A 121896-nucleotide genomic window follows, 5' to 3' on the forward strand; every position below is an offset into this window, starting at 1 on the left:
GCTGGTACCACAGAATAAGGGGACGCGGGTGGCGCTGTGGGTTAAACCACAGAGCCTAGGGCTTGCCAATCAGAAGGTCAGTGGTTCGAATCCCCGTGACAGGGTGAGCTCCCGTTGCTCGGTCCCAGCTCCTGCCCACCTAGCAGTTCAAAAGCACGTCAAAGTGCAAGTAGATAAATAGGGACCGCTCCAGCGGGAAGGTAAACGGCGTTTCCGTGCGCTGCTCTGGTTCGCCAGAAGCAGTTTGTCATGCTGGCCTCATGATCCAGAAGCTGTACGCCGGCTCCCTCGGCCATTAACGCGAGATGGGTGCCGCAACCCCAGAGTCTGACACGACTGGACCTTTACCTTACCGCAGAATAAAAGCACTGCGCATACCCACCCACCCACTCATGAGAAACCACACAGACACAGACTTTGCTTTTCCAAAGGAGCTGGCTAAAACTTGGATCTAGGAGAATTACTCTAACCCACTGAAAGAAGAAGCTGGAAAGAACATCACTCGTTCAATAATAATAATAATAATAATAATAATAATAATAATAATAATAATGCCACTTTTCCAGGCATTGCCCATCCAAAATGGAATACAATGATAAAAACAAGGCTACGCACAGTCCCTCTATGCACCTCAATAATTCCATACAGTCATAGGAGCCAACACCTAGGAGTCGAGGTCCCTTCAAACCCCCCCATAAAATATTTCAGGGAGCTGGCCCCCCAAAGTTAATGAGCATTGCCATTCAAATGGTGGGTGGGTGGGTGGGTGGGTGTGGGTGTGCCGTGCCGTGCCATGTGGTCAATTATGTGGGGCAGGGCTTACCTCCCCCCCCCAATATTTTATTCAAGTTGGCACCCCTGCATAGTGGTCCCTAACCCGGTCAACCCACCCAACCTGTGGACCACCCACCCTGCCCTGGATTAGGTTCCAAAGTAGTTTGGGGCCTTGTGCTTAATTTATTTTTAATTTTTTTTACAGGCACCTGTAACTATGAATAACTAATGGTGGCTATGTTCTCCCTTTGCTATTGGAGACAGTGTACCTCTGAATACCAGCTGCTGGTGGTATTCAGCTCCTCATGGGCATCTGGTTGGCCACTAGGACATTGGATGGGCCACTTGCCTGATCCGCCAGGGTTCTTCTTATGTCATGTCAAGCATTTCGTAAGAAGCGAGAAATAAATTCACCGCTGAAGGAACGGCACCACCAAGTTCCTGGCCTTCAGCTTGCCCACTTCCTGCCCAAGATCCTTGCTTTCCCTGGGGCGTGAGCACCCAACAGATTGGTTCCAGAGCTATTGGAACATTTGTCCCAGTACGTTTCCGAGCACAACTAAAAGTGCTGGTGCTGACCTTTAAAGCCGTAAACGGCCTCAGGCCAGTATACCTGAAGGAGCGTCTCCACCCCCATTGTTCAGCCCGGACACTGAGGTCCAACTCTGAGGGCCTTCTGGTGGTTCCCTCACTGCGAGAAGTGAGGTTACAAGGAACCAGGCAGAGGGCCTTCTCGGTAGTGGCGCCCATCCTGTGGAATGCCCTCCCATCAGGTGTCAAGGAAATAAGCAACTTTCTGACTTTTAGAAGACATCTGAAGGCAGCCCTGTTTAGGGAAGTTTTTAATGTTTTATGTTTTATTGTGTTTTTAATATTCTGCTGGGAGCTGCTCAGAGTGGTAAATTATTTTTATTATTGTTATTATCCTAGATTCCATGGCTATTTTGTTCCAGTGCAGTTTGAAACCTGGGGAGAGGTATTCTTCCTTTCTGTCTCGCTCACACACACACACACACACACACCTTCCTACACCTAATTATTTGTAGGCCGCACAGGCCTCAACAGCAACCCCATCTGCAAAGGAGCCATGACATTCTCCCCGAGCTACCTGTCTTTCACACTTAATTTTCACACCAATGTCCCCTCTTGCTGAGAACACCAGTGCGCTGCAAGCACACCTGGAGCAAAATAAACACACCACGTCTGGCAAACAATGCAGGGAACATATCCATTAATAGCTACACCATCGCCATTTGCTTCATCTCCGACTTGCCTGGATGGCAGAACAGATTAAAGAAAAGGGAGAAGGAGAAGACGCCGTCCACCCCTTCATGGTTCAGTGTTTCCTAATTGCTTCTGCAATCTGCCATGACATGTCACCCCACTCCGTTGAGGTGCAGAATATTACAGAATTATTTTCGTTATTTTAGTGCAGCGCTTGACAGCTACATGCCTAAGCAAATGCTTTTGTTTTCTCGAGACAAAGAGAGCTGTCAGGGGCATGATAGTTGGTGCCATTGTTTCAGGGACACGGGCATGAATGTTTGCTCTCTCTCTCTATAGATCAGTTCCTGAAACCTAGGGAGCCATCAGGAGCAGCTTTTTCTTCTGTCTCCACTCTCAGAGGTAGCATGCCTCTGGGTACCAGTTGCTAGGAATTGCCGATGGAGAGAGCACTGTTGCACTCAGGTCCAGTTTAGCAACACACACCTACAGCAACGCCTAGTAAGGGGAGAGGCATGCATACCGACCCTATTCAAGCGGGACATTCTGGAATTACAGAAGCCATCCCAGCTTCTGATTGGATCCCATTATGTCCCACCTTTCAGTCCAATGCTCTGGTTAGAGTCAGCTGCCTCACACCAGAGTAGCTGACCAAAAAAAAAATGTGAGTCCCAATTTGGATCTTCCCCCCCCCTCCACCCCCCTGAATGTTGGAGGGTATGGGCATCCTGGTGAACGAAGGATCCACTATAGAGAATGGGCCTCTGCTGAATGCAAAGGTATGTGCTTGTCATGCAAAGTGTCTCAGGTTCCAGTTACATCCAATAATTCTCAGCTGAAAGGGCTGGAGTGGAAGAGACTTCTCTGGGCTCTGTATTAGAGAGCCCTTCTGCAGGGCTGACATTCATCTGGGTGTGGGGATTTTCTGTGCTGACGCCTCCCGTGTGCAGGACAAAGTTGGCCTCACACGGGGCGCCAGTTATGGGGATAGGCAGCCTGCGGACGGGACGGCCGGTAATTCCGGAGCCTGCTCACACCGCGCTGTGGACGAAAAGAACCGCTGGCTGCAATCTGAAGGTTTCGAGTTCTGTGAGTTCGTGAAGATTGCCTCGTAGGTGATTGCGAGCGTCTGTCTGGTCCAAAAACTCCGAAGAGGAAAAGAAGGCTAAAGGTGGCCAAAACTGGACGGCCAAATAAAAGACTTTAAAAGCAAAATGAAAATAAAACTACGGAGACTGCAGTCTGGAGGGAAACGGCTTTGGCTGCCCTGCGTGGATGGGTGGTTTTGCTTTCGCTTTGCCTAGGCTTGTCACGCAACGTTCTTCTCACTGGGCTTTTCCGCGCGTTCTCCACACCACAAACAGGGAGCGGCAGCTATTTATTGAGTGAACAACCAACGTCATAATCGATACATAAACCAATCACAACACTGTTGCTGCCCTAAAAAAGGCGGGAAGCAGATTAACTGACCATTTCCAAGTTCAAAATTTGGAGCCAATAAAACCCTGTGGAAGGATCCCAGCAGTGAATCGCCTGCCGGATCCTGTTATCACCTTTCCTTCCAGGTGGAAGGATACAGTAAAATTAAGCATAATTAAACACAATTAAACACAAATGACCACAGGTGCAAGTGCACCTGAAAAGTATATTCCCACATCTGGGTTTTCACACACACACACACACACAGAGAGAGAGAGAGAGAGAGAGAGAGAGAGAGAGAGAGAGAGAGAGAGAGAGCATCTTGAATGCATTATAAACATGCAACACCAGATGGTGCTGTAGAGCAGAAAAATTTTCTTTGCGATTTTTCATAGCACTTCTTTCTGACTTATTTATAGCATGTGGGTTTTTTTTCTTTGTGTATGCTCAGATGCTAGGGATACGATTCCAATCATACATGATGGTTAGTTGCACTTGCTGATGCGAGTGGTAGTTGGATTGGACCAGGTTGTACAAGCATGGAAGAGGAATTTGGTTTGGTTCTCATTACAGTCTGAGCATATCTAAGTCAGCCTTTCTGAATCAGTATGCAAACTGGGAGGAAGTGGGGGGGAGGTATCACGCACACACACACACACACACAATTTCAAATCTAATACCAATATAGATGTAGGCTGCATTAGAGTGTGACAAAGAGACAGAACTGCAGAACCAGCTTTTCCAGATGCGAAGACTGCAAGACAGCAAGACAGCAGGGGCCTGTGGTCAGTGGACATTGGGGACTAGGCTAGTCCTCTAAATGTTCCCCTGGTGCCTCCTTCACAAAATCCAGGAAGTTTCTGCCCAGCTTAGGGAGGGAGGCAAGATGCTCATGCGCACATCAGGACATCAAGATATCATAGGCGCGGCCACATTGCCCCCATCGCCCTCGCAACCTGGCGCCTCTGGCCCTAACTGTTCCTCTACAAAAAAAATTCACCACATGCCACTGCAAGCCAGCACCAGGTGGATGAATTTAACTGGCATTTCTGCCTTTAGCAATCGCTCCTTAAGTCTATAGGCCAGTGGGTAACTGATGCATTCTTTTCTTCCAGGAGTATATTTAAGCACAGCTGGTTCCTTCAACAGTCACCATGGACAGTTTAGCAGTGACTACGCAACCCTTTATTTCCCAGAGCAGGGTATCGTAACATTGTGAACCATGCTAGCCTGACCCACACGGCAAATAATTATTCACCTGTTGGTCAGAAAAGCTAAAGCAATTCTTTTTAAAAATTCAGAGAGAGATGCCCGGGAAGACTGGAAATTCACAGCTATCTAAGAGTTGTGAAGAAAATTTTCTACACATACACAAAGCACCCTCCAACAGTTGCTTCACGGAAGATCTGTGGGGAAAGCTCATCTAATGTCAAAAGACAACAGGATTACCAACCCTGCTTATTCTTCCACCTCTCAGTCCAAAAACACATTGCACAGAGCTTTTTCCAGGGAGTGGGCACATTTCGTTTTTAAAACTTATATGCCTCTTAATTTTCAAAATATACTTGGGTTGCTCCCAGACTGTTGCTGTTCTGTGGGTGCGATTCGGTCACATACCAGCAAATTCAGGTTGTGCAGTTAACGTGCATTTGGTGTCCTTGTGCACAGAACCAGCTTCCAAAAAAACCCAAACTCATTGTGGTAAGGAAACCAATGGGAAAATAGCCTTGAAAACGTGGGCTAGCAATTGCTAGATGCAATGTCACGCAACCTCCCCACTAGCAAATCAGAAGGAAATGCTCAATATTTTCCAAAAAACAACAACTTTGTGCAAACAAATCAGGATGAATGCTCACTAAAAAGACCATCTGGAAGCCTTCTTCTTCCTCTTCTTCTTCGGCGATCCGATCACTCGTAGCCAAGTAAGATTGTCTTCCATAAACACGGTTTTAACAGGTAGGTAGCCGTGTTGGTCTGCCGTAGTCGAAGCAAAATAAAAAGTAAAAAAAAAAAATCATTCCAGTAGCACCTTAGAGACCAACTAAGTTTGTTATTGGTATGAATTTTCGTGGTATTGGTATGAGCTTTTTGGTATCTGAAGAAGTGTGCATGCACACGAAAGCTCATACCAATAACAAACTTAGTTGGTCTCTAAGGTGCTACTGGAAGGATTTTTTTTAATTTTTTATTTTGTTACGGTTTTAAAAATGAGTCCATAAGTGACTGTGGATCCACACGTCCTTCCACAGTGGGGGCATAGGTTTCCGGGTAGGAGTTGATTACCGCGTGGATTTGCCAAGCATGCCTTCCTCTTAGCACATTTCTCCCTTGCGTCCTGAGTTCGAGTGTCTTCAAAACCCATGACACCTTTGGTAAAGGCTGTTCTCCAACTGGAGCGCTCACAGGCCAGTGTTTCCCAGTTGTCGGTGTTTATACTACATTTTTTAAGATTTGCCTTGAGAGAGTCTTTAAACCTCTTTTGTTGACCACCAGCATTACAATTTCCATTTTTATGTTCGGAATAGAGTAGTTGCTTTGGAAGACGACAATCAGGCATCCGCACAACAAGACCAGTCCAACAAAGTTGATGTTGAAGAATCATTGCTTCGACACTGGTGGTCATCTGGAAGTCACCTCAATGTGGTTAACAAGTCATAATGTCATGACAGCATTGAAACATATAAAAATCCTCAATTCCAGTTCCAATCATAATGTCAAAGTATCTTTTTTAAAAGAAGAAGAATTCCAAAAGACCCATCTGAATTCATGAATGACCAGCTGCCAGTTCAGGGTCCTGATCCAACTCCTCAATTTTCCTTGGCCCTCCAAAAACCCACAATATTAGCAGTGGCAGGGAAAGTAAATTTTTTTTAAGTAGATGGAGGGTTGGCAGATTCCAACACCCTGATAGGAATGCAAATAGCCTCCTCCCAATCATTTGTGCCTGCATATTCATGATGAGAGTGCCCAAAGTGGCCATGCCCAATTGTAGCCACACCCACTCTGCCCATGGACTCTGCCCATGCAACAATGGAAAGATAGAGGACTTTATTCACTTCTCCCTCTACTGCCCACTATATGCCTCAATAGGATCTAGGCTTCTCCCTCTAATCCCGCCGACTATCGCCAGGGACGATGACCGCATGAAATATCTACTGGTGGATGCCAACCCCTTGGTTTCACGTGGAGTAGCCATCTACATATTACAGGCCCTGAAGCTCAGGACCACCTTTCTGGCCAACTTCCCTTAGCCTTAGTCTTATGTATATTCCCAACATGGACACTGTCGTCACGCTCGCTAGTGCTTTTTATTTTATTTGTTTTATCCAGTACGATTTTACTTCCAATTGTTTTAACTGTATCTGTTGTATTCTTTGCATAATCGTGTCAGGCTACTGCCTGGTCTTTTACTATGTGCTATGGCCATAGGGCTAATGCAATAAATAAATTAAATTGAAAATAAATTAAATTGCCACACCCGCCAGTGGCCTGCTGCCCCTGGGGTGGGGTCAGAAAAGTTCAGCCACACCCACTCTGATTAATAGCCTTCTGCTTGCTTCTTCGTTTTCAACAGGTTAATTGTATTTTGCTTGCTTATTGCTTCCTACGAAACCTCTGAGTGATTTAACAATAAGAAAACATCAACAATGAAAACGTATACAAAATGATTTAATATATTGTTTTAAAAACAATCTCATAACCAAAACAGTAACAGCATCATATGTAAAAGACCAATTCACATTCAGTACAGACACAGCCTAATGAGTTGCTTCCTGCTCAATCACCCCACCTTCAGCAATCCTGAATTGACTTTAATTAGTCAGTTCTTGTCCTGGGGGAGGGGGCAGTCTCCGTTTGCAATTGCAATCTTAATAAATAAAATAGGGGAACAGAAACTGACTAATTAGGGGCAATTCAAGAATGCCGCGGCCAGGGCTATGAACAGAAACTAATTAGCTGTTTTAAAAAGAAAGGGGCAAGGATGATTATACCAATTAAAGGGATATTTTGCAGGAAGAAGCAGAAGCTAAAGGAGGCTTCCATCTGATTCCCTTTTTTAAGGGAAATTCCCCTATTCCAAATAGGATTCCTCGCAAGAAAAGGGAAAAGTTGACAGCTATGCTTTGGATGGGGAAAGTTGCACCACATTTAAGCTGCCTCAACCTCTGACCTTTAAAACACATTCAAAGCACATACCAACTCAGAGAATTCTGGGAACTGTAGTTTACCTATCACAGGCCTACCATTCCCAGCATCCTTAACAAAACTACAGTTCCCAGGATTCTTTGGGAGAAGGAGGCGGTGCCTTAAAGGTCTGGTGCATGGGTGGGCAAACTAAGGCCCGGGGGCCGGATCCAGCCCAATCGCCTTCTAAATTCGACCCACGGACAGTCCGGGAATCAGCATGTTTTTTACATTAGAATGTGTCCTTTTATTTAAAATGCATCTCCGGGTTATTTGTGGGGCATAGGAACTCGTTCATTCCCCCCCCCCCAAAAAAAAAAATATAGTATGGCCCCCCACACGGTCTGAGGGACAGTGGACCAGCCCCCTGCTGAAAAAGTTTGCTGACCCCTTGTCTGGTGTGTACCCAGCCTAAGTGTCAAATGTAACCACCCTTTTAATTCTACTCTCAGCCAATTGCACAAAAGCAGTGACTCATCAGCGCTTAAGGGTTTTTAGTATGCAAATAACTGCTGGCTGGTAGGTTTTCATCCCAAACATCTGGATGTGTTTGTGCCATGTTGGGAAAGGTTGCTCTAGCCCAGGGTTTGCCGAACTTGGGTCTCCAGCTGTTTTTGGACTACAACTCCCATCATCCAGGACCAGTAGTCAAGGATGATGGGAACTGTAGTCCAAAAACAGCTGGAGACCCAAGTTTGGGAAAGCTTGATCTAGCCACTATAGAATACTGGTTTCCAGAGCTTGCAAGTATATTTAATGAGCAGATTTATCAGCACTTTTAGGGGTTCACCTAACTTGATTTCTAGGGGCCCCACATGCCAGGTTTACAATGGCATATTTTATTTTTATTGTTGTTTCATCCATTGGGAGTTATAAAGAAGAAGAAGAAGAAGAAGAAGAAGAAGAAGAAGAAGAAGAAGAAGAAGAAGAAGAAGAAGAAGAAGAAGAAGAAGAAGAAGAAGAAATTGATTAATGCACCATTCCAATAAATACTAACTTAATCAGATACCATGGGATGTCTCAAAGGAAAATAAACCCAAAAGGCTTTCAATAGAGAAAACCGCAACCTTCCAGCTTTGGCTCCAGTTTCATTTCTAGTTCACTGGATTAATCAGATGATCATCTGCTAGAGATTATCGCACCCACCTTTCCAGAATCCTAATTTATTTCCCAATCAGCATATTACATGGAATGAGGAGGTAAACAGAAGAGGCAGGCTGTGCCATTTGAAATTGGCTTTTTAAATGCATGGTGAGAAAACAGAAGGCATCTGAAGCAAATGTGGAATGCTCAGAAGCCAGAACTGTAGCACCACCAGCAGCCCATCAATCATTTTGTACTTTCATGGGATCTGCCATTTTGTTTGCCCTGCCAACCACGATTTCAGAGTAATTTGCATGCATGCTCCGACATGCTTCATTCAATTAGCTACCAGACAAGGTTCAAATGCTGAAACTGATGTACAAAGCCCTATGCAGGTTGGGAGGACACCTAGAAGATTGGCTCATGACCTACATACCCAACCAATCACTGCATTCTGCAGGAAAGGGTATTCTGCAAACCTCATCCTATCAGGAGGTTCATTCCTGCATTGCAGGGGGTGGGACTAGATGACCCTCGGTGTCCCTTCCAGCTCTACGATTCTATGATAATATTGGAATCAGGCCCGACCCCTTTCCATTACATATCAGACAAGCACCTTCTCTGTTGTCCTCTCAGCACCTGCCAAAGACATCCTCACAAGCCTTCTAAGTATAGAGATCCCCTTGGTATCTGGATTGGATTTGAGCTGATCCTATACATGTGCTGTTAGCTTAAATCATGTTATTATACGTATGTAATTATTTTTTATATACAGGTGAAACTCGAAAAATTTGAATATCGTGGAAAGGTAATGAATTCTTTCAGTAATTCAACTTAAAAGGTGAAACTAATATATGAGATAGACTCATGACATGCAAAGCGAGATATGTCAAGCCTTTGTTTGTTGTAATTGTGATGATTGTGGCATACAGCTGATGAGAATCCCAAATTAACAATTTCAACTTTGGGGTTTTCATCAGCTGCACGCCATAATCATCACAATTATAACAAGCAAAGGCTTGACATATCTCGCTTTGCATGTCATGAGTCTATCTCATATATTAAACTCCAGTAGCTAATGAAAACAATTGGACTTTCCCACAATATTCTAATTTTTCGAGTTTCACCTGTAAATGAATGCCTGGTCTTGCTTGGGGTTTAGATTGTTGTTGTTGTTCAGTCGTTCAGTCGTGTCCGACTCTTCGTGACCCCATGGACCAGAGCACGCCAGGCACCCCTATCTTTCACTGCCTCCCGCAGTTTGGCCAAACTCATGCCAGTCGCTTCGAGAACACTGTCCAACCATCTCATCCTCTGTCGTCCCCTTCTCCTTGTGCCCTCAGTCTTTCCCAACATCAGGGTCTTTTCCAGGGAGTCTTCTCTTCTCATGAGGTGGCCAAGGCTGCACCCTGTGCAAAAGGGGCCTACTGCCCATATAGGTATTAAGTTCCTTCACAGAGTTCCTTCAAGCAAGGTGGAACCCTGATCTAGGACTCAAAAGGAGGAGGTCTGCACACAGAGACCCTGTATACATGCAGGTCCCCTTTTGCACAGACACGGAATATGCAGCTAGGGAGATAGAATCAAAGAATTGTAGAGGTGGAAGGGACCCTAGGGATCATCTAGTCCAACCCCCTGCAATGCAGCTACCTCATACGGGGATCAAACCTGCAACCATGGCATTAACAGCACCACGCTCCAACCAACTGAGCTGTCCAGACACGGCCAACAGGCACACTGATATCAGAATGCATGTGAATGGGAAGGATCCTGCTCTCCCTCAATGCTTCATTGAATAACTTGGAGTCACAGTGTCCCATCCCAGTATTCATTACTTGTCTTTGGCTGAATCTAGTAATCGGGTACATCTGGTTCTTTAATGGCCATTTTGCTGCTGTTCAAAAAGGCAGCCAGAGAGCTCCATCTAGTGCATGCATAGCCCCAATAGCCTCCCACAATAGCTTGCTTGGTAGAATATAGAATTCACTCTCCATTAGATGATGCTAGAGAATAAGGTGGGGTTGACTGCTTGCTTGCTTGCTTTTGCGATGGCAGTGCCTTTTACAGAGGCCAAAAAGGACATGTCGTTAAGGTTAAAGCCGTTGCAACTGTGAAAAACTGGTCAAGCAGAAGAAGATACGTTTATGAATATCTTTGCACAGGTGTTATCAGTATGCAGGTGGCACACAGCTCAGTCTGTCTTTTTCATCAGATGCAGGCGAGGCTGTGGACATCCTGATTCAGGGCCTGTAATGGCCTGGATGAGGGGAAGCAACTGAGACTCAACCCAGACAAGACAGAAGCAAAAGTGGCAGTAGGTCATCTGCCTTGCATGCAGAGGTTCCCAGATTGAACCCATGTCCTGGTGAGTTCCTGCAATGTGTTACACATGGGGCTGCCTTTAAAAGCAATGCAAACACTACAGTTGGTTCAGAAAAGAGCCCTAAGACCATCAAGTCCTACATGGAAGTGCTGACAACTGAATCTGGAACTTTCTGCATGTAAAGCAGATGCTCAGCCCCTCAGCTATGGACTTCCCCCAGAGATTTGTAGGGCAAAGCTAATCTTTGAGATTGTGGGTTTCTGAGCCATGCAAGGTTGTGTAAGTCAAATCCACACCTTGAATTGGGCTGATAAACAAAATGACAGGCAGTGTTAAGTATAATTGGTTTAATTGACACAGAAATGAAATATGTGTGTAGTGTTTGGTGTAGTGGTTAGGAGCGGCAGACTCGTAATCTGGGGAACCGGGTTCGTGTCTGCACTCCTCCACATGCAGCTGCTGGGTGACCTTGGGCTAGTCACACTTCTCTGAAGTCTCTCAGCCCCACTCACCTCACAGAGTGTTTGTTGTGGGGGAGGAAGGGAAAGGAGAATGTTAGCCGCTTTGAGACTCCTTCGGGTAGTGAAAAGCGGGATATCAAATCCAAACTCTTCTATATTAATGAAGGTTCAAAATGGAAAATGGCTAAATGTAGGGTTGCTATATGTCTGGAATTTTCTAGTCGGTATTCAACCCTGTTAAGCAGTGTCCAGTAGTATAGATTTTGCTGATGTTCAAAAGCTCTTTTTTTGAGATTTTGCAAAAAAAATAAAAAGCTCAATAACCTTCGTGTCCGAATTTTCACTTGCCGGATTTTCACTTGAAATATGGCAACCGTAGCTAAATGTGTAGTGCTAACATTGAGGGTTTTCCACAGTAATTATCTAGGTGGATTCTGAGCTCTTGCTGAGTTGATGATTAACTAATTGTTTTCTGCTAGCTAACATGTGAGCGTTATTACCTTAGATCAGGTGACAAAGGTATTGAGTTGCAAATCTGCCGTCTTGAAAGGGTGGCAGCTGTTAGTCTTTCTCTGAGCTGCATAGCTAAGGCAGGCTGGAATGGGGGAAAGACACACAGTTTGGATTATTTTATTTTTTAATTATTGTTTATTTCTAAGGAGCTGAGCCTGTGCTGGACAGCACAAGACACTGTATGGGTGTATATTGGATATTTTAATTCTGTTATGAAGAAAGTTCTGCAAGAATAAATGTGAGTAATGTTTTTATGGGTCTGGACAAGGATTTCTTCCGAAAGGAGTCAGTTCATATGCATCCAGCCACTTCAAACTGTACAATATTAATATCTGCAATAGTGCAGGCCTCCCAGCACTGGAGTTACATGTTCAGACTACCTGGTCCCAGTTCAAGGCAGACCGCCATGCAAAGCATTGCAGTATTCTGACCTAGAGGTTGCCAGATCACAGAGTACCAAAGCTAAACTTTCCCCATCCAGACACTCAGAACAAAGGCAATCTACATGCCCATTTGATTGATTGTTTGAATGGCTGATTGATGGATTCAGAAGATTTATTATATCCTGCCTTTCAGATTCAAGTAATGATTCTGATTTACCTTGCAGGGATAGTGTAGGGATTAAAACCAGACAGTGCGTGTGAAAGGCTTTGAAAGTGCTAACCAAATGTTAAGTGTTAAGTATTATAATGAAATGCTTCTGAGGCAGCTAGAAATGGGGATTCAAACCATCAAACCCAAGAGAAAAACAATAGATTTCAATAATAAAAAAGCGATAAAAGCAGCAAGAATAAAAGCAGGAACATCACAGGCAGGCACATTGATAAATACAATAATAAACAGAAGTAAATGCAGAAATAAACAGCAAGGCAGGAAAAAAAATAATCTAAACAGAAGCTGGAAGAAATGTGATCATTTTTACGACACTTAGAAGAGAATGTATCAAGTGAAAGTCAGTGGCATCGTAGGGGAATATCTTTATTAGGACCTACCAAAACGTCTGGAGTATCAAAGAAGATTGAAGGCGTACTTAGACTAGCCAGTGTGCTAAGTAGATTGCACTGAAAGCTGTGGATACAAAGAGCTCCTAGAATTGTAGAGCTGAAAGGGGACCTCCAAGGATCTTCTAGTCCACCTTCTGCTATGCAAGAATCACAGCTGAAGAATCCCTGACAGATGGCCATCCAACCTCTGCTTCAAAACCTCCAATGAAAGAGAGTCCAGAGCCTATCAAGGTCTGGTTGTCAGAGCTGGTGTAAAGGTAAGCTTCGTGCCTTCCAGGTGCTATTAGACTACAACCCCCATCATTCCTGATCCCACCAGCCATTTTGTTGAAGCAGGGGGCAGTGAGGGACACAGCCTATGGAGAGAAGATGGGGCTGGGGAGGGGGAGGGGTGGCCTGCAGGGAGTCCCAAGGGCCACATAGAGAGGCCACATTTGGCCCCCAAGGCCTGAGGCTTCCCACCCCTCCTTTCATAGATTAAATACTGTCATCTTACGACAGCACATTTGCTGACGTGTCAGGGAGACCAGGCTTGCTCAATCCTCACCTCCGTTATAAGAAGGTGATGTTTTCAACCCACTGGCTGGCTTGTTGACAGACTCTTCCTGTTTCAAGCATCACCCTGGAGTCTCTTTGCAATGCCGCGCTGCTGGAACGTTGTGTTTCGGCCATCCTTATCCTTGCTCGCCTTTCTGTTTAATGCAGGCTGTCAGGGAACTGTCCCCGGCTCAGCGCAGGGTGGTGGAAGGGCTCTCAGGATGCTACAGAGAGTCCCGGGCCCACCTGACCAGCAGCACCTCCTCTTCCAGCGGAGGAAGCAGCGATGTCTCTAGTGGGGAGGGGCATGCAGCTCAGGGGCTTGAGAGCAAAGGCTCTGGGGATGTTGGAGAGACCCTGCACCCCCCTCACTCAGCGGGCGAGGAGGGAGACACGCCATTTCCATCGCCCCAAGTGCGCAAAGGGGTGAAACGCAAGGAGGGGAGGTGCAGATTTCAAATACCAAAACACTTATGTTGGGGTCCCAGCCGGAAGGGGCCACTCCCGGATTCTGCTAGCGACTGATACGGTCATGTTTTTCAGCACTCTGCACTGTAAATAGTTTGCACAATAAAACTGTTAAAAGACAGTTCAGACTCAAGGAAAGAACAGAAGGAAAAGAAGTAAAATTGAACATGAAGGAAATAATAGAAGAAGGAGAACCTGACTGGTGGAATGTTGGGGGGGAGACTGGTGGGGGATGGGAAAGGTAAAGGGAAAGGTAAAGGGAAGGGTGATGATGGACAGGAGAGGGGTGGGGTAAAGTATGAATTATTGGGGAATGAAAGGCTGACCACGGTACTCCGACACCAGAGGGAAAACGGACTGTGAGAATGGAAGAAATATCTAGGTACTTGTTAAAATGTGATTTATATATATATATATATTTGAAATTGGAATCAGAAGAAATATAGGCCACCGCATAACAAAGTTAAGTGAAGAGAGGATAAAAGAGGTTGAGATGTGTAATTTGATGTTTTATTTGATAAAAATAAGATTTGAGATTTGAGATATGTTGATAAGAATAAGATTTAAGGTTTAAGATATATTGATTATAATTGTAAGATTAAGATTAGATGTAAAAAAGACAGTTCAGACTCATGCCTGCTCACTTGTGAGCAACCCAACGCAGACCTGACACAAGCCGTACAGAGAGGTCCATTTTGAAAATCCTGCTATTTAATCTGGCTTTCCAGATGGAATTAGCGGAAGCTAAGGGTTTGGCACTAAGTTTCGTGACACTGAGCAGGCTCAATGGATGCATTTGCTCCTATTGCGGGGGGACGGCGGGGGGAATCGATAACAAGTCCTGGCCAAAAGCACTTACTTCAACTCAGGAATTTTCAGTGCAAACCTCAGCAGACTCATTATCGCCATGATCAGATTCTAAAAGCCCAGATCCTGCTTCCCCACACACCCCACCCCTTTAATTGTTTCCTAGCCGTTAAAGGCTCCGTGTCACCATCTGATCGCATCTTATCTGTGCACCTCAGTGAATGCGAACTTTTTCCTCCAGGAGAGAGGGATGTTACACCCTTTCATGGGACGGCAAAGAACTGGCTTTGGATATGTTTATAGTTAAGACTCCGTTTCACCATGAAACACCTCAGCTGGTCACACTTTGTAGCATACTTCTCTGTGATTGAAATGCCCAAAATGCAGAAAAAACATCCTGGATATATATAATATTAAAGAGGGAAACAAGACAGAGCACAAAGTACGGTAAACCAGCCAGGATCGGCAGAAGCCATGCAGATATTTTAAAATCACCCGGGCATATTTTGGATTGTGATAATGTCCTGGTGAAATCCTAAATTGCCTCAGTTTATACTTCAGAACACTGAGGCCGCATCTGAATCCTAGAATCACAGAGTTGGAAGGGAACCTGAGGGTCATCTAGACCCAACCCCCTGCAATCCAGTAATTTCAGCTAAAGCACCCATGACAAATGGCCATCCAACCTCTGCTTAAAAACCTTCAAGGGATGAGAGTCCAACACCTTCTGACGGAGTCTGCTCCACTGTCAAATAACCTTTATTATACCCCTTTAACAGTCATGGCACACACACACCCCAAAGAATCCTGGGACCTCTAGTTTGTTAATGGTGCTGAGAGTTGTTAGGTGACCCCTATCACCTTCACAAAGCTACAATTCCCAGCATTCCCTGGGAAGAATTATCTATTCTTAAACCACTCTGGACACGGTAGCTCTGTGAGGGGCAGATCAAGTGCAGGTGCCCTTAAGACTCAGTTCTGGGACTGCCAATCTATTGCCCTCTTTTCAGTGATATCGCCTCTAGCCAGGGAAGAAGAAGAAGAGTTTGGATTTGATATCCCGCTTTATCACTACCCTAAGGAGTCTCAAAGCACCTAACATTCTCCTTCCCCTTCCTCCAACACAACAAACACACTGTGAGGTGAGTGGGGCTGAGAGACTTCAGAGAAGTGTGACTAGCCCAAGGTCACCCAGCAGCTGCATGTGGAGGAGAGGGGATGCGAACCCGGTTCACCAGATTATGAGTCTACTGCTCTTAACAACAACACCACACTGGCTCTCACTGGAAGGAGGTGGGGAAAGACATACACCTTTCCAGGACAATCACCAACCATTAGCTCCTAAGGCAACAAGTCACTTGTACAGTCGTACCTCGGGTTACGTACGCTCTGGGTTGCGTACTTTTCAGGTTACGAACTCTGCTAACCCAGAAGTGCAACCCGACGTGCGCACGATTTGCACATGCTCAGAGCGTTTTTCATGGTTTTTCCGGGTTTTTCCGGTCTGCGCATGCGGGTTATGTCCTTTTCAGGCTACGTACTGTAGCCCGGAACGGATTAAGTACGTAACCCGGGGTACCACTGTACTTGGCCCTCTCTTAAGTCATGCAAAGGCCCATCCTCCCAGCCAAAGGGAATCTGCTGAGCTAAACAGAGTTGGCAGCTAAGCTAAGTCTTTAAGCAATTTCTCTACAAGCAGAGTAATAGGGTTGTGGTGTGACCGAATGATCCTTAAGAGATCACTCGAACCACCTTCCAGAGCAAGAAACCTCACTGGCTTTCAACAGAAGCTTGACCCAACCCCACCAAGAGGGAAGGGAACTTTTGACATTTCAATCCGGCGGAAGTTTAGAATATTTCCTCACTCAGTGCCAAAGAATAGGAGCAATTTTTTCCCAGGAGCCAAAGGAAATTACTGGAGGTTTCTAAGGAGAATGCCAAGCTTTGGTCTATTACTTAGATTATTACCTTGGGTGAGGCATTTTCTCAGCCAGCAATTTCAAAGGTTTCTGGGCCGCTCTGGAAGGAAGATAAGTCTTCATAAAGCTGATTGACACGCCAAGTCATGTGCCTGAAAGCAAAGTGGCAGAATGGATTTCATAACAGAGATCAAAACATTGTACCCTAAAATCAGTGCTAACCTCTTCGAACCGGCTTTCCCCTTTGCTATAATAAAAAAAGAAGCCTTTAAAAGCCGGCATTTCAGGAGCTTTCAAGTCATAGAGAATTATATGTATCAGCGAAGGCGTCTTGTGTTGGTAAAGCGATGCCATGGGAAAAGCAACGTCCGTGGGTCAAAAGGCAATGACAGAGCAATCCTAAGTGAGCTAAGCCTGCATAGGTCACCCCTATTCCAAACTCCATTGAGGAGCAGAGCTGCTTCCAGCTGAGTCAGGCCAAGCAGCATGGTGTAGTGGTTAGAGACCTGGAATTGGAAGTGGGAGGCAAAGGTGGTGATCCCTACTTGGTCATGAGGCTCACTGGGTGATTTGGGGCCAGCCACTGCCTCTCAGCCAAACCTACCTCAGAGGCAAGTAGGTAGCCGTGTTGGTCTGCCATAGTCGAAACAAAATAAAAAATTAAAAAATTCGAACTTGCTGCAAGACAGATACAAAAAAGAAAATAACAGAACACCACTAGTAATCACATACAGCTCCCAAGTTAAAACAGTACAACGCATCATCAGAGATCTACAACCTCTCCTAGACAATGACAATTCTCTTTCTCAAGCTCTGGGAAGAAGACCTTTCATCGCCTACAGACAGCCACCCAATCTCAAACAGCTCCTCACCCACAATAATACAACAACAGGACTCAACATGGACACTGGTACCAGAGCCTGCAGTAAACCCAGATGCCAACTTTGCTGCCACATAAACCCGGACAACACCATTACTGGCCCCAACAACATCAAACATACCATCTCAGGACAATTTAATTGCTCATCTTCTAACATTGTGTATGCCATCAAATGCCAACAGTGCCCTTCTGCTCTCTATATTGGACAAACAGGCCAAACCCTACGCCAAAGGATAAATGGACATAAATCTGATATCAGGAATCACAAGACAGGGAAACCAGTAGGAGAACACTTCAGTCTCCCAGGACATTCTATACAAGATCTCAAAGTAGCTGTCTTACTACAAAGGAATTTCAGAAATAGACTGGAAAGAGAAGTTGCTGAATTGCAACTAATTACCAAACTTAAAACCATGGAGAGACCTGGTCTGAACAAAGACATTGGATTCTTATCTCATGACAAAGCTGTCTTTAGCCATCTCACCCCTTGCCTTTTCCTGTAAGACCAATTGCAGTCGTTAACAGTCAACAGGTATTGCACACCTATCAGCCAATCCCCCATTCCCACCACCCTTCTGAGTAATACCCCTCCCCACTCTCTCACTATATATAAGGGTCTGGTGACTTCCGTTTCAGTGTATCTGAAGAAGTGTACATGCACACGAAAGCTCATACCAAGAACAAACTTAGTTGGTCTCTAAGGTGCTACTGGAAGGAATTTTTTTATTAATTTATTTTGTTTTGACTATTTTTTATTTTGTTTTGAGGGAATAAGCCAGAGTGCACCGCCTTTAGCACCATAGAGAAAAGCTGGAGTGTAAGGGTAAAAATATCCAATGTTCATTCAAAACTTGCAATTGAATGTCTCTTTAACTTTAAATTGTTAATCTATATCAGGGTAGACGTCATGCTGCCCTGCAGATGTTGTGGGTCAGGGATGTTGGGTGTGTAAGAATGCGTATAGATGCCAGGAGAGGATATATTTATTCATTATTATCCTTCCTCCCTCACATTTGTGAGTTTAGCAGAGGGCCATCCCTTTGCAGCTTAAAAGGGAAGCTTAGGTAGGCTAGTTTTAGCCGTTTGGGTCAAGTAATCCAGAACGCTTTAAGGCAGACTGGATTCTCCTGGTATTTCCCCTTTAGAACAATAATCACATAAGCAGTCTTGTAAAAGGTAAAGATGACATTTACCCACTTGGTATTTCTGGTTGAAGGATAACAGACACAGCAGCTTTGTTCAGGCAGGCTTAAAATGGTAATTCAATTATACTAACACATGCTTTAGTCTACCTTAAGATGGAATCTGAGTGGTGGCTCAGATTTAGCATATATTCCACATTGCTGGAATAAGGTCAAAGACCAAAGAGGAAGCACCCAGCCAGGTGAGAAGAACGTCTGTATAGTTAAAGCTATGGTTTTCCCAGTAGTGATGTATGGAAGTGAGAGCTGGACCATAAAGAAGGCTGATCACCGAAGAATTGATGCCTTTGAATTATGGTGCAAGAAAATCAAACCTATCCATTCTGAAGGAAATCAACCCTGAGTGCTCACTGGAAGGACAGATCCTGAAGCTGAGGCTTCAGTACTTGGGCCACCTCATGAGAAGAGAAGACTCCCTGGAAAAGACCCTGATGTTGGGAAAGATGGAGGGCACAAGGAGAAGGGGACGACAGAGGATGAGATGGTTGGACAGTGTTCTCGAAGCGACTGGCATAAGTTTGACCAAACTGCAGGAGGCAGTGAAAGCAGGGGCGTCACTAGGGGGCGGTAGGGGCGGTACACCCCGGGTGACAGGGGAGGGTGGGGGTGACTAGTGCCGGGTGGGGGTGACAAGCGCCGGCCACTCCCGCCACTCCCACGCACCGCCGCTCCCTCCGTCACCCCGGGAGCAGCAGCGCATGGCCGAGCAAGCACCCCGTCCGTGCAGCGCTGCTGCTCCCGGGGTGACCGGCGGTGCGTGGGGAGTGGCAGGAGGGGCCGCCGCTTGTCACCACCATGCGCCGCCGCTCCCTCCATTACCCGGGAGCAGCAGCGCACGGCCCACCTCCAGCCAGTGGCGAAGAAAGCCGCTGAAAGAGGGGGCTTTCCCCCTTTCAGCGGCTTTTTTCGCTGCTCCGCTCCCTGAGCGGAGCCCGCGGGGAAAGGAGAGGGGTTGGCCAGCGAGGGGAATGACATCCCCCTCGCTGGCCCAACCCCTCTCCTTTCCTGGGGACGGCTCCGCACACGGAGCACAGCCCGCTGCACTTAGGGAGCGGAGCCCGCGAGGAAAGGAGAAGGGCAGGCCAGCGAGGGGGATGATACCCCCCTCGCTGGCCCAACCCCTCTCCTTTCCCGGGAACGGCTTCGCTCATGGAGCGCAGCGGGAGAGGGGCGGGCCAGCTGGCCCAAGCGGAGGCGTCGCTCCGTGCGCATGCGTCATGGGTGCCGCTTGGCTTGCCGCCCCCGGCAGCCCAGGGGCTAGCTACGCCCCTGATTGGAAGACAGGAGTTTCTGGCGTGCTCTGGTCCATGGGGTCACAAAGAGTCGGACACAGCTAAACAACAACTCCCCCCTGCCTGTCAGAGTTCTCTCTAGCAATCTTACAGGAAAATTCCGTGAGCTTCAGCTCCTATCATGTGCCAATCTAGCAAACATGCATTGTTGGTTTGACTGCATTGTAAATATACTGCAAGGAGTTATAGTTTAACAGCACCTGGGCAACAGCAGGTTCCCCATTCCTGGACAAGCCGGGTCCTTTCTGTGATCCACCAGATCTCTCTTTTTTATATACTCTTTCTGTTCTTACATTTTGCAAACCACCAAAAGAGTGCATGGAGGTAGCATTTCATAAGGCTGACGATTTATAATCTCCGAAACAGCCAAACCTCCATATTTAATATTTTGTGGCAGCACTTTTATGTTTTTACTCCAGCCCTCCCATTATTCATAAACATGACTGTCATTATTCAGCTTGAACATTTGCATAAAAAACCTACCTGCCTCAAGTGCTTACAGGTTAAAGTCTCAATGAATGAGGATAGTGAAATATGGGTGTTCAGAAATCCATTTGCATTATGCAAACTTAAACCAGATTTCTGTAAAATAATTTGGTAACAAAAGTTCCGTGGGGGGGGGGGAGAATAGCTCATGAAAATTTAATCTTTTTAAAAAAACAACAACACACACACAACAGGATGGAGACCAACTTTTTAAATATATTTAAAAAAACAATAAATATGCATAGCGCATGAAATTTTGATGACACGCTAACTTAATAGCTCGAGAGGCAAACTAGATAAAGGTATAAATACATTTTAAAAGACAGAATAATTTGATTGCCACAAATATAGCTCACGTTCATAAATATGTTTTGAGTTTCTCTAACAAATCCGACTGCAGGAGGAAGACAGAGCTGAAAATAGCAATAAAAAAAACAAAACCCGCACATTGAAGAGTAGCCATGGTTGACTAAATGCCAATTAAAATTCAGCGGTGGAATAAAATCCCATGTAACAAAATATGTGGGACATTAGCCTGTCGACACACACACATACAAATTGCCTTTCTGGATCAGACCAAGGTCTGCGTAATTTGGGGATGGGAAACCTGAGAGGATGGTGAACTGATGTTGTAGGACCCGAACTGCCATCAACTCTAACTTTTGGTCATGCTGGTTAAAGCTGATGGAACTCGAGTCCAACATCATCTGAACGGCCAAAGGTTCCCCCCCCCCAAAAAAAATATCCTAGAAACTATAGTTCATTGCGGATTCTGGGAACTAGAGGTCTGTGAGGGATGGAGTACAGTTCTCAAGTTTTTTTGGCTGGGTGCTGTAATTGTTTATGCAGCGTTAGTCAAGCTCTCATATTTTCAACCGCTGCCGGACTTGAAATTCAAAAGTAATAGTCTTTCCCCTAAGGTTTATCCCAGCATTTTGTACTGGGAGGTAGACTGCCTCTGAACATGCAGGTTTAATGGCCATATAATGTTCATTCAGCATCTTGTGAATCGCTCTAAGATATACAGATGGGGGGTTGGTATATAAATTTAACAAATAGTAATAATAATATTGCAAGGAGTTGATCTTCTAGGAACTCCTTGTTAACATAGGCGTTGGGTAGGAATGGAGGAGAAAATTAGTTTGGTTCAGATCTTAATGGGAACCTACCAAATCTGTACTTTCTGAAGCACTATGCAAACCAAAGAACAGCTATCCTTTGAAAATGACGCTTTTCTGAATTTTTTGATGCAGTTCTCAAGCAAACGAGTGTGTCCATGAATGTATATGTCAGGAGGAGTGGAAGGTATGGATTAAAATGAATATAAAATGTAAAATACATTGCATTGGGGAAATTGCTTGCAAAACATACACATATCACGCACAATTGCATACAAAGATATGTGCATTAGGAGAAATTTGTTCTAAAATGCGGGTGAATTTCCATGAAAATCCTTTTCTTAAAAAATAATGCAAACTGATGCAGAAATGAGGAGGATTGAACTGGGAAAATGAGAAACAGAGAAACTGAAATCGGTAGTTTTTTTCCATCCATATGGTCACTCTTCCATCTTAGATGCCTGCTAGAATACTTTTTTATTATTATTACAAGTCCACTCAGACATATAATTTAGTCTTGCATACATGTTTTATTTTTATTTTTTCCTGATTTTATCAGGGTATTACTTACAATTATTTTAAATGATTTTCTCTTCGCCACTTAGGAGATTTGTTTAGTTTTGTTAAGCCATTCATACATATTTCAAAAGCAGGGTGGAAGCAGTTATGGGTTTAAAATTCAGTCCTTCCCAGCTAGGCCTCGTCTCCACAGCAACCAGTGTGTGAGAAAGAAGAATCTAGGAAGCCCTCTGAACATACAGCAAACCTTCCTGAGCATACGCACCTCAAAGTTTGACCTTTTCCTTCTACATTCAAAGCGCAAAACCCAGCATCCCCCCCCCCCACAACCAAGGAGAAATGTCTAGCTATTGTGGTTGTTGTTGCATTTACTGTGTAATGCACAGGGTGTTGTTTTTGTCCATGGAGTTTTCTTGGCAGGGATACTGGAGTGGGTTGCCAGTTCCTCCTCCAGGAACCTAGACAGCATCTTAAAAAGCAAAGACATCACCTTGCCGACAAAGGTCCATATAGTTAAAGCTATGGTTTTCCCAGTAGTAATGTACGGAAGTGAGAGCAGGACCATCAAGAAGGCTGATCACCGAAGAATTGATGCTTTTGAACTATGGTGCTGGAGGAGACTCTTGAGAGTCCCATGGTCTGCAAGAAGATCAAACCTATCCATTCTTAAAGAAATCAGCCCTGAGTGCTCACTAGAAGGACAGATCCTGAAGTTGAGGCTCCAGTACTTTGGCCACCTCATGAGAAGAGAAGACTCCCTGGAAAAGACCCTGATGTTGGGAAAGATGGAGGGCACAAGGAGAAGGGGACAACAGAGGATGAGATGGTTGGACAGTGTTCTCGAAGCGACTGGCATGAGTTTGGCCAAACTGCGGGAGGCAGTGGAGGGTAGGGGTGCCTGGCGTGCTCTGGTCCATGGGGTCACGAAGAGTCGGACACGACTGAACAACAACTGAACAACAACAGCACAGGGTTTTTTTTATTGTATTGGCATTCATGGGCTCAAAACTGCATTGCAATTTTTTAATCAAGAATGGTATATTTAAATATATATTGTTGGCACCCGTCTGTCTCAAGTGACAATGGAGTGCACCTCCGGGGGGTGAAGTCAAACTGTTGCATTAGCTGCGCCAATGTGACTTTCCTGGGGCACAGACCTATGGAGGTCCTCGGCTGCCTGGACATCAAGACCCTACTCTTGGCCTTCACATGTTGCAATTGGAAGCCCACAGCCTCAAGGGTGCCAACTTGGGCCCCAGATTATGGGTGCCCAATGGCGCCCGCAATGTAACATTATGTTGGCGTGCCGCAGCAGCGCTTCCAAGACCTCCGATGCAACTTCCGTTTCTCTACTGGAAATCACGTCGGAGGCTTCGTAGGGCCTCGGACGTCACCTGGGAGGTCACATCCGGCCTCCTGATGCTACGTCCAGTAGAAATTGGAAGTCACGTCGGAGCCCAGCAGTGTGGGTGCTGAGCCCCCGCAAAAAAAAAATTGTGGGAGCCTAGGCACCCAGGGCCCCCTAGAATTGGTGCCTGTGCACAGCATAACAATGGCTAGCAGTGGTCACCACCCTTCACTTTCTTAAAGGAAAAATGGTTTAAGGTCAGACCAAGGCTGGGCAGGGAAGCAGAACTGAGCTGAGCAGAAAGATTATTGTAACTTGCTCTACGCGGGGCTGCCTCTGAAGCTGACCCGGAAACTCCAGAGGGTGCAGAATGCCGCGGCGAGGCTCCTTACCGGTCTTTGCCGCGGGACCACATTCATCCAGTGCTCTACCAGCTGCACTGGCTCCCGATGGAGTACAGGGTCAGGTTTAAGGTGCTGGTTTTGACCTTTAAAGCCCTATGCGGCTTAGGACCCTCGTACCTAAGGGACCGCCTCTCCTGGTATGTCCCGGGTAGGACCTTAAGGTCCTCAAATAATAATCTTTTGGAGGTCCCGAGCAACAAAGATGCTAGGTTGGCCTCAACTAGGGCCAGGGCTTTCTCAGTATTGGCCCCAACTTGGTGGAACAGTCCCCCCTTTTTTGGCCTCTGACTCTCAGTGACAGAAGGCCTCAGTCATTCCACCCTGTTTGTGTGGAGCTGCCTCATGCGTAATTCCCACAGGAGCATGCGCAGCGCACTCCTAGCTCTTCGCCGTGTGACAGAAATTTCAATCCTGAGGCGGTGGAGCCAAGGGCGGGCGAAGCAGATATCTAAACCACTGAGCCTCTTGGGCTTGCTTATCAGAAGGTCGGTGGTTCGAATCCCCGCGATGGGAGTGAGCTCCCGTTGCTCTGTCCCAGTTCCTGCCAACCTAGCAGTTCAAAAGCACGCCAGTGCAAGTAGATAAATAGGTACCACTGCGGTGGGAAGGTAAACAGCATTTCCATGCGCTCTCGCACACATCACGGTGTCCCGTTTTGCCAGAAGCAGTTTAGTCATGCTGTCCACATGACCTGGAAAGCTGTCTGTGAACAAACGTTGGCTCCCTCGGCCTGAAAGCGAGATGAGCGCCACAACCCGATAGTCACCTTTGACTGGATTTAACCATCCACGGGTCCTTTACCTACCTTTTACCTTTACCATCTGCAAAAAATATTTTGCCTATTGCTATGCCGTAGAAAAATCTCAAAGAGGTTTACACACACAAAACAACCATCCAATAAAAAACATAAAGGTAATTAAAATAAGATATCAATTAACTATTGTGGAAGGATGTTATTAAATAGTGGGTGGACATAGCAGACGACACAGTGATTCTCCAAGCAGCTCTGTTTGTTCTCAGGCTGGAACAGAACTGAACTGAAGGGCTCAGCAGCCTGCTTATATAGAACTCAGCTACAAGCAACAGTAACAACTTTCTGTAGTTACCCAATCCCTGAACGTCACTTTCAATCCCTCATTTGCATGTGCAGACCTGAGTGAGAACTGCAGCAGAATGAACTACATACACACACCCCTAGTGGCCTAGGGTGAGAACTTCAATACATAACAGGTGTCTTCTTAGTTCTTTTCATCAGACATTTAAAAGTAGCACAGAAGTTGCCCGCTGAATCCCTATTGGTAGATTATTCCACTGGACTGGACTGATGGCATAACAGGCTCCAATGGGCCTCACCAATTTGGGGAATAACCAACAGAGCTCTGAGATATAAGGACTCAGGCAATCCCTGAGGTACCCTGGACCCAAGTTGTTAGGGCTTTGTAAATCAGTACAAGAACCTTGAACCTGGGCAGCCAGTGCAGCTGTTTCAATGATGGTGTTTCAATGATTGTTCTCAACCAGAAGCTCCCGTCAATAATCTGGCCGCCATATTCTGCACCAACTTCTGCACCAGCTGGAGCTTCTGAACCAGACCCAAGGGCAGCCCCACATAGAGCGCACCACAGTAGTCCAGCCCCAAGGTTGCCAACACATGGACTACAGTGGTCAAGGAACAGCCATAGTAGGTGAACCAGATGAAAACATTAAAAGGCCTCTTAATAACATTTGGGCCTCCTATCAACAGAGATGTATTCAGTACCCCCAAACCCTCCAATTGCCCCATTTTTAGCAGGACATCCTGGATTTACTCTTAAGATTTAGTGTCAGGAGTATAACGTATTCCTGGACACCGCAGAGTTAAACGCAGACTTTTCTGGAAGCTTTTGGCTGTTGTGTAATTGACTGGACAGCACAACGCAGGAACTCAGCAACTCACTGGATACAGTATTTATTGATTGAAGCAACTAGTATCCATAAGTTACTATTTACAGACTTTACAAAATAAAAGAAACAAAACATAAAATCTTTTCCTCTCTGTCTCTCTCTCTATATATACTGACCACTTTCTTCACACCAACACCTGCATCACACACTAACCACAAAGCTCTCACACAGAGCTGAGTCTTTAGGAACTCACGGACCAATCACAGGTCGTTGCTAAGGGTCTGAGAGAGAGCAGATCTGGGCTTTCTGCCAACTAGTTAATTGCTTGGAGATAGACAGATGAATTTCTGCACGTAGGCAACTCTGAAATCTCTAACATTTACATCTAGACTTGTGTTTTGAGGCTGGAGCAGAGAGGAGCCCTGCCCTCACCTAGCGGGGTGGAAAGGCTCCAATTCTGGAGCTTCCAAGCTACGCACCTGCAAAGGTAACTTGCCTGTCTCCCGAGCATGAGAACCACCCACCCAAAGAGCTTCCGCCTTCCCAAGATGCAAGCACTCGTAGGCAAAGGGAAAACAGATTCCCACCGCATACCCCTTGCCATTTTTAAGTGTCTCCCCTGCCATCTGAGGTTTCGCCAGAGGCCACAATGAAAACAGCAGTTAAAATATTTCTCCAGTTACCGAGGGGGAAAGCCTGCGGTTATCTTCCACAGTCTCCTCTGAGCCATCCATTCCAGTGCATTTTAATTTCAGTTTATCTGTTTGGTCGTTTAACGCAATGGACCAGGCATCGTAAACACACTTCCCACCAGGAAACCGAAAGCCGCCGATACACTTCCTCTGCTAAAAAGGTTTTAGTTCAAGATCCTGAACAAATCAAATCAAACCAACACGGCAGGTTTTCACCTCCTTTCTCTAACATACAATAATCTTATTTGGAAAGCGGCTTAAGAGGGGGTAATGCAGGAAAGAGGTAATATTCAAATGTTGAATGCTGTGTGAGAGAGAAAATCAATTAAAGTGCATTTGAATTTCATTTTCCACCACACATACACACCCGTGTTTGCAGAAAGTTGCCCTTTTACAATTAGCCTTGATTGCGATCTAATTGTGAATGCAAATCATTTTTTACCTTTTTGTTTTGCATTTATTTGGAACTTTTTATACGAGGGCTAAGTGGGAAATAATTAGCATAGGTAAAAAGCAGGCTATATAACGGCGAGACTTGGGTAACACAGAGACACCTTTTGGAAATGAAATGAAAATTATTCCTTCACGTCTCCATCTGGAAACTGTGAGCCTAGATGCAAAGATATTAAATATTAGCTGGCAGGACGGGGGCGTTTGTGCAGTTTCAGATCCCAGCAGCTCATATCTGCATATATATGCCTAATCCTTTCCACCCCCCCTCCATTCACTTCAAATGAGAAATTAAATTGATTGGTCCAGAAAATAACGAGCTGCTTCTGGCCTAGTCAGTTTCACTGCTCAGTTGCTAGTGACTGGGAAGCAATTCTCCATTCACTTCAATGGTGTACTGAGGGTGGCACTCACCCTTCTGATAGGAAATGCTTTGCTGGGGGATAACAAAATATGGGGAGTTGAGGAGGGTCAGTAAAGGGGGAGTAAGAAATGTCCCAATTTTCATCTGAGGAATGTTGGAGGGTATGCCAGCCTGTGGGGTTGCCTTGCCTGTCAACTGCCTCTTCCTTGGTCTCAGTGTTGCCCCTTGCACAACTGAGCCCGGCTCCGGCAGGGTACAAATAAAAAATTATTATTATTATTATTATTATTATTATTATTATTATTATTATTATTATCAGGCAAGAAGAGGGGACAAATGTAGAATTCATTGGCTCTGCCTGTCGGTCAAACCGAAATAAAATGTTCCGGAAGGCCTGCGAACACCATCTTGGTAGTCAAGATTGTTATGAAAACTTCCCGCGGGGGCAAGTTGAGAGACTGACCCCCAAGGCGGACGAAGCTTCCGTGCCCTCTGGCTTCTTGAGTCCAGGGGCACAATTGTAATATGCAGTTGTTCCCAGCTTGAAAACAACATACACAAGCCATTTGGCTAAGATCTACTTTATTGTAGATAAAGAGCAGAGTATGCCTCTGCGTAGCAGCTCATAATTCAGAGCTGTGTCTTAAAGCATCTTGCACCTCCTGATGCAGAACTGAAAGAGAAAAGTACAATAGTAAAATACAATGACATCACATGTGTGGGAGCTGGTATGTCCAGTGTAATTCCCACAGAGAGGAAACATGACTCTTGAGTCTTGTGACCTTGCTGCAGCGTTCGCAGCTCGTCATGTCATAATATCACAACATCCTCCCCCGATATTAGACAATGTGAGAGCGGCGAAAGTTAAGGCATTATTAACAGAAGTAAACAAACAGTTATCATATACACAGTATGAATCTGATGTCTTTGTTCCACCCTTGGAACTCTCTGAGACTGGTTCTACCAGTTGAAGCCTTTGATAACCAACTCTCCAGGGGACCAGAGCATTTGCTCTGTGTGTGTTGGCAGAAACAGTGTTGAACTTTGCAACCTGTTGCTGTGGCCTTTTCACATCTGTGAAATGAGCCTGAGTGTCTCTGCCTTGAGTGCAAACTACAGCTACATTTGCAACAGCTGAGATTGCAAACTCTTTGGAGTAACGTTTGGGCGCCTGACCCTTTGTTACTCTCTCAGATCTACGCACAAGATGTAGATCTTCTTTGCTGAGTTTCTCCTGAACAGGACTTTTTGGAGAAACTTTACCAATTGTAAACAGTGGCTCTAAAGATCCTAGCACATCATCTTCTGTTGATGGCCTGGTACTATCATGAGCTCCTCTCTCAATGACAGTTTCACCTGTGTCGGAACTAGCCGTGGTTGAGCTTGCACTGCTACTGCTGGTGTCAGTGTCCTCATATGTATTGACATCAATGGGAAAACTTTGGAGAACCTGTGTCTCCAGCTTTACAGTAGGTTCTACCTCCTGAGTAAGAATTACTGTGTTTGAGGAAGGCAATAGTATTCTGTATTGACCTTTCTCATAGCCCATAAAGATGCCTTGGATGGTTGCACCTTCAAGTGATTCCACCCACATCTGAGAACCAAAAACCTTGAGATGCTTAACAGAAGGCTTTCTGTTAAACAGTATCTCATAAGGTGAGCATTCCATTCCTTTTGGAATACTCCTGACCCATGCATATGTGAAGGCAGATAGGCTTTCAGCCCAATTCTGGTCAGACAGCTTTGCACTTAGCAATTGCGCCTGCATACCCTCACGTAGTATTGTGTTAATTTTAACACACAAATCTTTGTTCCATGATGATTGGCTGACAGCAACTTTGTGCCGAATGCAATGTTGACTTAGAAAGTCCTTGAACTCCTGTGAATCAAACACTGGTAATTGATTAGTATACAAACATTCAATTTTTCCATCATGCATGAAATCTATCTTAGCACAAAATTCAGTGAACTTGGCCAAGACTTGCTGCGGACTTTTCATTGTGTAAATCCAAGAGAATTTAGAGAAATGATCAGACAGCAATAAATAACAGGTAGCTCCGCCTCTAGATTTTGGCAAAAGTCCTATTACATCAGCAGAAACCTGCTGGAAACATCTTGTGACCTTTTCTCTGCGTGGCTGTTTGGTAGTCTCCTTGGACTTAGCAGCACCTGCAAAATAAGAGTCAACAACATCATAACAACAGTCATTTGAATCAAAAGACAGTAAAAACAGTCCATCTTTGTTCTTCTGAGCTGTAAAGATAACTTCTCCATCCTTGGAAATTGTGCACAGTTCTTTGCGTAGCCTGAGCTCGCATCCCTTCTCGGTAAGCTGCGATGCACTTAGCAGATTGTAGGCAATTTCTGGAACATAGAGAACGTTGCTTATAGATAGCTGGAGACTCTGAAGATAAACAGTTCCAACTCCAGTCGATTTCAGGTGTGTTCCACTCACCTGCGACACGGTGGAGTCCAGCCTCTTAAAAGTCTTAAATAAACGCTTGTTTGCGGTCATGTGGTGACTGGCAGCTGAGTCAATAACAAAAGCCAGGTCAATGTCAATGTCATCCTGCTCCTGCACGCCTTGTGTAAGCATTGCAAATGTGCGCCCTTTGGAGACTTTGGCTTGCGTTTTGCCTGTAGATCCAGCTGCATTTTGGCTCTGGATAGATCCCTTCTTGGGTTTTCTGCAGGTCTGGAAACTGTGTCCTCTCATTCCACAGTTTGTGCAGCGTATGACTTTAAGAGCTTGCACATGCTCAGTTGGACCACTAGGTGGGGTTGAGGACGCTCTTGCTTCACTCCCCCTTCCATTAGCCTCATTTTGAGCAGCACAACGATCTTGCTCATTTAGCAAAGTTGAGAAGACTCTGGCAACGGTTAAGTTTTGAGCATCCTGGGCACCTAGCTGTGATGCAATAGCACTATAACCGGCATGGAGGCTATTCAAAACCATGAAACAAAACACATCTTCGTTCAATTGAACATTGCGTTGTGCGAGTTCACTTCTTAATTCTTTCATATGGTTAAGATGCGAACGCAAATTGTCTCCCTCCTTTAACCTTAGGTTGGTGAGACGTTGGAAATGCAGCATGGAACTTCCTGCCGCAATCCTTAAATGTTCATTTTGCAAAACAACCCAATAATCATTAGCGTGGACCAAATCTCTGACGTGTATTAACTGAGATTGGTCAAGATGCAAAACAATGGTCGCCTTCGCCTGATTATCCCTGTTCAGCCATCGAGGGCCAGGGAGCAGTGGAGGGGCATTAGTGACCACATCAAGCAAATTCTGCCTGGTAAGCACAGCTTCCATTTTAATACGCCATGTCTGATAATTTTCATCAGTGAGAAGTGGACAAAGGGAGCTGCTGCTCTGCTTGCTATCCTTTGCCATATTGGCGAAAAAGCAGGCTTTTCACTCTCTGTCTTCAGAAAGCAATTTAAGCAAACAAACCTAGCCTTCTGAGGTTTATTGCCTCGTAAATCAGTCCGGCTACTCACAGTCCAATTAACGCGTCTTCTTCTCACAGCGGGAAACGGCCGTCTTCAGCACGAAATACTCCCCCGGAGTGAAGAACGACGTTTAAGGCTGTTTTCTTTGCCGGCAGATAAACATCAGGCAGAAGACTTCAGAGGTCCGATGTTCGGAAACCAGCCAACTGCTACCAATGTTATGAAAACTTCCCGCGGGGGCAAGTTGAGAGACTGACCCCCAAGGCGGACGAAGCTTCCGTGCCCTCTGGCTTCTTGAGTCCAGGGGCACAATTGTAATATGCAGTTGTTCCCAGCTTGAAAACAACATACACAAGCCATTTGGCTAAGATCTACTTTATTGTAGATAAAGAGCAGAGTATGCCTCTGCGTAGCAGCTCATAATTCAGAGCTGTGTCTTAAAGCATCTTGCACCTCCTGATGCAGAACTGAAAGAGAAAAGTACAATAGTAAAATACAATGACATCACATGTGTGGGAGCTGGTATGTCCAGTGTAATTCCCACAGAGAGGAAACATGACTCTTGAGTCTTGTGACCTTGCTGCAGCGTTCGCAGCTCGTCATGTCATAATATCACAACAAAGATAACCCCCAAACTAATTGGTGTTTGTTGTGAGAATGAGCTCAATATATGTTTACGTTCCCTTGATTTGATATATGCTAACGGGCTTGCTTTGATGCTGTGCTTTGTGGGGGGTAGCCTGCGGATGGGACGGCCGGTAATGCTGGAGTCCTGCTCCCACCGCGCCGTGAAATGGGTCCGCTGGCCACAATCTGAAGGTTTTAGCTTGTGAGTTCGAATGTTGTTGCCTCGGAAGTTCTCTGCGAGCGTCTGTGAGTTCCAAAAGGTTCCGGAAAATAAGAAGAACTAAACTAAACGGTGGCCAAAAACTAGACGGCCAAATAAAAGGTTTCTCAAAATGAAAATGAAATAAATACAACGGAGACTGCAGTCTGGTGAAGAAGCCTACCGCTGGTTGGTTTCAGTTTCTCTTTCTATCTGTGCTTGTCACGCAACAATGATCTTACTCGGCTTGCCTCGCGCTTTCTCCACACCACAAACAGGGAGCGGCCGCTATTTATTAAAGGATCAACCAACGTCATAATAAGCATAACAACCAATTACAGTCCTGTTACCGTGCTAAGTTTAGGCGGGAAGAAGACTAACGACCGTTACCTTATTTAAACTAAAGCGCCTTTTTTAACTGCAGAAGGATCCAGGCAGTGAGCTGCCCGTCGGATCCTTTTTTACCTTTCCTTCCAAGGCGGAAGGATACAATAAAATAAATATAAATAAACACAAATAACCAGGTGCAAAAGCACCTATGAAACATATTCCCACAGTGCTTCTCTGTGGATCTTGGGGTGCTGGGCTCTAAGCCCAGAGAGAGGAAAAGCTTTGGACGGCTGCCACCTATGGCCTCACCTACCAGGTGTGTGATAGGAGGTTCTGGGGAAACTGATGTGTGCAGCTTTCAGCATAAAGGCAGTATGCAGTGCTATTTTTTCTAGAAAAAGAAGTTCCGGACCTCACCATGAACTTCATTCTCTTACAATGGCAACGGTGCCCACCTGAGGGGTGCCGGAACTGAGTTCCAGCGAATTTCTGCTGGGGAAAAAAGGCCTGGCTGTATGAACATTTGCTTGGGCATGGACAGGTCATGGCAAGTTCTCACTGCTGTGGGCTCCTGTGTCTGTAATGGCAGCGAGGCCCAGCAAACTGATTTACGGCAAGCTTAGTCCATCTGATAATAAATCACTAGAACAGATCGCTCTGCCCTTTTTGACATCCTTCTTTAGTTTAACTGCACCAGACCACAAGACCATTGGCCTGCGGTTCAGAACACTGTCATTGGCTATGGCAGGCCCTCCAGGTGTCCCTATTTTCCAGGGACGTCCCTGACTTAGAGAAGCCATCCCGGTTTCTGATTTGATCCCGGAATGTCCCACTTTCCCTTAGGATGTCCCTATTTACATTGGAGAAATATTGGCGGGTCTGCTATGGCTGCAGCTACTGTTCTTAGGCTCTCTCCCTTCCTCCCTACCAATGGGCACCAGCTGGGAGCAAGCTAGGTTTGGAGATTCAGGATACGCCATACAGCACACACAACTCTGCTTTACAACACCTCAGTGCTCCCATGCGCGTGTGCATACACACACACACCAGCATCCATCAATGAAGGAAATAGCTCGCTCTGCCTAATGATAGGGCCGGCCCTGATATCCTGGGCTTGAACCAGAGCTATCTAGTGCAATCCTCTGATTTAGGATAAATGTAAAGTACTACACTTGGGCAAAAAAAAATGAAAGGCACAAATACAGTACAGGATGGGTGACACCTGGCTTGAGAGCAGTACATGTGAAAAGGATCTAGGAGTCTTGGTAGACCATAAACTTGACATGAGTCAACAGTGTGATGCAGCAGCAGCTAAAAAAGCCAATGCAATTCTGGGCTGCATCAATAGGAGTATAGCATCTAGATCAAGGGAAGTAATAGTACCACTATATTCTGCTCTGGTCAGACCTCACCTGGAATACTGTGTCCAGTTCTGGGCACCACAGTTCAAGAAGGATACTGACAAGCTGGAATGTGTCCAGAGGAGGGCAACCAAAATGGTCAAAGGCCTGGAAATGATGCCTTATGAGGAATGGCTTAGGGAGCTGGGTATGTTTTGCATGGAGAAGAGAAGGTTAAGGGTGATATGATAACCATGTTCAAATATATAAAAGGATGTCATGTAGAGGAGGGAGGAAGGTTGTTTTCTGCTGCTCCAGAGAAGCGGACATGGAGCAATGGATTCAAGCTACAAGAAAGAAGATTCCACCTAAACATTAGGAAGAACTTCCTGACAGTAAGAGCTGTCCGACAGTGGAATTTGCTGCCAAGGAGTGTGGTGGAGTCTCCTTCTTTGGAGGTCACCTTGCCGACAAAGGTACGTATAGTTAAAGCTATGGTTTTCCCAGTAGTAATGTACGGAAGTGAGAGATGGACCATAAAGAAGGCTGATCGCCGTAGAATTGATGCTTTTGAATTATGGTGCTGGAGGAGACTCTTGAGAGTCCCATGGACTGCAAGAAGATCAAACCTATCCATTCTCAAAGAAATCAGCCCTGAGTACTCACTAGAAGGACAGATCCTGAAGTTGAGGCTCCAGTACTTTGGCCACCTCATGAGAAGAGAAGACTCCCTGGAAAAGACCCTGATGCTGGGAAAGATGGAGGGCACAAGGAGAAGGGGACGACAGAAGATGAGATGGTTGGACAGTGTTCTCGAAGCTACTAACATGAGTTTGGCCAAACTGCGAGAGGCAGTGAAGGATAGGCGTGCCTGGCGTGCTCTGGTCCATGGGGTCACGAAGAGTCGGACACGACTGAACGACTGAACAACAACAACAACAACAACAAGCGGAGGCTTGACAGCCATCTGTCAGGAATGCTTTGATGGTGTTTCCTGCTTGGCAGGGGGTTGGACTGGATGGCCCTTGTGGTCTCTTCCAACTCTATGATTCTATAATTTATCAGCCACAGTACTGCTGCCCATGGCTGAAGCACAATCTAGGTAGTAGCTCCACCTGCCCATCCTGACCTTGGCTGACCACCGTGATAAAGACGTCAAGAAGCACGATCAGCAGACAAGACATCTGAGGAAGCTGGGCCCCAGTGGGTAACGGAGGTGCCGTAATTCAGAAGCGTTGTTCTTGGCTGAAGCAGTTAAAGAAGAAAGATGAAAGGCAATTCCTGGAGGCTTCAACAGTTAGGCACCAGACTTATTACCGGATAAATGAGGTGGAAGGGGCATTGCCAGAAGCAAAACAACAGCAACTGCTGCCAAATTATAACATAGTAAATATGTTTGCAGTTGCTGAGTGGACCCCGCTGCTGACAGGTTCAAGAGGCCAGTCAACCCCTATTAATTTAGACCTTTGCAGGTTCGTTCCCCAAGGTTAGTGTATATACAGACGCTGTTAACTACGTGGGGCCAAAAATGCCTGTTAAATATATATACTGTATATTCTGGCGTATAAGACTACTTTTTAATCCAGGGAAATCTCCTCAAAAGTCGGGGGTCGTCTTATATGCCGGGTGGAGAATATGCGGTCGAGTATATCTCAAACTCTATATTTTAACTGGATAAGTTGGGGGTCGTCTTATACGCCGGAAAATACGGTATATATATGAGTGAAAATTTGCAGGAGGCTACGCAACAGAGGCTGGAATTCGGTGTCAAGTTCTGGGTACCACATTATGAGAAGGACATTGACAAACGAGAGAAGGTTTAGTCAATGTGGTGCCCTCCAGATCTTGTGGGACTTCAACACCCATCACCTGGCATCTTAGAGCCAGTGTGGTGTAGTGGTTAAGAGCGGTAGATTCGTAATCTGGGGAACCGGGTTCGCGTCCCCGCTCCTCCACATGCAGCTGCTGGGTGACCTTGGGCTAGTCACACTTCTTTGAAGTCTCTCAGCCCCACTCACCTCACAGAGTGTTTGTTATGGGGGAGGAAGGGAAAGGAGAATGTTAGCCGCTTTGAGACTCCTTCGAGTAGTGAAAAGTGGGATATCAAATCCAAACTTCTTCTTCTTCTAGAGCAAGGATGGAAGAAGGTATCATTTCTGCTCAACCCAGCATTCATCGCATGCAGAACTGTTTCCATCCCACTGCAATTTGTCTTCCACCAAAAACTACGTTATTCGTCTCACCGTCTGCTGTGCATAAATTAATTACGGTGTGCATTGCAAACAAACAAATGTGGCCCCCAGATGGTTGCTTAGAAGGGAATGCAGCTCTCAGGCTGAAATAGGTCCCCCACCCTTGCTTTGAGGGCAGAATAAGGGAAAGGGGGCCGACATACATTTGGCTTTCCCCAGGTCCAAACCAACCGAAGCCAACAGAACACTGGAAGGTTCACAGAAAAGACTGAAAGTAAGAAACGGACAAAGGTCATTGAAATCCTTCTTCAGTGAGACTCCTTGTCTTTGTCCTGCATCAGCTCACAGCAGCACTACCTGCTGTGCCTTCTAAGGAATCCTAAAGCTCTGATAGTGTTTGTTGGGGATGGGGAGGAAGGAGTAAACATCCAAGAGGGATATCGCATGGAAGAAATATTTCTCCTCCCCCCACCCCAACCAGATATTCAAAACCGAGGTATGATGAAGAGAAAAATCAGGGTGGGGGTCCCCAAAGGGGGAGGAAGAGGGAAGAGTTACATGCACATCAAAGCCTTCCAAGTTGCAACACATGTTTGCGCTTTGTGGTTGCGTTCGCCGCGATGTTATCAGAGTCTCTTGATGTTCCCATCATCTTATACACCCTTCCCTACATGAAGCATCTATCTGGGCTTCCTTGGTGGATAAGATACTGGGGAACTGAATACATTTCCACACATAAATGTTTTATTTCATATATAATGCACCCAACCTCAAAGCGGGGGAAATAAGTGGGGGGGTGGGGGTGGGGGTTAGGTACAGAATATTTCTAGCATTATCTTTGAAAAGAGGCTTAAGTCAGACTGCAGCCTGTTTGATCTCAGAGGATGCGTGTAGACACAGGGAACGTGTGGGGGAACGTGTAGCCCGCTTTATCACATGCAACCGCCATCTTTATCCAAAATGAATCCAAAAACTCATGATGGGGTGGGCCAAAGCATCATCATTATCATCATCATCATCATCATCATCAATTACCCATCCTTCATTGAGGGAAAGTTACAACAATTAAAACAGAATATGTAAAAAACAAAACAAAAAAAACTCAGAACTCTCATTTGAAACCAGTATCCAAATGAACTCATTCCTCCTAGAATGGCTATTGGTCTTACTCGTAATCTGGTGAACCGGGTTTGCGTCCCCGCTCCTCCACATACAGCTGCTGGGTGACCTTGGGCTGGTCACACTTCTCTGAAGTCTCTCAGCCGTTTTGAGACTCCTTCGGGTAGTGAAAAGCAGGATATCAAATCCAAACTCTTCTTCTTCTTACTAAACCAGTAAAAAAAAGGCGACTAATGATTATTATTACCATAATAATAGCTACTATAACAGCTACCTGGGAAAGTGAGACTCTTAATCTTAGGGTCGTGAAATTGGGCCGATACAATTGAAAAAATAATTTTTGAAATTCTACGAATCTAATTATTAGAACAGGGACTGTGAACCTGTGGCCTCCAGATGTTGTTGGACTCTAAAAGCCATCAAGCTGGGAGACGGCTTGAACACAAGAGGATGAAAACTCCAGTCAAATGCAATCGAATACTGGTAAGGGCTCATCATCGAGCCTACCTAGTGGCAATGAAGATTGCATCCTCATTGTGCCATCCAGCAGAGTTTTTTGTGGGTGGAGTGGGGCCTTTTGCAGTCTGGCCCAAAGGAGGTGACAGAACCAATGGTAGCTAGTTGTCACTTATTTGCAAAGCGTTCTGGGCAGGGGTCAGCAACCTTTTTCAGCCGTGGGCCGGTCCACCGTGCCTCAAATCATGTGGTGGGCCGTACTATATTTTGAAGGGGGGGAAATGAACAAATTCCTATGCCCCACAAATAACCCGTAGATGCATCTTAAATAAAAGCACACATTCTACTCATGTAAAAACACCAGGCAGGCCCCACAAATAACCCAGAGGTGCATTTTAAATAAAAGGACATATTCTACTCATGTAAAAACACGCTGATTCCCAGACGGTCCGCAGGCCAGATTGAGAAGGCGATTGAGCCGCATCCAGCCCACGGGCCTTAGGTTGCCTACCCCTGGTTTTGAGAATAAAATCACTTGCATCTGCCAAGACCTTCACTCCACAGTTACAGCAGTTGAATCTCAGAGGTGTCCAGACCACTGGTCCAGTCCTGTTATGTCGGATGAGTTTCCATTAATTAGGCTGGAGGACGTGAACAAGGAAGGTGCTTGGATAGGTTAGGACAACCATTTGTGCTCTGGACCCTTGCTTGCCCTTCTTGGCTGATAAAAACTAGCAGGGAGGAGACAGCTGGCTGGGCCAGGGAGGTGATTAATGGCTCCTTGTGAGAGTGGGTGGTCCCTCCCTGCTTGAAGAAGGCAGTGGTAAAACAGTTCCTCAGTAAACTCTCTCTGAATTCAGAAAATCTAAGAAACTACCAGCCAATTACCAATCTCCCCTTCTTGAGTGTGTGGTCACGGAACAGGTCCAGGTACTCTTGGCAGAAACTGATTTTCTAGATCCATTTCAATTTGGGTGGCACACAGAAACTGATTTGGCCACCCTATATGAAAACCTCTGGCAGAAGAGAGATGGCAAATGTGTCCTTGTTAACTCTTCTCAACCTCTCAGAAGCTTTTGATACCATCAGCCATGGTGGCACTGATTTGTGGTGGTTCTGGTCCTACTTTGATGGTCATTTCCAGAGGGCAATGCTTGGGGAATACTCTTCGGCCCCATGGAGTCTTCAGTGTGGAATCCCACACTGAACCTCAGAGTTCAATTTTATCACCTAGGGCCTAGGCCAGGGGTATCAAACTAAGGCTCATGGGCCACAAGCAGCCCACGGGGGCCATTTAACCGGCCCACAAGTCACCCCCGAACCAAGCCACCCGCTTGGCGAGTCTCCAAGTGCTGTGCTAAATCAGCGCAGCGCAGCACAGGGACTCGCTTCCGTGGCATCGGAAATCGCGTCTGCACATGTGCAGACGCCGGAAATCACATCTGTGCAGACGCAGACGCCGGAAGTCATGGGAGCGTGCGCTCATGCACGTGCGCAATCCAGCCCACGGAGGGATCTCCGCTGGAGTGAACCGACCCAGGCGAGGTAAACCTTGCCGACCTCATGCTCTAGGCTGTTTAACATTTACAGGAAACCGCTGAGTGGCTCAGCTGCACTCCTATCTAGAGAGTCTTAGTTCTGCTGTCTGTGCTCTGGTAACCTCTAGGTTAGATTAGTGCAATGTGTTTATATGTGGAGCTGCCTCTAAAGTTGGTTCAGAAATCTCAGCTGGTGCAGAATTTGATGGCTGGGGTAAGACAGTTGGACCATATTACACTGTTCCGGGCCCACCAATTGTACTGGCTGCCAATTATTTTTCCAGGCCCAATTGAAAGTGCTGGTTTTGACCTATAAAGCCTTAAATAGCTTAGGATCCAAATATCTAAAGTACCATCTCTTCCCATACAACCTGGACCCTGTGGTCATCATCAGAGGCCCTCCTTCATGTGCCTCCTCTGAAGGGTGGCAACACGAGAAAGGGCCTTTTCTGCAGTGGCTCCCCGTTTGTGGAATGCTCTCCCCAGGGAGGCTCGCCAGGTGCCTTTTTGTTACATATCTTTAGACACCAGGCAAAAACATTCCTCGTCTCCCAGACCTTTGACCAATTGAATAATCTATGGCCTTTTAGACTGTGTGTGTGTGCGTGCTCGTTTGTTACTATGTTGTATGTTTTTGTGTTTTTATATTGTAAACTTCGGCATGATCCTTTAATGAAGGATGGTATAGAATTTTTATAAATAATATTAATAAATCATTATCATCATCCCTGACCACTGACTACACTGGTGAGAGTTGGAGTCCTGCATCATCTGGGCAGACACAAATTCCCTACTCTGGTGTCGAGACTGATCTGCAGTCCCCATGGGGCCAGTAGTCCATTTCTGATTCTCCAGGCAGTAGGAATTGCAGTGCGGCTCAAGCGCTTCAGATTTTAGGGGGAACGGCCGCAGCAACAGATGCCAGATGTTCACCAGGATGCCATTTGCTCTGTCTTTTGACAGCAAGATGAATAAACACAGCTGCCTAATGTGTTCCTTGCACTTTCGCTGTGGTGCAGGAGTAAAGCTCCATCTGTGTCTCTTACGAGACCTCTGCTCTTTCGCTTCCATGCCAGAGGAAAACGTTAGATGCATCCCACAAGAGCAATCCGTGGAGGAGCGAGAAATTTAATATCCGCTCATTTGTTCGTAGAGCTAATGGGTGCGTGACAGTCCGTGGGGGGAGGGGATTCTTGTAAAGATTGCAAACAGTGGCCACTGGTGAGTTATAGACACACACAAACACACACACACACACACTGTCGCCTGCAGGACTTAGATTTCAGCAGGCTGAGGGGAAGCACTAGAAGGTGGTGCTTCTCAAAAGCCACCACTTGTCCACATATGGCCATGGGACCAAGCTTTCCTCTGCCTTTACAGGGTACAGCATGTCTCCAAATCTGAGGGCCCAGCTCAAGGGCTTCCCACAGGCATCTGGTTGGCCAATGTGAGAACAAGATGCTGGACTACTGTAGGTAGGCCTTTGTTCTGATCCAGCAGGACTCTTCCAATGTTTTTATGTTCTTACAAAGGCCAAGCTGGACCTTTCTTATGCAAATGGAGACATGGGGAAGCCTGAGCCCACCTGGGTTCATGAGGAGGGGACGGTAGCATTTTTCTTCTCCTTGCTGCAGCCCTGACAAACAAACAAACAAACAAAAACACTCTCCCAAGCTGCAATGAGCCTGTCATCAATGGAGGCTTTCCATGAAATTCAAACAGCAGCTTTGGAGAAGCTATTTTTATTGGGACCTTGGTGGGAAGAGAAAGGGTTAAACTTCCTCTCCATGCCCTGCTTGGTTGCAAGGCTACTCAGGTTTCTATTTACATAACAAAATGACGTCCACATTAATTGTATTCATGCAATCAACATCACATCTCAGTTGGTCCTGAATATTTGAAGCAATGTAGAGGTGCCAGAGCATGGAGGAATTATTCCTTCCTTCTTAATCTCTGCATAAGTCATCACCAACAGGTTGCCTAGGGAGAGACTAGCTCCTTTGTTCAAAGATCTAGGTTCAAAATATTCAGTGCACAAGTAACACAAAGTGAGCCTTTTATCCTCAGCCTGTCGTGCTGTTTCACCTTTGTTGTAGGAAAGAGGTAGCAGGGCACCTGAAGAAGTCCAAAGCAATGAGCGAGGATTTAAGAGATAGTTGTTGTTGTTTTTACACTGCCTCTCTTAGCTGGCAGATCAAAGCTTTCTGCCAATTGCTAGTCGTGACCAGAGAAGAGGCTTCTGTTGATTCACCAGCAGGACACCCTTCTACAAAGAAAAGGTCTGGCCGGGTTCTCATAACATTGAGCCTAGGTCTCAATGGCAACATGTTGCGTACCCCTTGAAGAGCCCTTGGAAATGTCATGTGGATGGGAACCCACCTGGCTGATAACTTCTTGCGAAACATTAAAGATCGACAGCAGCAGGTGTTTTGTTTCTGAGCACAATTAAATGTGTTGGTGTTGACCTACAAAGCCCAAAACAACAATAGGTGAACCAGTGGAAATTCAGATGGTGCTGGACTACAACTCCCAACATCCCTTACCATTGGTCATGCTGGCCAGGGACTGATGTGGGGTGGAGTCCCACAATTTCTGGAGGGTCTCTGCACCCTACCCTAGACAGTTCAAGGATGGGAACCCTAGAGGAAAGCTGTCTCGCATAAAAATCTACCTAACTTGTACTGCCTCCAAATGTTAAACAGTCGGTTATCAGAGGAAGGCCTTTTATGTGGCTGCAAAATTCCCTTCCCAGATAAATACATATGGCACTTGCCCTTTTTAACCCTGTGTGGCTGTTTGATGGTTTTGTGGGGGGGGCGGTTGGATGATATTTGTGTTGTTGGTTTTTTATCTTAGAAATGCATCTTGAGCACTTTTTGGGGGGAATTGTGGCATATAAATCTGATGAAGTTTATCCTAGCACAGATATCCGATTCCCTCTCTGTAAAGTGCAGTGTGGAAACTAGCCTGCTGGAGAATTCAGGAGCCCTTGTGCTGGACAGCTCCCAAATGGTTCAACACTCTGGTCCCAAGACTTCCCTGTGTCTCCATCTCCTGCCTAACAGCACCTGGTTGGGAAACTCCATTGACCTGCCTCATTGTTCCACACCTGAGAAAGCCAACATGTGCCCTCTAGATGTTGCTGTACTACAACTCCCATCACCATTGACCATTGGCTGGCTGTGGCTGATAGGAATTGGGAGTCCAGCGACATCATAAACCACTTAGAAATCATTTTGGCAAGTAGGCAGCAATAGTAGTAGTAGTAGTAGTAGTAGTAGTAGTAGTAGTAGTAGTAGTAATTAATATAGTGCATGTTGAGCATGCTATTTTATGGAAGTGAGTTGTAGCAACTTACAACTGCCAGGAGCAATACCTGAACACCTTCCACATGTGCTGTATGAGGAATATTTTGGGCGTCCCATGGCAGGACAGAGTCTCAAAGATGTGCTCTCCCGAGCCCACATTATATGGAGAGTCTTTAGATGAGATGGTAAAATTGGCACAAATAAAATGGGCTCAGGATGTTGGGCATAATATACAATTGGAGGAATGGGAAAGGTTATGGAAAACAAATTTAAAGTTTACAGATTGTATATTATTAAGAGAAAATTATTTGAAAATGATATATCACACTGGGGGGAAATGCAGAAATGTATAAAACAGGATCTAAAATATGTTGGAGATGCAAAGAGAAAGGTGGTACTTTTTCATGTATGGTGGGAATGCAAGAAGGTTAAAGAATATTGGGAAATGAGATACAATGAATTGAAAAAAATGTTGGGGAAAAAACTTTTGTTAAAAAAACAGAATCTTTCCTGCTCAGAATTTTAGATTATGATATAAGAGAGGGAAACTGGAGGTTGTTTATGTATGCGACAACAGCAGCAAGAACTTTATTAGCACAAGTATGGAAAACAGAGAAAACGCCAACAAAGGAAGAATGGCAAGCCAAGCTTATGGGCTCCACAGAACTGGCTAAGCTGACAGAGAGGATACATGAGAGAGACAGCATTGGTTTCAAAAAGGAGTGGGAACCATTTATAAACTATATAAAAAGACAGTATAAAGATTTGGACTCATTGGCAGGTTTTGACTAAACTTTCACAACTATGTAAGAGGTAAGACCAGCAGGGTATAGAAATTGTTTAATAAATCAATACGGAAATACGGGGGAAGCCAAAGAGGGGGGAGGGGAGAAATATGGATATATAAATTGTTTAATTAAGATTTGTAGAAAAATTGTTGTTATAATTTTAAAATTCAATAAAAAAAATTTTTTTAAAAATCATTTTGGCAAGTAGGTAATAATAATAATAATAATAATAATAATAATAATAATAATAATAATAATGCATGTTGAGCATGCTGCTTTATAGAAGTGAGTTGTAGCAACTTACAACTGCCAGGAGCAATACCTGAACCCCTTCCACATGTGCTGTATGAGAAAGATTTTGGGCATCCCATGGCAGGGCAGAGTCTCAAAGATGTGCTCTCCTGAGCCCACATTCCCAACAAATTCACACTCCTGTCTCAGTGGCATCTACGCTGGCTTAGTCATGTCCACAGAATGGAAGATGGAAGGATCCCCAAGGACGTGTTTTATGAGGAGCTTCAGGCACAAGGCTCATTGGCAGACCAACTCTGTGCTACAAAGACAGTCTGCAAAGGTGACGTGACAGCTGGCCGCCATAACCCTGCCATGTGAGAATCCCTTGCAGGTGCCCACAGTGCCTGGAGACAGACAGTCCAGTCATGTAGCCACAACAGAGTCCAGAGAGAGGAAATGACAGCTGGGAGAAGAGAAACGCCATGGTGCATCTGCAGCAGCAGCACAACCGGACACTTCCATTAGCCCCAGCTGCAACAAAACATGTCTCTCCTGTATCAGTCTCGACAGCCATAGCAGGCTCTGTAACTCTCGAACAAAGGCACACTCCTCCATTGTCTCCCAAGGCAGAGGGTGTGTGAGCAGGCAGGGATGAAGCCGCCGCTGCCTCCTTTTGCAAACTGTCTCTGAATAATGAAGAGCCTCCGTGCTGGATCAGGCCAGTGGCCCATCTAGTCCAGCATCCTGTTCTCACAGTGGCCAACCAGATGTTCATGGGAAGCCCACAACTGTGCCTGCCCAACTGCACAATGGTGCTGGAATGCTTGGGTAGGTCTTTGCAGCGGCGGAGGAAGCTGCTCGGGTGGCTGGGGCAGTGCACCCAAGGGTGGGGAGAGCTGCCTATAGGGCCGGGGCACACCACGGGGCCTCCGGAGTCTGCCTGCCTCCTCCCACTCAGCCGCCCTACAGCTTGGGGGGGGGAGGTAGCAGGCGGACCGTTTGGGAAGCGTGGAGCCTGCGCACGTCCAAGCCACCATCTCTCCCAGGAGAGACACATGCCTTGGGCACGCTGCAGGCCCCACGATGAGTGGTGACACCCAGGGCGGTCCGCCCCCCACCCCACCCCCCTTCCTCTGCCCCTGGGTCTTTGGGTGCAAATCAGGGGCTCTGTTTAGTTACCCTGCCTAAACTGAAATGTACACAGACTGCACACACAAACGCATCCTAAGCATTGCTACCCAGTGATGTGGTATCCAAAACAGCCTGCATTGATGTGCATCAGCAATATAGGCTTGTTTTGTTTGTTTGTTTGTTTGTTTGTTTGTTTGTTTGTTTGTTTGTTTGTTGTTTTGTGTGTGTGTGTGTGTGTACACACACAGGCTGGAAAAGAAACTGTCTGAACTTTTTTTGAGAGAGGAAGAAACAGAGGGAGAGGAGGGGGGTGTAACCTTTGCATATCAACTGAGAATTTCACAAAGCACAAAACCTGATTATGACTAAAGCCTATGAATTATTCATCCGGCTTCAAGTGAGAGAGATCAGATTTAATTACATTCCAAGGCGCAACTCCTATAGAATTAAAAATCAGGAAGAAAAAAAAACACTCATTGGTCTAACAGTGGTTTTTAAGCAAAGGCGTACAGGGAACTCTTAAACGTCCATACATATGCATCTCAGAAGAGAAAAGTCAGCGCTCGTTCACAAGCTAAACTAAGGGACGTAATTAAAAACATGTAAATGCTTCGTCAGTACAGCCCTCTGCTTAGAAGATGCTTTGATGTAAAATCTGATGAAAAGGTTGTCTCTTGAGCACAGAGTGAACCCTAATAAAAATACCTGTAGCAAAAGATGCCCCCCGGGGGGGACTTGATAAAATCTCATTTATTTTGCCTCCTACATTTTTTTAAATGCCTCAGAGTGACTACTCGAAAGCAAGGACTACTGAGTTCAATAGGGCTTACTCTGAGGTAAGGGGGGGAATTTTCCTATGCTGCAACATTTTGTTACAGGTTCCCCTTCGTACTTAGCTCAAAACAGTTGTCACTCCAGTGATGGAAATCAATGTTCTGCCCTAGCCAGCTTCCCCTCCATGTTTTCATTGCATCTGTGACTATGAAGGAAGTGGAGCATTTAAGGGATGTGCGGCTTTTGGTTTTAAATGGAAAAGCCTTAAAACCAGTTTAGCACTTGGAGTGGTGTCCAGCAACGCTTCCTCTGCGTTCTCCTGCTTCTCCAGTGCTTTTGCAGAGTTTTTTCAAACTTCTTACTTCTTACTTCTTCTTGCGCAACGGTGTGTGTACCTTTCGTGCCAGCAATTAAACTCCCACAACGTCTGGGTTGTTTCAAAGCAAGTACGCTTTATTACAAGCATATAAATTACAGCCACTTTCCCGGAGAGTGGGAGGCCATCATTGCTCCGGTCTCTCCGGTTCCTCCAAAAGTGAAAGGAAGACTGACCAGAAAATAAACGGTGCGTCACATAAATCACAAAGACATCGCATACAGCAGATAACCCCGGATGTTGTGACACATCCTCCCTGTGGGAGGAGCGAACTGTTGAGCTTCTTTAACTCTGAAAGCTCCAAACATCACAAGGGACATGGTCTGTTTTGCAGTATGTAAGATTATAAAACTTGCAAATCCGTATGTTTGGGTATCTAGGGTTAACTTGTTTCTCCTGTTGGTGGATCACATTGGACGGGTGGTAAACTCATTTGAAGATATGATAGGTTGTACCAGTCTGCCTGCAAGTGGGAATTTATTTTTATTTTTGTAATAATTTTTCTATTAATTTTCCATTTTTCCAATATTGTATCATAACAAATAATTCACTACTTCAAGAGTTTCCCCTCCCCCCTCGGACTTCCCTCAACCTCCTTCTCTGGTTTGTTTTAACACAGTATTATTTCCTGCATAATTTCATTCCATTTGTTTTTAACATTTGATCTTATAGTTTATCTCAATTCTACTAATTGTAAGCGATTACTCAAAACCTGCTAGGGAGTCCAATTATTTGCATTGTTTCTATAAATAAGCCGTAAAAGGTTCCCAATCTTCCTTGAAATGTTTTTTGTCCTTATTTTGAAGTTTTTCAGTTAATTTTGCCATTTCAGCATATTCCATAAGCTTTTCTTGCCATTCTTCTTTAGTTTGTATTTTATCGCTTTTCCATCTTTGCGCCAATAGCGTCCTTGCCGCAGTTGCAGCAATTGTTGTTGTTGTTCATTCGTTCAGTCGTGTCCGACTCTTCGTGACCCCATGGACCAGAGCACGCCAGGCACGCCTATCCTTCACCGCCTCTCGCAGTTTGGCCAAACTCATGTTAGTAGCTTCGAGAACACTGTCCAACCATCTCATGCTCTGTCGTCCCCTTCTCCTTGTGCCCTCCACCTTTCCCAACATCAGGGTCTTTTCTAGGGAGTCGGACACGACTGAACGACTGAACAACAACAACAATTGCTGCAACTGCGGCAAGGACGCTATTGGCGCAAAGATGGAAAAGCGATAAAAAACCTCCTTGAACCTTCTCAGTTGTGGTACATATGTGAATCACATAGCTCCAGTGTCTCGCTTTGTTTGGCAAACTAGATGTAGGTGGTAAAATAGCAAACAGGTAGCGTTACAGAGCCTGTTTAGAAAGGGGTAGGTAGATTGTGTTTAGCTCACATTTGGCCGTACTTTCAGACCCTCCAACTGTCCCTATTTTCCAGGGACAGTCCCAGATTTACAGAAGCCATCCCAGTTTCTGACTCGATCCCTTAGGATGTCCCTATTTTCATCAGAGAAATGTTGGAGGGTACGGAGTTATCTGACTCCAGAGCCATCTGAAGGCAGCTCTGTATAAGGTAGGTTTTTTTAATGTTTAATTATGTTTTTATATATGTTGGAAGCTGCCCAGAGTGGCTGGGGCAACCCAGTCAGGTGTGTGGGGTATAAATAGTACAGTTATCATTATGGAATGGGACGTCCCTATTTTCATCGGGAAAATGTTGGAGCATATGCAATAGATAACCCTGATGAGTTTATATGCAGTGCATGAGGAAGAACTCACATAGGACAGCATTACCCGGACCAGCTTAAGTTGAAGGATTTCGTTGAATCCCTTTTCAAAACCAACGTGTTATAATTACCTAAACTATGTGGACAATATAAGCATCGATCTGGAACTCGCTGAGCATTTTCCCCAAAGAAACAAGGAGAGGAAAGAGGTTGCCACAGTATGGAACAACAGCAATCTCCCCTAAATTAATTACTTGGATGGGGGGGGGGAGAGAGAGATTACGCCTACAGAAAATGACAGAGCGCTCAGTCATAAATCCCTATTTCTAACTGCTTAGCCTTATACCTTCCTGCTTAAAATTCCCAAAAGATGTATTTTTATTCCAATAATATATTTATTTTAAAGAATAATAAACAGTTTCCATTCAACCCGTATCTGATGAGTGCCTGTTTCCCCATATTTACGTCTTAAAATGTGCCAGGCTAATAATTGACATGGTTAGATGTAGACTTCTTTATTTTTTGAAAAAGGCAAATTATTATGTCTTTTTCTCCTTCTCCCCTGCCACCTTTCTGGGCAACTCAAATGCATGCTTCTGTTAATAATAATAATAATAACAACAACAACAACAACAACAATAATATATTTATTTATATCCCACCTTTTCCCCATGTGAGGACCCAAGGAAGTTTGCACAAATTAAAAGGGATTCCCAACCAAGCTCTGATATTCTTTCTTTACTCAAAGTGATCTTGGATCTTGATAGGGAAGCTTTTAATGTGTGATATTTTAATGTATTTGATTTTTATTTATTTATTTTGGAAGCCGCCCAGAGTGGCTGGGGAAATCCAGCCAGATGGGCGGGGTACAAATTATTATTATTATTATTATTATTATTATTATTATTATTATTTGCCAAAATCAATACATAAGCAATACTGTCTTTAATAATTACAAGCCCACCAAATATGCTAGGAGTCTGCTTTCAACGTCAGCAGCTCGCACCATGCATTCTTCTTATTGCAAACGGAGTGAAGAAAATGTAATATATACTGTTTTCTACACACACCCCTTTTTGCATAGGCACCCAGAGAGTAATTGAAACCATTCGTCCGCACACAGGACCATTGCTCATTAGACAGACTTAATTGAAAGTCTCTTTCCCATTCCAAAAATAATCAATAGGATAAACTCCATTATTGCTTTCCCTAAAAGTAGCATCTCTTAAGGCTGGTCCAAAACAGCTGAGCCAGAGGGGAGGGAAAAGATGTGTTCATTAATGATAGCATGTTAACTAGCTCCCTCTGGTGGCTGGTCATTGAATATCCTTCCCTTGAAGAGTTTTCTTTCGAGATTTATAAAGAGGATTAGTCCCTAATTTATTTGCATCGCATTGATCTGCGCAGCCCTAAATACATTCTTGAATGGCGTGTGCTGTTTGCTTCTTGGCTGGAGGGAGGGAGAGGTGACGCCCACTCCTTATTCCCACCCCACTAAGTAAAGCGAAGATTATTGCCACCCCTCCTTGCAGACCCAGCGCCAATAAATTTATTCACCAGTTGGACAGCTACACCTGGCTGTAAATTAAGAAACAGCGGCAAAAGGCATTACAATGCAAGGAGACATTCTAGCGGTGCCTATAGAGGGGTGGTGGGTTGGAGTGAGTCCTGAGGACCACCGGGGAAAGCTGGGCACCTGGACCCCAGGACTGAGATTCCCCAACCCTGAAATGTTCACTCCATTGGAAGTAAGTCCCACTGAAATCAACAGAGCTTGCTTCCTTTAAACACACATATATAATTTTTTTACAATTTAAAGTGCTCGTTTTTACATCCTTAAGATATCAGTGACTTCCCTTCTTCTCTTTCCATGGTTCATTTTACATATCATAAATCCCTGTATTTATTTATTTTTACAAAAACTATACCATTCCATATTCTATTATTACATCCATCGGGACTTATTTACACAGTTGAATTTATTTTAACGCTGCCAGGGTTTTCAGCTGTACACGGTTACTTCCCTAAACTTTTTCCAATCTTCTCCAAACGTTATGTTGTTCTCTTATTCTATATGTTAAGACTGCAAGCTGCGCATATTCTGTCAACTTAAGTTGCCACTCTTCTTTGGTTGGGACCTCGCTCGTTTTCCATTTTGGGGCTAACGAAACACAGGCCGCAGTAGCGGCATACATAAATAACCTTTTTTGACACCTGGGAATTTCAGTCTGAATTATCCCCAACAGAAAGGACTCTGGGTTTGCGGGGGGGGGGGGAGTACTTTTGAACATTTTTTTCAATTCATTATGGATCATTTCCCAGTACTCTTTTACACTTTTACAAGTCCACCATATATGAAGGAACATTCCCTCAACAGAGCTTACTTTTGAACAGGCATGCACAAGACCCTCCAAGTGTCCCAATTTTCCAGGGACCGTCCTGGATTTACAGAAGCCATTCCAGTTTCTGATTTGATCCTGGAATGTCTTGCTTTTCCTTAGGACGTCCCTATTTTCATTGGAGAAATGTTGAAGGGTGAAGAGTTATCTGATCCCGGAGCCTTTAGAAGACATCTGAAAAACAAAATTAAAAATTCTTTCCAGTAGCACCTTAGAGACCAACTAAGTTTGTTCTTGGTCTGAGCTTTCGTGTGCATGCACACTTCTTCAGATACATCTGAAGGCAGCCCTGTGTAGGGAAGGTTAAAAAAGGGGGGGGATGCAGGTGGCGCTGTGGTCTAAACCACTGAGCCTCATGGGCTTGCTGATCGGAAGGTCGGTGGTTCGAATCCCTGCGACGGTGTGAGCTCCCATTACTTTCTCCCAGCTCCTGACAACCTAGCAGTTTGAAAGCACGCCAGTGCAAGCAGATAAATAGGTACCACTGCGGTAGGAAGGTAAACGGTGTTTCCGTGCGCTCTGGCACTTGTCACAGTGTCCCGTGATTTAGTTATGCTGCCCGCTTGACCTGGAAAAGCTGTCTGCGTGCAAAAACGCCGGCTCCTTCGGCCAGAAAGCAGAGATGGGACCATAGTCAAATTCGACTGGACTTAACCATGCAGGGGACCATTACCTTTTTATATACATAGGGGAGTTTTTTTAATACTTAATGTTTTGTTATATTTTTATATATGTTGGAAGCAGCCCAGAGTGGCTGGAGCAACCCAGTCAGATGGTTCTTGTGACAATCAGATGGTGAGAGTAGGATGGTGGGATTAAAACCTTTTTTTATAGAAAAATATAAAAAAATAAATGTTAGTAGCAGTAAGCAAAGCATTTCTCTCACACATTAAATGCATTGCACATTTGATTCTGCCTCCAAAGCAGCCACACACACAGCCCCAAAAAGCGCGAGACAAACAATGAATGGCTCTTTGGAAAATGGCAGGAGTGTCTTGCAAGCAGTAACAGTTTTCAGGGCTAATTATCTCATTAATTTCCAGTCCTCTCCTCCAGCAACAAGTTCTCAGTGATGTTACCAAGTGTCAGCTCATTCCAACCTCTCTTCTTTGTAGAAGGAAAAGATGCCAGCATAAATTCCTTCCACTCGAGCAAAAGTATTAATATGGGGGTGCAGAGGAGACCTTTATTGACTCAACATAAACAGCTTGTGAAGTTTATTCCCTGGCCAAATGTCGAACATTCCTCAGCTGCGGGAACACTGGTTTTAACTGTCCTAAACTCTGGTTTCTGAAGTGGATTTATCGCTGGTCAATAACCAGCTCCATTTCCCCCATAAACTATAAAAACAAACATTTACCTGTGCCAGTAAATGATTTCTCAACATGCAAAAGACTTGCACTGTTGGGAAGAAGGCAACGTGGTAAGGAGCCATCTTTCGTTGCTCTCATGGGGGTATCACGAGGTGCTTAAAAAGGCTCAAGGCCTCCTGGCTGGGGTTGCTGGGAGTTGTAGTCCAGCTGCACCTGGAGTTGTCCATCCCTCCTGTATTTTAACCCCATAGTCCCAGGACTGGTGCAATATATTTTGCAGCCCATGGTGGAGCAGCAAGCACTCCTTCCCCCAAAGTCATGATGCACAAGACCCCAAGCTGCTCATCCACCAACCCTGTGAATGCAGTTAGGCAGAGGCTGAGCTGAGGAATGGTGGGCAAAGGTCACACACACCCGTTAGGTCCTGGGCCAAGTGGGGATTTGAACCTGATTCTGTTGGACTTTTGGTTTTAACTGGAAAAGTCTCAAAACCAGTTTAGCACTTGGAGTGGTGTCCAGCTACGCTTCCTTCTGCGTTCTCCTGCTTCTCCAGTGCTTTAGCAGAGTTTGTTCAAACTTCTTACTTCTTACTTCTTCTTGCGCAACGGTGTGTGTACCTTTTGTGCCAGCAATTAAACTCCCACAACGTCTGGGTTGTTTCAAAGCAAGTATGCTTTATTCCAAGCATATAAATCATAGCCACTTTCCCGGAGAATGGGAGGACATCATCGCTCCGGTCTCTCCGGTTCAGAACCAAAAGTAAGACTGACCAAGAAATAAATGGTGCATCACATAAATCACAAAGACATCGCATACAGCAGATACCCGGATGTTGTGACACATCCTCCCTGTGGGAGGAGCGAACTGTTGAGCTTCTTTAACTCTGAAAGTTCAAAACCTCACAGATTCTCTGTCGTCCTAATCTGACACTTTATTTAATCCATCCTTGCATTTAAGCACTAGCCCAGGAGAAATAGGCAACCAGTGTTGCATGCAGGTGCTTGCTAGGCTGAGCAATATTGGCCCAATGTCACACACACCACAATGAGGTTCCTGATTTAGGGGAGATTTGAACCTGATTCTCTGTAGCCCTGATCAGGCTCTTTAATACACCCTTGCATTTAAGCACTAGCCTGGCTAGCAATGTTGACAAGGAAATGCATGTGAGTGAATGGGCTGGCGGAGGAGGAATAGGGTACTGCATCCCTTTCTATGCCCAGCACCGAAACTAAGTTGGCTGCTAGAGAACAACCAGGAGAAATCCATCCCTCCTCTCCCAAACTCCAGTAGGCAGTGGTTTTTTTGGTAGGCTAGTGACTTCTGGGGAGTTATTTACAAGGTTGCTCTAACCACTGCACTATGCTGTTTTGGTGATGTCAAACGCAATCAGCATCATTCCTATCAAAAGCCAAAATAAGCTACATTTTATTTCACACACACACACACCCTTTGTAGGAGTCATAAATCAAGTCTATTCTAAAGAAGAAAGTCAGAATTTCCGCAGCACCGTAAATTAATACCGTGGCAACACAAGTACAGAAAAAGGGAAGAAATTATTCCCATCTAGGTTCCCATCTTCTCATCCTCTCGGTCTGAATGGCGTATGAAATATTGATGCTCACTCCTGTTAGCAGAAAACTGCTCTCATTGCATTTTTTCTTTTTCTTTCCCCAGAGTGGAATTGCAGTGTAAGAGGAGACATTCTGTAAATTCAGGAATTTGGGAGCCATTTGCCATGCAAACCCATCCTTCTGTGTTAAGGAACTGGAGTGCTGCAAGAAGAGGAGAAAGGGAAGGTCAAGAGAATCGCTCGAATCTCAAGTGGAGATGCCTCAAAAGAAATGGTTGGAGCCAGCGGAAGCGGCTGGGGAGGGAAAGGGGTCACAGAGATGCAGGCAGCCATTCACACCTCTTCCTTCCCATTTCCCTTCAGCTGCAGCAGCACCAGCGCTCTGCCAGCCTCCCTGGGAGGAGGCATGAAGAAGGGCAGAGCCCCCCGCCCTCAAAATGTGGCCAGCTGGGCAGTGGCTTCTTCCCAGGCCACTGCTTGAGAGCAACAGAAGTGACCGGTGGCTGCATCAAAGGGCATGCACAAAGGGTGTTGCCCTAAGGGAAATACTTGAGGGGCAGCTGCATGTAAGTGAGGCTTTCCAGTGAGGTTGGACAGGAGACCATCACCATGTAGAAAGAGAAACTGATTCAGGTTCGTTCATCTCCCTACCTCCACAGACCCCCCACGAGGCCAATGTAGCACCAGATGATTGATAGGTGGGATGGTGCTGCCCACTGGTCAAAGGTGGCCCTTGAGACTAAAAGGCTACCCCCATAGCCAGGCAACAAGGAGGGTGTGAAGGAGGTCTTGTGGGGTGTCTCGCCTAGAGAGAATATCGAAGGCCATCAGGGGTCTAGAACAGGCATAGGCAAACTCGGCCCGCCAGGTGTTTTGGGGCTACAAATCCCATCATCCCTGACCACTGGTCCTGTTAGCTAGAGATGATGGGAGTTGTAGTCCCAAAACATCTGGAGCGCCGAGTTTGCCTATGCCTGGTCTAGAGGGACGCATATTGCCCCTGCGCCTGAGATTCTTCCCCTCTACTCTGGTCTACCTCAAACCAGCAGTGGCTTTGCATTGTGCTGGTCAGGGTTTTGTCCGAGCCTTGATATCAGAGACAATTTATAACTGGAGATCCTGCACTGATAGCAGCTGTAGAATGGAGACCAAAGATGTAATGCCTTTTATATCAGCTGGAAGAAGGCAACAATAGGATACCTTGTTTTATTGTGTTTTAATTATACGTAGGGGTTTTATAATTGGTTTGACACCTGTAAACTGTTTTGAAGCCACTTTGGCAATTGGTGGTATCTACATGTATTATTGTCATTATTATCATCGTTAAAGCCAAGATTGTTTTGTGAGAACCACCTCTTTGGTTGAATCTGTGCTGCTACGCAGTGACTACAGGTAGATACTCGCAAATTCCTTATCAAGCCCGCCTGTGTGCCTGCAAACAGGGAGTGCCCAGATTCACTGGACCATATTCTTTTGGACTGCCCTTTGCGCAGCAGACTCCGCAAACAGATGCTGAGCAAGATGCTGGGCCTGCGACCCACGGCTCCGAGAGAAAGCCAAATGAAGTTCTTCCTAGCAGACAGGGACAATGACTTTACTACCTCAGTGGCTTCCTTTTTAATCTCCATCTTACCCGAAAAGGGTTCTTAAGGAATCATCCCTCTAGTCTAGGGAATAGACAGGGTGAAGCAGAACAATTGAGTGCCTTGTGACCATCGACAGCCTCACTCCTGTCCCTTTTAAATTTATCCCACGGATTTGAAATGTCTTAACTTGTAATGCCCATAAAGAAGGCTGATCACCGAAGAACTGATGCTTTTGAATTATGGTGCTGGAGGAGACTCTTGAGAGAGTCCCATGGGCTGCAAGAAGATCAAACCTATCCATTCTTAAGGAAATCAGACCTGAGTGCTCACTGGAAGGACAGATCCTGAAGCTGAGACTCCAATACTTTGGCCACCTCATGAGACGATTCCCTGGAAAAGACCCTGATGTTGTGAAAGATTGAGGGCCCAAGGAGAAGGGGATGACAGAGGACAAGATGGTTGGACAGTGTTCTCGAAGCTACCAACATAAGTTTGACCAAATTGTGGGAGGCAGTGGAAGACAGGAGTGCCTGGCATGCTCTGGTCCATGGGGTCACGAAGAGTCGGACACGACTAAACAACAACAACAACAAAATTTGTAATGCCAATAAAGGTTTGTATTGTATTGTATTGTATTGTATTGTATTGTATTGTATTGTATTGTATTGTATTGTATTGTATTGTATTGTATTGTATATTGTTGTAACACAGCCCAAGACCTTCTGGCAAAAAGCCAGGTAAGAAATCAGTAACAATCATTGACAATCAAAATAAATCAACAAACTTTACAGGGAATGGGTCTTCATTTGGAATGATCCGTGACAATATTTATGCCTTTGCAAGTGTTTTCATCCATTTGAATGTTGAACTCCTTTGAGAGAGAACGGCGCTTGAACGCCTCTGAGCAAGAGTTTAAAGAATCTCTGAAGAGAGGATATCCTATCACGGGCAGCAGTGGAGGGGTCTTTCATTGCAGTGAGCACCACAACACGGTTCTTAAGCCATAAAGCACTATGAGGAGCCTGCTTCAGTTCTCGTGTTTTCTCTCCTCTCCGTGTTTCCTGAACTGGAAAGAGGTGGTGGGGCATTCTTTTCGTGCACTTTGCCCAGCCTAAGCTGAGATTCCGAAATGGCATAGCTTCTCAACACGTCTGAGTAAAGTAAGGCGTCCTGCAGGCAAGTGGGTAATGGCAGCTGGCGGATAAACTGGTCTGACCGTAAGCGATCGCTCGTCAAAAGTGACCGGATCTCCAGGCGGCAAAGATGAGACAGGGAAGGGATGTGCTCTGTTGCAGAAAAATAAAATAGAATTATATGGGGCACAACAACTCAGAGGACTTCAAGCTCCCCTTCTGCAACTGTTCCATAAAACCATCATAGTTAACATCCACAGATCAGGCTGTCCCTCCATGACTTCATCTTGGCTCCTTTTAAAGCCATCTAATCGAGCAGCCATCACCACACCATGCAGCGGTGAATTCCATAAATGCATTATGCACTGTTTAGAGAGGGTTGTAAGCCTTTCTTCCTTCTGCCCTGAATCTACTTAGCAGTCAAGACATATCTAATCCACATTAACAGTTCCTGAGCCTACAGTCTTGCTTTGCAAATTCAATGCAAACTGGATGATCTTGGGGGTTTTGCTTGTTTGTTTTGTTTTTAAAATTTAAAATATAAGACTGAAACCAGCTCCCTTCTATTAAATAGCACCATCTGCCTTATTCTTTAAAAAAAATACTGCAGATCTTTTAAACAGACAAGAGAGAAAAATAATGAAAATATTGCAGGGCGGGGGAGGACCCAGCGAGTAAATGAACTGAAGGGAGACCAGGAAGAGATGGTAATTAAGCAAATATTCAGACTGAACCATCCTGATAAGTTTGCTGGCCTTGTACACAGGAGAGAAAAAGAAAGACATTTCCTGATCAGAGTCTAGCCTAACCTTTCTATTATTAAAAAATGGTATTTCACTCTCCCGAGTCTCTAGTTAGCAACTGACAATTCCATACTGTATCTGCGCTTTTCTTTCTCCCTGGCGGGTGGTCCTGAGCTTCACCACTGCCAGGAGTAATTGGATGACCTTTATCTCCAGCGCTGGATCAAGCAGAACGACAGGATCATTTATATATACCCACTGATTTTGGAAGGCTAATTGGAAGAGCTGCGTTGTACGGGTGCCTCTGCTCTGAAACCAGCTTGTACTGCATAGGAAGGAGTCTGTCCACCAGTCACCTAGCTCAAAATTATTTACTCCAGCTGGCAATGGCTCTCTGGGTTGCAGCCTTTCTTAGCCCTCAAACTTACAGCAACATCCTACATTGAAAGGCAGGGAGAATCAACAAGCTGCTTTCATCATGTTGCAGGACTACAACCCCCATCATCCTTCAGTCCACATCTAGAGGTCCACAGGTTCCCCATCCTTGAATTTTAACTCCCAGCTGGGAGCAACAAGGCTAAATGGTCTCTATCACACCCATAGACCTTGTGCCTACCAGAGTGCAGAATGGCAATAAAACTGCTGGTTTTCACCTCTCCAAACTATCCCGGCCCAGACGCCTGGATCAGGCTTATGATAAGAGTTGGAAGGGACCCCAAGGGTCAGAAACTGGACCAGCTTAGGATGCAACAGATTCTTGGCAAGTCTGGCTCTACCACCTCTCTCGGCCATGGGGGTGTGTGTGTGTTACACTAGCTACCATAGGTGGGATACAGCCGTTGCTGTCGCCCCCCTCCACTTTCAGTGGGAGGCCCCTGCCATCAGAGTAAAGCTTCCGCCATAGCCTGACCTCCACCCAGCACGGCAGGTTTCGCGGTCTGCCTGGCAACGAAGCCTTCTACAGCGAAGCACAGATTTTTGTGAAATACAATTACTCTGGATCAAGATCCGTACCACTTCTTTTACAGGCTCCGCGTTATTTTGCACAAGCGTTCGTAATGCGTGTCAGCCCCAAAAGCAGTTTTGTCATCTATGAAATAAAACAGATCGCGTAGAGCTGAACGAGTCACTTACCGAAGTGACTGCGAGTCACCCACGTGGAGGTTTCTTTGTGGTCGGAAAGGATCTGCTCCACGTCCCATGGAAGCCTCTTCCAGTTGGTGAACTCCAGAAGGAAGTTGAGAGTGTCACTGCTTACAGAGGAAACCCTACGATCGAGCAGAACTCGGTTATTAGGAGAGCTTTTGCCTGAAGATGCACATATGCATCAGGAAGAAGCTGCATCCCCAAAGTCTCATCTCCCAAATCACATTGTACATCACCCTGTCCGCTCAGTTCCTGAGCTTCCCCTGACCTGTGTTGATCAGGGAACATTTGGAGGGGGTGTTTACATTTTCATTTGACTGTGCGAACTCCCTGTGGGATGGGGGACCTTGAGCCACTCTACTTGTGTTCCAAGTGAACACAAGAAAAGTCACTGGAGACCTTTCCTCCATTGCTGGAGGCAATATGCTTCTGAAGACCAGGTACCAGAAACCGCAACAGTACTGTTGCACTCAAGTCCTGCTTGCAGGCTTCCCATGGACCTCTGGTTGGCCAGTTTGAGAACAGAGAGCTGGACTGGTTGGGCCCACAGCCTCATCCAGTAAGACTCTTCTGATGTTTTCCTGGTCAGCCCAAGAAGGTCAGAGCTTGTGTCCATGGGGATGGAAGTACCCATGAAGCTTAGAGCAGGGCTTTCTGATCATTGGCCATGCTGGCTTGGGGTGATGGGAGCTCAAATCCAACATTATCTGGGGAGCCACAAACTCCCCAAACCCCTGCCCTAGAACACACCCAGGCCAAAACACACACAAGCAGTTTGAACCAGGGCTTGCTAAACTTGTCAAAGGTGCAACGTACATATGGATTCTCCTGCCTGGTAGAAATCATCCTTCAACTAGAACATCATTTCATTTAGCTGAACAGCTTTGAGCTGCACTTGGGGCCTGTAAACTTAGGTTCTCAACGGCTTGATGAATTCAGCAATACTTTCTCTGCTCGCCCACCCTAGTATTAAATTACACTCAGCAAGCAGGCTGCCAGTTGGAAACCATAAGCTTGTCCAAGTGCCATAATTAAAGGATTTATATTTTGCTTGCCTTAAGGAAGCAGCCAGTTGCCTTCAAGGTACAGGGGTCTTTCCTAGAGATCGAAGCAGTTAAAAGAACCTTTTCATGCTGCCTGCATCCAGTGACCTTTAATATTTTGCTTCGGAATACATGGCTCTTTTTTTATTATTTTAACCCAGCTGCAAGTCTGGTGTGTTCAGCAACGAGATGATTCCTGCCCTTTTACGGCACAGAAAAGGCATTCTGTGCCCCTTTCCCATAGAAGCGGGTCTGCAGATGCCTTCCCTGCCCCCTTGCTGAAACCTTTAGAAACACGGCATACGGCTTGTTTTCTCCTTTCACTTGACGGAGAAAGACCTCCTGCCCTTGGTGATGAGTCAACACAGTTGGAATTCAACACAGAACACAATTCTGTGAAAGATCCACACGATGTTCTCCCTGTAAGGAGGTTCTGCCGTCACTTCTCTTCCAGTTTCACTGTCTGTCAACTATTATTCGCTTCTGTTCCAAGCCTGCTTCTTTTTCAGACTTGGGGCTGGAGCAGACATAACGCTCTTGAAACCATGGTTAAGGGATTGGGCTGCAAGAGCATGCGCTTCCTTTGCCCCTAATCTCTCCCCCACAGAAATCCCCATTGTGAGTCCTAATCAAGGCTAAAACCTGAACTTAACCCTAGTTAAATGCTAACCAGGATGTCCACTAGAGGCAGCTTTTCCTCAGTCGTAACCATGGTTAACTGATCAGGAATGCCTTCACTCATTCACTCCCCCTTTTCTTGCATGTGAACTCCTTCTCAATTTAACCACTGTGCAGTGTTACATCTGCCCGGACATTCATGCCAACCACGATTAGCTTGAAAAGAGGATCTGAAGCTGGTTCACAAACCATGGTTAGAATTGGCCTTGGTGCTGACATAACACCACACCATGGCTAAAACTGAGAGGAAATTATCATGGGAAAGGAGAGCATTTGGGAGAAAGAGGCTACAGTCAGAGGAGTCTGCTTCCAATTACTGTACCGTGCTTATTTGACTGAATCAGAGAATTCGCATTATCTGCAACAGGAACCACATTCTAAAATAGTGCATAAAGCCAAAAGTGCATATAGTCAAGACACATTGGATACAATGGCAGGTGGAACTGTCAAAGTTTTTTCCAGCCACTTTTTAATTTTTTCCCCCCAAGCACATAAAGCTGAATGCACACAAGTTAAATGTGCATACGTTGCGGGTCTACTACATATGCAAATGACTCTCATCTAAGACTTCATAGAACCTTTATGTTAAATAACACAACTCACAGGTGAGGGAAAAACCTTCATTGGCAAACTTTCATTTTTACATATCTGTTTTATTTGTAAAGGGAATCCTTGTAGGAGTTAATACTTTACTGTTCCTTCGGAGTTGCACTGTACTATTGCCCTTCCAGGCTGTGATGTTCTTTCTTTTTGTTACGATTGTACTTCTTCTTAACAAAATCAATTCTTAAAACTATTTTAAAAAGAAAAGAAAGAAATGCTTGTGCTGACAGAACAACCCAGAGCTATTAAGTGCAGTGCATCTGCAAAGTAAAAAATCACAAATAGACAAGGTGGATGTGTATCTATATGAATTCATGTACACACAAGTGAACACATGCATGCATGTATGTATGCTGCTCACACATGCACAGTGTATTTTATTTCTGATAATGCAGAGACCACTAAAAAACCTTGATTAAAAACAGAACAAGGTATAAAACAACACAGAGAAAATTCACAAATGTGAAAGACCTACAAAATCAGAATAAAAGGAAATGTTAACCCCTTCTCCCAAAGGTTTGCCTGAATAAATACATTTTTCACATGCACTGAAAATGATCGGTGAAGGCGCATGTCGTGTGTCTGTGTGTGTGTATCTGTATGTAACCTTGCTTACCATGATTCATTGAGGAGATGCACCGGATTGAACCCAGCCAACAGGAGGGACGGCAACCATTCTTTGTATCTGTCTCCTGCAAGAATTGCATTCTTCGTAAATTCTGCCTGGTGCTCTCTGTGTGGAAGCTTACAGCCTCGCTTCAAGAAATGCTGAAATAAGGAGAACCTTCCATCATGCAGACAGAGGCCTAAATCTGCTTCGGAAAGCGTGATCCCATACTTCAAAAGAATGAGGATTAAGCCAGACCTGCAACCAATGTTCAAAAACACACATTTGTCAATGCAGTTTTGTTTTTCAAAATGTCTGCACTTGTGCAACAAAAGGCCTACAGAGGGACAACTGCAAATCACGCCGGTGTGTTGTTTGTGGTGACGGTGGGGTGTTATTGTTGTTGGGGGAGTGGTTGCTGTTTGGTTTTCGTATCTTTATTTTAGGTGTTGCGATTCATATGGGAATTGTTCAGCTTGGTTGTGTATTTTTTGATGTTTTATCAATTGCATATGACTACTTTTATTGTGTTGCAGTTAGGTAATTTTTCCCCATGTTGAAAGCCGCCTTGAGCATGGTTTGAACTGTGGGAAAGCAGCATACAAATAAAATCATGCGTGCCTATGCTCCCCTGCAACCATACATTTCAGGAGAAGATCCGCAGTGGTGGGCAAGCTGTCTGAGAAGGCAGGTCCTCAATCTGAGGAAGCCCTGGGTTCTCCACAACACTTTGAAAACTGCTGACTTTCTTGATATATCACTGAAGTTCTAATAGTATTTATTGAATCTGTGACAAGCCATGTTAATCTCGCCGGACGTTAGCCATTTCCATTAGTACGTCCTTCTTTGTAAACTGGGATAATGCCTTTCTCACTGGCAACCCGGTTACCCTCCTGTTTCTTCTTCAGCGTCTAGTTATACTGCTAAATAAAATAAAAAAATCCTTCCAGCAGCACCTTAGAGACCAGCTAAGTCTGTTATTGCATGCACACAAAAGCTTGTACCAATAACAAACTTAGCTGGTCTCTAAGGTGCTACTGGAAGGATTTATTTAATTTTGTTTTGACTATGGCAGACCAACACGGCTACCTACCTGTTAACTAGTTATACTACTGGAAGTTTAAAGAACTTTTGAAACTAAGCAGAAAGGAAGAAAGTAAAAAGTATTAAAAGCATCCAGGTTTTGATAACACCTGGTTCATGTTGGTTCATGCATAGTGCAAAGCCAAACCATGGGTTGCTGCTAATATGCAAGCATGCAAGTTCCTAGAGAAGAGACCGCAGCCATTTTGCTCTTCCTCCAGTCCTGCTGCTGCTGTGAGCTAAATAATGGTTTGGCTTATAGCCTCGTCTGAATCTGGGCTTCTGGTTTGTCTGCTCCAGACAAACCACAAGCTATAAGCCCAAGGAAAAAACCTTGGCTACAAGCCTTGGTTATTGTCTGGAGCAGAACAAACCGCAAGCCCAGGTTTGGATGGCCTGCTTAGCCAAACCATGGCTTAGCTCACAGCAGTTCAGCAGACACAGGACCAGAGGAAGAACAAAGCGGCTGCCATCTCCTCTCCAGGAGTCCACACAGTTTGGGCTTAGTGTTGTATGTTCGATCCATCTATACATAAAAAGAATTTGTTGTTGGAAAACCGAGTCTCTTGCAACTTATGTACAGTGCTGGATTTACGTATAAGCTAAACAAGCTATAGCTTGGGGCCCCACTCTCTTGGGGGTCCCCCCAAAATTGGATGTTCATTTCCAAAATATAAGATAAAAAATTACTTTGATAAAATACATGTTTCGTTATGTGCAAATGGTTTTAGATACCTATTAGGTCCATAGGTTACCATATAGCATATATTCAACACAAAAAACAGCGACAATTTGTTGTTGACAAAGGACAGCTGGACATATAAAGGGCCCCATTACCTTCAGTAGCTTAGGGCCTCATCAAACCTAAATCCGGCCCTGCTTATGTAGGACAGTTCCCTGATGTTACCTGGACATTTTCCCCTGTTACTTCTACCAAGGTTGTTATTATTATAATTTGATAAAAAGAATATCTGCAGAGTGATGCCGTCCTGAATGTTCAAGGTGAGTTATGATAAAAGCAAAAATATCTCAAGAGAGACCATTAGAACAAAATTCAAAATAGGTAAAATATTAACATTAGCAAATGCTAACAGAAAAAAAAACCCAACTAGGGTTTTAAAAGAAATCCAGTTTATCTGATTTGGTTTTTTAGGGTTGATTAGAAGTCATTGCAATAAGACTGACAAAGGCAAGAATCATACAAATACACAATAAAATATGACAAAGGACTTTAAGACCAGCAACAGATATATGAGAAACGCTGGACTGATAAATGCATTTCTGTTTTAACACATTTCAGGATTTCTCCTTTCCTGTAAACTGGAAGAGGGGAAAATCAAACTGCGTCAACAAGCATTCCTCCTGCGCCCTCCGTGCGTAATATAGAAAGGAAACCCCAGCAGAATCCATGCTAATAACATTATCTTATTTTAAAGGAAAGTGAGAGATTGATATTAGGAGAGAATCAAGCAGCCATTTCAAGCAGAAGGAGATGGGTGGGGAGGGGAGAGAGAGAAAGAGAGAGAGTTCTATGCTAATTAAGAATATACTTGACTCAATTACAAAATCATGTCAAGTTCCCTAGAGAAAGAGATTGCTGATAAAGACCCTTTGAAAGCAAGGAAATTAGAATGAATGTGTGTTCGACAAGCCTCTGCTTCAAAGAGGGAAACTTCCCCAAGGAAATCCTTGCCAAGTTCTTTGGATACGACCCAGAACTGGTATACATCAGGCAGAAGCTTTCTGTTTTCTTAACAGTGCAATTCTATGTCCGCCTGTTCATCAGTAGGCCTCGTGGATTTAATTGGGCTTACTCCCAGGTTAGTGTTTACACAACTGCAGCCTGAGAGGAAACCCCTCTTTTTAAAAGAAAGCCCTAGAGCAGGAATAGCCAATGTAGCCCTTTCCAGATGTTGCAGGACCACAGATCCTATCAACCTTGACCATTCTCCATGCTGGCTGGGGCTGATCGAAGCTGAAGGTCATCAACATCTGGAAGGTACCACGTTGGTTAAACCTGCCGGGGGCACATGTGGAATTCCAGCACCAAAGTTCAAAAAGTCTATACATATGTTTACTCTCCAACCAGCCCCTGAAAGCCATCCCACTGTGGAATATTCTTGAGAGAAATCATAGGTGTGTGTTTCCCAAGAATGTTTGAATTGGGGCGGGGGGGGGGTATTGCTGATGTTTTCCCACTGCCCTAAATTATCATTAATGAAATCTATTGGTCGCTTTTTCTTGCCGAAGGCATGTCAATGCAACTTACAAGCAAGCGAGCAAGCAAACAAACAAAAAGCCACATAAATACAAGAAAAAATGTTTAAATAATACATTTAAATATACTAAAAAAATATCCCACCCATTCTAAAAGGGCACAGAGGCCAAAGGCATGGTTAAAGAGAAAAAATAATGCCCATCACTTAAGATATACGATGATGGTGCCAGGCAAGCTTCCCTGGGGAGAGCATTCCACAAACATCAAATTGATTTGAGAGATTGGTCTAGCATGTTTATTTGAGTCCTATTCTATAGGCAAAACTATTTGCCTATTAGTACTTATCAAAGGCTCCCCCCCCAAAAAAAAAATCTAAAGTAGCTAAACTAAAATATTTGATCAGGATAAAACAGGGGTGGGGAAATTCCAGGCCTTGGCCTCCCCTTTTGCGGCCTCCTCTCCATGCTGCAATGAGGCTTTTTTTTAACACCTCCATTGGTGCCAAGGGAGCCTTAAAGAAGCTTTTCAGAAGCCCCCATTGCTGACAATGTATTACTGTTTTACATTAATGTATTACAGATCTCCCCCCCCCCCCCGGCAAATCAGTGGAAAGTTTTCTAGAAATCATCGCCGAAGTAAAGCCCTAACATAAAACCTTTTTAAGAATTCCTAGCATTTTCCAGCTTTTCCAGGGGCCTACCTTTTCCCTTCAGGCACTTGTTCCATTTTGCACCCTGCTCTGCCGTTTGCTACCATACTGGGAATGGTCTCGCCAGAACATGTAAGCACCACCAACTTCTCAAAATAGCTCCATGATCCAAACCTCTGCTCTACCTTCTGCTTTCCACCATGGCCCCTGAATCTTGCTTTCTATCATTTGGCCAACCTATAAATGATGAGAAAGTTCTGTCCTTGGATATCCAGGAGTCTAATTTTCGCAAAGAGCAGCCATGGCTCTAAGAGAGGAGTTCTGTACCCTTCGCCCCCACCCCCATGCCATTTCCTCATTGGAAATTGCCCCTTACTGACAGAAGCTGCTATCACCTCTACAGAGAGGGGGAACAAAATAGAAAATTCTTTTCAGTAGCACCTTAGAGACCAACTGTGTTTGTTCTTGGTATGAGCTTTCGTGTGCATGCACACTTCTTCAGATACTTTCGTGTGCATGCACACTAGCTTTCGTGTGCATGCACACTTCTTCTTCAGAGAGGGGGAAGACAGCTTCATATATTACACAGCAGTATGGAAGACAGTAAGTTATTTTATGTCAGGTTCTGAGCAATCACTGCCACAGACTTTTTGTCCACCCTCTCCTGCCAGTTCCTGCTGGTACCTACCCCTTTTGGAAAGCCAAAGGCATGGGTGATCTGCAGCCAAAGACTGGACAAGCCTGGGCATCCGGGCTGTAACCTTCCTTAAGTAACAATTCCAAGCAATCTTCGTGACCGCCTAGGACTGCCGAGTAGACAGGGCTCACTTTGCCTTCAGCGCTGCCACAGAGCCGGTCAGTAACTGGTACGAGCAAGCGTAATATACTAAGGATATGAAAAAGTGCTTGTTATTGCTACAGGTTTCAGTGCAAGAGCCAACGCTTTCCTGGAGCTTTAAAAACCAGCAACCCAACTTTACCACCTTTCAGTGTTACATAAATGTTAAAACAGTGATTCCAGGGTTTAAAGCAAGTTGATCCTTAACGTTGGGGGGGGGGGCGACACATTTGTAAATTACTTTAAAATATAGCGTCAAAATTAAAATGCTGTTAAATCTTGGTTTATATAGATTTGAAGCGCAATCCAAACCTAAGACTTTGCATTCAGCAGCTTTACTGGCTGAGTCAAGGCACAGCCAGGGCTGTGCCGGCACATATCCCTAACGCCAGTTCAGCCAGAGATACACTGATGTAAGCCCCGCACCCCAGCTCAAGTGGGGCTCTGGCCTCTGAGCCAGTGGAACTTCCTACCCCTGGACCTTCTGATCGGCAAACCCAAGAGACTCAGTGGTTTAGACCACAGTGCCACCCGCGTCCCCACATTCGAATCCCTGCGACGAGGTGAGCTCCCGTTGCTCTGTTCCAGCTCCTGCCAACCTAGCAGCTCGAAAGCACGCCAGTGCAAGTAGATAAATAGGTACTGCTGCAGCGGGAAGGTAAACAGTGTTTCCGTGCGCTCTGGTTTCCAGCACGGTGTTCCATTGCGCCAAAAGCAGTTTAGTCATGCTGGTCACATGACCTGGAAGCTGTCTGCGGAAAAACGCCAGCTCCCCTGGCCTGAAAAGCGAGATGAGCGCCTCAGCCCCATAGCTGCCTTTGACTGGACCTAACCGCCCAGGGTTCCTTTACCTTTACTTTTCCTACCCCTGGAGTACAAGGTAAGTCTAGTGACAACTTCGTTTCCTTGAAAATTGTAGCAGCTTCTTCTAGAACCTACTTGCTGTGCCCCATTTCTGCTGCAGCGTGGATAGGTAGCTGCCACTCATCTTCATTGCAGTACAGGTTTGGATCTGCTCCCCTGGATAACAACAGCTCCGTGCATTCATCATTGCCCTCCTGTGCAGCGATAAATAACGGAGTGGCCCGATCCTTGGCTTTACAGTTGACGTTTGCTCCTGATAGGCAACAGAGAATCAAGTAATTAATGAATAAGAGAGGCGGTTAAAGCCCAACGCTCTGCATCTTGCAAACATTCCTGCCATTCAATAGGACCACTATAAATTACCTTTACTGTGTATGCTTGCTACGCATGCTCAGGGAAGAGTTTGGATTTGGATTTGATATCCCACTTTATCACTACCCGAAGGAGTCTCAAAGCGGCTAACATTCTCCTTTCCCTTCCTCCCCCACAACAAACACTCTGTGAGGTGAGTGGGGCTGAGAGACTTCAAAGAAGTGTGACTAGCCCAAGGTCACCCAGCAGCTGCATGTGGAGGAGTGGGGAATCGAACCCAGTTCACCAGATTACGAGTCTACCGCTCTTAACCACTACACCATGCTGGCTATGCTGGCTCTCGCCAGGCAGTTGTGAAGTACACAGTAGGGTCAAACTAACGACCCATCTGGTCCTGCCAAATGCCTCTGAATGCTCAAAAGCAGAACATGACATTAACAGATATCCCCTTTATATCTGATCATCAGAGACACGCTGCCTACAAACATGGAGGTTTCATTACAACTTCCCCGGACCTTCAGTCATCACCAGGGGCACTTCTCTGTGTGCCTCCTTTGAGACAGGTGCAGAAGGTGGCAATGCAATAGAATCATAGAATCATAGAGTTGGAAGAGACCACAAGGGCCATCCAGTCCAACCCCCTGCCAAGCAGGAAACACCATCAAAGCATTCCTGACAGATGGCTGTCAAGCCTCTGCTTAAAGACCTCCAAAGAAGGAGACTCCACCACACTCCTTGGTAGCAAATTCCACTGCCGAACAGCTCTCACTGTCAGGAAGTTCTTCCTAATGTTTAGGTGGAATCTTCTTTCTTGTAGTTTGAATCCATTGCTCCGTGTCCGCTTCTCTGGAGCAGCAGAAAACAACCTTTCACCCTCCTCTAGATGACATCCTTTGATATATTTGAACATGGCTATCATATCACCCCTTAACCTTCTCTTCTCCAGGCTAAACATACCCAGCTCCCTAAGCCGTTCCTCATAAGGCATTGTTTCCAGGCCTTTGACCATTTTGGTTGCCCTCTTCTGGACACGTTCCAGCTTGTCAGTATCCTTCTTGAACTGTGGTGCCCAGAACTGGACACAGTATTCCAGGTGAGGTCTGACCAGAGCGGAATATAGTGGTACTATTACTTCCCTTGATCTAGACGCTATACTCCTATTGATGCAGCCCAGAATTGCATTGGCTTTTTTAGCTGCTGCATCACACTGTTGACTCATGTCAAGTTTGTGGTCTACCAAGACTCCTAGATCCTTTTCACATGTACTGCTCTCAAGCCAGGTGTCACCCATCCTGGTGCTTTGTTTTTTCCCCAGTAGTGGAATGCTCTCCCAAGGGAAAAATGCCTGGCATCAACATGGTCAGCTTTCAGACACCAGCTTTAAGACTACCCTTCTTGCCTAAGTTTCTTAACGTTGGATTGTACCTTGAAATGACTCTGGCCTTTACTGTGGTAGACATCTTTTCGTGGGGAGGGGTTGGATCTGTTCTTTCTAGAGTATTATTGGTCAAATGGTGTGTGTTTTTAGGAATTTGGTCTTATATTTCTTGTTCTTTAGGACAGTAGTCAACATCGTGTTAAGCATGTCAGTACATCAGTCCCCAGATTTCTCCTTCTGCAATAGAACCCTCTTCTCTTCTCTTCTCTTCTCATCACATGCCCCCTAAACCTGTTCTAGAGGGAGGGTCCCTAAATCCTCCAGAGCAGATTTGGGGGTGGTGCAGACATGCACAGGTGAGGAGAGAAGAGATACCTGGTTGCGCTATAGCTAATCCTTGCAATAGTGCAACGTTTTAGTTAAATGCCATCATTATTTTTTAAAAGTAATAGATGTAAATCTATTCCTTTCTTTTTATAGTGCAACAAAATAACAACAACAACAACAATAAATCCCTCCATAATTTTTTAAAAAAATCTTTTAAAAGCTACCTAAGCTACAGGTCTCTGCTACAACCTGCAGCAGATGCTCTAACCCTGAGCTACAGCTCTTCTCCTTGAAACATTCACTTTGTTAATAAGCCATTTCTATTCAACAATGGCAAGACTGCTATTCACCCCCCCCCCAAGGAAATCTGCTGAGAGACAGAAGCAGAAAAGGGCTACCGTATGATATAAGAATCCTTAAACTTTCCAGCTTTCCATACTGTGCAGCAACAAATAAAGGGGTGATCCCAAAATCATCCACACATTCTTTTTTGGCTCCTTTGTTGAGGAGTAATTTCAGTATCTCTGGGTAGTTCTGAAAATGGGTAAAAGGAGTTCATCATTGTTAAAAACAGAGCAAGATATCGACATGCATTTGCATTGAGTATCGTGCTGTAGTTCATGGTTCCCAGTGCTTAGCAGTGTCTCCCTCCCTCGACTATTTTGTACGTTCTGAAAGTAGGGAATGGAGGAGAAATTCAGTTCAGTACATATTTAAAGCCGAATCTCTCAAAGTCACAGGATTCTGCAAGGCCCAGCCCAGAACGTCCGCTGCTCTAGCAGTTCAGAGAGCATTCTGTGCCGAAGAACTTGGGAGGCTGGCTTGGGCAGGGAACTGCAGGCAATAAAACTCTCCATCTTGTATTTTACCTTTTAAATACTGAAACCCCTCTGCCTGTTGTTTGAGGAGCCCCAGTGCATCGGGACAAAAGAATTATTTCAAGCAAATTAATGTTCAATAACAGATTTCTCACCCATGTTATGCCTGATCATTTCTTAAAACACGTGTAATACTTTAAATCTTTTAAAATGCTCACAGTGTTTAACACTCGGCACAATTCCTGCCGTATTCAGAACGATCATTTGCATTTAAACTGACTTTTCTGCGCCCAGCTGTCACAAATCACCAAAAGGAACAGCATGCAAAGACTACACAAAGCTGCCGTTTTAAGAGAGAGGGGGAGAAAGAGTAAAACTTTATTTATATGGAAATGAAATTATGGATTTATAGATTACCTGAAAAGCAGCTTGGTGCAGAGAATTCCATTCAGACCAACAGTGGGGACCATTAATATTTGCTCCTTGTTGAAGGAGAAGCTTTATCACGTCAACGTGTCCATTTTGAACAGCTATAAACATAGGGTTAAAAACCATTATTCTTATCAGCTGCACCACATACATTCATCTTAATCAACACCATCATCAGAATGCTGTTTTCCATCCGCTACTGAAGTCAGAATTAATTCTCTTAAGTAGTCATGCAGCACTGCACAACCCTCGACTTCCCTACATAATAAGGAAATGGGGGGGGGGGGGAATCATTGCCAAGAGATGTCTGCTTTGCAGGCAAAAGATTTGCAACTTCCTAAGCAGCCAGTGAACTGTACATTGGATTGGATTTGGATTTGATATCCCGCTTTATCACTACCCGAAGGAGTCTCAAAGCGGCTCACATTCTCCTTCCCCTTCCTCCCCCACAACAAACACTCTGTGAGGTGAGTGGGGCTGAGAGACTTCAGAGAAGTGTGACTAGCCCAAGGTCACCCAGCAGCTGCATGTGGAGGAGCGGAGACGCGAACCCGGTTCCCCAGATTACGAGTCTACTGCTCTTAACCACTACACCACACTGGCTCTCATTATCAGCTTTCATCGTATGCTGAAGACACACCTCTTTACCCTGGCCTTTTGACATTTGAAATATGTATATTTAAGACATACTCTGGCTGCGCATGTACTGTACATCTGAACATGAGGAACTGTGGTTTGTTGGAAGAAAACCAGGATCAAGCTGTGGTTTCAGACCCTGGCCTGCTCAGACAAACAACGGTTTTCCGAGTTCAGAGGTAAAAACAGATTACCGTGGTACCTTGGGTTACAAACACCTTGGGTTACATACCCTGCTAATCTGGAAGTAGTACCTCAGGTTAAGAACTTTGGCCCAGGATGAGAACAGAAATCGTGCGGTGGCAGCGGGAGGCCCCATTAGCTAAAGTGGTACCTCAGGTTAAGATCGGTTTCAGGTTAAGAACGGACCTCCAGAACGAACTAAGTCCTTAACCCGAAGTACCACTGTAATGGGAAATGGTGCTTAATTTTAAAGTGGAAGCAAAAGCTTTTGGTTCCTTCCTTGTGGCTATGCAGTGCTGGATTTATGTATAAACTAAAAAAGCTATAGCTTAGGGCCCCACTCTCTTGGGCCCCCCAAAAAAATGAAAAGGAAAAGAAACTGGATGTACATTTCCAAAATATAAGACAAAAAACAAATAAAATAAAACCTACATACAGCAACAGTGTTTTGTAGGCTCCTATGATGTAAGTAATGGCCCCCACCTGCTAGTCTGCTCCCTAAAATATCACTGGTTTGCTCATTTCTATATACAGGGTGCCTACATTCTGCATGGACTGGGTGCATGGCAACATGTGCAAATGGCTTTAGATACCTATTAGGTCCATAAATTACCATATATAGCATATAGTCAACAAACAAACAAACAAACAAAAACATCAACAATTTGTTGTTGACAAAGGACAGCTGGACATATAAAGGGCCCCATTACCTTCAGTAGCTTAGGGCCTCATCAAACCTAAATCCGGCCCTGTGGCTATGTAAGGAAGAAGGAAGGCAAATGGGCAAGCTCGGGCAGTAAGAAGAAACCATGGTTTCCTGTTACAGCCCAACTAGTCCATCTCCTCTGCTTCGGTGGCCCATGAGGGAGATGAAGGTGGAGGAACCCGAGAACTGACTAGAAACCCAAACAGGTGGTGTGGGGACCTCCGTTCCTTGGCCCAGATCCGATGCTTCCTCAGGCTCACTGACAGCCTTGGCTGGAGGGTCCTGTTCCCCTTGCTGGGTTTTTAACAACCACAAAGCTGAGGAAGGGGCACATCATCAGCTTATCTCTCTCAGCAGATTCTCCATCTCCATGAGAAGAAATGTGATCGCTTTTCCTTCGCTCCCAGGTGACTTTGGAAACCTCAGAGTCGTGCCCAATCATTTTCCGCGGCTTCATCGGCAGCTTAAGCCCATCTTTTACAGACGCCAGACACGATGACAATCTCTCCTGTAACTTTTTTTTTAAAAAAAATGGAATATGTAAAGCTGGCTCGGGGAGCGAGGATTTCTTTAACGTTTTACTTCAGTAGTCCTTTGCTCCCGAGAGAAATCAAAAAGTCGGTCTGAAAAGGCCACAGGTAAGTAATAAAAATAAAAAATCAATGTGTGTCTGGCAGCACTGTAAACTAAAACTTCAAGGTGGGGGGGGTGGAAAAGCTGTGACAAATAACATGAAAGAAATTGTGGGTTATGCCCTCCCAACTGCAGCATTAACTGTGCTATTAGGTTTTGTGAAATACTGTGTTAAATCGGAGCTCTAGGAATAGGACGGAAACTTATTGATAGAAGCAAGCCGCAAGGATGACGGGGGGAGGCAGGGGGAGAGATGTAATTCTGAGGGTGGTCAGTGATGGAGCAACTGGCTTTGTCTGCTGCTCTCCATTCAAATGGCTCTTTCTCAGTCATACCAGAAGAAACCAGGGACTGAACCTTCTGTATAATAATACTAATACTAACAATAATAATAGAATGAAAAGCATGTGCTTTGTCACTGAGTTACAGCCCTCCAGTCGCAAAGCTAGTTTGCTATTGGAAATAAACAGCAATCTTTCATTTCTTTCTTTCTTTCTTTAAAGAACAGATGGCCTTAAGACCAAAAAGTACTGGGAGAGGACAGAAGAGAGGAAGGGAACAAAATGTCTGTTCTAGTTATTCTTCCATGAAAATTAACTGAACAGGGGCGCCAACCCAGCACCCGTGGGTGCCATGTTGCCCATGAAAACTTCCAGTAGTGTCCCTTGGCAGGAACGGCAAACGTGGAGCTTTTTTAAAAAAAAAACAAAAAAAAAACAAGTCAGTCTCCAGTAAGCATAGTTCTAGTTACAGGTAGGTAGCCGCGTTGGTCTGCCGTAGTCGAAACAAAATAAAAATAAAAATTCCTTCCAGTAGCACCTTAGAGACCAACTAAGTTTGTTATTGGTATGAGCTTTCGTGTGCATACCAATAACAAACTTAGTTGGTCTCTAAGGTGCTACTGGAAGGGGGGTGGGAATTATTTTGTTTCTAGTAAGCATAACCTTGTCATGGGTGGTTGTATCTCTTAAGTTTGTGTTCTGCCAAATCTCCTCATGCAGCCATCTTGTGTTTTGGCATGTCTCTTCCACGGCAGCCATTTTGCGACTGGCGCCCCAGCACTCCCTCAAAATTCTGCCAGAGACTCACACAACTACCCCTCTGGAAATAAAACATGATACGGCACACAGATTGAAGGCACCGCATATTTTTATAACCCTGAATGGATTTTATAATCACTAATGCACAGAACGGTTAAAGACAGGTCCTTTAATGGAACAGTCTCTGTGGAGGTATTTATTTGAAACAAAGGAAGGGGGAAAAAAACTCAGAACAGGCCTCCTTTCTAAGCTTTTGCTTCTCTGATTCCTGAAATCTCACAGAACTGCCAAGCAGATTTCTTCTCCCTATTAAGCCAAGAATTTGCCTTGACTGTTCTCAACTTCCTCAGTGGACTTGACTCTTTCATTGATCTATTAACTCTGCCAGCTTACAACCCAAAATCCCCACACATCAGGAGGTTAGAGAGTCAGAAATTCTTTGAAAACAGAATAGCAGCTGGGACATGAAAACAAAACAAAAATCAAACAACAAAGCCAAGAATAGCAAAGAGACGTGAGACAGGATTTGCAGTGGCACTCAAAAAGTAGTTTCTCCTAGGTCAACTGAAAGCCTGTGGCTTTTGCCTTGATTTTTCATCAGGGCAGCAAATTTGAAAAAAAAAAGGGTTTCTCTTTCCAACAGACATCTGTTGATCCTTCTGAGAATATGCAGACGAACCGTTTCCCTAAATACATAGGTTAGTCTTTTCTTTTTCTTGGCCATACTTTATAGCAAAAAAAAAAAACCACCATCACGTTTTTTTTAAAAAAACTGAGCATTAATAACGATCGAGCTGAGGAGGGGGGTGTTTCTTTGTTTTCTGTAATCTTAAGACAGAAAATGAAAAAGTGCATTATGCCCCCACAGACCTACAGTGATGGTAGGCATGGGTGAACCTGTCAATTTTGGTTTCTTTCGGTTTTTGATTCAGTTAACTGTATTTCGACACCAGTTAGCGATGGAAAATAAAAAGTCCTTATGAGAATTCATCAAAGCTTTAGTGCAATTTTCACCTAATATATCTGTACACATTTTTCTATGCAACTTTCCCTCACGTGCACATTTTCGCAAACCAACAGATGACATTTGTGTATGTTATTTTCACTAATGTGTGTGTTTTCATGCACACTTTACCACAGTATATTCATTTCCGTACACCTTACTTGGCCAGAGACCTGAATTGCAAAATTCGGAGTTGTGCAAATGTATTAACTTCACCGCTGCCACCAAGCGTCTTCTATTGCCACCTCCACTAAACAGCCATTTAACCTTCCGGACTTCAACTGACCCAACCACTGAGCTATGACACCTCTCCAGAATAATAACATAGGTAGCACTTTCTTGATGAGCACTCAACGAAGGGACTTCCTGATTCAGGAACTAGGGACATGATACTTTGGAGCTGAGATCCAACAAGCTACTGTGAAGATAGGAAAAACTCTCACTACCTACACTTCTTTCGATGATCCAGAAGACTATGGGGAAGGTCTAAGGCTACTAGCCATAATGACTATGACCCAACTCTGCTGTCAAGTTTCTGGGAATCACAAGTGGATAGAGAGCTGTTGTGACCAGGTACTGCTTACAGGCTTACAGGCTCCTGAAGGAGCGTCTCCACCCCCATCATTCAGCCCGGACACTGAGATCCAGCGCCGAGGGCCTTCTGTCTGTTCCCTCACTGCGAGAAGCAAAACTACAGGGAACCAGGCAGAGGGCCTTCTCGGTAGTGGCGCCCGCCCTGTGGAACGCCCTCCCATCACAGGTCAGGGAAATAAACAACTACCTGACATTCAGAAAAAACCTGAAGGCAGCCCTTTTTAGGGAGGTTTTTAATGTTTGATATTGTTGTATTTGGTTTCTGTTGGAGGCCGCCCAGAGTGGCTGGGGAAATCCAGCCAGATGGGCGGGGTACAAATAATAAATATTATTATTATTATTATTATTATCTGGTTGGCCACTGTTAGAACAGCCAGTTGGACTACACAGATCACTGGCCTGATCCAACGGCCTCTTCTGTTTGTACCAGAGCCAGATGCAAAATGGTGGCTCAGGAATTAGTCGCCTACCACAACCCCTGTCTTATGCACTGGGAAGACCTGCTTACAAAACACTATCTGCATTACTACAGAGTCCTGATTCCAGTAGCCAAGCTCAGGCAGGAGAGAAAGCCTTTAAGTTGCTACTACAACTGGGAGCCAGTTACACTTATTGATCTACCACAGATTACCCAGAGATCCATCAGCAGATCCGAATCAATCATCAGTCTAGCCTTGCTGTATATCAGGTTGTAGAAGTTTTGGCTGGCTTGGGTAGCAGGCCAAAAATTTGTGGTAACCGCTGATCCTGACTCTCCCTCAACTTGGAAAATGAGTGGGTCTCATGCCCAAAGGGCTGTGCATGGCCAGAAACCTTCTTGCATCAGTATCTCTGAAGCCCGGCATGAGGTCAGAAATGAGTCTGCATATTTCTCCCTTTGCATTTCCCACAAATGTATGCGCTGAGCTAAGAAAGCGCAGCTGCATTTGTGGACCCTTGCCGCTCCTAGCACTAATGCCTAAAACATTTTCTTCCTATTTGGAATCATTTATTCAGCAACATGTAAAGAAGAAGAAAAGATTACTGAAGAAACAGACATGTGAAGATACTCCAGTTTACACAGCAGACCCAACGGAGAGCATTGTCAACAAACCACATAAGAAAGGGAATATTTTAGAGGAAAAAACTGTTCCTGGGATTACTCTAAAGAGCAGAAAATGTTAAACAGATGCGTTCCAGCCACATAGTAAAAAGGCTGTAGATGCCAGAACACCTTGTCTCAGCATGCTATGTTTCCATAAATATGGTTCAGAAAAATGTTACTGTCTGCAAACATAGCTGAATAAGACTATGGGGTGCGGCACTCATCTTGCTTTCAGGCCGAGGGAGTCGGCGTTTGTCCGCAGACAGCTTTCTGGGTCATGTGGCCAGCATGACTAAACCACTTCTGGCGCCATGGGAACCTGAGTGCATGGAAACGCTGTTTACCTTCCCGCCACAGTGGTACCTATTTATCTACTTGCACTGGTGTGCTTTCAAACTGCTAGGCTGGCAGGAGCTGGGACAGAGCACAGAATCCAGGACCGGGGAACCTTGAGGCCCTCCAAATGTTGGGCTCCAGCCCATCAGCCTCAGCCAGATTGACTATGGTCAAGGGTGCACCTGCTTCTGTGAAGCATTCCTAGCCACTGAACTCTCAGTCTTCCTAGCTGATGACTCCCCAGTTCTAGCCAACCACTCCTACCTGTCATTTGCATACCAAAATTGTTGCAGTCCATCCCCACCAGTGGTCATATCCCCCAGTTGCAAGATCCATGAATATAGATTGGGGAAAAGGTTGGAGTTTATAGTACCTCTCCCCACCTCCAGCCCCAGACGCAAACAACTCACCCCCTAGGAGAATATACCTCCATACAAGCTGTTTCAAAACACTGCAGCATTTTGCCATTCCTTGAGTAACACTGACATCTGCCGGTTCTCCACAAATACTGTCTAATTTTAGGTTAAGTAAATTATTAAAATTATTTTTGGGCCAGGGTATTTTCAGAATGGGGTGTGCTCACCTAAGAATAATGGTGTGCTTGCATCATTAGTAAGCTCATTGGGATCAGCTCCAGATTCCAGAAGAATAGCAACGCACTCCAAACTTCCTCGACCTGCAGAAAGATGCAATGGGCAAGTGCCCTCAAATGTCTTCGATCTTATGTAGCTATCAGAGGGTGCTGGAGACGATATAAAATAGCATTGCAAAATAGCATTAGAAAACAGGTGATCCTTCATTTTGGAGTGGAAGCAATAGGAGAAGATAAGCTTACACTGACTTTGATGGGCTGGATGAAGTAGTGAGGAGCTAAGACAACTGATGGCCTTCTCAGCTTCAAAAGGCAGGTAATCTACCCCTAAGCCATAGCCTTTCCCCAAAGATCTCCTCTGCATGGTGCTGTCATGGTTTTTTTTTATCTGCAGAGCAATTTTTGTTTTGTTTATTAAGTTGCTTTTCGTTACAATTATGATTTTGGATTGCAATTTATATCGCAAACTCCTAACTAGCTCTAGCTTTTAAAAGGGTTTTAACAAATTATTACTTTCCTTGGTTCTATTGTGCAAATTTAAGATTACTGCTAGTTGCGGTTTGTACTATTCAAGTATTTTATTGTACTTTATTCACCTTTGTGTGAATTTACACAGAAAAGCAGCTCACACATCAAACAAACAGCTAAATCCAATGCAATGTTGGGCATCTCCCTATGCTGAACCCGCCACAAAGCTATTATGGCAAGAGTTGTTTCATGAAGAAAAGCGGGCTGATCATGTGACTCTCATATAGGAGTTTGACTTGGAAAACCACAGCAGAGGTGAGATTTTAAACCAGGGACTTCATTGATTTACAGCAGTTTCCTATACAGCAATTCTAACCAAGTAAATCCTACTGAATCCAACAAGGTTTACTCCCAGGTTAAGTGAGATTAGGATTGAAGCATTAGCTATTACGCTACACCAGCTATCGACTGCTACTCGACATGAATACCGCAAGGCAAAAGGTCCACTGCCAATTTGCCTTTGCTTATTGCTAGTTGGGGAAGGATTGTAGAAGTTCCTGTGTTGCTAAAGCCGGGCAGGGCTGATAAAAAGCTCCTGTCTGATACCAAGGAAAGCTGCTGCCAATAACTCTAGATGCACCAACAATCCAGCCCTGTATAAGGCAGCTTCCCATGTTCCCTCCCTAAATCAAGACTGCATGGCCCACAATTTGTGTAGCATTTACTAGTAGGAGATGCAAGATACGTTGTAGATTCTGCCTTTCTGGACTCCAGTACTGGAGAACAGTGGACCCTAAGACACTGTTTTTGTATGAGACCCAGTTTTCCTTTACCTGCACGAATTAAGAGCTTCAGACATTCAGCTGCGTTGTGAAATGCTGCTTCATGGATTGCCATCCAGCCCCTGTTATCAGGGACATCAACACTATAACCCTGCTTGATAAGCTTCTTCAATTGCTTGGCATTGCCTTCTCTCGCTGCAAGCCCAACCGCAGAGCACCTGTCCGAGTAGGCTTCCGTGAAATCCATTTGAACAGAATCCTAGCAAAACAAAACAAGACACGAGAGAAAATGAAAACACACATGTTGACTGACAAAGTTAGCACAGATCATGATGCTGACAATACGTCATCTCAGCAAAGATTACACTTTTTGAAGTAACAGGTGGGTAGCCGTGCTGGTCTGCCATAGTCGAAACAAAATAGAAAATTCTTTCCAGTAGCACCTTAGAGACCAGCTGAGTTTGTTCTTGGTATGAGCTTTCGTGTGCATGAACGAAAGCTCATACCAAGAACAAACTCAGCTGGTCTCTAAGGTGCTACTGGAAAGAATTTTCTATTTTGTTTCGACTTTTTGAAGTAGAAATCTCAAACTTATCTCGTTTATAAACTAATCTGAGGAAAGTGTTTTGAAGCCTGTGTGATAAAGATAATGCTTTGGATCTCGTTGACATCTGAAGTCTTGCTTCAAAATGTCTGAGAACTAATCATCTTCCAAGACAACAATGCCCACTTATACCACAAAGAACTCATAACCCACCTACTCTCAGCAGCCAGAAACATCATAACCAGACACTGGAGAGACCTGTCAGGAGTAAGCATGGACCAATGGTACCAAGTAGTATGGGAAACAGCCCAACTAGAAAAACTAACCAGTAAGCTTAAACTGACATGGGGACAAACAGAAGAAGACGCCTTCACCCCAGTATGGCTCCCCTTCATCACACACACGGCCCAACAAGACTATGACAAAAATCTACTGACAGCATACAAATCAATATGGCTAACCTGACCAAAAACACTCACCCATCCCACTCACACGGGAAACCAAAGACCACCACAGCCAACCACAAATGAACAATCGCACCCTACGCCAACCCCGACCTCTCTCACCACCAAAGGAGCACAAGTGAACAACAGAGAACCTGCACAAACCACGCTGACACCAAACCCTACATATATTAAGTAAAATAGAAATATCATCACCTCACCCCACCCCACCCACCTTCCCCACCCCTTTTCTTCCTAATGTCTCAACAAACGAAACTGATTTGTAAAAATGTTACATGGAAAAAATACGAGAGAGACATTGCACTACCTTTGTAAATCAAGAAAACCATTAATAAAATAAAATAAAATAAAATGTATGTGAACTGGCATCGACAGACCAGGCCCCAAATGAAAAAGGTACCAGTAAGTGAAATTCTGCAATGATGCTTGAATGACACAAGTTTCAAATGTCTCACGAATTAACATTTTTGTAGGCTTAACAGAAGTTGGAATAGCGTGTAGGACAATGGTGGCACAGCTACTTCTCTATCTACACAGGAATAGGCTAAAATCTGCCATCTATGCTCTGGTAACCTCAAAGATAGATTACCACAATGCATTATAAATGGGGCTGCTTTTTGGACAGTTCAGAAACTGCAGCTGCTGCAGGATTCAGCAGCCAGGTTGCTCAGCAGGGCAAGGCAATCTGAGAACCTGAGACAATCTGACTACCTTTTAGTTTCAGGGCTCAATTCAAAGTGCTGGTTTGACCTATAAAACCTTACAAGGCTCAGGGAACCTTACATACCTCAAGTAACACCTCTCCCCTGAGGAACCCAGACCCTGAAATTGTCATCTGAAACCCTCCCAGAGGATGGCAACACAAGAAAGGGCCTTTTCAGTGGTGGAATCCCCACTTGTGGACTGCTCACCCAAAGGAGGTTATCTGGCATCATCTTTGTCTAGTTTTAGGTGTCAGGCAATACCTACCATTTTAAACCAAGTTTTTAGCCCTTATTTTGAAGGGTTTTAAAGTATTTGTGTTGTTCAACTCAGTGCACCTACTTACAGGTAAAACTACGAGTCTTGTGGACCTCAAAGACTAACGAATCTATTATGGCATGAACAACTGAAGTTTGCAAAATAGTATAGTCTCTTAAGGGTGCCACAAGTCTCATTTTATTGGTTTTGAAACTAACAGGGCTACTACTCTGGAAATTCTTACTTGTAGGTAGGCATGCACAATAATTGCACTGTCACCTCCACTGTGTGCCAAACAACACATTACGTTAAGCATGCACAAAATGCCACTTTTATCTTGCAATTAAAGCAGCCAATCCGCAACTGTTGTGAGTGACCATTAACAATAAAATTGTAAGAGTAACCTCTCCTCCCCTTCTGAACTTATTAACATGTGTGGAATTATTATTATTATTGCCCTGGCATGCATCACTTTACACTTGTTTACACTGAATTTTACATTTTCCTGTTGGTGGCAATCACAAGCGGAGGGATAGAACCATTGCAATATGGTCCTGACTGTGAACTTCCCACAGGCATCCCATTGGCCAACGGTGAGAACAAAGATGATGGACAAGATGGGTCTGTTGGCTTGATACAGCAGGGCTCCTCTTACAGGCAAAAGGAGGCAATGGCTGCTTCATCTCCGCTTGCTCACTCGCCCTCATACTGCGGGCAGTGCGATGGGGCGAGTGGGACTGGGGAATGCACTTGGTAGTCATAATGTGTTATGGGCCCTACTGCGAAACACAGTTCAGTACTCTCCCCCCATTTAGTTTGAGTCCATCCCAATATCCAGTCTTGTATCATCATTGTGAGCAGAAACTCAATGAAGTATGCAGTGCATAACTTCAGATATATATATATGAATGAAATTAACAGATGCGCCTTTGTATATACTGTAATATGAATTGACATGATGAAGTTATGTTAGAATACTGCAATTTAAATATTCTGTTTCTCTTGGTTTGGTTGGCCCCCTAGAGCCCGTGGGTCCTCCTGCACAACACGCAAGGTATAGCCGCGGCTGGGAATATTGGTAGCTGCCTTATACCGACACCAGTGGCCCATATAACTCAGCATTGCTCGCACTGACAGGCAGCGGCTCTTTTCCCAGCCCTATTCGGAGATGCATCCACCTGCACGGGACCTTCCGCGGTGCAAAGCGGGTGCTCTTCCACCGCGCTTGCAGAGGAGTGCATTTGGTGGCCGTGGAAAGGACGAGTGTGACCAGACAGAGGTGGCTTTGGGGGCCAGGAGATGGTGGGGGGGGGCGGCGGCAGCCCAAGCCCCTTCGCTGGCTTGCACGCTCCTCTATTCTACCGCCACGTCTTTCCAATCTGTGCCGCAGGACAAGGAGAAAGGAAGGAGAGCTTTGCAATTTACCGTATGGATCACCTCTCCTTAAAAGCAACCGCTGCTGACCAGCTGCGTTTCTGTTCAAATGAAGGAAAGGGGGGGGGAAGCAGCGGCCTTATGAAGCCCAGCCCTCCCGCATCGCGCCCCCCCCCTCCCGCGACACTTTTCTAGCACAGAAAAGGATGCTGGGAGCTGTAGTTCAGGCTGGCCAACCCACTAGAAGTCCGCGTTGCCTTTGACCCGCAGGCTCAGCCGCCTCTAGCGGCGACAGCCGAAGGAGAAGCACGTGGCTCGAGAGGGGAGCCGGCGCTGGAGCCACGGAGGCTGGGGCTCTCTTTGGGCTCGGTCGCTCGGCCGAGCAAGCTGCACTACAAGCCCCAGGGTGCCTTGCTGAGCGATCGCTCGCCGGGGAGAGCATGCAGAGCTCCGGCAGCCCCCAGCAGGGCCGCCCCCTGCCTCCCGATCCCCGGGAGAGCGAAGAAGAAGAAGAGAGCGGCGGCGCGAGAAGCATGTGGGTGTTTGGCTACGGCTCCCTCATCTGGAAGGTGGATTTCCCTTACGAGGATAAGATGGTCGGGTACATCACGGGCTACAGCAGGAGGTTCTGGCAAGGCAGCACGGATCACCGCGGAGTGCCGGGAAAGGTGAGCGGCGGCAAGAGGTTGGGAGAGGATGGGGAAGAGGCAGGTAGGATTCGGAGATACATCACGGTTCTCCTTCCGTGGGAAGGGCGCACCGGGGCTGGAGTTTGGCGGAGTTGCAGAGGACTGAAGGGGAATGGGAGCGGGTGGCAAGGCACTTTCCCGGCCGGCCGATATAAATTGTGCCGCCGACAACCCATTGCAGAGGTGCTGGGCAACTAGCCCCGCTGCCTTTTGCCCGGTCACCGCAGGTACACAAGCGCAAAGACGGCTGTCTCTCGCTCTGCAGGGGAAGCACAACAATAAGAGTGTCTCTCTGTCTTCCCCGCACACAGAGAAGTCCCCAGAAACTAGACGCGCTTATTACCGCTCGGGTTTACTCTTGTCACAGACAACCATGTGGGTTTTGTAACCGCTCACTTTCCTGCCTTCCTATGTGTACACATGCACGCAAACACACACACACACACACACACGCTTTTCTCTCTCCATGCCACGCAAAAGCCGGTTAGCAAATCAGTGCAGCCACGGATGCAAGATGCTCACATTTTCCTGATTATGCTGAAAGGGGTGAAATTGAGCCTTTCCGAAGTAGTACGAGAGGACAGTAGATGAACATTAGAGAGAACATTTGAGGATGTTGGCACAATTCCCAAGACGGTTCTTCCTTGTGTACCTTTGCTTAATTGCAGTACATTGGGTCACCTCTTACATAAGCTATATACACCACCCTCAGCTGGTTATGCTAGGCACCAAACAGGGTGGGTTACTATTAAACTTTCTTAAAAGACCAGGGTGGGTGTTGAGATAGACACACATAGACAGACACACACACTTTATAGTTAAGCAACTTTTGTGGACCTTTTAATGAGAAGAGTCTGGCACTGTTAAAGCCTGAGGTTCATCCCCTGTTTGGGGGAGCACAAAGGATGGGGGGTTCCCATCTTCAGTCATGTGTCACTGCATTATGTCAGCATCTACTGCACTTATTTTTTCTTGAATATTTGTCAAGAAAAAGTGGAGTTTAATCTGGGTAAACAAACAGAAGTCCTAGTTTGTTTGTTTTTTAAAGAACTTTATAGATTCATAGCCCAATCCTGTGCATGTTTTCTCAGAAGTCATGCTGAATCCAATGGGGTATTTCCTGAGATATTTCAGACAGAAGGGAGAGAGTTTATGTTTGGAAATATTTAGGTCAACTTCCTTTTTTTAGGCATAAATACGTAAGGTTGATGTATGTGTTTGGAAGAATTGCAGAGAGCACTGTAGTTAGGGGGGAAATGCTCTCCCTCATCAAAAACTCCCCACAACTGGAAACCTAGCACATTAGGGAAGGTTCTAGCCTAGTCTCACACCTAAAATACTCATTCTTTCTGTGCAGAGATGTTTTGATGTGGAAAAGCAAGCTGCCATGCATGCTCCACCACTGGCTTCCTAAAGTGGCATTCTAACAGAAAAATACGATGCAATTCTTCTGAACGTGTAACTCGGTACTTACACCAAGAATCTTGGAAACAATAGCTATGTTGAATCCCATGTGGAATTGCAAGCTACTCCCTGGCTAAACTCCCCCCCCAAAAAAAAAAAAAAATTATTACAAGTGACATAAGCAGGTATATGCGTTTCCCTTCTTAGGATGCTGGAGTTTGCTGAGGCCCAACAATTCTGTAGTTCTTTCCCCTAAAACTCCCCTTAAAGCACACCCTGTACTCTCATCTTCCCATTCTTCTGTCAAGGCTAATGTTGCTGTTGTCAAAAATTCAGATGGGGGTGGGTGGGTCTCAAACAATTTTATTTCTTTACATGGGGAGCTTGCTGTGATGAAGACAGAGATCTTCTGTCCTCTTTTATTTTGTATTACCTGTCCAAATAGCTAAACTTAGTTGCTAACATACCAGATGTCACTAATACAGTTATCAGTACAGCTTCTCCTACAGTATTATATTCCTTATTTTCCATTCAGTATGAATATAATCCTGCCTATAATGTTGAACCCGCTGCAAATCAATTTCATGAATGACTTCAACTTCTATTGAGTGTTAAGAGGAAAAGAATTTCTGTATACTCTATCCACACCATCCCTACCTTTATAAGCTACTATCATGTCTCTCTCTCCAACCCCACCTTTTTTTTTTCTTAATCCCCTCACTCTTTTTTAGAGATCCTTTGGGGACTTTTCAGAATTTGCTTGGGATTTCACCATCCAGGAAAAATTGGTAGTGTTCACAAACTTGTCTACTTTACTCTAGATCACGGTTCAGAGATCTCTCTAGCGAACATTGGCCCAATAACAGTCTCTTCTCTTTTTTTAATACTAAAGTGCATTTAGAAGCATAGTCATAATTATATTTGTAGCATTATCTTCAGCTTCATGTCACAATTGATAAAATTAAGGCTGTTAGCTACTAGAAAAATATCTAAGCAACTCACATCCATTCTAGCTAGTGTTTGTATGAGTTTCAGTATGCTATTAGCAGTATAAAGAACATAAATATTTCATCCACCCATCAGAAGTTTGTGCATCCCAAATTTCTGAGGAACTCTCAGAAACTGTTCCATTTCATGGAAAGTGCATTTTTAAATGAATGGAAATAATAGATTTTAAAGAACTTTGAAGTACTTTGAAACCCGGTGTGCTTCTCACTATACAAGGGCTATAGAGCTTATATAATTCTAAATAGCATTTGTTGAGCTAAGGAAACAATGGGATCCAGAAACATCCAGAAATCTAAGAGAATGGCATTGACAGGGCTGGGCTATGTTATTTACAGCTGCATATGCGGCAAATTATTCAGTCATCAGAAGTACTTAGCTGACTGTCAACATACATGAAGCAACACTTAGAAATAATTGGCATTATTTTGTGAATGAGAATAAGCCATATTGTTGTTTATTATAGCTTGTGCCTTTCAGAACCCCTTACTTTACATTTACCAAATTCACATCTCGAACCTGTAGTCCTTAAGATACACTTCTGGGAATCATTTTAAGGCGCATCATAATATTTTGTGAAAACATAGCCATAAATCTACAGAAAAATGCTAAATTGATATAATGTATGTTGCATTTTTTCTTTTGTTCTGCATGAACAAGAAGTTTGCAACAAAGATTAAGACTGACAGTCTGACTCAAACTGCAAGACAGACAACAGCTTGTTTTTAAAACAAAAAAAAGGTACAACATGCAATTCAATTAATTGTACAAAACATTATTAATGACTACTCTGGGTAAAACTGTTTCTTTAAACAGCTGAGCCAAGTGCTGATTAGTAATTGGTGTACAGAAAATATATATAAATGACTGTTCTTTAGAAGAGCAGGGAGACAGTAACTACATACAAATTCTAGTGTACCTCATTCTTATGTCCATTTTGTTGACAACAGCCTTAGGTCACATAGTGAGTTCATAATTGAGGTTACACATCAGCTCAATATAACTATTTAAGGCCGATTCTGAGGACTGATTCTGTCTCTCTTGTAGGATTTCAGCAGGTATTGCTCAATCAGTTCCAATCATATTTCCATCATAAAGGCTAAATTTTACTTTAAGAAAAAATACAGGAAGCTGGGTTCTGAGCCCTTTACATTTTGGAACTTTTATAGATTTAGTAATATCCAACAGCAAGTAATTGACTGTTCAAAAATGCATTGTGCCTATTAGTTCTTGAAGGTTAAAACAAAAATCTGTTGCACTCCAATACTGCTTCAAACAAGCATGATACAACCTAAAAATGGGAGAATAAAAAATTATCTATGGCAATGCCAAAACTTTCAGGAGAGAAAATGTTAGCACAAGACTTATTTTCTTTTTGGACTTGAGTCCTATTGTTTTGTTTCCATAAAAAAACCTTCTGAAATGGGTAATAAAATAACAATACTTTTTCATCATATCAAAAAGAAAAAAACAGCTTCTTGCTTCCCCCTCCCAATATAAACACAGAAAAATAATCAGAGTTACAGTAAACCAATCTCTCTAGCACATATGAATTCCACAAAATCTGTATTTAAGAGTGCAATGCACTTGCCTCCTAAAAGGTAATGCACTGAATAAAGCAGTAAAAATAATAATTCCACCGGGGGGGGGGTGTGCAGGTTGCAATTTATCTACCACATCAAATCAAAGGTCCATCTAGTTCAGTATTCTGTTTTCTCCAGTGAACAGTTCTATCTTAGCTTATTTCTTTCCTAATGGCAACAGAACTCCAGCAGCTGCACAATAATCAGAAGTCAGAAATTGTTGTGCTGAATATCTCACATATAGTTCAAAATATTCCTTAAGAACATGTGAAACATAGGTGAGCATTGCAGTTTAAAAAAATCTTAACTCCAATTTGTTAACCTGCCAGTTGGGTTTAACACTGCTTAGTGCCGCTGAAGCCAGCAAAATTAAATAGAAATAATTCCAAATAATTAACTTTTAACCCGTTTGTAGATTTGGCTCTAGGCACATTGGTATTTCTTCTACTCATGCCCATTTTTTCTTTCTAATAGGCACTTTCAGTTGCTGTGAAGAGGACTGAAAGAGTATTAAATGATAGGTCAAGGCTGTTGCCCCTCCTTCCATCATTGCTCACTCACAGAGAAGGGACGTGTGAACATGCAGGGGTACAGCAGGTCCAGGGGACTCCCTGGGTTAGCAGAAGACCCTAATTATGTGTCCAACCATGTTATCCCATGATGCTGCCCTTTCAAACACCGTACGGCTCAATTCCTTCAGATGCATCTATATCCTCTTGCTCACTACCATTATGTTCCAGCCAAGCTGCAATATGGGCTCTGAAGCAAACAGATGGCCATAGGTCAGCTTCAGCTAGCTGGCTGCTACCTACACCAACTGTTCCCTGCTTGCAACAAGTAAGGGCCAGGGCATGTATGCCAACATTTTAAGCCATGGTGGCTAGCCTGCCACTCTCCAGACACTGTTGGGTTACAACTCCCATCACCCCTGACAATGGGCCATGGTGGCTGGAGCTGATGGGAACTGGAGTCCAACAACATCTGGAGGACCACAGTTTAGTCACTTTTGGTTTAAGTAATATGCAGTTTGGCTCTAGGATTATCTTCTCTTTTCCTTTCTACTCAAATGCACCACAGGGAGAAGGTAGGCCTGCTCATTCTAATCCAGAATAAGGACACGCCCCAGTTTGGATATAGTTTCCCATATTGTATGTGTCACATTTTAGCTGTCCCTTCTTCCAGTGTTCTCAATGTGGTGTACATATTTCCCACCCCCTTATATCCTCATAACAAGTATGTGTGATAGGTTAAACATGAGAGTAAGTGAACTAGTCCAAGACCACTTCTGACTCAGGATTGAACCCAGTTCTCCCCAGCCCTAATCAGATTCTGTAACAACCAAACCATACTAGCTCTGTTCTCCCTGGTTATAATGGTAAAAAGTAAGTCCAATCCGTAGTTGGGAAGAGGAGGGAGCATGCAATCCTGCAGTCCATTCCAAGTTTTTACTTCCCAATTAACTTTTGAGTTGCACTGCATCTGCACTAGCTTCAAGACACAACATTTTGGTCAGTGTTATGTAAATCATTAGAGAAAGTGCTAGTAAGTGTTCAGCCTTTAACTGGGCCATGCAGTTGTCAGGCTTATAGTGTGTCTGCCCTAAGCACAGATTTGATACAGTACCACACAACATCAGAAATAAAGGTCACACTCTTCCAAATAGATTGTATTGGTCTGATAGTCTTGTGGTCCTCTTTTTAAATATATATATATTTCCATTTTTGCTACTGATTTAGTAATAAAACTTTTTACTGTGATATTTCTTTTAATTTTAGCCTGGAAGAGTTGTGACACTTATTGAAGATCCTGAGGTATAGTAGATTCTGTTTTTATATACCATTAAGTATATACATTTTTCTGGAAAACTCAGAAGCATATTTTGATAATACTGTAAAGCTGTATTTCTTTAATTTTGAAATACAGAAAAAGTAACCTGGGCTGCAATCCTATGCAATTACCTGGGAGCAAGCCCTACAGGACACAGTGGGACTTAGTTCTGAGTAAACATGCATAGAATTTTATAGTTAATAAAGCTTACAATTTTTATCCAAAGAAACTCAAGAACTATTTATTCAAACCCAACCCATTTCTTCAGAGATATGTTCCTTCCCAACAGTAGGCAAGACTGTTTAACCAGGGGTAGTCAACCTTTTGGAGCCCATGGGCATATTTGGAAAAATTATAATGGGCAGCATACACAGGCACACAACATTCTATGCCTGCCCCTGCCTTCTCCACCATCAATTCGGCTCAAAATAAAGTGTAATTTGCTTGGGAAATGCAGCTGGAGCTAACCCTCCCTCCCCAGCTACAATCTCCATAAAGATCATCCTGCCTTGAGTTGTAATTACGCTTCAAATAAGTTTTCCATTGGTTTTCTTTGAAGCTTAATTGCAATGCAGAGCAGGATGATGAGGGGGCCTGGGAAGGCCTTGGCGAGCTGTGTGGCAACCACGCAGTTTAACTCATTTCCCGGAGGAAGCTAGTACATCTGTCCCTGAAGAGGAGTCTCTCTTGATTCACACAGGTTGGCCTCTAATAAATCAATTCCTGTCCACTTTTGAAGACTCCTGTTTTCTGTACTTGAGCTTCCAAGTAGGCCACACAGGAGGGGACTTCCTCTCCTCTGAAGGCAGCATGGCAACATAGGCTACTAGCCTATTGGAGGCTAGCAAAAAAAAATGCAGGCTAGTGACTTTTGTGGCTGCAGTAAACCTAACAGTTTGACACTGCGCCAAAAAAAAATTATGACCTTCCCTTCTCTCAGTGATTTGTGTAGCCACAAGACATTATATCGCAGGTGATGTTCCCAGCCAGTGACCCTCTTTCATCATGTTTGGGACATTTTCTCAGCAAGCTGCTGTTAAGTATGTGATTGCCCTCGGAGGGTGGAAGGGCTGTTTAACATCTTCCATGCTTATTGATGAACTTCAAAAAATGCTTCCCTGCCCCAGTCCCAGCCAAGGCTATACAGAAAGGGAAAGAAGGCTTTAGCCTCATCCATCAGCCAAATGAACAAAAGCCACAAACAGCTGTTTAACACCAGCAAGGGGAAGGCAGCCCAGCCCACGCTAGACACCATTGCCCATATATAGCGTGACAGTCCTGGCTTGGAAGAAGTGATCTCTTCTACAAATAATAAAAATGTGGGAAACAAACAAGAATAAAAATGGCCAGTTCACCCTTTATTTTTCTTGTAATATGTAAACCTGTAGATTTCAGAGGGGGCTGGGGAGAAGAGATGACAAGATACACTCGCAATATTCAGAGACCACTTTTTACTCTTGCCTAACCTGCTGGTTATCCAAGGCAGGTTCCACACCCCCTCTAAAATGAAAGATACACTTTTGATCCATAATTCCAACACACACTTTAGTAAAAACAAAATAAAAAATAAATTCCTTCCAGTAGTACCTTATGAGACCAACTAAGTTTGTTCTTGGTATGAGCTTTCATGTGCATGCACACTTCTTCATATACACTGAAGTGTATCTGAAGAAGTGTGCATGCACACGAAAGCTCATACCAAGAACAAACTTAGTTGGTCTCTAAGGTGCTACTGGAAGGAATTTTTTAATTTTTTATTTTGTTTTGACTATGGCAGACCAACACAGCTACCTACCTGTAACATACTTTAGTAGTTAGGTATACTCTTCATTTTAAACTCTTTCCCCATTCTTAGCATAGCTATCAAATTTTATGCAAGAACTTTGATATTCATACCTCCTGCGAATTTGCATGGTGCTTTAAAGGTACTTTTTGATCATTGCCAATGGCAGAATGCTTTTATTTTTATTACATCTATTAAAATCTGCTTGGAATAAAATGTGAAGAAATGAACAGAAAGGTTGCTTCTGTATCACTTGCTGAATTGGGTGCAGTGTAGTAGCTATGACTGTAATTCTCTGCACCATTACAGAGAAATAAGCCCTGGTGAACACTGTACTACTTATTCCAAGAAAACATGCCTAAAATAGGACAAAAAACAAGGGCCATGTAGTTTCTATTTCAAATTAGTGGTGAACTTAAACCCCTCTTTTAGTCTATTTTCTGCCCATCTTTCCACCTGCAATATGAAGGTGAATAGTGAGCCATTTTACCAGACTATTATTGCAATTACTGAGATAATGGCTGCATTCACATGTCATACTAAGCCATGGTTTCGACAATGTGTATGAACCACAGCAAGCAGTGGGCTTGCATGCTTCCCTCCTGTGCAGCCAACAGCAAGAATTGGGAAGTTCTTGCTTCTGATTAACTACAACTCCCTGTGTCATTTAAACCAAGAAATGTGGCTGATGCTAACCATGTTAATTTAAACAAACCAGCTTCAGAAACCATACTTAGAAGTTTGTTTGTTTGTTTGAAATTAATCATAGCTTAGCGTTGTAAAATAACATGCCTTTATTATCTTAATCTAGTAGGTCTCACCACAACACTCATAGTTTGTATCAACCAGTTTGCCATACAACCATGGTTAAGGCAAAGTAAAAGCTTTACTCATCCTCCTGGCCACCAGGTAGGAACACACAAGCCTGGTGTTTGCTGCCACTTGTGCATGCCATGTTAAATCATGGTTTAAGCATTTCAAAGGTGTAAAATTCAAAATAGCAGTATTATTGTTCTTAAAAATTTCAGCATATTCGTCAATCATAATCATCCTTTTGTAATGTGGATGGTGTTGCATAACCAGCCATTGTTGTTCTTCCCTGGACTTTACCCACTTTCTCTGTAGGCAGTGACACCAGTCATTTTTAAATGTTAAGAGCACATTTGAGTGCAACACAGCTTAGAAACTGAAACATGGAACTTTCCATTTGATCGGAAAAAAACTGCTTGAATCTCAGAAAGTTTCCCTGTAATGCTAACACTGAATTGAGATCAATGTAATAGCTGCTATAGACTTCAACCATTTTTTGTAGTTGACAAGGCCAGCAAAATACAGCATAGTGTCTGCCATTGTGAATTTTCTGTACCTTTCTGGTATGTTTTTTCACACTGCTGTGCAGTTGGGACCCCATTATGCTAACAGACAGATTCCTCTATAAGCAAAGAATAGTTCAGCTTGTGTGTGTTTTCTCTCTCTACTGTATTTGTCCTGGTAAAACAAACTAATTCAGATCAATGCAAATAACAGCTTTTAAATCTATAGTCTGTAAACAATCTTCAATTATTAGTGTACCACTAAAAGTGCAGTAAAAATAAGAAGAAAACTACTAACTTTCTTATTTTATTTTAAATATCACTACACTACCACAACCATACCTGTTTCAACAGTACAGTACTTACAGGGTTACATGTTAGCTTAAGCAGGGTGAAAAAGCAAGACAAGTCTGGAAAAAACAAGAAAGGGGAATTTCCTAATATTTAACAGAGTTACTAACCACACACCAGATAAACCTAACATTGACTAAGTCACTTTTAAACACAGGTCTCTTTTAGGACAGGACCAGATAGTACAGTACATGGCAATAACTCAGCGTAGTGTAGTGTTGAATTATGGCTGCAGAGACCAGGTGCAAGTTGCCTCCCAGCCATGAAACTCACTGGGGGACCTTGAACCAGTTGCTGTCCCTCAGCCTAATCTACCTCACAGGGTTGTTAGGATAGAATGTTGAGGGAGAGCGCTATGCACACCACTTTGAACTCCTTGGAGGAAAGGTGTAATATAAACATAATAATAAATAAATATTTGCCAGGTAATACCTTCCTTCTGGTAGCTTTCCCCCCCAGCCAGACTTTGAGACCAGATATAAGCCTGTGTGGGAGGAAAAACAGGATGAAGAGAGGGGTGTAAGCTCTCCATTTTCCCCTTCAAATACCCGACATGTCATCACCAGGATTACCCAGGAAATATGGATTTTGGAACATGTAGTAACTTTTACACACAGATTTCCTGGACATTTCATGAAGGAGACATTGCATGTATGCACTATAGATATAAACTCACCTGAAAACCTTTCAAGCAGGGATGTGACCCTCCAGATTTTGTTGTTTCACTCTAACTCCCATCAGCCCCAAGAAGGATGCCAGGGACAATGGGAGTTGTAGTCGGACAACATGCAGAGGGCCAGATTCCCCATCCCTGATTTAAATTGCTTCCTTTTGCATCATTAAAGTGAAGTATGTTTTATCTTCCTGGTTGTGTTCTTCAACAGGGCTGTGTATGGGGTGTTGCATACAAACTGCCACCAGGACAAGAAGGCGAAGTAAAAGCATATCTTGATTTCCGAGAGAAAGGTGGCTACAGGACTACAACTGTCATTTTCTATCCAAAAGATCCCTCAGTGGAACCGTTTGATGTGCTGTTATATATCGGAACCTGCGAAAACCCTAACTACCTTGGACCAGCACCTCTAGAAGAAATTGCCAAACAGATTTTTAATGCAGTTGGTCCCAGTGGAAGAAACACAGAATACCTGTTTGAACTCTGCAACTCCCTTAGGGATCTCGTGCCAGAAGATGTAGATGAACATCTTTTTACTTTAGAGAAACTAGTAAAGAAACTCTTAGAACAGGAAGAAAGCAAAAATGTCAATTCCATATAATAATCACCTTGTTGTTTCAAACAGTCTCTTCATCATCAGGAGAACAGTTTCACTGATGACAGTAGTATGATTTCAAGATGCTCCATGTGGACTTTGAATATATTAATTTTCATGTTTCATTCAGGGCGCTACTGTCATTGATCAGTAGAAAATTATGTTTAAAGCTATGTCTTCAGGAGTTTAAGGGAGGAGGAGCTTTGAATTTTGGTAAAATTTTAAAGAATGCATTTCTCTCAGTTTCTCAGATAAGAAATAATTTATGCCCAATTTAAGTTTGAGGGAAATTTTTTTTGATTTCAAGTTATTTATATTTTTCTTCCTTTTTAAAAAAAATATAGTTTGGGACTAGATCCTGCACTCAGACAGACTATGGATGCAATCCTATACATATGTGCTCAGGAGCAAATCTCCTTACACTAGGCATGGCCAAACTTGGCCCTCCAAATGTTTTGGGACTACAACTCCCATCATTCCTAGCTAACAGGACCAGTGGTTAGGGATGGTGGGAATTGTAGTCCCAAGACATCTGGAGGCCAAGTTTGGCCATGCCTGCCTTAAACAAAGTGAGACCTGCTTTTGGGAGTAAACTTACATAGGATTGAGCTGTATGTGTTGCCTTAAACCTCAACTACACTTATTTAAGAGCAATCCCAGTGGGACCAGTCTATAGTGGTTTGTGGATTATAGCACTGACATGGAAATCCTATGTACACTTACTTGGGAATAAGTCCCATGCAAGTTCAACTGATTTCAAAGTAAACTTCATAGGATTGCACTGTAAGCAACAGTTATTCCTATGCAAAGACTAGGATATTTTAAAAACAACTTACTACAGGATATTTAACATTTTGTTAAACTCCATGAGTCAGCAGTTAGTTTATATATAAACTATCTGCCTCTTGATAAAATGAGCCAATATTTGCATGTGAAGGAAACTGCACTTTCCTTTTAGGATGTAGGAAGACCTATAGAAGCAGTGCCTTCTATATTGGTGCCTTATATTTTCATCACAATACCTTTTAAAAAAACAATTTAGGGATATGACTTGAATTTACAATAGCAAGAATGTTCAGAAACTCCCATACTTAATCACTAGGCATAGTATTTTCACAACTATCCTATGGCTAAGTGCACACACAATGGTGTGTAAGAATCCCACACACACCCCGGTCTATCTTGGGTCCTATCACTTGTCAGCTTAATCACAGATTTGTATTACATATTTATCAACACTAAATTATCATTAACACTAACTATACCTTCTAACCAGGATTTGCAATCCCCAATTAATATGGGAACCTTAGGTAACTAGTGGTGCAGATTTAATGCTGAACTATGGTAAAAAGCAAACTGGTTTTAGAAGTGCAGAAGCTCACAGCTCACTCCCAATCCATTATCCATAGGTAAGAGATCAGCAGTGTTACCGGTATGTCTGCACTAGACCAAAGACTTCAAAGGGAACACCGACTTTCAGCAGCACTTACTCTCAAGTCAGTGGCAAGGATTTAAAGATCTGTTCTTTGCAGCCTGTGGTGCTTTGTACTTACATTTCTTAACGAGCACCCCACCCATCCCTATGGTGCATGACAAAACACTTCTGAAACTGGGGGAAGTTTCAAAAGTATTTTTAACATGTCATGGGGGATTGGTTTCTGAACCAAAGTCAAAATTCCCACTGGGTAAGCACAGGTAGACTGTTGGGGTAGCCTAAAGTACCCCTTTGCATACAGACTATTGTTTGGGATTGAGATCCAACTTGCATAGCAGGTTAATCTCAGCCATCATTTAGGCACTTTTGAAACTTCTACTCCATTTGCCATCCTTTGTCTGCACAACTTCCACCCAAATGGATGGGCGCTGTGTTAACTTTTCTAAGGGATAAATGATGGCCTCATTATTGCAATAGATTCGCAAAAGGAGTTTCCGTCCCAACTGTGAATTTCCTTGCTTCTCATAGTTTAAGTTATTTTCTTTAAGCCTTCAACAGAAGCATATTTTTGTATTTTAATATATATATAGATATATAAAGGTTCTCTTCCAAGTGTCAAGTGCTATTCCATTTTCTCATAGCAAAATGTGGTTCTATATTTCTTTCCATTGTTCATACTGAAGCCTGTATGACTTTGCATCAGTAACAGAACAATTATTTATGTTTTGTGTCCATAAACCATCTCTCTTCCTTTTTATTAGTTGCTTGTAAAATGTTCCATTGCATTCCTTTGTGTGTGAGAGAGAAAGAATGTAACACCTGTTCAATAGACTGAGAAAAATAGTTGTGTTGGGGAGTTGTTCTTAATGAGAACTATCTTACTACAGACCATAAATGGCTTCTTCAAATTACATGAAAAAATTGCTTACAGATTATGTAAGGATGATGGTAGATAACTACTCCAGTCATTATAAAAGCATTTCCACAAGAAGGTATTAAAGGTTAGTCTTTACCCACTAAGGCTACAATCTCTTCCACTTAAATCATAAGATGAGGACTTTAGCCTAATATAGTGTCTTTGACCATGGTCCAGCAAACAATTAAACCAGCAGTATATATCCTAAGGAGCTTCTAAAGTAGCAAACACCATACTACTTTTTTTCCTTTTCTTTTTTCTAGCTGAAGTTTTAAAAGCAGTTTGTGGTATGGCGCAGGGGTCTCCTGCTCAAAAGGGGTGGGATCAAAAAATTCATTAGGTGCACCGATTATAGGTGTTTGGATCAGCTCCAAAGAGTGTTTTAATGAATCAGATACAGAAGAAACAACTCAGTGAGTTAAAGCTGCAATTCTATAAATGCATATCAAAGTGTCCAGAAGTATCCTTCATTAGAAGGATATTGCCAATTTATTATTTATTGGCATAACTTAGACCTAGTCACCTAGTTCACACGCATATTCATCCTCACAACATGAGCTACCATGCTTGTGTGAATGAGCCATCACAGACCTTGACGTCAGAGACAGAACTTTCATATTGTCTGATGCCATTTCAATTTGCAATACTTTTGAATTGATTTCACACATTCTACTGCAGTTAAGAATTGAATAGTAAGTGAGGCTCCCATAAAAAGTGATTATATAAATGCACCATTAGCAACATGAAAAATATCATAAGTGGTCAGTCCTAAAACACTCTTCCAGTCAGTCCCCCTGAAATCAAGGGGGGGTCTGCATCTGAATAAACATGATTTGGATCAGGTGCACTGTATTTTCATGTATCCAGAATCACAATATTTCCTGCATGGTATATTATTTTAATCACACACAGTATAGTTCAGAAGCAACCGAATTCCTATCCACCATCTTAGTTCACTAAAAAACTAACAAGACACACTATGGGATCAGCAATTTTTATTATATGTCTCAGAAGAGCAGCAGACCTAACATATCAAGCACAGTGTATTTTTTTTCTCTTCTGTTGAAGAATTGAGTTGTAAGAAAAGAGTCCCTACCTGCTTTGACACACACAAATGCTAAGTTAACATATGTCACCTTCAACAGTCACAGGCGAACTCCAGGGAATCTGAAATCAAGCACAGAAAAATTGCATGAGCGGAAATATTAGACGTTTGCTTGAATTACTGTGCACAGATGGTCAGAAGGGAAATCCATCCAATATAATACGCCCCTAATTATAGCTGAGCCAATTCACAGAGTACGATCACATGCATTTCAATCTCCCTTGGCTTCTTTTGGACTTTTGTGGCCGCATTTGTTCCATCCAGGATTCTGCATAAGGAGGAAAATAACTGAGTGCAGGAACAGGCTAATTTGCTGCTTGCCATACTTCACCCTGACAGGAAGGAGGAAAAAGCAGACATTTCTGCTCCTGTGCAAGCTACGCACCATCATGCTGACCTGCAGCAAGCCCCCCAAATCTGGCTTACTAGGGAAGTAGCCAAGTCCCACTTATGTGGGAACGCTATTCCCTTCTACAAAACATTGTGAAACAACCAGAAGGGAAGGAATTCAAGACACACATGATCCCTTGTAATCTCTTCTTTTCACAGCGAGGCGATTTGCATGTTCTCCCACGGGGAAATACGATTCATGCGATCTCAACACCACGCAAAATAAGATCCCCGACGTGAAATGCTCAAATTGGCTTAAGCCTCATTGGGCAAGGAGAAGATTGTGTACGTACTTTAATAAGGAATAGGAATAATTTATTATTGGCCAAGTACATTTTCCAACATACTTGGAATTTGTTTTGGCTACATTGCAATGTAAACATACAGACACTGTTCCTCTCACAATACAAAGAAGCAAAGAAGCCCCACCCATAATTTACCTCCCCTTCAGCTATACAACTATGAATTTAACAATTTAATGTCACAAGGGAAAAAACTATTCTTGTGCCTGGCCGATTTTGTATATGAAGTCCTGTAGCGACGTCCAGATGGAAGTAAATCAAGCAGATGATGACCGGGATGTAAAGGATCTGCTACAATTCTCTCTGCTCTCTTCCTAACTCGGGTAGCATAAATTGTCTCTTTTGAAGGCATAAGTTAATAAGTTAAGTGCAACGTACGTCGACCCAACCACCTTGCAAGAGGAGACGGCTGGAAACATTTATTTTAAAAAACAAATAAATAAAAATCCTCAAGGAAGCAGGAAGGAGGTGTTTACTCAAGACATCACTTCTCAAAGGCACAAAAGACTGGCCTTGAGCTGAAACATTTCGTGGAAAGGGGGAGATCCATGGAGCTGCGAAATCTCTGGATTCAGGGCCTGGCCTGGCTGGGTGAAGGCCCATGAAATGTGTTTTTGCATCCTGGGAAGACGGAGAGGCTCTTTGGGCGCCTGGTTTCCTACGCTCGGGGTTTTTCTCCTCCCTTCATAAAATGTCACCAGCCCAATCTTGGGGAAATACTTTACCAAGACGCATTCAGAAGGCGAATTCTGTAAACCCTGGGGAAAACTTAGTTCTGTCCCGCCAAGGCCTATGCAGACAACTAAGAATATACATCCTCCCCACAACGGTCAACTGACGTCTTGTTTTAATTTCCGGTTTTTGTTATATTTTGTCTTTTTTATGTATCCTTGTAAGACGGCTTGGTATTTGTATGTGACACACAGCACTACGTAAATATATGTTTGGAGATATAACACGGCTGCTTCGCTCCATCGCCTCACAAACTGAATATTTTCCCTCACGGGCTGAGAAGGCACTGCGCATGCTCCGGCGGGAATGTGGCCGCTCCACACAAAACAGCGCCGAACGACCGAACGCCGTCCGTCGCCGGAGGAAAAAAGGCGGGGAAACTAACCTTTCGCGATTTTTTCCGGAATGAGCCGAAGACGGGCGGAGGCGGGGGAAAGGTCGAATGCTTTGCTCGCCTCCGTTCCACTCCCCCGCCCGCTGCTCGGTGTTTTACCTCGCGCCGTCTCCCCAGGCAACGCGCTTGCCGAGCCTGTCCCGGATGTTGATACGGCTATTTTTTTTCTCCCCGTCTCTTTTCCTGGCGTAGTGACAATGCGGGCTTCCAATTGGAACGTTCGGATGAAGTACATGGAGAAACTAAATGTAAAGAGTGGCACAAACACATGGTAATGTGAGGTTCCTTTAAAAAAAAATATTTACAGCGCATGCGAGGAACCTACAAAGGAACTACAAATCCCACCAGTCCCAGCAAACATGACCGGCGACAAACGGGAGTAGGAACCAGCTGCTGCAACTGGTGGCCGCCTCTACATTTTTCCTACTGGATTAAAACCGACGCTGGGAAACTGCGGGCCGGCGCGCCATAGAGAGGCGCGGACAGAGCGGCCCGGCTGGCTGCCCGCGAGACGGCCGTTGGTCCGTTCGTTTAGTTTGAAACGGCCAGGAAGTGACGCAGACTTTCACCCAGCCAACCACCCCTCCTTCCGGAAGTAGACGTGGCCGGCTTCCCTGGGCGTCCAATGTTTGGTGGCTGTGGGGGCGCCTGTGGCCCGCGCCGGGCTCCGCCACATGATGGAGCGGCGAGGGCAGCGGCGGTGTCGGGGGCCGGCGGCGCTGCTGCTGCTGCTGCTGCTGGTAACCATGCTGGGGGCGAAGGCGGCGGCCGGGGCCGGAGGAAGGTCGCTCCCTCAGTTCAGCGACGACGTCCCTTTCCGAGTGAACTGGCCGGGCAATGAATTCACCCTGGTAGGTGGCCTGCTTGAGGGGAGGGGAGAAGGGCCAGGCGGCGATGAGGACGGGGGAGCGAAGATGCTGGATTCAGGGGTCCAGGCCGGAGGGAGCTGCCTCACAACACCGTAGAGTGAGAAGGGCTCCCCGGGGTCATCTAGTCCAACCCCCTGCAATGCAGGAATCTCAACTAAAGCACCCATGACCTCTGCTTTAAAACCTCCAAGAAAGGAGAGTCCACCACCTCCCGAGGCTGTCCGTTCCTTTGCCGAAGAGCTTCTACCCAGCCGGGGTAATTCAATTTCCACAGCACTTTTCTTGTATTTTAGCTGTGAAACAGCTATAGGGGATGACATTTCAACATTACTCAGATGTGAGGGTGCAGGGGTTGGTTTGTTTCTGTTTTAATTTTAAAATAGGCCAAAGAAAACTTCAGGCAACTTTATAAGTGTTTGCGCTCTAATGTAAAAAAATGGTACCATAACGTAAAAAAGTTTGCTGCCTCTTCTGCATGATGACCCTTAAGATATTTGAAGACGGCAGTCCTATCTCCTCCTTTTCCAGGCCCTCATAAAATTCTTGACAAAACCGAAGGGGAGTTTGCGGTCCTTCTCTCATCTGCTTTGCCTGCAGCTGCACAATCAAAAGAAGCAGCCGATAAATAATCTGGGGATAAGCACACAGTTTAAATAAAGAGCAGGAAGGGTGGGTGGAGGGACAAGGGACGCAGCCGTTCATCTTGAAATGCAGGGTCTTGTCTTTTCTTTTTACTCGTGACCCGGAGATCCAGCAATGGTGGGGCAAAAGACACGTCCTCAGAATGAATGCAGCCCTTCCACACACACACACACAAAATCAGTTTCTGGCTACCCTCAAGGTTGTCTTTCTTCCTTGGCAGTAGTATAACTTAAGGGAAAAGAGTACTTTTCGAAACTGTCATTGTGAGTAATGATTGCTGCAGGTTACCCAGAGATCAGTCATTAGGCTGTATTCTACCTTTTGCACACCCCTGTCTTCAAAGAAAGAAATGTGGTGGTGTTGATTTTGAAGGGACACCACTAATTAATGAGCAGACTTTGGTGTTCTCCAGGCACAGAAAGAATCAGGAGAACTCAGAAACTTGCTCCCTAATTAGTGATGTTTCAGTTGACCCTTACAAATAACTTTGCTGTGGCTTTTTGAATCTGTTGCAGGGGGTTGGACTGGATGGCCCTTGTGGTCTCTTCCAACTCTATGATTCTATGATTCTGTTTTTCCCCTGTTGGACCCATACAGACACAGATGATTTTTATGGCAGATGCTAAGTCTGTCAACAGCTGTTACATGTGATAACCAAGATGGAGCCTTCCAGAAGATGGTGAGGGACAGGCAGGATCAAGGGTGCTGTCATCTTTGTGTCCTGTTTGTGAGCTCCCTGGATACAAATGATTGGCCACTGTTTGGAACATGGTGCAGATTCCAACGAACCTTTGATGTGATCCTGGAGGATGCTGTTATGGAGAGACTGCTGTCATTGAGAGCAGACCGAGAATGCTTGTCCCTCAGCATCTGCTATACCAGACTGTTTTAGCCCTGAATGGGATGGTTCCATGTGGTTATTTGGGTTGGGAGGTGATAGACTGTGGTGTACTGGTGGAGCCACTGGCCAATCTCTAGTGAACACGCAGCTGTGTTTCTTGCAAGGATTGCTCAACTACATGTACCTCTCGGGGCATTTCTTTTGCTATTAAGCAAGAATGCATGCCTAAGACTGCTTAATGCAGATCAGATATGCTGTAATTGTCATTACAAGTTGAGTATATATTTACTCTTGTTTTTGTTCACTTAAAATACATGAGTAGACCACGGGGTTCCTATTAAGAAGTAAAAGTTGACTACCCAATATTTTGTTCTTGTAAATCACTTTGAGTTCACCTTTCTGAAAAAAAGTAATAATGTCTTCTCATCGCTTACCAATAAGTACTGGTGACATGCTCTGACAGTTTAAATTTTGACAATTTTTGAGTTACATTCAGCCCTTTCTGCAAAGGAATATTGGGGAAATTTTGAGGGGGGGGTTAAAAAGAGCCCTTGACTGTGGCAAGAATGAGCATTGCTTGAGTGCAGGGCAGAGGGAGAAGATAACACAATCAGTATTGTATTGATTGTGTATAAGCTATGAACAGCTGAAAGAGGGAAATGAACTTAATGTATTGGAAAATTAGCTGTTTTGTTGCTGTGCTAAGGGGAATTTACAAGATGGTGTACAGCAATTAAATCATTAATGTTTGTAAGGAGGAGATGATTAAAATTGCATGGAGCTTAACAGCATTCTACATAACCACTACTTGAAAAATCATAATGGCAGGCCATGTAACAAGAATGACTGGACCAACTGCCTGATTTGTTGTAAAGCAGCTTCCTTGTCCCTTATGCCCTGCAGTCATGACAGCCTACAAGATATGAAGACTGTTGAATTGAGTGAAGCAGGTTAAGTAAATTTACTACACAAATAACTCTGCTCTTGTCAACATTGCGGGTGGAGCTTCTAGGAGGACAGCTTTCTTCTGTGATATGAAAAAGCTGCGCCTTATGTCTTATAGTAATGAAGAGGGACAACTTTCTAGAAGTCCCTCAACATTACATTGCTCAAAAGACTGCTTGGTAAGCTGGTGGAAGTGACATTACACAGGTTCCAAGACTCTTGAACCATATCTCAGTGCTTTGTAAAGGTGACTTGAGCAGGTTAATTCTACAAGTACCCCAGAAAGTGCTACGGTTAAATTTTAAATGATGTGTATATTTATCTGTGTTTGTGCTAATAGGCATTTTAATATGTTTGCAGTGGCCTGTGGTCAGAAGCAATAAACACAGATTGTATTGAAATACTATTTTAGTAACTATTCAGCAGACCCATTTAAGACTATATTTTAATATTTGCTTACATTTGAGGCATTTCCACCTTTTTCTTTCTTTTTAAGCCCACTGCTGGGGTTTTGTATAAAGAAGATCATTACATCATTATGACAACTTCAGAAAAAGAAAAATATAAGTGTATTCTTCCGATGTTAGCCAGCGGAAATGAGGTAAGTTCTGTGTCTCGCTTTCTTTTAAAGCAGGAGTTTCTACAGCAACTAACAGAAAATTCCTATGCATATCTACTCAGAAGAAAGCCCCATTCGCCCAGATAAAAATGTGTGGGATTACAGCCTAAATTTATGTATAAAACATACCATCACCTTTCTATAAAATATTTAGGATGTGTTAAATACATTAAAAACATGTTAACCAAAAAACCTTCAGTGTGTTTGTTTGTCTTAAGAGAGAGCGAGAGAGAGTAATTAGCTGTGACATAACAGGCAAATGAATTTTGGCCTGCCTTTGAATGGAAGCTTCATATTTAGTGAATATTATTATTATTATTAATAATAATAATTATTATTATTCATAATTATTATTATTATTATTATTTATACCAGGCCCTCCCTGGCCAGGGCCGGGCTCAGTGCAGCTAACACCAAATATAAATTACAATAAACGTAATAGGGGGGGGGGACAGTTAATTAAAATATGGCTTAAAATACAGCCTCATTTTAGTAGTAGCCCATAAATCAAGACCATAAAGGGAGAAAACTTCAGATATTCACCCGAGCCAGCTATCCATGCTTGTCCTACATGGACCAGCAAAAAAGCCAAGGGAAAATTTATATACCAAATGCCATATAAGGGGTCATAGTGAGTCTAAGCCAAAGGCCAGGCGGAACAGCTCCGTCTTGCAGGCCCTGCGGAAAGATGTGAAATCCCTTTGGAACACCTCGAACAAGAGGATCTCTAACATACCCTTTTGGAGTCATGGTCAGAGCAAGGAGATATAGATGCATAGATACGTTGAATTTGAGTATAAGCTCAAGCCGATCCCTCCTTCAGGCGTTGTTAAATCTGTGAGAGCCCAGACCCTTGGACAGTCAGTCCAGATAGAACTGCTTTTCTTTTTAAGGAGGCTTCCAGTGGGTTAGTCTGAATTATTTTTCATTGATTTCCTTATTGTTCTTGTGCCTTGCCTTCCTCCTCCTTGAAGCTCAGAATAACTAAAAGCTAACTGTAAAACCATACAAATGCAAAGACTCATAATACAACAATTAAAATTGCAACCAGTTAATAGCCACTTTATAACAGTAGCAGCAAACACTCTCAGCAGCAGTGTGATAATTAACCATTAAATGACTGGCGAAATAAAACTGTTTTAAGGTGGTGCCTAAGTGCCACTACTGTAATCTTAGTCAGCAGGGAGTTCCCTAAAGGGAAACTGCCACAGAGGATGTCCTGCCTCACTTCACCAACCCTACAGGTCTCTCTCATCAGCAGCAGCACAAGCAGGTCCTCCCTTGCAGAACTTATCACGTAGCTTGCGAGCTCCTTCAAGTGCTTGGGTTCCAAGGTCATTTAGGACACTATACACCAGTGCAAATACCTTGAATTGATCTAGTGGCTTAGAAATCCCATGATTGGAGCAATATGCTCCATCCTCATTGCTCCAGGTGGCAGCCTGGCAGCAGCATTCTACAATACCAGCAACCTCTGGACCATATTTGAGGGCGATTCCATGCAAAGCATGTTGCAGTAGTCCAAAGAAGAGGTTATTTGAATGGATCACGCCAGGCTAGCCCGGCCAATGAGTGGCCAGAGGTGGGCGTAAGCAATCCTACGCCACAGATTACCTGGGTCTGCAACAATACTGTAGCTTCAGGTTGAGGACTACTTTTTATTACTTGTATATTTTAAATAGATTTTATATATGTATGTAGTTTTATTTCTTTCAATGTTTAATGGGTTTTTATTGATTTTTTTAAAAGTTTAGCACCTTGAGTCTAATAAGGGGGAAAGGCAGAGTATGTATGTATAGAATATTATTTATTTATTTATAATAATCCCAAGCTGCTATTACTCATAATTTGATAACCTGAATTATTGGGAGTACTAAATTGATGTTTATATGTTAGTTGCTGTCTTGCATTTGCCTAGCTGTGGGTGTGGGGAGGAATGACTTGTGGTTTTGTAAATTGCTTGGAGCAGATGTTCAGTTAGGCAGGATACAGGTGTAATTATGCATATATGTGCATTGGAATTCATATAAAGATACATGTTTATCTTGAATATACTTAATGGTATTATTTTATGTTGTAGTCTTAAGCACAAAAAGATAGTCTTAGATGTGTTACTGCTCTGCAAGCCACTATAAAACAGTGCCATTCCAGAAATATTGGCACATAAGCAATAAGTTAATGAATTTGAACATCTTTTTCTGTGTATACACACACACACACACACACAAAATTTTATATATGTGTGAGAGAGACAGCGTAGAGAGGACACATTCGCATCAACAATAAATCAGAGCAGAATCGAAAGAGCTACTTACTGTATTCTGGCGTATAAGATTACTTTTTAATCCAGGAAAATCTTTTCAAAAGTCGGGGGTTGTCTTATACGCCGGGTGGAGAATCTGCGGTCAAGTATATCTCAAACTCTATATTTCAACTGGAAAAGTTGGGGGTCATCTTATATGCCGGAAAATACGGTAGATTTATACAAGTGGCTTGTGGTAGTTTAGTAGAATTTTTTGCAATAGAAATTCCCCTTGGTTTCAAAAGCAGTTTTCTGTAGCCATGAGAAGCATAAATTCCTCTTGGATCCATATAACTACTTCTGTATTTCTGTGGATCTTGGCCTGTGTGGTTTCTTTTCCAGACCTTTTAAGAAAGCCAACAGGACATTTCAGCATATGGAGTTGACAACAAGTAATTACTGCCTAGAAACCATAAATATAAAAACTACTTGGGGATTATAGCCTTTGTGTTCTGGGTGGTATATGTCAATTTTTTTAGGAACTTGCAGAAATAAATGAAGGTACCTAGCTCTGTGTCCCTCCATGTAATAGTGACATCCAGCTGTTCTCGTTTTAGGAGGAAGAAAAGGACTACAAAGGGCCCAACCCTGCAGAATTGTTGGAGCCTCTCTTTAAACAAAGCAGCTGCTCTTACAGGGTATGTCCACTTTGAATTTGAGGCAAAATTCTCCAGATCCTGACATCACTCTATAAGCAGTAGAGTGGATAAGCCCGGTAGAAGTGCATGTTTTATTTCCAGTAAACCCACCAGCACCACATAGACACATTACTGTTTCTGTCTGGCCCCAGATTTTCCTGTAAGTCAGTGGGCATTATGGATACCCAACCACGGACACACTTGTGGCTTTAAAATGGGAATGATTGTTTTTGAATAATTCCAACTGATGCCTGTTAACTGAATGAATACAGAGTGAAAAATATGTCGTGTGGCGTGTTTGCCTATGCCCTTTGGAGCTGAAAGAGCACAGTTTCATTAGGCCACCTCATTTAATTCAGGGCACTGATAGAGTATGGCAATGTTAAGCAGCCGTGGGGTGCTGCATCTCACCAATCCGAGCTCAAGAACCAAGGGCTAACCTGGAGTGAATTCCATAGATGCCTGAGAAGCTTGCCTCTCAAATAGAGTCTCCGATTACATCTTGCAGCTACTTTTTCCTTTCTCTTTTCATTTGCTTGCTATGGAAACGCAACACATTTCAACATGCCCTGAGCCCTTGAAGGGAGGGCAAGCTGCAAATCTAAATATTCTTACCCATCCGTTTTGTTGACTTGTTCCCTATTCGCAAGAACAGCCTTGAGTACCGTTAGTAACCAAGGATTCTCTGTGGGACATTAATCCCACAGATTCCTGCATGGTCTGAAGTAGAGAGGCAACTGCTCATAATGCAACTTAATGGAGCCCAAAGTTTATATAGGAATGGCTGGAGTTGGTTTCAGCTCTCTGCATGGTCCACAGGTTGCAGTGGGAACGTTAAAGACGTTGCACTGAAGCTTGTTCCGTGGTTGTTGACTTTGACAACAACTGTTGGTTGACATTTCCCTTACATAAAGTCTTCCTTCGTTACATTAAAACAATGGTGACATCACCTTTTATATATATTAAGACCCCAAACGTGTGCAAAAAAACCAAATGCTTTTGCTGTGAAGCTATAATAAATAATCACATATCATGATTGTCATTTCACTTGGGCTGCTGCTTTGTTTTTTAAAAAATAGATTTGCCTGTACTCTGTGTGCCAGTTAATGCCAAATATATATATATATTTCTTTAGATTGAATCCTATTGGACTTACGAAGTTTGTCACGGCAAACACATTCGTCAGTATCATGAAGAGAAGGAAACTGGGCAGGTATGTCTCATTAAAACTTTGGTCCTCAAGGGTAAAATAATGCTTGAAATTGACTTTTTAATTGTTTTCTTATCTGTTGGCATGACAAAGATTGAAGCGTTGGAGGAGAAACAGTTGTTGTAAAACAAAAAAGTGAAGGTGTATGTCTTTTCTGTTTTTTGTGTAGAAAATAAATATTCAGGAATACTTTCTTGGGAACGTGCTACACAAGAGCCCGATACTTGATCCAGGTTTGTTATTTTGCCTTTAAATGTCAGTGGTCAGGATACCATCCATTCACTCAGCTCGCTAGGGAAAGCACTGTGTAAATTTTATCCCATTGCTCACCAACAATCAGCACCATCCAAACATTCAGTGCGAAGTTTGAGAAGAGCCTAAGCACACATAACACATACAACGCTCGGCCCTCACTTTTTGGGATTTAAGACTACACAGATTTGACCTATGTGTGCTTTCTACCCCCCTCCCACCATTATAGAGCACGGTCAAACATCTTGTCCAAGCCATTCATGTGAGTCAAGTTCAAAGGCAGCTTAGGTGCAGTTGGGTGCAGTTCCGCTTGCCGCTGGGTTTATAGGGATTGAGCAAGAAACTCTTCTGTTATAGCTGCACAGGTCATGGCACTTCAAACACTGGGCTGTTTTCCTACCATCTGAGACTGAAAATAACCCCAACATAGAGAAACCAGGCCCTCTTTTAAATCTTGCCTGGAAATGTCCCCCTTCCTCATTCATGCTGTTCAGTATTCACAGGCTGGCATGTAGCTTATATTTGTATGGCAGTGTCGGATCTCTCAATCAATACTGGATTCTTAAGTTGGATTTATATCCAGAGAGTGAAAGGTCTGTTGAGATACAGAATCTTTGTTTCAGCAGATTTACTTCCTGGCTCTATATTGGTTTCTATATAGCAAACTGTGACTAAAATGTGATGCTTGTCCCGCTTGCAATGTATTCCAGAGCAAGAAGAGAAGGAAAATGAGAAAGACGGCGCAAAAGAGGCAAGTAGGAAAAGCTTGCCTTTGCTCTCCTGCTCTATGATCAGTTTGATTCATATCTGTATCTAGATCAGCCTTTAGCAAGCTAATGCCATCCAGATGTTTGGGACTGAAGCTCCTCATCAGCCCCAGAAAAGGCTGGTCTAGATTGTTGAAGCTCCCTCTCTCTTTTTGAAGTTGATGTGTTCTTCCTTTTCTTGCAGATAATATTGTTTTATTCAAGTCTGTTTCTATTAAGGGAAAGCGACTGTTTTTGTTAGCCCTGATGCTATACACTGCATTGCTAGATTAGGTTGAGTTGTGTGTTTTTCTCCTCCAAGATAGTTTCTACCACAGCTGCAGAGCAGAAAATCCACTGAATGCAAAGTAGACATGCTAAAGAAGAAATCGCATTTAAGCAAACTTAGTAGTCACTCAAAGTAATACTTTCATTTTCTTTATTTTATTTTGCTAATATAGATTCCTATGAAAAATATAGAAGGGCAGATGACCCCATATTATCCCATTGTTATGGGAAATGGCACACCTTGTACCCTGAGGCAAAACCTGCCCAGATCAAGTTCAGTCATGTATGTCTGCCATCCTGAGGCCAAGCATGAAATCCTTTCAGTGGCTGAAATTACTACATGTGAATATGAAGTGGTCATTTTGACCCCTCTCTTATGCAGTCATCCTAAATACAGGTAAGGAATTCAGGCCAATGCTGCATCCAGGTCAGGCCTTCTAGTAGCTACCTGGAACCATATTTTCTGAAGAGTTCCCTCTCATTCACTCTCCTCACAGAACTTTCATCTGTTACCTAAGGGAGGTTCCAGGCTGAACTGCGCACAAATTTGTACATCATGCTAAATCATGCAGAGGCTGGAACAAACTTTGGACTCATACACTCCCCTCTCCTCCTCCTCCTGTGCAGCCAGGGCGAGTCCTTCAGCTGCAGTTTTATTCATTTACACTGAATCTCTGCTTGCATTTTGTGTACAAGCCAGGGATTGTGATTTATAGCCAACTCTGATTAGTGCAATCAGCCAGCTTCAGAAGCCTCTGTTGGAAGTTGGCTTGTTCTTAAAATGACCACTGTCTGTTATTACAAAACTTATACAAGGCACAATTCCTGATTTACACAAAATAAGAGAAAACAAAAGTAAATATGGCTGAGGGCAGAGGTTAACATATGGGTCCAAGACTCCCTTAGCTCATCCTATCTTGTAATATTGAACTAAACCATGTTCTAGTATTATACCTGAGACAGGCTGGCTACCAGAAGAGGCATTTCTGTATCAGATTATCTCTTCCCCCGTAAAAATGTTGGGTAACCTATCAGCATTGCAGTATATTCACCTGCTGTGCTTCTCTACCTCAGCTCCACATCCTTGGTGCAAGTACAGAAAAATAAACAGGGTGTTGGCATTATAACCCAAGAGGCCTACCTATAATGAGAGAAGAGAAAAAAACTCGATATGAGGTTCTGTTTACAGTGGCAACCCTATGTTTGGTGTAATGTGTAATTCTGTCCCTAGAAACTTGGTGTAGATATGAGCTTTCTAATATTAGTGTGAACCAGAAAGTAAAAATGATCTTTTTAGATTTATTTGTTTTATTTATTTATTTATTTGAAAAACTTGTGGTGGGACCTTGCAGGCAAAGAACCTTTTAGCATAATGGCATCACAGTGGTTAAATTTCTTTTTAAAAACATTTTTGATTTTTTTTTTTGTATATGCTATATTGGGGCCACGAAACCTTTCGTGTGGGGGCTGTGCGTGAACCGCCCCATTATAAAAGTTCGCTGTTGTTTGCACAGGTTCAGTGCGTCCCCCGTGAATGACATATTTTGCCAGTCGCTGACAGGAGCCCCACTTAAGCCTCATAGCTTGCAAAAACTGGAGCAGCTGGAACAGGAGCACCGACAGCAGCAAGAGATGATGAAGGTGCCTTTTAGAAGAGCCAAGGAGGTAGGAGCCCAGAGGCATATTGCTGATGACACAAGTGTGGAAAATCCCACTATTAATCTGCCCTTTCTTGATGGCGAGGTTTTACTTCTGCTGGGGAATTCTGCTACGCAAAATTCATCCTGGGGTTTCAGGGGCAGGAAAGGGGTGGCCTGCTTTCTCTCCGCCCCGCCCCCTGCCAAACAGGTTGCCCAGTTCTGCTCTGGCTATCTTAACCTCATTCAGGAACCAGTAGTGTCTTTCAGGCTGCAGATACTGCAACAGTTTAAGGCTGCTGTGCTTTTCTTATATACATTTGAGCTTGGTTTAGAAGTCTCACAAGCCGTATGTCTCACATGGTTGTGGCTTTTTGGCCACACTGTGTTACCTTTCCCCCGCCCCTTTACCTGTGTGATATATGTGAAGCGTGTGAATGTGCCAACTGAGGGTCAGTGAGCATGCAGTATTCGGCCTGCATTTGACCATGTGTGCACTAGTGCACATTAGTGCATGTCACAATACATCTGTGAATCTTTAAAATAGAATGTGACTCTCTTTCTTTGCGTTCTGTAGCAGACTAAGAGGGCTATCCTCTCTAAAATCCAATGCCCAGTACCATCTAAATCTGCACATATTTTAATTTCAGGAAGAAGTGAATTCAGCAAAGGAGGAGAAGTTTTCCTCCTTCCACAAGCCAGTTGCCGTTGGAACGCCACATCTGTTAACGGTTGGAACGACACACATTTCCAAACTGACCGACGATCAGCTCATAAAAGAGTTCCTTAGCGGGTCTTACTGCTTTCACGGGGTGAGGAATCAATTCTATACATTGCGCTCTACTTTGCATGTGTGTTTTGCCTTCTCCTTCCCATTATTTCTGTGATTCCACCCAGAACCACAGTCATGTTAAGTTTTGTATTTTGTCTTCCTACAAAGGAGCGCAGTAAAGCGAGTGAGTCTCAGCTTCGACCTTGGAAGTGTACCTGCTTCCCTCCCCCACCCCCACCCCAGCTCAAAACTCCTAGCAGTGCCATCATGTTATATCTAGACTTTCTAGGGTTAGAAACATACATTGACTTGTGTTCGCTGATGGGTGTCATCCTTGCTGGAAGCAGCTTGGATTACTTGAGTTTTATTACCTTCTCTTCTTCCTAGGGTGTTGGCTGGTGGAGGTACGAATTCTGCTATGGCAAGTACGTGCATCAGTATCACAAGGTACGTAGAAACAGCAGTCGGAAGGTTCTGCCACTAGGTGGCCACATACAGCTTTTTGAAATTAAATAAATAAATAAAATTTGCTGCTGCACAGGAAAGATCTTGAAAGCAGGGCTGCAGACTTAGTAAAATTCATTGGTGCCTTTGCTGCTGCTGTGTTTTATTAAGGCGCTGTGCAAGGGGTTTGGGGACCTTGCCGCCCACCAGGACATTTTGGGCAGGCCCACGCCCACCTGCCTTGCACCTGACACAGGGCAAGGAAAAGCAGGGCTGGGCTAAAATGGGTTGCCTGCCAAGCCTCACCGCACAGTTTTTCCCCAAGTGCCCAACCACCAGCTGGATGTGTTTCGCATTTGGGAAGCGCTGAGCACATGCATTGCAAGTAGGGCTGGGCAATATCTGGCTTTCAACATTGTGATATATCACCAACTAAACATCGCAATATACTGATATGTCACAATGTCTGAAACAAGGATGGAGTTATGTAGAAACATTGGCTGGATTTGTGGTTTTTCCCACATTGTGATTTTTGCGTGCACACGCACGCACACACATATCACGATTCGTAATATATTGCCAGGTCAAAATTATGAAACCGATATCACGATACGGACTTCAGACCGGTTTTGGACAATATATCACTCAGCCCTAATTGCAAGGTACTTTGCACAGTGCTTCCAACCAAGTGGTGGTCAGCGCTTAGAAAGCGTTGTGCCAAGGGATTTCGAAAGGTGGCTGTAACATGTAAAAAAGTATTTTTGCAGTATTTTTCAGGCTGCTTCAGTGGAGTTTTTCCTGAGAGAATGAATATTGCTTCTTGGAGGATTTATGAGTTTGAGTGAACCAAGTTCCCTTATTATAATACAGCCACTTGCCATTAAACAGATTCAGCACATATCAACGAAACAAATCTTACCCATTCGAGTCTCAGAAATCATGGCAAAGAAGAAAACAATTAAAATATCAGATCATGCAAGAAGAAAAGGGGTCTGTGTAGAATTTTTTTTCAGTAACAAGGAGAATTGTTGTCCTCTTTTAGGATAAAGATAATGCCAAGACGACCATAGTTGTGGGCACGTGGAACAAGGAAGAGCACCTTCAGTGGGCACAAAAGAATGTGGCCAGAGCATATCACCTCAAAGACGATGGTCTGCAAACAGTGAAGTATGCCTGAGTTGGTTTTCGGATAAAACCTCAGAGATGGGGCTTGCCATGTTTTTTGCAGCTGGTCCTTAAAACCAGTTATATAGCAAAATAGTTTTCCAAGTCACCAATGCTTACTGTGTCCAGCCTTAGTCTTGAAATTAAAATCTCTGCATCTTGAATCCATCCCATGCTTTTTAAAAGTGCAGAATTCCCCTCACTGTGCCAACCGGCCTAAAAAAGGTGTGAGCAGAGAACCCATCTACTTTATAAGAAGCTCTGCCATTATTTTACAGAGCACCCCACTCATTCCTCAGCTGGCAGAGGGCCTTCTCGGTAGTGGTGCCCGCCCTGTGGAATGCCCTCCCATCAGATGTCAAGGAAGTAAACAACTATCTGACTTTTAGAAGACACCTGAAGGCAGCCCTGTTTAGAGAAGTTTTTAATGTTTGATATTTTACCGCTTTTCAGATTATTATTAATATTCTTTTGGGAGCTGCCCAGAGTGGCTGGGGAAACCCAGCCAGATGCGAGGGGTATAAATAATAATTTTATTATTGTTTTATTATGCATGGGAGGATGTGATTTAATCCTACATTGGCTGTGGACCCTGTTCCCAGTAGGGAACAAGACTGTACAGCCAAGGCAGGATTTAATCCCTGCTCATCCTCTGATGAGTGAGGATTAAAGCAATGTGCAACAGCTGTTTTTGAAGCAGCTGGTGCTTCTCCTTTAAGCCAGCAAGTCAGTGGCAGCAGCAGGGTAGAGGAGGCCGTCTTCCCCACCACCCTGCTACCACTGCCTACATACTTAAAGGAAAAGTACAAGATGTTTCAAACAGCATCTGCCTCCCCACACACACACACACAAAAAGACTCTGCAGCAACAGGAAGGTGATCCTGCTTGGTCTGGATGCCATCACAAGCTCTCTAGGGAGTTCTTGCACACATCCAAACCCAGCACTAGGGTTTGCCCTCCCTCATCATCTGATGCAACACTATAGCAATCCTGCTTGGTCCAGGTGTGTGAGAGGGCTCTGCAGGAATGTAGCAGATAGCTAAGCTAAGAGGAAGGCTTTTTTCCCCTTTGAAAACTAACAGGAAGGCTTTTTTTCCCTTTGAAAGCAAGGCGGGTGGAACTGCCCTTTAGAGGTGTCTTGTTGCCTGCTATTTGGTTTGAAGTCCCAGCTCTGGAACTTCAAAGCACCCAGCCCTCTGCCATTTGTGACGTCAGCTGGTTGATTGGTGTGTGGCCCCACAAACACCCCTGTCAAATTTGGCCTGCAGAGCCAATCCCGAAAAGGATCTGGCCCATGGAACCAGAGATGCTCCAAACTCCTGCTCTTAGGAGACAGAGATTCTAAACCCTTTGTGATCATTTGGCTGGTCGTTTTTCCCATCCTGTAAGGGTAAAAGGGGGGGTTACTGATTTTGAGTTCCTTTGGTATTTCCACGCTCAGAAGAATAATGCCTTCGAGTGCTGGACATTGTGCAAGTGTCAAATTCCAGAAGGCAACACACAAAATTCAGCCCTTTTAGTGATTTTTGCTTGGGCATGTTTTAATACTTGCATAGGTACCAAGTAGTGAGTTGACTTGCTCTATAAACATTTTAACTGATTGTTGTGACTAAACTCTAATTTTGGGACTTTCCGGCAGAATGGTGTCTCACTACTATGGAAACGGAGATCTTTGTGACTTGACTGACAAACCTCGACAGGTGACAGTGAAATTGAAGTGAGTTTGCCCCCTTAAAAATTATCCTGTTCCAGGATGACTGGACTTATATACTTTGCCCTAATGGAAGGCTCTAAAAATGTATCCAGCTGTACTTCTGAGGAACTGCATGACTGTATCTTTACTAACTGGGCACAATCCTGAGATTTTCTTTAAGTATACCCAAAGGTTTGTCTGTGCTCTGCGAGGGATTTAATTATTTCCCTGCTTCAGATAACAACTCTGCGCTCGGAAACGCTTTTGCTGGAGAATGCCATGTCTGCTGCTCAGAGTGATAAAAATCTCAGCCATCTTCACTAGACAGTGACCCCTAACTCAGCAGTCTAATCTCTGCTGATGCAAGTGCCCATCCCTGCCTCGTGTTTCCTGGAGAAACAAACTTCTGTGTGTTTCTCTATGCCTGCTCTGCAGGCTTCATGGTATCCAAAACCCATAAACTTTTACGTATCCGCCTGTCATTGCTTAAACCCCAGGGGTCGGCAGACTAAGGCCCGCAGGCCAGATCAGGCCAAATTGCTTTCAGGATCCGGCCCGTGGACTGTCCATGGATCAGCATGGGGATTCTGTTCATTCGGGCTGCGCCATTTTTTTCCTGCGCCGTTCCATTCGCCCCCCCCACACACACACACACCCCGCAGCAGCAGCTCCTGGGTTGCATCAATAGGAGCATAGCATCTAGATCAAGGGAAGTAATAATACCACTGTATTCCACTCTGGTCAGACCTCACCTGGAATACTGTGTCCATTTCTGGGCACCACAGTTCAAGAAGGATACTGACAAGCTGGAACGTGTCCAGAGGAGGGCAACCAAAATGGTCAAAGGCCTGGAAACAATGCCTTATGAGGAACGCCTTAGGGAGCTGGGTATGTTTAGCCTGCGTATGTTTAGCCTGGAGAAGAGAAGGTTAAGGGGTGATACGATAGCCATGTTCAAATATATAAAAGGATGTCATATAGAGGAGGGAGAAAGGTTGTTTTCTGCTGCTCCTGAGAAGCGTACACGGGGCAATGGATTCAAACTACAAGAAATAAGATTCCACCTAAACATTAGGAAGAACTTCCTGACAGTAAGAGCTGTTCGACAGTGGAATTTGCTGCCAAGGAGTGTGGTGGAGTCTCCTTCTTTGGAGGTCTTTAAGCGGAGGCTTGACAGCCATCTGTCAGGAATGCTTTGATTGTGTTTCCTGCTTGGCAGGGGGTTGGACTGGATGGCCCTTGTGGTCTCTTCCAACTCTATGATTCTATGATTCCTCCCTCCCTCCTGGCTTCTCCCCACCCTGCCGGTATTTCACCCCAAGCTTCGTGCCAGGTCTTTAGGGTTTCTTCACAGGTACATCCTTGGCACTGGGTGTTAGTCTGTTAAGCAACAATTGTTCTCTAGGTGCCGGTCACCCACTAACATCTGTTTAATAGATTATTGTATTTTAACATTCTGTTGGAAGCCACCCAGAGTGGCTGGGGAAACCCAGCCAGATGGGCTGGGTATAAATAAATAATAAATTATTATAATTATTCTGTCTTAAGGTGCAAAGAATCGGATTCTCCTCATGCGGTCACTGTCTACATGCTGGAGCCTCACTCCTGTCAGTATGTCCTCGGGGTATGTATTTCTGACCTTGCTGCTAGCCCCGCAGACCTCTAGGAAGACACTTTTTCCTCTTATAGAAAACATGGAAGCTTTGAAACAGAGCTTTCAATTTCCCATCCGTTCCTTCAGGACCCGGTGGCCAGCCTTTCTAAAGTGCATATTGGAGCAGTGTACTGATCCTACCTATGAGACATACCCTCCGTTCTGGACTCGCTGTTTTCCAAGAGCTTTTATTTATAGGCCTAATTGGAAGATAATGGCTCGAGATTGATCTAAGAGAGCTCATCAAAACCATTTTCTGTGCCCTTCTTCAAGGGCGCCGTGCAAATGCCGGAGTGGTCTTTAAAGGCACTTTGCATTTCAAAATCAGCAGAGAGGCTAGCTGAGATGCTGCTGCTTTCAATTCGGTTTCTCTTCACCTCGTGCGATACTAAGCACAGTAGCCTTTGTGCTTGAGAAGGGGTTCAAGAGTCGAGGTTATTCTGATGATAGAAATAATGAGAAATCTGTTGGCAGGAGCAATGTTTTTGTCAGGAAAGTTCCAATTAGACCACACTCTGGGAGAGTTGAAAGGCAGGCTTAGGTTTTGAGTTGCAAATGTCCTCTCTTGTCTTTTCGGTTGGGCAAAAGTTACTTTCTGCGATGAGATGATTTTGGGCACAACCCAACCAAAAGTTAAAGACTTGGGAGGCCTTGCTGATTTAAATGGGAGAGGTAAAGGTAAAGGGACCTCTGACCATTAAGTCCAGTCACAGACGACTCTGGGATTGCGGCGTTCATCTCGCTTTACTGGCCGAGGGAGCCGGCATACAGCTTCTGGGTCATGTGTCCAGCATGACAAAGCTGCTTCTGGCGAAGCAGAGCAGCACACAGAAACGCCATTTACCTTCCCGCCGGAGCGGTACCTTTTTATCTACTTGCACTTTGACATGCTTTCGAACTGCTAGGTTGGCAGGAGCAGGGACCGAGCAACAGAAGCTCACCCCGTTGCGGGGATTCGAACCGCCGACCTTCTGATCGGCAAGCCCTAAGCTCTGTGGTTTAACCCACACCGCCACCCGCATCCCATGGGAAGAGAGGTGTGTGCAAATCTAGTGGGGTGTTTCAGGTGAAATAAGGTTCTTCATTATATTTATTTATATCCTGCCTATTCCCCTGACGGGACTCAATGGTTTTTGTTCAGCTCTCCCCACCCCCTGCCACTGGGAAAAGAAAAATCTGCTCCAAAACCTTAGTGGACTCTTTGGAACAGTGGCGAGGCACAAGGGTCTCCTGAGAGAAGAGGGAATGAGCCAAAATTACCTTCCCCCCCCCCTCCACTTTCTTTTTGTGGAAGCCGCCTCTGGATCTGCCAGTGGAGAGAGATGCACAACAAAATGCAACTTTTGGTTGGGCTGTACCTATTAATGTGTTTTGTTTTGTTTTGTTTTGTTTTGTTTTGTTTTGTTTTGTTTTGTTTTGTTTTGTTTTGTTTTGTTTTACAAAAGGCTTGGAAGTCTGGATTCCTTTGGACATCTAAAAAATCCGAACCCCTCCCAACTCTGATATAGGAAAGGGAAATAATTTTGTGCCGGATTGGCATTGTGAGATAAATATTCAGTAATAATGACGAGCATGCAGAGGGTTTTGGAGAAGTCTGCTTGGCTCATTGCTGCCCAAAGGCCTGCCACAGCAGAGAGCGTATACAGAGCACATTAGCAAACCTAATTCCAAACATTGCAAGGACCCTGGGCGGAGCCCGAGGGGAATGTCTTGCCTTTTGAGGTCCCGCTAAATTAGTGTGAAACCCACATCCTGTCAGAGCTGTGGACAGACTTCCATTTCATTTTCTGGTGCTGTACTTGCCTTTTCCCTACAGGAAAGGATGGCAGCTGTTTGTTCTTATGTGGGGGAAAGGTTAGGGTTGCCCTGTCCCCAGGTGATAACAGTCTTTCATCTTTATGGCTGGTATCTGCATAGCCTCATTCTAGCTTCTACAGATGTTTCTATGGAATATAATTTTATGTACAGGTAGGTAGCCGTGTTGGTCTGCCATAGTCAAAACAAAATAAAAAATAAAAAAAATCCTTCCAGTAGCACCTTAAAGACCAACTAAGTTTGTTCTTGGTATACAAACTTGGTTGGTCTCTAAGGTGCTACTGGAAGGAATTTTAAAAAAAATAATTTTATGGTCTGCCATAAAATTGAAATAAAATAACATACATGTCTCTGCTCCAAGGAACTTAAAAGTGCTCAGAACCATAAGCTGCGAGAGAATGTAGAACTTCCACTTTCTTTTTTAGGCATTTGTTCATTCCAAATTTTAAAAGCCAAGATACATCTTTACATTAAAACAGTCCCCATAAATAGTCTGCTTGCAATCATTATTCACTTGAAGGGTGCTGCTGGCTGTTAATAAAGCAAATGGCTGTCCATTATCCTGCACATCAGCATTCCAAAATGTAACCCTCCTCATTTTTTGATAAACTGAGTATCTGCCATTATTTCTTCTTCACCTTCTGTCAATATTGGGTCAGTTTTCCAACATATGCCACAAGTCAAGCGCTTTGTAATCCGTTCTATCATAGATGGTAGGTCTGATGTTGTTCTCTTCCTCCTGTTTGATGGTTATCACCATTGTTTTGTGTGTGTGTGTGTATTTCTCCCTTCAGGTGGAATCGCCAGTTATCTGTAAAATTTTGGATACAGCAGATGAAAACGGAATGCTTTCAGTGCCTAGCTAATAATAGCACGTGGGATTCATTAAAAGTTCGGGGCCTTGAAAGCCGACAAAGGAGCACACCACTGGGGTTCTCCACTTTGAACCAACGGCAAGGATAAGGACCAGCAAGACCTCACCGCAAAGAGCTACTATCATGAACCACTTTGTGAATATTATATGTATATAAGAGGCTATTGATAAACTTTTAAAAATTAAAAAAGAATACCTTATCTTGAAGAAAGTTTTCAGTTGCCCTGTAATGTGGAGCAGAGTCTGGTTCCCCCCCCCCTAAGGTGTTGCGGTGTGCTCAAGTGGAGAAATTGTTACTCTCAAGGAAAGAGTGGTTCCCCAATTCCCTGGAAGGGGGATGAGAATGAAGCTGAGAACATCTTCTACCCTCAGTCTTCTGGGAAACGCAAGTAAACTGGCTGTTTCTAACACGAGTAAGCCGTGGTTTCTGCTAGGACGACTACCAAATGCAATTCGTGACCTCTCCTGGCCGCTGCAGAAGAGTTACCCAGCGGCCTCTGTCAAATGCGGCCTCTGCCCCTCTCCGCCGGCCATCTGACAAGGTGGGGGAGCTGGTGGTGTAGGAAGGCAATGGGGGTGGTAGTGGTTGTTTTTTGTCCTGTTAAAACACGGACTCAACATCACACACATCAGAACACCTGTTGCAGCCTTTCTGCTTGTTTCAGGAAATGTCCAGCTTCAGAAAAAGGGCTCCTTCAGGGCTGGGACTCCTGGACTCTGCCGTTAAGGTGCACTGGTGTCTTTCAACTCAAAATGGGAAAGCACCCAGCTTAGGGGGGCGGGTAGGAGACCTCCAAGCAGAGCCGGGTTCCTTCCCAACTGGAGCAAATGAGCCACAGTGCCAGTCAACCTGCCATCGCCACCACTGTGGTTGGAAGTACATGTGTGAGCTTTGAAATGAAAGCAAGCTACCCTGGAGTTTATACCTTGGGCCCAAAGGCAGGGAGAGTGTTAAACTTGTTCCATTTAGCCATTGAGCAGTGCGCTTTGCCAGAGGATGCCTGCCTCAGATGACATGTGCCTGGTAACGCCTGTCCTCTTAAGGTCGGCTTCCTCCCCATCTTGAGCTATTAGGGAAGTACCTGTAATTCTGCTTGCTTCCCTTCAGTCTTGCCAAACCACCATGCGGGTGAGCCTGTGTGTTCTCCAAACATAGACCGATTGGGAGGTGGGCCTGTGTGCGCAGCTCTGGGTCCCTGCCATTGTTTTGTTTTGTTTTTAAATAGCAATATTGGGCTCTCCTGCCCTGTCCCTTTGTCTACTTTGCGATCCGGCACACCTGCATGCAGAGTATATGCCCTGTTCCAAAAAGAGGTGGGGAGATGAACGGTGTTGAGCATTCCTTGCATATGTATAGAGCCATCCTGCTTTTTTTAATACGGTGTGGACTGATCACCCGCACAGACCTTTGCTGGGAGGGTGCTGTGTAATGAGTGGACAGCTTGTAGCCCTCTGGGTGCTGTTGGAGTATTATACCTCTCCCAGGATCCCTTTTACCTCACGTTGGGCAAAAGATTCCTGAATTGCAGGGGTTTAGACCGGATGACCCTTCTGGTCCCTTCCAACTCTAGAGTTCTGTGATTCTACCCCATGCCTTGGTGTCCTAGCTCACCAAAGCCTGCCACCATCAAAGGAGATGGAGTCTCCTTCTTTGGAGGTCTTTAAGCGGAGGCTTGACAGCCATCTGTCGGGAATGCTTTGATGGTGTTTCCTGCTTGGCAGGGGGTTGGACTGGATGGCCCTTGCGGTCTCTTCCAACTCTAGGATTCTATGATTCTATCAATAAACATCTGCAGTGTTGTCTCTCAGCAAGAATTCTACCACTGCCTAAGCGGACCTTGAATCCCTTAACAAATAGGGACAGCTTAGTAGGTAGAGCATGAGACACTTAATCTCATGGGTCGGGGGTTCAAACCCCATGTTGGGTGAAAGATTCCTGCATGGTCTCAACTGCTTCTACGAAAGGTGCTGCTCTCTAGAGCAATTCCTTCATTGATTTGGCAGCTATCTGCTAGCATACCTCTGCACCCAGGAAACCCACCTCAAACAAAATGGCCTTTTTTAACAAAAAAAAACATCCCAAGTCTCCACACACTTACCCCAGGAGAGGTAGCTAAAAATTGGCATTGGCTTATGAGGTTGTCGTGGGCAGAACAGCTCACCTCACTGTGCAGGCAAGGAGCCCAATGTCTGCACCAAAGTCCTAGGTCTCGAGCCTTTTTAAGTAAAATGATAACATGCACAACACATAGCGAGTGTTCTACAGTTCGTCATGCAAACTTGGATTTCCCACTTTATAAGACTTTCCCTCACACCCACACCTATGATGTGTGAAAGGAACATCCACACGATTCAGCATCAATTTAATAGTGATGGTATTCTGGGACAAATTGAGCTTTGCTGCATGGGCTCAATGTGCTGTGAGATGTGCCAGTGTGGTGAGAGCCAGTGGGGTCTTGTAGTTAAGAGCGGTAGACTCGTAATCTGGGGAACCGGGTTTGCGTCTCCACTCCCCCACATGCAGCTGCTGGGTGACCTTGGGCTAGTCACACTTCTTTGAAGTCTCTCAGCCCCACTCACCTCACAGAGTGTCTGTTGTGGGGGAGGAAGGGAAAGGAGAATGTTAGCCGCTTTGAGACTCCTTCGGGTAGTGATAAAGCGGGATATCAAATCCAAACTCTTCTTCTTCTTCTTCTGCAGTTGTACTGCACCATTACCATACTTCTGTGGGGTGGCGGGACCACAAATTTCCAGGTGCCTGCAGATACGTTAAGTGCTTGAGGGAACCTGCTCTTCGTAGAAACCACTTCCTCAAAAGAGGATGTCTCCGTCACAAGCAGGCTAAAAGTGAAACACTGACTCATGACTTGAGGGATGATGCAAGTGATATCTCGTAACCTTTAACTGGGTTCTAGCAAAAAGGTTACTGTTGATAAGAACCCTTGAAGCCCCATGGAGATGGTGGAAGAGCTACCTAGGGTAACACTCAGAACTACTGCATCATAGCAGCAGCAGCAGCGCTGCTATAACGAAGCTCAAAATCTGCACAGAACTGCAGCCCCTTTCTCTGCGGTGGTTTTATGTGTGCACAAATGGTTTTTTAAATCGGTGAATAAAGATGCAGTTGGTGATGCTCGACTCCCTGGGATGGATTCAACTTAAGTAATTCTGCTTGCATGCACCAGTACAAGGGCTCCTGCCAGCACAATGGAGCTCCCACCACCTCCCATGTCCCCAAATCAACTCCGGGGGGGGGTGTCCAGAGAACCAGAACAATGTGCAAGGAGGAGGCGAGACCAGGCACACTGAATTGTCTGCATTGACAGAACATTTTGTTTTAGAGCAGGGTTTCCCAAACTTGGGTCTCCAGCTGTTTTTTGGACTACAGTTCCCATCATCCCTGACCACTAGTCCTGCTAGCTAGGGATGATGGGAGTTTTGGTCAACTGGAGACCCAAGCTTGGGAAACACTTTTACAGCGATGTTGCATTCCTCCCATAATCTGTATTTGGAAAGTGCTTTAGCTCAGTGGTAGAGCATCTTGTCTTGTCTGCAGAAGATCCCAGATTCGGTACTTGACATCTCCAGGTAGAGCAGGGAGAGATTGCTACCTGAAACCCTGGAGAGTCACTGTCAGCGTAAACATCCATGAACCAGATGAACCAGAGGAAGTCTGATTTGACGTTTTTTTTGCAGGGGTTGTTCAGGGCCATTTGCAGGGGAAATAATTGGATGGGAACCTATGACCTTCCAGATGTTGGTCTCCAACTCCCATCAGCCTCAGCTAGCACAGTTAATGATCAGAGAAGATGGGAAGTGAACATCTGGGATGCTACTGGCCTTCCATTTGTTCGGGGGCTAAGAACATAAGAAGAGTAGGTACCGGTAGGAATTTGCTACCAAGGAGTGTGGTGGAGTCTCCTTCTTTGGAGGTCTTTAAGCAGAGGCTTGACAGCCATCTGTCAGGAATGCTTTGATGGTGTTTCCTGCTTGGCAGGGGGTTGGACTGGATGGCCCTTGTGGTCTCTTCCAACTCTAGGATTCTATGAGTCCTGCTGGCTCAGGCTGAACCTACTACTCCATCATCCTGTTCTCACAACAGCCAACTATATGCCTATAAGCCATCCCCAAGCAGCACCTGAACACAACAGCACTCTTCCCCACTTTCGCAACACGGCAACTTGGAATCCAGAGGCTTCTGCTTCCAACAGTGGAGGCAGAAGATTGCTCTCAGGGATGGTAGCCATTGACTGAGCAGTAGCAGTGATTTTTTTCTGGGATGAGTGGGGGGGGGGGTACTCAAGGGTACGCAGTGCTGGCACCTCTTCACATAACATAACAACTTCATGGTGAGTGCCAGAACCATTTTTCCTAGAAGAAAAAGCCTGAGCAGTAGGGTCACTGACTGTGTTCCACTTACATGAGCCTCCATCCTTAGGGACTCTTCGCTCTATATTCATACTTACTTGTTTATCACATAAAACTCTTTTCCTGTGTCATCATGCCCACACACTTCCTCCTTAGCCGACAGAATCTCCGCAGGATATAGTGATGGGGTAGAGCTCAGCAAAGGCAAACCTCAGCGGGGCTTCAGTTGGGGCTGCAGGAGCAGGCTGCTTCCAAGTGCAGGTTCCACTTTCACAACAAAGAGAATGAAAAGGTAAGTGCTCTGCAAGACAAGGAGTGGCTGGGGCAACCCAGCAAGATGGGCGGGCTCTAAATAATAGCATGATTATTGATTCAGGTAGGTAGCCGTGTTAGTTTGATGCAGTCAAAATAAAAAAAAATTACCCAGTAGCACCCTAGGGTCCAACTAAGTTTGTTCTGGGTATAAGCTTTCGTGTGCATGCACACGTCTTCAGATACACTGAAACAGAAGTCAACAAACCATGGATACGCAAACTAAGGCCCAGGGGCTGGATCCAGCCCAATCACCTTCTAAAGACGGCCCGCTGACAGACCGGGAATCAGCGTGTTTTTACATGAGTGGAATGTGTCCTTTTATTTAAAATGCATCTCTGGCTTATTTGTGGGGCATAGGAATTCGTTCATTTTTTCCCCAAAAAATATAGTCTGGCCCCCCACAAGGACTGAGGGACAGTGGACCGGCCCCCTGCTGAAAAAGTTTGCTGACCCCTGCACCAGACCCTAGTGGGAGGGTGGGGTGGGGTTTTTCTCAGAAGGGTAGTGGGAGATGGGTGATATGCTAAAGCTATTTTTGGTCATCTGCATACTATCCCTTGCTTTTTCCTGTAGGACTAATTGCAGTCGTTCACGTCGTCAACAGGTTTACCATACCCATTGAGTCAGTCACCCATCTCCTACGACCCTTCTGAGAAAAACCCCACCCCACCCTCCCACTATATATAAGGATCTGGTGACTTCTGTTTCAGTGTATCTGAAGAAGTGTGCATGCACACGAAAGCTCATACCAAGGACAAACTTAGTTGGTCTCTAAGGTGCTACTAGACAATTTGTTGTTGTTGTTGAAAGTTGGAGGGTGGTTGTGAGATGTGGTTGTGAGATCTGTCCCTGTCTTGTCATCTTCCTCTTTGTTGCCTGGAAGGAAAGGCAGAGAAATATGCAACAAACACACAGAGGACTGGGCAGGGAAGCCAAAGGTGCCACGCAGTTGCCAGAAGGAAAGGGCAAGCTGCAGCAGTTTGGGAACCCAGGGTGGGAGAATCCCAAGGTGGCAGGAGTTTCACTTTAAGAACGTGGAGAACTGAGGTACCCCGAGGACTTCTCTCATAACATCATTGTGGGGATTCATTTTAGTCGTCGGTGAACCCTAGGGAGAGACACAGTCAGGGGAAACGTTTTACAGTTGTGAGGGCTCTTGGTGGGACACTGAAAGGGCTCGTCACAATTAATTGGTGGCAGCGTCGTGATTCGAATTCAACACCCACACGCCTG

At 44.4% G+C, this 121896-nt stretch overlaps 3 protein-coding genes across 9 annotated transcripts; 2 read left to right on the forward strand and 1 right to left on the reverse strand.

The window, feature by feature from the left end:
* Positions 1 to 54594: 54594 nt before the first annotated feature.
* Positions 54595 to 96742, reverse strand: ASB3 (ankyrin repeat and SOCS box containing 3). Of its 6 annotated transcripts, none has more exons than XM_033145074.1 (11): positions 96570 to 96742; positions 94789 to 94821; positions 76788 to 76995; positions 75478 to 75636; positions 68668 to 68780; positions 67831 to 67966; positions 65491 to 65668; positions 64402 to 64599; positions 59773 to 60021; positions 56821 to 56954; positions 54595 to 55096 (listed from the first exon to the last, which is right to left on the reverse strand). In XM_033145074.1, the coding sequence occupies exons 3-11, from the start codon at positions 76981 to 76983 to the stop codon at positions 54822 to 54824; spliced, it is 1638 nt and encodes a 545-aa protein (XP_033000965.1). In that variant the 5' UTR covers positions 76984 to 76995; positions 94789 to 94821; positions 96570 to 96742; the 3' UTR covers positions 54595 to 54821. The 6 variants fall into 6 exon arrangements, with proteins under 6 accessions (XP_033000965.1, XP_033000967.1, XP_033000964.1 ...); XM_033145076.1 differs by lacking the exon at positions 96570 to 96742 and adding an exon at positions 90466 to 90517 and having other exon boundaries at positions 94749 to 94819; XM_033145073.1 differs by lacking the exon at positions 96570 to 96742 and having other exon boundaries at positions 94749 to 94821.
* CHAC2 (ChaC glutathione specific gamma-glutamylcyclotransferase 2) lies at positions 80384 to 91631 on the forward strand. Of its 2 annotated transcripts, XM_033145078.1 has the most exons (3): positions 80386 to 80746; positions 86535 to 86570; positions 90918 to 91631. In XM_033145078.1, the coding sequence occupies exons 1-3, from the start codon at positions 80519 to 80521 to the stop codon at positions 91305 to 91307; spliced, it is 654 nt and encodes a 217-aa protein (XP_033000969.1). In that variant the 5' UTR covers positions 80386 to 80518; the 3' UTR covers positions 91308 to 91631. The 2 variants fall into 2 exon arrangements, with proteins under 2 accessions (XP_033000970.1, XP_033000969.1); XM_033145079.1 differs by lacking the exon at positions 86535 to 86570 and having other exon boundaries at positions 80384 to 80746.
* Positions 96743 to 97146: 404 nt separating the features above from the next.
* ERLEC1 (endoplasmic reticulum lectin 1) lies at positions 97147 to 116180 on the forward strand. Its single transcript, XM_033145081.1, has 14 exons — positions 97147 to 97426; positions 100369 to 100473; positions 103351 to 103431; positions 104567 to 104644; positions 104811 to 104874; positions 105604 to 105644; positions 106101 to 106324; positions 107442 to 107592; positions 108215 to 108376; positions 108724 to 108783; positions 109823 to 109947; positions 111584 to 111661; positions 113186 to 113261; positions 115901 to 116180. Exons 1-14 carry the CDS (start codon positions 97250 to 97252, stop codon positions 115970 to 115972), a joined length of 1494 nt encoding a protein of 497 aa, XP_033000972.1. The 5' UTR covers positions 97147 to 97249; the 3' UTR covers positions 115973 to 116180.
* Positions 116181 to 121896: the final 5716 nt, after the last annotated feature.

This window comes from Lacerta agilis, chromosome 3 (assembly GCF_009819535.1).
Source record: "Lacerta agilis isolate rLacAgi1 chromosome 3, rLacAgi1.pri, whole genome shotgun sequence".
NCBI lineage: Eukaryota > Metazoa > Chordata > Lepidosauria > Squamata > Lacertidae > Lacerta > Lacerta agilis.

Coding starts and splice junctions, on each gene's coding strand:
- CHAC2 (XM_033145078.1), top strand. CDS start 80,519: ATGCAGAGCTCCGGCAGCCCCCAGCAGGGCCGCCCCCTGCCTCCCGAT. Junction 80,747..86,534: donor ACCGCGGAGTGCCGGGAAAG/GTGAGCGGCGGC, acceptor TTTTAATTTTAG/CCTGGAAGAGTTGTGACACT. Junction 86,571..90,917: donor CACTTATTGAAGATCCTGAG/GTATAGTAGATT, acceptor GTTCTTCAACAG/GGCTGTGTATGGGGTGTTGC.
- ASB3 (XM_033145072.1), bottom strand. CDS start 89,780: ATGGGGTCCCAACTGCACAGCAGTGTGAAAAAACATACCAGAAAG. Junction 75,637..76,787: donor GAAGCTCTTAATTCGTGCAG/GTAAAGGAAAAC, acceptor TATCGTCTCCAG/CACCCTCTGATAGCTACATA. Junction 68,781..75,477: donor AAGCACACCATTATTCTTAG/GTGAGCACACCC, acceptor CTATGTTTATAG/CTGTTCAAAATGGACACGTT.
- ERLEC1 (XM_033145081.1), top strand. CDS start 97,250: ATGATGGAGCGGCGAGGGCAGCGGCGGTGTCGGGGGCCGGCGGCGCTG. Junction 104,645..104,810: donor AAGAGAAGGAAACTGGGCAG/GTATGTCTCATT, acceptor TTTTTTGTGTAG/AAAATAAATATTCAGGAATA. Junction 109,948..111,583: donor GATGGTCTGCAAACAGTGAA/GTATGCCTGAGT, acceptor ACTTTCCGGCAG/AATGGTGTCTCACTACTATG.